Genomic DNA, 144179 nt, shown 5'->3' with positions numbered 1-144179 from the left:
AGATTAAATAGACATCACAGAGAAATCCAACTCCATTTCTCAAACTGTTAACTTACACAGATAAGACAGGGACAGGAATAATGACAGGGAATCACAAGAAGAAGAGATGAGAGAAGAAACCACAAATAAAGAAAGGGAAAATGTGTTCCATAATTTCCATACCACTCCTCTCATACAGTGTGTGTAAATCACATGTTTCACACACATTTAAAGCGGACACTTTATAAACACACATCTCTCCTCTTGTCATTGAATAACTTCGCCACAAATCCATCTGCCATTTCCTTCCTCTTAGTCCAGGGTTAGTCTTTCCAAGTCCAGCCCCGGAGTTTTCAACCAAATACAAAAACCCATATTGAATGCAGATCATGTTTTTGGAGTGTAGGACAATTCCAGGTGTCGGCCAAAGGGGAATGGGCCGATGAGGGATGGAGGAGGGGTAAGAGGGGATGGGCCGATGAGTGATGGAGGAGGGGTAAGAGGGGATGGGCCGATGAGGGATGGAGGAGGGGTAAGGGGGGATGGGGGGGTGTCCTGAAAAAATTCTAATTAAATCTTAAATAAATCAAACCAGCACACCACCTAGCAAATCACTCAGAGTAACAGAGATGTTCACAGGCAATATTGTATACTGGGTCTCAGTGTTGAGTCTATGAACATCGTTTCAAAATGGTTTACAAAGACATTCAATATCAATTTATATGGTAAATCTATATTGTCAAAATAAACCTTTTATTATTGATATTTTAATGCTTATCTATTTCAAACACTTCTAAAACATGTGACCGAAACGAAAAAAAAAAGTTTTCACCATAATGTTGTTGATGGTTATCTGCCAGGAGCGTGGAGGCACCAGTATGTTGCCTGCTGAGGCATCAAACCACGGGAGATGAGGCTGTTGTCCATGACAGAGGGACAAAGTACAACAAATGAGCCGCTATTCTGGACTACCTTAACAGACAGAGATCGATTGAGGTGAGGAGATAAATAGAGCTGGTTTATAAATACACAGAGGCCTACCATGAAATGGTATAGTGACATGTAAATACGCAGAGGTCATCATACATCACACTGTTGGCACACAGAGGCACATTCAGTGGAAACTCAAACACAACTGTGCATGTGTCAGTCTAAAGTCTGTGTACAAAAGGCATAATTCAAGTACATAGTTCCATAGTCTTATTAAAACATTGTCTCTCAGTAGCAGACACTACGCCCATCCTTATCATTCAGAACATTCTGAGGAAAACCACAGAGCAGGCCCAGGCTTCCAGCTCAGTAAATAACAGTTAGGCCAATGGAAGGGAATTATGGACGAAGGGACGACAGAGGCAGGTAAGTAACAGTCACTTAGGCCAATGTAAAGGAATTAGGGGTGAGGAGAAGACACGGGATCACTAATGGGGATGAATGGTAGACATCAGCCAGAGAGAGGGAGAGAGAGGGAGAGAGGGGGGGAGAGAGAGAGGGAGAGAGGGCTGGATCTGCCAGTAAACTGCAGAAGAAGTGGGTCGGGGTGGAACTGCCAGTAAATACCACAGAAGAAATAATGCAACAGGAAATGCTTCCTTGGATTATGTCCCTGTTAGATAATGTTACATTTTGTCTATCTTTCATATAATACTGTAGATCTGCTTGTTTTCTCATAAATGCAGTGTGGGCGGGCATGCGTTGTGTGTCTGTCTCTCTGTGTGTGTGTGTGTGTGTGTGTGTGTGTGTGTGTGTGTGTGTGTGTGTGTGTGTGTGTGTGTGTGTGTGTGTGTGTGTGTGTGTGTGTGTGTGTGTGTGTGTGTGTGTGTGTGTGTGTGTGTGTGTGTGTGTGTAAATCCCCTAAAGTCCCCTCAAGGATAGTAAAACAAAGAAAATTCTCCCTCGTGGGGACCTTTCCCACATCCAAAGCTTAGGGGTTAGGTTTAGGGTTCAAATTCATTTTAGGGTTAGAATTATAGTTAGGGGTTAGGTTTAGAGGTTAAGGTAAGGGTAAGGGTTAGGCGTTATGGAAAATAGGATTTTGAATGGAAATCAATTTTAAGCCCCCACGAGGATAGAAAAACAAGTGTGTGTGAGCGCTTGTTTCTTTGTGTCTGTGTACACAGTAGCTTGCCTTGATTAAAACCGGGTGAGATTAGCATGTGCAAGGCGTAAGCACGGTTTCACAATTATGCCGTTTGAATGTCAGAGGAGCAGTGTACTGCTGACAATTACTATTGACATCTTGCTAATTGTAGCTGAATAATTAATATTTAGTGTTGTGGAGAGGAGAGGAGGGGCCAGGAAAGGTGAGGTGGCTACAGCAGCCCTGAACCCTGGTGCAACAGCAGTGACGCCAGTTGCTAATTGGAAATAGAATCATAATATTGTTTTATTGTATTATTTTACTGTTCCCCATCTCAGTTCAGGTCGTAGTTCATGGTTAAGGAGGTGAGACATTCTCTGAATTTAAATCAGGATACTGTTGCTGCTGAATACAGATGACCAACAAATACAGAATGTTTTCAAATGATTTAAATATTCCCGTGCTCTAAAGCGCTGGTAAACAAATTCAACAGTCACATTGTACTAAATTCCTTAGATGGAAACAGTGTGTGTACAGTATGTCAGCATGGATGTAGATATTGTGATTCATTTGGCTCCGTAAATTCTTTGTGAAGGACTTGTCTGCCCTCTGCAGGGTAAGAAGAGACACAGTCATCTCATTCACCAAACTCCTATGATGATGGGGCCACCAAACACCTCATATTTTACTACTTTATGAAATAGAAAATAATTAGTTATATTCTAATATCTAGATGTCATTGCATTACAAGTTTAGCTACACATTTAATTTAATTACAAACTGAACAGGGAGTTTCATCTTCCTAACAGATTGGAGTGGCTTGTGAGAGGAGTGACTGGAAAAACACACATCACTCTTTAGGTCTAATTTCTCCTATCTACAAGCTAATTCACACAACTGCAAATCAGATGTCATGTGATTTCCAATTAGGACATGACACTGCCATTCATTCAGTCAGATGTTGTGGAGGAGATGCATCTGTCTCAAGTCCAATCAAATCAAATTGTATTTGTCGAATGTGCCGAATACAACAAGTGTAGACCTTACCGTGAAATGCTTACAAGCCCTTAACCAACAATGCAGTTCTAGAAATAGACTTGAGAAAATATTTAATAAATAGACTAAAGTGGGGGAAAAAAGAATAATCTAAAAGTAACACAAGAAAATGACTACACAATAACGAGGCTATATACAGGTGGTACCGGTATCGAGTCAATGTGCGGGGTACAGGTTAGTCTAAAGACCGTTAGATGAGAAGCATGTGATGATGCTATCTGTTCTGATTAATAACGACGTCACCTGATTCAGCTGGACTAATGACGCTCTATTCATTCCTGCTGCTGCATTTTAACATGTGATTAAGAATGTTGAGCGTCCATCATAGAAATGCTGGTCTGTTAGAGAAATGATTGAAAGACTATTATAGTAGGATGGAGTTGTACTTCTTCACTGATCTAAGGTCAGATTTACATTTCTACCTCCTATAGTTATGGTTAAGATTGGGAGATGGTTAGCTGATCCTAAATCTGTGCATGAAGCCAGGGCAACGTCTACCAACAGTTTAATGTGGTGGTCTGTAGGAGAGGTAGCAGTGTAGCAACGTTTTTTCTATAATACAACAACGCCATCTAGTGACTGATCAACTGAACCGTGTCGTGATGTTCCGTTTCAGTCAACCTGTCCTTAAATAAACAGACTGTGTAGAGTAGACTACATTATGACCAGGGACTGGTAAACAATTAGAGGTGATACTGTTCTTTACCTTGATGTATTCAGGTGGGTTCTTGATGTCCTCCTCTCATTCACCTCTTGTACATCCTCAGTTCTTCATGTAGAGCCAAGCAATACAGCTCTGCTCTCTCTCTCTCTGAAAGTCCTGTTGTGAGATGGGTATGTTTGCACAGTGTTAGACTTTACAGCACAGAGGACAAAAATACAGCCAGGAACAGTGGTGGAAAAGTAACCCAATTGTCATACTTGAGTAAAAGTAAAGATGCACCATATGGCCAAAAGTATGTGGACAACTGCTCATCGAACGTCTCATTCCAATACCATGGGCATTACTATGGAGTTGGTCCCTCCTTTGATGCTATAACAGCCTCCATCCACTCTTTTGGGAAGGTTTTCCATTAGATGTTGGAACATTGCTGAAGGGGACTTCCTTCCATTCAGCCACAAGAACATTACTGTGGTCGGGCACTGATGTTGAGCGGTTAGGCCTGGCTTGCAGTTGGCATTCCAATTCATCCCAAAGGTGTTCAAAGGGACTGAAGTCAGGGCTCTGTGCAGGCCAGTCAAGTTCTTCCTCACCGATCTCGGCAAACCATTTTTGAATGCTTCTTGCTTTGTGCACGGGGGCTTTGTCATGCTGAAACAGGAAAGGTACTTCCCCAAACAGTTGTCACAAAGTTGGAAGCACAGAATCACCTAGAATATCATTGTATGCTGTAGCGTTAAGATTTCCCTTCATTGGAACTAAGGGGCCAAAAATCATCCTCAAATCATTATTCCTATTCCACCAAACTTTACAGTTGGCACTATGCATTGGTGCAGGTAGCGTATCCGCCAAACCCAGATTCGTGGGTCGGACTGGCAGATGGTAAACCGTGATTCATCACTCCAGAAAACGCATTTCCACTGCTCCAGTGTACAATAGCGGCAAGCTTTACGGCACTTTACACCGCAAGCTTTACACCAAACACCAAGTGTTTGAGGTGATGTGTTGATGGGGGTTTGTTTTCTCAGCCTCAACACTGGAGATGAATATGATATGGGCCTGGCTGGCAGGACCTCCGCACTACAAAATATATGAAAAGCATTAATGCCCTTAAATGAATTACCCGCCCAGCCTCCCAACTGTTACTGACCTGCAGCTTTCAGCAGACGTCCGGAGGCGTTTACATACAAAATGTATTTTGGCAGAAACGTGCTGCCGGGATCAGCTGGTGATTAAAGTTTGATTGGGAAATATGGTTCGGTTCTGATTGAAATAGACTCTCAATCCATTTGTTGCATTCTATTATTTGAGTGCTGGCTGATTTAGTACCTGAACAAAAACAGGCAGGCCTATGGACACCTCTCGGACCATCAGATTACACGACCGGGTTTACCGTTTTATAAGCTTTTTGGGCGAAACCTTTTTATCTGAAAAGTACAGACCATTAAACAGTTAATTCACTATTAGAATATGTATTATTATCATAATGATGCAATCTTAATTAATTCGTTAAGATATGTCCTTCACAGCAACAGGGGTCTTGTAAGTTCTCTCCTACGATGACAAGCTTGTGAAAAGTTAGGTGAGTACTGGTACAGTGTGGCATATCTATTTTATTTACTGGTCAATGGAGTCTGTAAAGTCCTTTTATTTGAAGCGCTAGATGAGGACTCAAGACAGTGAATTCATGCATTATGCACTGGCCATTAATTGCCTTGGAGATGAACTAGAGATGAAGACAAACAGCCATAAAAGCCTGAATGTTTCATGACTTCTAAGGTTTCCTGCCCTCCTCTCCTCCTCTTCTGTGTCCTCTCTTCCTACCTACTTCCCTATCCCCTCTCTCTTCTCTCAAACTGTCCTCTTCCTTAGTGTTGGCAGGCTTCTCTAGCCTCCAACCAACCTTTCTATCATATTGTCCATCTATGCTCTAGGATCCTTTCATCTCGTCTAGGTGTCCTCCCCTCTCCTCTCCATCTGTATGTCCATATCTATCCTCTCATCTCATCTATTGCCACAGGTCCTCTTTAAATACCTCCAATATAAGGAGGGTATTAGGTTTTTGAACAGGGCCCATGTATTTAAAGCCTCCATGAAGAGAACACCCAGTGAAATTTTCCAGGGAATAGATGTTGTTAGCTGAAGTGATATTTTGCATGGACATGAACAACAAAATTAGATTAGGAGTTTACTCAGCCATGCAAATGTTTACACAATTAAATGCAAATCAGGCACACATTTGAGCTGAAGGACATTGTCTGCCTAAAGTCATATTCAGCAAGTAGTATCCTTGGGGTAAAATGAGTGATATGGCCTGCATTTGACCAGCACTGCAAGACAAGCCCTGTCTTACAATTACCTCTGCTAACATTAGCTGTAACTATAGGCCTTCTCATGAGTCATTCCACATCCCTTTTGATTAGCTGAGGTGATTCGGTCAACTGTGAAACGCATATCTAGAAACAATTGTTATTTGATTGCGATTGAAAATCTTGAACACTTAATTATTATCGAAACAGAAATGTACAAATACAAAATATGCACTTGTTTTTGGCTGTTTTTCCCACCGTTTTTTTTTTGTAACAGTTTTGAGCCAAAATATTTTCTACAATGTAAAAAACCTCAGCGCACAATAAGTATTTCTAAAATGATTTGAAAGTTGAGTTTCTGAGGTTTCCAAAACAATATTGTGTGCAGTAATCAGGGCCAGTCCCAGTCACTGCCTGGTACAGCAACTGCTCGGCCTCCGACCGCAAGGCACTTCAGAGGGTAGTGCGTACGGCCCAGTACATCACTGGGGCAAAGCTGCCTGCCATCCAGGACCAGGCTGTGTCAGAGGAAGGCCCTAAAAATTGTCAAAGACCCCAGCCACCCCAGTCATAGACTGTTCTCTCTAATACCGCATGGCAAGCGGTACCGGAGTGCCAATTCTAGGACAAAATTGCTTCTCAACAGTTTTTACCCCCAAGCCATTAGACTCCTGAACAGGTAACCAAATGGTTACCTGGACAATTTGCATTGTGTCCCCCCCTACCCCTCTTGCACCCTTCTGCTACTCTCTGTTCATCATATATGCATAGTCACTTTAACGATACCTACATGTACATACTACCTCAATAAGCCTGACTAACCGGGGTCTGTATATAGCCTTGCTACTCCTAGTTTCAAATGTATTTTTACTGTTGTTTTATTTCTTTACTTACCTACACACACACACACACCTTTTTTCCGCACCATTGGTTAGAGCCTGTAAGTAAGCATTTCACTGTACAAGTAAACTTTGATTTGATTTGATCTTTTGGGGGCCCTAAGCGACATTTTGTCAGCAAACCATTGCCAGCGGTCATCAGCTAACCTTCAGCTCAGAAAGCTCTCGTCAGTTCGAACAACGTGACTCTAACCAGAGCATAACGGACCTGTTATTTTTATCCCCGATTCCTACCGCAAACTGAACATTTTCATCTGGATCTTCACAACTAGCTAACCGCAATCCCGGATGACTACTGCTGGCTAGCGTTTCCATCCCAGAGCAAGCACCAATTTAGCTTGAAGCGAGCCCGGCCAGGGCACCTGTGCTACCACCGAAGCATACTCCTGGGCTACAATATCGGCCTGCTAGCTACCTAGAGCTACTTGGAACCCTACTAATTCCACGACTGGTCTATCGATGTCACCGCACGAAGAGGCAAAAACAGACTTACCCCCATCGCGACGTTCACCCCCCCCCCCCCCCCCCAAGGCTAACTTTCTAGCCCCTACTATCTGCTCGCTTGCCTGCCCGGTCTGCTAACTGCTAGCCCTTGCTAACTGCTTGCTTGCTAACCCAGCCTGCTAACTGCTAGCTTGCTCTGGTCTACTAGCTGCTAGCTCATATGTTCACTTGGCTACGCATGCCTCTCTCTAATATCAATATGCCTTGTCCATTACTGTCCTGGTTAGTGATTACTGTCTTATTTCACTGTAGAGCCTCTAGCCCTGCTCAATATGCCTTCACCAACCATGTTGTTCCACCTCCTACATATGTGATGACATCACCTGGTTTAAACATCTCTAGAGACGATATCTCTCTCTTCATTACTCAATGCTTAGTTTTACCTACAATGTACTCACAACCTACCTTACCTTTGTCTGTACACTATGCCTTGAATCTATGCTATCGTGCCCAGAAACCTGCTCCTTTCACTCTCTGTTCTGAATGTGCTAGACGGCCAGTTCGTATAGTCTTTAGCCGTACACTTATCCTACTTCTCCTCTGTTCCTCTGGTGATGTGGAGGTTAATCCAGGTCCTGCAGTGACGAGCTCCACTCCCACCCCCCAGGTGCTCTCATTTGTTGACTTCTGTAAACGTAAAAGCCTTGGTTTCATGCATGTTAACATTAGAAGCCTACTCCCTAAGTTTGTTTTACTCACTGCTTTAGCACACTCTGCCAACCCAGATGTCTTAGCCGTGTCTGAATCCTGGCTTAGGAAAACCACCAAAACCCTGAAATCTCCATTGCATAAGTATAACGTTTTCCACCAAGATAGAACTGCCAAAGGGGGCGGTGTTGAAATCTACTGCAAAGATAGCCTGCAGTTCTGTATTACTTTCTAAGTCTGTACCCAAACAATTTGAGCTTCTACTTCTAAAAATTCACCTTTCCAGAAACAAGTCTCTCACTGTTGCCGCTTGATATAGACCTCCATCTGCCCCCAGCTGTGCCCTCGATACTATATGTGAACTGATTGCCCCCATCTATTCTCTGAGCTTGTGCTACATGGTGACCTAAACTGGGACATGCTTAACACCCCGGCCATCCTACAAACTAAGCTTGATGCCCTCAATCTCACACAAATTATCAATGAACCTACCAGGTACAACCCCAAATCAGTAAACACAGGCACCCTCCAAATACACCTCTGCTGTTTTCAATCAAGATCTCAGCGACCACTGCCTCATTGCCTGCATCCGTAATGCATCTGCAACCAAACGACCACCCCTCATCACTGTCAAACGCTCCCTGAAACACTTCTGCAAGCAGGCCTTTCTAATCGACCTGGCCGGGGTATCCTGGAATGACATTGACCTCATCCCGTCAGTAGATGATGCCTGGCTATTCTTTAAAAGTGCCGTCCTCACCATCTTAAATAAGCATGTCCCCCTCAAAAAAATTTGAACTAGGAATAGATATAGTCCTTGGTTCCCGCCAGACCTGTCTGCCCTTGACCAGCACAAAAACATCCTGTGGCGTTCTGCATTAGCATCGAATAGCCCCCGTGATATGCAACTTTTCAGGGAAGTTGGGAACAAATATACACAAGCAGTTAGAAAAGCTAAGGCAAGCTTTTTCAAAAAGAAATCTTGTAGTACTAACTCAAAAAAGTTCTGGGACACTGTAAAGTCCATGGAGAATAAGAGCACCACCTCCCAGCTGCCCACTGCTCTGAGGCTAGGAAACACTGTTGCAACTAATAAATCCACTATAATTGATCATTTCAGTAAGCATTTCTCTACGGCTGGCCATGCTTTCCACATGGCTACCCCGACCCCGGTCAACTGCCCTTCACCCTCCACAGCAACCCGCCAAAGCCCCCACCATTTCTCCTTTACCCAAATCCAGATAGCCGATGTTCTGAAAGAGCTGCAAAATCTGGACTCCTACAAATCAGCCGGGCTAGACAATATGGACCCTCTCTTTCTAAAATTATCTGCCGAAATTGTTGCAACCCCTATTACTAGCCTGTTCAAACTCTCTTTCGTATCATCTGAGATTCCCAAAGATTGGAATGCTGCCGCGGTCATCCCCCTCTTCAAAGGGGGTGACACTCTAGACCCAAACTGCTACAGACCTATATCTATCCTACCCTGTCTTTCTAAGGTCTTCGAAAGCCAAGTTAACAAACAGATTACTGACCAATTTGAATCCCACCATACCTTCTCCGCTATGCAATCTGGTTTCAGAGCTGGTCATGGGTGCACCTCAGCCACGCTCAAGGTTCTAAACGACATCATAACCGCCATCGATAAGAGACATTACTGCGCAGCCGTATTCATCGACCTGGACAAGGCTTCGACTCTGTCAATCACAACATTCTTATTGGCAGACTCGACATTACACTTCCGGCGCCGACAGAGATGGCCGCCTCACTTCGCGTTCCTAGGAAACTATGCAGTTTTTTGTTTTTTTACGTGTTATTTCTTACATTAGTACCCCAGGTCATCTTAGGTTTCATTACATACAGTCGAGAAGAACTACTGTATATAAGATCAGCGTCAACTCACCATCAGTACGACCAAGAATATGTTTTTCGCGACGCGGATCCTGTGTTCTGCCTTACTAACTGGACAACGGAATGGATCGCATGCAGCAACCCAAAAAAACGACTCAGAAAAAGAGGGAAACGAGGCGGTCTTCTGGTCAGACTACGGAGACGGGCACATCGTGCACCACTTCCTAGCATTCTTCTTGCCAATGTCCAGTCTCTTGACAACAAGGTTGATGAAATCCGAGCAAGGGTAGCATTCCAGAGGGACATCAGAGACTGTAACGTTCCGTGCTTCACGGAAACATGGCTCACTGGAGAGACGCTATCCGAAGCGGTGCAGCCAACGGGTTTCTCCACGCATCGCGCCGACAGAAACAAACACCTCTCTGGTAAGAAGAGGGGTGGGGGCGTATGCCTTATGGCTAACGAGGCATGGTGCGATGAAAGAAACATACAGGAACTCAAATCCTTCTGTTCACCTGATTTAGAATTCCTCACAATCAAATGTAGACCGCATTATCTACAAAGAGAATTCTCTTCGATTATAATCACAGCCGTATATATCCCCCCCAAGCAGACTCATCGATGGCTCTGAACGAACTTTATTTAACTCTTTGCAAACTGGAAACCATTTATCCGGAGGCTGCATTCATTGTTGCTGGGGATTTTAACAAGGCTAATCTGAAAACAAGACTCCCTAAATTTTATCAGCATATCGATTGCGCAACCAGGGGTGGAAAAACCTTGGATCACTGTTACTCTAACTTCCGTGACGCATATAAGGCCCTGCCCCGCCCCACTTTCGGAAAAGCTGACCACAACTCCATTTTGCTGATACCTGCCTACAGACAAAAACTAAAACAAGAAGCTCCCACGCTGAGGTCTGTCCAACGCTGGTCCGACCAAGCTGACTCCACACTCCAAGACTGCTTCCATCACGTGGACTGGGACATGTTTCGTATTGCGTCAGATAACAACATTGACGAATACGCTGATTCGGTGTGCGAGTTCATTAGAACGTGCGTTGAAAATGTCGTTCCCATAGCAACGATTAAAACATTCCCTAACCAGAAACCGTGGATTGATGGCAGCATTCGCGTGAAACTGAAAGCGCGAACCACTGCTTTTAATCAGGGCAAGGTGTCTGGTAACATGACCGAGTACAAACAGTGCAGCTATTCCCTCCGTAAGGCTATCAAACAAGCTAAGCATCAGTACAGAGACAAAGTAGAATCTCAATTCAACGGCTCAGACACAAGAGGCATGTGGCAGGGTCTACAGTCAATCACGGACTACAGGAAGAAATCCAGCCCAGTCACGGACCAGGATGTCTTGCTCCCAGGCAGACTAAATAACGTTTTTGCCCGCTTTGAGGACAATACAGTGCCACTGACACGGCCTGCAACGGAAACATGTGGTCTCTCCTTCACTGCAGCCGAGGTGAGTAAAACATTTAAACGTGTTAACCCTCGCAAGGCTGCAGGCCCAGACGGCATCCCAAGCCACGCCCTCAGAGCATGCGCAGACCAGCTGGCTGGTGTGTTTACGGACATATTCAATCAATCCCTATACCAGTCTGCTGTTCCCACATGCTTCAACAGGGCCACCATTGTTCCTGTTCCCAAGAAAGCTAAGGTAACTGAGCTAAACGACTACCGCCCCGTAGCACTCACTTCCGTCATCATGAAGTGCTTTGAGAGACTAGTCAAGGACCATATCACCTCCACCCTACCTGACAGCCTAGACCCACTCCAATTTGCTTACCGCCCAAATAGGTCCACAGACGATGCAATCTCAACCACACTGCACACTGCCCTAACCCATCTGGACAAGAGGAATACCTATGTGAGAATGCTGTTCATCGACTACAGCTCGGCATTCAACACCATAGTACCCTCCAAGCTCGTCATCAAGCTCGAGACCCTGGGTCTCGACCCCGCCCTGTGCAACTGGGTACTGGACTTCCTGACGGGCCGCCCCCAGGTGGTGAGGGTAGGTAACAACATCTCCTCCCCGCTGATCCTCAACACTGGGGCCCCACAAGGGTGCGTTCTGAGCCCTCTTCTGTACTCCCTGTTCACCCACAACTGCGTGGCCACGCACGCCTCCAACTCAATCATCAAGTTTGCGGATGACACAACAGTGGTAGGCTTGATTACCAACAACGACGAGACGGCCTACAGGGAGGAGGTGAGGGCCCTCAGAGTGTGGTGTCAGGAAAATAACCTCACACTCAACGTCAACAAAACTAAGGAGATGATTGTGGACTTCAGGAAACAGCAGAGGGAACACCCCCCTATCCACATCGATGGAACATTAGTGGAGAGAGTAGCAAGTTTTAAGTTCCTCGGCATACACATCACAGACAAACTGAATTGGTCCACTCACACAGACAGCATCGTGAAGAAGGCGCAGCAGCGCCTCTTCAACCTCAGGAGGCTGAAGAAATTCGTGTCACCAAAAGCACTCACAAACTTCTACAGATGCACAATCGAGAGCATCCTGGCGGGCTGTATCACCGCCTGGTACGGCAACTGCTCCGCCCTCAACCGTAAGGCTCTCCAGAGGGTAGTGAGGTCTGCACAACGCATCACCGGGGCAAACTACCTGCCCTCCAGGACACCTACACCACCCGAGCCACTGCCTGTTCACCCCGCTATCATCCAGAAGGCGAGGTCAGTACAGCTGCATCAAAGCTGGGACCGAGAGACTGAAAAACATCTTCTATCTCAAGGCCATCAGACTGTTAAACAGCCACCACTAACATTGAGTGGCTGCTGCCAACACACTGACACTGACTCAACTCCAGCAACTTTAATAATGGGAATAGATGGGAAATGATGTAAATATATCACTAGCCACTTTAAACAATGCAGCCTTATATAATGTTACTTACCCTACATTATTCATCTCATGTGCATACGTATATACTGTACTCTATATCATCGACTGCATCCTTATGTAATACATGTATCACTAGCCACTTTAACTATGCCACTTTGTTTACATACTCATCTCATATGTATATACTGTACTCGATACCATCTACTGTATCTTGCCTATGCAGCTCTGTACCATCACTCATTCATATATCCTTATGTACATATTCTTTATCCCCTTACACTGTGTATAAGACAGTAGTTTAGGAATTGTTAGTTAGATTACTTGTTGGTTATTACTGCATTGTCGGAACTAGAAGCACAAGCATTTCGCTACACTCGCATTAACATCTGCTAACCATGTGTATGTGACAAATAAAATTTGATTTGATTTGATTTGATTTGATTTGACAGCCTTGGTTTCTCAAATGATTGTCTCGCCTGGTTTACCAACTACTTCTTTGATAGAGTTCAGTGTGTCAAATCGGAGGGCCTGTTGTCTGGACCTCTGACAGTCTCTATGGGTGTGCCACAGGGTTCAATTCTCGGGCCGACTCTCTTTTCTGTATAGATCAATGATGTTGCTCTTGCTGCTGGTGATTCTCTGATCCACCTCTACGCAGACGACACCATTCTGTATACTTCTTGCCCCTCCTTGGACACTGTGTTAACTAACCTCCAGACGAGCTTCAATGCCGTACAACTCTCCTTCCGTGGCCTCCAACTGCTCTTAAACGCAAGTAAAACTAAATGCATGCTTTTCAATCGATCGCTGCCCGCACCTGCTCACCCATCCAGCATCACTACTCTGGACGGCTCTGACTTAGAATATGTGGACAACTGCAAATACCTGGGTGTCTGGTTAGACTGTAAAGTCTCCTTCCAGACTCACATTAAGCATCTCCAATCCAAAATTAAATCTAGAATTGGCTTCCTATATCGCAACAAAGCATCCTTCACTCATGCTGCCAAACATACCCTCGTAAAACATCCTACCGATCCTCGACTTTGGTGATGTCATCTATAAAATAGCCTCCAACACTCTACTCAACAAACCGGATGCAGTCTATCACGGTGCCATCCGTTTTGTCACCAAAGCCCCATACACTACCCACCATTGCGACCTGTACGCTCTCGTTGTTTGGCCCTCGCTTCATACTCGTCGCCAAACCCACTGGCTACAGGTTATCTACAAGTCTCTGCTAGGTGAAGCCCCACCTTATCTCAGCCCATTGGTCACCATGGCAGCACTCACTCGTAGCATGCGCTCCAGCAGGTATATCTCACTGGTCACCCCCAAAGCCAATTCCTCCTTTGGTCGTCTTTCCTTCCAGTTCTCTGCTGCCCATGACTGGAACAAATTGCAAAAATCTCTGAAGCTGGAGACTCACCTCCCTCACTAGCTTTAAGTACCAGCTGTCAGAGCAGTTTACAGATCACTGCACTTGTACATAGCCTATCTGTAAACAGCCCATCTACCTACCTCATCCCCATACTGGTATTTATTTATTTTGCTCCTTTGCACCCCAGTATCTCTACCTGCACATTCATCTTCTGCCGATCTACCATTCCAGTGTTTAATTGCTATATTGTAATTACTTCGCCACCATGGCCTATTTATTGCCTTAACTTACCTCATTTGCACTCACTGTATATAGACTTTTTGTTTTCTTTTGATCTACTGTATTATTGACTGTATGTTTTGTTTATTCCATGTGTAACTCTGTGTTGTTGTATGTGTCTAATTGCTACACTTTATCTTGGCCAGGTCGCAGTTGCAAATGAGAACTTGTTCTCAACTAGCCTACCTGGTTAAATAAAGGTGAAATAAAAAAAATAAAAAAATAGAAAATGTGGCTTAGTTGCTAGCGGCTTGATAGAGGATTTAAAAGCCTGTTTTATCATGGGCAGTGCCATTGGGGACTTTCACAATTTTGAATTAGTCAACTGGGTGGGACTTCCTATGGGTTAAGGAAGGCTCAAATAATTAAATCTGGGTCATCAGGAGGGATCAACCAATGAATTATGCTCGTGAGCAAACATTTAATAACTGCAGTTGACATTAAATCACCAACCTTGGCTTTATGCCTGTTCAGAAACACAATCCTGGTGGCAGTATGCCTCGTTTCAGTTTGTTTACCAATCATAGAAATAGTAGAAGAACATACATTTTTTTTAGATGGCCTCAATGACACTGTCTGTGCACTCACAGATGCCATAACGGGACATATACAAAGAAGAGTCCTTTATCATCCTCTATGCTAGCGACCCATATTGACTCGGGACGACATCATGTGATGCAATATTCATTTTCAATGGTGGGAAAGCGATGAGATGCTGAGTGGGCGGGGGGTGGGGCGTTGGGTAATGTGAGCAGGGTCAAGAGAGCATGAACAGGGCGGGGGGCGTTGGGTAATGTGAGCAGGGTCAAGAGAGCATGAACAGGGCGGGGGGCATTGGGTAATGTGAGCAGGGTCAAGAGAGCATGAACAGGGCGGTGGGGGCGTTGGGTAATGTGAGCAGGGTCAAGAGAGCATGAACAGGGCGGTGGGGGCGTTGGGTAATGTGAGCAGGGTCAAGAGAGCATGAACAGGGCGGTGGGGGCGTTGGGTAATGTGAGCAGGGTCGAGAGAGCATGAACAGGGCGGTGGGGGCGTTGGGTAATGTGAGCAGGGTCAAGAGAGCATGAACAGGGCGGTGGGGGCGTTGGGTAATGTGAGCAGGGTCAAGAGAGCATGAATAGAGGCGGTGGGGGCGTTGGGTAATGTGAGCAGGGTCAAGAGAGCATGAACAGGGCGGTGGGGGCGTTGGGTAATGTGAGCAGGGTCAAGAGAGCATGAACAGGGCGGTGGGGGCATTGGGTAATGTGAGCAGGGTCAAGAGAGCATGAATAGAGGCGGTGGGGGCGTTGGGTAATGTGAGCAGGGTCAAGAGAGCATGAACAGGGCAGGGGGGCGTTGGGTAATGTGAGCAGGGTCAAGAGAGCATGAACAGGGCGGTGGGGGCGTTGGGTAATGTGAGCAGGGTCAAGAGAGCATGAACAGGGCAGTGGGGGCGTTGGGTAATGTGAGCAGGGTCAAGAGAGCATGAACAGGGCGGGGGCGTTGGGTAATGTGAGCAGGGTCAAGAGAGCATGAACAGGGCGGTGGGGGCGTTGGGTAATGTGAGCAGGGTCAAGAGAGCATGAACAGGGCGGTGGGGGCGTTGGGTAATGTGAGCAGGGTCAAGAGAGCATGAAAAGGGCGGTGGGGGCGTTGGGTAATGTGAGCAGGGTCAAGAGAGCATGAACAGGGCGGGGAGGCGTTGGGTAATGTGAGCAGGGTCAAGAGAGCATGAACAGGGCGGTGGGGGCGTTGGGTAATGTGAGCAGGGTCAAGAGAGCATGAACAGGGCGGTGGGGGCGTTGGGTAATGTGAGCAGGGTCAAGAGAGCATGAACAGGGCGGTGGGGGCGTTGGGTAATGTGAGCAGGGTCAAGAGAGCATGAACAGGGCGGTGGGGGCGTTGGGTAATGTGAGCAGGGTCAAGAGAGCATGAACAGGGCAGGAGTGAAGTTGGGGAAAGCTGAACTTCATACAAATGCTCAGCAATATTGCGGAGCAATTCACCAATTGAAGCTCACCATAGCATCCAGACACTACTGGATTGGCTGGCACTACGTACAATGCTGTCGGCTTGCTAGCACCCACATCATGGGTGAAACTAGCAGGGCTAGGCAAAGTATCGCTGTGTAGTCAATCATGGCCGTAGGGCCGGCCTGGGCGATGATTATTTACGGTTAGACGGAGGGTCAGGACCGCTGTACACATTGACCCTGCTGTGGTCAATTGGTCAAATGAGAACATGTGGTTATATGGCCTTGGGTTCTCCAGAGCTACCTTAACTACAGCAGAGCAACCATACAGACGTCATGAAGCCAATCCGCTTACAAGTCAAGGTGCAGACACGAGCAATAAAATACATCAATAGAGATGAATTATTGATTTCATATTTATTCAGTTAAAGGGAGAATATAAGTTATATTTTGTATTCAGCAAACCACTGTGTTTGTTCAAGGGCAGACATGTCAAGTCTCTATCTGTGTCTCATTGTGGCCAAACCATTGAACAGCCAGCTGCCGATGACAGTATGTAGGACGATATCTGAGAACTCTAAATACAAAGACAATATTTTCTAAGTCTGTACTCTGACACAATCGTTCAATTGGTTTAGGCGCCAAACATTTGTTTGTTGCACCGCTAGGTTAATTTGTCTTACCATGCCTTTTGTTAATTTAAATGTTATCACTAACAAGTGCACATGTTTTGGGGTAATAAGATCGCGAGAGATCGTGTTTAGAACTTAGACCTACCTGCATTCTTTCTAGCTGAAGAGGTGACATTTTGGGAATTTATTTCTGTCTTGCTTGCAGGTAGGTGACTCAAACAGCTGGTAGCCTAGTGGTTAGAGCACTGAGCCAGTAACAGAAAGGTTGCTAAATCAAATCGCCGAGCTGACAGGGTACACATCTGTCATTCTGCCCATGAACAAGGCAGTTAACCCACTGTTCCTAGGCCGTCATTCTGCCCATGAACAAGGCAGTTAACCCACTGTTCCTAGGCCGTCATTCTGCCCATGAACAAGGCAGTTAACCCACTGTTCCTAGGCCGTCATTCTGCCCATGAACAAGGTAGTTAACCCACTGTTCCTAGGCCGTCATTCTGCCCATGAACAAGGCAATTAACCCACTGTTCCTAGGCCGTCATTCTGCCCATGAACAAGGCAGTTAACCCACTGTTCCTAGGCCGTCATTCTGCCCATGAACAAGGCAGTTAACCCACTGTTCCTAGGCCGTCATTCTGCCCATGAACAAGGCAGTTAACCCACTGTTCCTAGGCCGTCATTCTGCCCATGAACAAGGCAGTTAACCCACTGTTCCTAGGCCGTCATTCTGCCCATGAACAAGGCAGTTAACCCACTGTTCCTAGGCCGTCATTCTGCCCATGAACAAGGCAGTTAACCCACTGTTCCTAGGCCGTCATTCTGCCCATGAACAAGGCAGTTAACCCACTGTTCCTAAGCCGTCATTCTGCCCATGAACAAGGCAGTTAACCCACTGTTCCTAGGCCGTCATTCTGCCCCTGAACAGGCAGTTAACCCACTGTTCCTAGGCCGTCATTCTGCCCATGAACAGGCAGTTAACCCACTGTTCCTAGGCCGTCATTCTGCCCCTGAACAGGCAGTCAACCCACTGTTCCTAGGCCGTCATTGTAAATAAGAATTTGTTCTTAACTTACTTGCCTAGTTAAATAAAGGTAAAAATAAGGTATACTAATTTTAAAACAAAGCGGTATTCAGAAGCGCCAATTATCATGCTGTTTGGGTGATGCTAGGCCTTGTTGCTAACCCTAGGGGAGAGTGTATTGTGTTGCAGGCAGGTGGAAAGATAGGACTGTACCTGTGCAAAGCACATGCCCCTTTGCCCTTCCAGTCTCCAAAGTGTCCTTTTGGGTGACGGTATAATTAGTATACATTTTTTTAAATATTTTTTTTCCATTTTTGTTCGGAACTGACTGCCAGCATGTCATCATCACGTTTGCCACACCTACCCCGTTCGTTGGTTCCACCTGTTGATCTGCCTGGTAGCCTACAGAGCTCGTGTGCGCCCAGTTGCACCTGGTATCCAAACGAACATGGCTTGAGAGATGCGGTTACCGATCGAGTGTGTGTAGCTAGCTAGCTACCTAGTTTATTAAATATCAACAAAACTGCCACAGCAGCATTACACTTCATTAACACTTTATAACACTTGATTTAGCCTACACCATCATCAATATTCGGTCTGGTTGGCTGATACACAGCAGAGAGAGGCAGAAAGACATAGAGGTAGGCCTCAAACACAATCAGTAAAAGAAATGGAGCTATCTAACTATCAGATTTACATCAATTATCATCATCAATGATCAGCTGATAGCCCACCCTCTTTTCCTGATGTCAATCTTCTTTAGGTGTTACTCTTACTAGCTTGCTTACAATTTGTGATGATGAGTGAGCGTGTTGCAGAAATAAATAGGCATATGCAACAACAAAAAATGTATTATGTTATGAATTTCGAGATGTGATTTATGAAAGTATTTAATTTATATTTTGAGCACATGCCCCCTGAAAGGTGAAAGGTCATTGGGTCTTTGGTCACCTTCCTGACCAAGGCCCTTCTCCCCTGACAATTCCTTCAACCTCATGGCCTGGTTTTTGCTCTTACAGGCACTAACTGTGGGACCTTATATAGGCACGTGTGTGCCTTTCCAAATCATGTCCAATCAATTTAATTTAACTCAGGTGGACTCCAATTAAGTTGTAGAAACATCTCAAGGTTGATCAATGGAAACAGGATGCACCTGAGCTCAATTTCGAGTCTCATAGCAAAGGTTCTGAATACTTGTGTAAATAAGGTATTTCTGTTTTTATTTTTTTATACATTTGCAAAAATATTTAAAAAATATCTGTTTTTGTTTTGTCATTATGGGGTATTGTGTGTAAATTGATGAGGGAAAAAAAACAATTTAAACCATTTTAGAAGAAGGCTATAACGTAACAAAATGTGGAAAAAGACAAGGGGACTGAATAATTCCACTGTACGTTAGTCTGAGACTGATCATTGAAGTTGTTTGACGAGGGGCGTAATCAACGATTGGATTGTCTCTAGCCCAATTGTCTCTAGCCCGATTGATTCTGGCTCTAGCGCAACCCACTGAATTCTGAACGTCCCGAATGTGTTTGCATTCAGTGAAGGGTCGGGGAGGTACACAGATCCAGACTCACTGTGGAGAAGAAGCTGACATCTGTAGGTGTGGCGTAGAGTTTTGCCGGAGAAAGGAGTCTGGGTAGCCAGGCAATATTTTCCTAGCTTCATTGTAATAAAAGTCCTCATACTAGATATTGCAGCGTGACCATGCTATTTAAAAATGCACCAAATACAACAACCTTACAAGTGAAATGCTTACTTGCAAGCCCTTAACTAACAATGCAGTTTTAAGCAAAATACCTAATCAAATAAGAAATAAAAGTAACAAATAATTAAAGAGCAGCAGTAAAATAACAATAGCGAGGCTCTATACAGGGGGTACCGGTATAGAGTCAATTTGCGGGGGCACCGGTTTGTCGAGGTAATTCAGTAACTGGTTCCACAGCCTTTTTTTTCTTTACTCAACTCTTCAGTCAAATTGTCACCTGAACTTGACATGTTTAGTTTGCCCAAACTTAGCTCCAACATGAGAAAAACGTAGGCAAAAATTCTGTCAACTTAAAACCTGTTAAGCCTCGGGACAATACTGCCCCTTTGGATGAATTGCGTGCCCATAGTAAACTGAAAAGAAATCTGTCCAAAATTGCTAAAATATGCATATAATAATTATTATTGGATAGAAAACACTCTAAAGCTTCTAAAACCGTTTGAATTATGTCTGTAAGTATAGCAGAACTCACAGGGCAGGCAATCTCCCAAACTAGTTTTGGCATCCAGAAAGTTGGGGCAACTTTGACGTCATCGCCCACACCTTTCCCAACCAGCTATGGATTTGGAAACACTTTCTATGTCTTCCACGAGATGTCCTCTATCAGTAGAGTCTTTAATTGTGCAAATCCCGCGATCTTTGACACTTTGGCAGGCAAAAGAGTGGGTGTCGCGAGAAAATACATGCGCATTCGAGCGCGAATTGTACACAGTCATCCATCCGTTCCAGAAGGTCTGAGAAGAATTGCTTTTGTCCGGTTGAATCGCCAATTGTTTTGTACGTTTATAACATCCTAAAGCTTGATTCTGCACTTAGTTTGACCAGTTTAGTCAACATATAATATGTAATTTTGAAGTTTTGATGCGCAACTGTTCGGGACCAGAAGTCATTTTGGATGCATTTCAGCTGACACGGGTAGCATATGCTACTTTAACTACACACGAACTGAAACAAAACAATGTATTGGGTAAGTATGACTCCTTCCACTACATTCTGATCGAAGACCATCAAAGGTAAGGGAATATTTATGTTGTAATTTTGTATTTCTGTTGACTCCAACATAGCGGAGAAGTATTGCTTACGTCTGAGCGCCGCCTCAGATTATTGAATAGTGAACGAATTCTGTAACGTTAAAAAGAAATGTGACAAAGCGGTTGCATTAAGAAGCAGTGTATCTTTCTAACTATATGTAGAACATGTATATTTAGTCAAAGTTTATGATGTGTATTGCTGTTATCTGCCGTTATCTGGCGGAGCTATCTATAATTTCTCAGGACATTTTTGAGGATTTTCTGAACATGGCGTCAATGTAAACGGAGATTTATGGATATAAATTGCATATTATTGAAAAAAACATAAATGTACTGTGTAACCTGTCCTATTACTGTCATCTGATGAAGATTTTCATCAGTGGTGGTGCCCTTGGGGAACGTGTAGCGTGAACACGTTAAAATTATGTGTTTGCTCAATTTGCCTCATATGTTCATTCATGTTCATTCATTCATTCAGTCGTTTAGCTCAATTTACCTTAGCAACCTTAGCAACCTTAGTTACCAAGAAACCTAAGGTAACTGTGCTAAATGACTACCACCCGTAGCACTCACTTCCGTCATCATGAAGTGCTTTGAGAGACTAGTCAAGGACCATATCACCTCCACCCTACCTGACACCCTAGACCCACTCAAATTTGTTTACAGCCCAAATAGGTCCACAGACGATGCAATCGCAACCACACTGCACACTGCCCTAACCCATCTGGACAAGAGGAATACCTATGTGAGAATGCTGTTCATCGACTACAGCTCAGCATTTAACACCATAGTACCCTTCAAACTCGTCACCAAGCTCGAGACCCTGGATCTCGACCCCGCCCTGTGCAACTGGGTACTGGACTTCCTGACGGGCCGCCCCCAGGTGGTGAGGGTAGGTAACAACATCTCCACCCCGCTGATCCTCAACACTGGGGCCCCACAAGGGTGCGTTCTGAGCCCTCTCCTGTACTCCCTGTTCACCCATGACTGCGTGGCCATGCACGCCTCCAACTCAATCATCAAGTTTGCGGACGACACTACAGTGGTAGACTTGATTATTACCAACAACGACAAGACGGCCTACAGGGAGGAGGTGAGGGCCCTCGGAATGTGGTGTCAGGAAAATAACCTCACACTCAAAGTCAACAAAGCAAAGGAGATGATTGTGGACTTCAGGAAACAGCAGAGGGAGCACCCCCCTATCCACATCGACGGGACAGTAGTGGAGAGGGTAGTAAGTGTTAAGTTCCTTGGCATACACATCACGGACAAACTGAATTGGTCCACACAGACAGCGTTGTGAAGAAGGCGCAGCAGCGCCTCTTCAACCTCAGGATGCTGAAGAAATTCGGCTTGTCACCAAAAGCACTCACAAACTTCTACAGATGCACAATCGAGAGCATCCTGTCGGGCTGTATCACCGCCTGGTACGGCAACTGCTCCGCCCACAACTGTAAGGATCTCCAGAGGGTAGTGAGGTCTGCACAACGCATCACCGGGGGCAAACTACCTGCCCTCCAGGACACCTACACCACCCGATGTCACAAGAAGTCCATAAAGATCATCAAGGCCTGTTCACCCCGCTATCATCCAGAAGGCGAGGTTGGTACAGGTGCATCAAAGCAGGGACCGAGAGACTGAAAAACAGCTTCTATCTCAAGGCCATCAGACTGTTGAACAGCCACCACTAACATTGAGGGGCTGCTGCCAACACACTGACTCAACTCCAGCCACTTTAACGATGGAAATTGATGGAAATTGATGTAAAAATATATCACTAGCCACTTTAAACAATGCTACTTAATATAATGTTTACATACCCTACATTACTCATCTCATATGTATATGTATATACTGTACTCTATATCATCTACTGCATCTTTATGTAATACATGTATCACTAGCCACTTTAAACTATGCCACTTTGTTTACATACCCTACATTACTCATCTCATATGTATATACTGTACTCGATACGATCTACTGCATCTTGCCTATGCCGTTCTGTACCATCACTCATTCATATATCTTTATGTACATATTCTTTATCCCTTTACACTTGTGTGTTTAAGGTAGTAGTTTTGGAATTGTTAGTTAGATTACTCGTTGGTTATTACTGCATTGTCTGAACCCGCCATCACACAATTACCAGTTACCACAATTACCAGTCCAAACATTACATTACTCCAAACATTACTACATTACTCCAAACATTACATTACTCCAAACATTACTACATTACTCCAAACATTACATTACTCCAAACATTATTACATTACTCCAAACATTACATTACTCCAAACATTACTACTACATTACTCCAAACAAGCATTTCGCTACACTCGCATTAACATCTTACCTAAAAACTAGTTACACACACAATGCTTTTAACATACGTTTTAAATGTACATATTTGACACGCATTTACATACATGATCACATTGTGCATGTTCCTACATACAGTAATTAGTATTCAACATCTCTTCACCTGGGATTTTAACTCACATAATAAAATTAATATAGTAAAATATGTACATATGTACATTCCTGTATTATGTCCAGTCCCTGTGTTTTCAGAACCCTGCATGAACATGTAAGTATCCAGTGTACAATTAGGTTTCCTACCAAACATCTATACAAACTTCAAATAGACTCTGGAGTTCCACTGAACTTTTTTCCTAATTGTCCATTTTCTTCTGATCCAGCTAGATGCTCTTGTGGTCTCTTTCTGTTCCTGCACATTATCCTCCCCTGGCTAAAGATCACAACATCAGCTCCAGTGTGCAGTGCTGAGTGTGATGTGCTCTGGGCTGTGACAAAGATTGTATTTCTGCACCAAGGGGACCAAAGGGGTTGTATTTCTGTGTTGCACAATAGGATCAATACTAGTCATCTAACTTTTATCAACTTTGAATAGAGACTCTCCACAAAGACTGTTTATTTTTGTCCAGGGGTTTCATCAGGGTCCATGAACCTGGATTTTAATTCCCAGATTAATATTGAATTAAAGGTTGGATAAAAATATATGAATATGGGACATTTAGAGAATCTAGATAATCAGATATATAGAGTTGTTAAAGCTGGCTAATTCATTGATGCTGCTTTGTGACATACCCCTTATACTGTTCAGAGACTGTGTGTACACAACACGCACTCCTGCACTCAATGAGGAAGTGGGCATTTCCTGGTAGTGTTTACATGACTCCAGCTAGATGTTGCCCTTAGGAACTGATGTAGGATCTTGGTCAGCTTACACTCTTTGAATTGTAACCTTTGAGGAAAGGGGAAAATACAATCACTGACCTAAGATCAGTGTTAGGTGCTAGTTTATCCAACTGTGTTTACATGGTGCTGTAGGGCTGCTGTCAAACACACAGAGCATATTTGGCGATGTTAACAAAAATGTATGTGAACAGTCAGGTTTGAAACCATGTTGTATATTTGCCATATGACTGTGTTAGCATGCTAGCTAAAGTCTGGGCATTTGCTAATGCAAGTCTGCTGGACTCAAACAAGGGTGATCATTATGCGAGCTTGGCTCACCCAATCCAGTTTCCTTTTTCTCCTAATGCATTGATATGGGACAGCTCTATGTTTTTATTTTGCCCCCGCCCAATGCATTGCTTTAGACAGAAACCTAAATCTGCTCTTCTGCAATGAGAACATTGCCCCCAGACATTGGCAATGATGAATAAAAGTAATTCCCCAGCAAAGGCTGCTCCAGAACGAACAGCCACTTGAGGAGCAAAATAAATCAAAGTTCTGGGGAGTCACACGGCGATAAAGCTTGAAGTTGTGTATTACTTTTGTCTGATGCCTCATGACTGTTTTTGACTGAATCCTTTGCGGGCCACCAGGAGAGAAATTAATAAGCTATGTCGAGCATGGGGCTACTGCGAGGAGGAATGGCTGCTGTGATAGACTGGAATGGTTCCTCTTTCCCTGGTTAAGGATTCACAAACTGTTACTGTGTAACCACACTGCCTGTTCTGTGGTGCAGAAGGAAATATTCAGCTCTCTAAAAAGCATTTGGTGTGGTGTATGTTCCATTTCTCACACAATTGATGATATCGAGTCAGCATCAGGATGTTGTTTAACCCAAATTCTGGAACACTGCTCGTGGCAGCCATTTTTTATTTGTCCTCTAATCATTTGTCTCACTCGCACTCTTTCTGTCTTTCTCCGTCTATTTCTTTCTATTTCTCTCTATCTGTCATTGTCTCTATTGCTTACTCTCTCTGTCTTTCTCTCTCTTTCTCTTCTCCTCACTATCTCTCTTGTTTCTCTACCCTCACTGACTCACACTCTTCCCCTCTCTCTCTAGAAGGCTTTATTTATTCATATGCAGTGCTCCCTGCTCCTCTCTCCTGGCTACCTGCCACATGACTATGGTTTGACACTGTTAGAGCTGAAACCCATTACCCCGTGTCAGGGCCGGCCCTAGACATTAGCAACCCCGACCACAAGAAATACATCATTTTTTAGGAACTAAGTCTGGGTCTCAACTTACTGTTGTGCATCAGCAGTTTTTCTCTTGTTATGTCAGTCACTGACTGTCACTCAATTATCCCTTGACAGCTATTTATTTTGGTATTGGTAAGTTAGTCTACCCAGCTGTCTAAACTTGTAGTAATCATGGTCAAATAACCGACCGGGCACGCAGGGCATGTGCCCTGGTGCCCTGACCTCCAGGGGGCCCCCATTGATTTTGTTAGTCACTCTCACTCAGATATCATATTAACATGGCATAAGTCTTGGAAAAATTTATAGAATTGCAAGAAATCAGCTTTCAAACTGCCAAATATTCTCTCCACCCCATTGAAACATTTGTAGATTGCAGCAAACCTTCTTTTAACTTGCTTTTAATGCATAAGCATGGTAGCAATTGAAAGGGAACCGTTTGGAGATTATGGGAATATTATTAGACCAGTTAAGGACACAACAGTTCACCTGACACAAGACTGACTCCAAACAGTACACTGTTGAGTACATTGTACATTTACTGTACACATTTGCCACATTTGTATGATAACGAAATGTGAAATGTGAAAATACTCTGGATACGTTCAGTATAATGATAAGAATATTCTTTAAACTCTGGGGTAGGGACAAGGGTTTGAGTAAGAGGAAACTGGTGTCTCCAAGTATCCACACACCTCTCCAAAGTGTTGACAGTTCTTAAGTAATTCCCTCATGCACTTCTATAACTCAAAGAAGTCTTCAACTATAAGGTGCTTTTCTGAGCTCTCCAGGCTGTGCCGTTGAGGAACTAGAGCAAGCGCACTTAGTTGTTTTGTTTGGAACACAGCACTGCATCCCCGCCATCACACAATTACTGTTGTTTACGCAATCCATAAACATCCATTATAAATCACAATCTGGGTCAGGTGGTCATTTGAAAGGTTGTTCTATTGCCAACATGACTAGCTAAGTTATAAAAAACAATCTTACAATTTTAGGCTTTCACAAGGCAATTTAAAGAAACAGATCATAATGTTGGAGCGTATAGAAAAGAGTTATGCATGCCACATTTGTCTGTTTTCTTAACACTAGACAAATAGAGGCTCATTCTGTTCCAAACAACCCAGGGTATGACGCTATGTCATCTTGTAACCGTACATCAAACATAGCGATAATAAACGTTGACACCGTACATGACATTAGTTTTATGTTGACGAAATGTGAAGTGAACACTTGGCTTGTTTGTATGACATCAAAGCGGTATTTATAGTTGAAGTCGTAAGTTTACATACACTAACGTTGGAGTCAATAAAACTTGTTTTTCAACCACTCAACAAATGTATTTTTAACAAACTATAGTTTTGGTTATGTCAGTTATGACATCTACTTTGTGCATGACACAAGTAATTTTTCCAACAATTGTTTACAGACAGATTATTTCACTTATCATTCACTGTATCACAATTCAAGTGGGTCAGACGTTTACATGCACTAAGTTGACTGTGCCTTTAAACAGCTTGGAAAATTCCAGACAATTATGTCATGGCTTTAGAGGCTTCTGATAGGCTAATTGATATCATTTGAGTCAATTGGAGGTGTACCTGTGGATGTATTTCAAGGCTCAGTGCCTCTTTGCTTGACATAATGGGAAAATCAAAAGAAATCAGCCAAGACCTCAGAAGAAAATTGTAGACCTCCACAAGTTTGGTTCATCTTTGGGAGCAGTTTCCACGTGCCTGAAGGTACCACGCTCATCTGTACAAACAATAGTACGCAAGTATAAACACCATGTGACCACACAGCCATCATACCGCTCAGGAAGGAGATGCGTTCTGTCTCCTAGAGATGAGCGTACTTTGGTGCGAAAGTGCAAATCAATCCCAGAACAACAGCAAAGGACCATGTGAAGATGTTGGAGGAAACAGGTACAAAAGTATCTATATCCACAGTAAAATGAGTCCTATATCGACATAACCCGAAAGGTCGCTCAGCAAGGAAGAAGCCACTACTCCAAAACCGCCATGAAAAAAACAGACTACGGTTTGCATCTGTGAGCTGCTCTGACAGCTGGTGCTTAAAACTTGTGAGGGAGGTAAGAGTCTCCAGCTTCAGAGATTTTTGCAATTCGTTCCAGTCATTGGCAGAAGATAACTGGAAGGAGAGGCGGCCAAAGGAAGAATTGGCTTTGGGGGTGACCAGTGGGAAACGATTTTCATTGGTGGAAGGAGAGGAGGACCAAAGTGCAGCATGGTACGTATCCATAATACTTTTAATCCAGAATGAATACACGAACAAAAACAACAAAACGATAAACGAACAGTTCTGACAGGTGCAACAAACACTAACCAGAAAATAATCACCCACAACTCAAAATGGGAAAACAGGCTACAGAAGTATGGCTCTCAATCAGAGACAACGATAGACAACTGCCTCTGATTGAGAACCATACCAGGCCAAACACATAGAAAAAGAAAACCTAGACCTACAACATAGAATACCCACCCACATCACACCCTGACCAAACTAAAAATAGAAACATACAAAGCAATGTACGGTCAGGCCGTGACAGTACTCCCCCCAAAGGTGCGGACTCCGGCCACTAAACCTAAACCCATAGGGGAGGGTCTGGGTGGGCATCTGTCCGCGGTGACGGCTCTGGCGCGGGACGTGGACCCCACTCCACCATAGTCTTGGCCCACTTAAGTGGCGCCTTTGGCGCGGCGACCCTTGCAGCCGACCTCAGACTGGGGACCCTTACAGCGGGCCCCGAATAGACGGGAGACTCCGGCAGCGCCGGACAGGCAGGAGACTCCGGCAGCACCGGAGTGAAGGGCGACTCCGGCAGCTCCTGACAGACGGGCGGCTCTGGCAGCTCCTGACAGACGGGCGGCTCTGGCAGCTCCTGACAGACGGGCGGTTCTGGCAGCTCCTGACAGATGGGAGAACCTGGAGGGAGGAGACGGAGAGACAGCCTGGTCCTCGGAGGAGGCACAGGATAGACCGGGCCGTGGAGGTGCACTGGAGGTCTCTAACTAAGGGCCTGCACAACCCGTCCTGGCTGGATGGTGATTTTACCCCGGCACGTGCGGGGCGCAGACACAGGGACGCACTGGGCTGTGCGGACACACGGGAGACACAGTGCGCAGAGCCGACGCAGGATATCCTGGCCCGAGGAGACGCACTGGCTGTCTGGGGAGCAGGGCTGGCACCATCCACCCTGGCTGGATCCTTACCCTAGCCCGGCAGATGCGGGGAGCTGGGATGTAGTGCACCGGGCTAAAAACGCGCACTGGGGACACTGTGCGCTCCACCGCATAACACGGTGCCTGACCAGTACGACGCCCACCACGGTAAGCACGGGGAGTTGGCTCAGGTCTCCAACCTGACTCTGCCACACTCCCCGTGTGCCCTCCCCCAAAAAATGTTTGGTGCTGCCTTTCGGGCTTCCTTGCCAGCCGTGTTCCCTCGTATCGCCGGTTCCCTTTTCCTGCTGCCTCCACTCTCCTGGCTGCCTCCACCTGTTCCCATGGGAGGTGATCCCTTCCAGCCAGGATCTCCTCCCATGTGTAGGATCCCTTGCCGTCTAGAATGTCCTCCCAAGTCCAGGAGTCCAGAACCCTCTGCTCCGGGTTACCATGCTGCCTGGTCCTTTTTTGGTGGGTGATTCTGTAGCGATTGTCGTCGGGAGAAGGAGAGGAGGACAAAATTGCAGCGTGGTACGTATCCATAATATTTTTAATCAAGAATGAATACACGAACAAAAACAACAAAATGATAAACGAACAGTTCTGACAGGTGCAACAAACATTAACCAGAAAATAATCACGCACAACTCAAAATGAGAAAACAGGCTACCTAAGTATGGCTCTCAATCAGAGACAACGATAGACAGCTGCCTCTGATTGAGAACCATACCAGGCCAAACACATAGAAAAAGAAAACCTAGACCTACAACATAGAATACCCACCCACATCACACCCTGACGAAACTAAAAATAGAACATACAAAGCAATCTACGGTCAGGGCGTGACACAGTGAGAAATACCTGCTGGAGCGTGTGCTATGGGTGGGTGTTGCTATGGTGACCAGTGAGCTGAGATAAGGCGTGGCTTTACCTAGCAGAGACTTGTAGATGACCTGGAGCCAGTGGTTTTGGCAACGAGTATGAAGCGAGGGCCAGCCAATGAGAGCATACAGGTCGCAGTGGTATGTAGTATATGGGGCTTTGATGACAGAACGGATGGCACTGTGATAGACTGCATCCAATTTGTTGAGTAGAGTGTTGGAGGCTATTTTGTAGATGACATCGCCGAAGTCGATGATCGGTAGGATGGTCAGTTTTACGAGGGTATGTTTGGCAGCATGAGTGAAGGATGCTTTGTTGCAAAATAGGAAGCCGATTCTAGATTTAATTTTGGATTGGAGATGTTTAATGTGAGTCTGGAAGGAGAGTTTACAGTCTAACCAGACACCTAGGCATTTGTAGTTGTCCACATATTCTAGGTCGGAACCGTCCAGAGTAGTGATGCTGGATGGGCGAGCAGGTGCGGGCAGCGAAAGGTTGAAGAAATGGGTCTTCCAAATGGACAATGACCCCAAGCATACTTCGAAAGTTGTGGCAAAATGGCTTGCGGACAACAAAGTCAAGGTATTGCAGTGGCCATCACAAAGCCCTGACACAAAGCCCTCAATCCTATCGAGAAAATGTGGGCAGAACTGAAAAGGTATGTACGTGCAAGGAGGCCTACAAACCTGACTCAGTTACACCAGCTCTGTCAGGAGGAATGGCCAAAATTCACACAACTTATTGTGGGAAGCTTGTGAAAGGCTACATGAAACATTTGACCCAAGATAAACAATTTAAAGACAACGCTACCAAATACTAATTGAGTGTATGTAAACTTCTGACCTACTGGGAATGTGATGAAAGAAATAAAAGCTGAAATAAATCATTCTCTCTACTATTATTCTGACATTTCACACTCTTAAAATAAAGTGGTGATCCTAACTGACCCAAGACAGGGAATTTTTACTAGGATTAAATGTCAGAAATTGTGAAAAACTGAGTTTAAATGCATTTGGCTAAGGTGTCTGTAAACTTCTGACTTCAACTGTACGTTAATCGTCAATGTCTCATATTTCAAAATAGATTGAGTCCTCTTAATTTACAGCATTTCTCTCACTCAGACAATTACCGGGAGGGATGTTGGCATCTTCTTGTCGCAAATGTGTGCATGTTCAGAACAACTGTCAGTCAAAACCCTGACTTAATTTATAGCCTGTTACTGTGCAGCCAATGCATTCCATTTTAGGCACTTATCAGTGCCCAAATCTGCCATTTTCAACCTGTCTATTGGTGTGAGTGCTTAGGACCCCCAAAATGCTAGGGCCTGTCCTGTCCCCTGCTTCAGAACTGAGGTATCAGGGATGGAATGGTGCATACCCCATTCCTCTCTACCTTGGTTGAAGAGCCTGGAACAGGATATAATAAAAGTAAAGGGGACATTCTCCTCGTCTGTGTGATTGGAGGTCAATGTTGGGATTCTGCCCAATCATCTTTTGGCCTATAGGGTTGATAGGATATCATACACGGTTCATTGTGCCTTCCAAACACACACACACACACACACACACACACACACACACACACACACACACACACACACACACACACACACACACACACACACAAAGACAGACAGACAGACAGACAGACAGACAGACAGACAGACAGACAGACAGACAGACAGACAGACAGACAGACAGACAGACAGAGACACACACACTCACACACACACACACACACACACACAGACAGACAGACAGACAGACAGACAGACAGACAGGCAGGCAGACAGGCAGACAGACAGACAGACAGACAGACAGACAGACAGACAGACAGACAGACAGACAGACAGAGACACACACACTCACACACACACACACAAACACACACACACACACACAGACAGACAGACAGACACACACACCTCCAAACCCTCTCAAAGGTTCTATGCAGTGCACCTTTCTCAAACACCTCAGGTACTGAGGAAAACAGGTGTGCCATTATACAGTTGAGTCTCTGAGTGACTTCAGATTATTCTGAGAAATGTATCATGTGCCATATGTTTACTGCTCTGGGCAAGTGTTCTGCACACTTCAGTTGTTTATGAAAGGCATCCAAAAGAATATATGATAGTTCTGATAAATGTGTTGCGTAGAGGTGACACCATCTTTCTGATGCAATGGAACAACAGTGGACTTAAGAAACTGCCTGACATTGTTGATAAAAGACACAAATCAAACAATTACCTGAATGAAGTCTGTTGGGAGGACACATAGTTTGAGAAAGACGATGTCTTAAGTATTGCCAAATAATGAGTAAACACTCCCAACTGATACAAGGTCAAATATGTCTGTGAGGACTGTGGCTCATACACAAAATACTATTGGTTTATAATGGCTTCAAGGGCTGGAAAAGACAGGCTGAACCTTGATGTGTAAACTACAGGGGGATTCATTGACATACAGTAGATAGAGGCTTTTTTAGCTGATTTGTTTTATTGTATGAACACCTCAGAGGCAAAAGGCATAGTTAAAACCTCTGTCAAAGAAGCAAGCCACATAACCCTATCCCCTCCTCTCTTCTCCAGACCATTTCCGGAGACCTTCTCCCTTACCTCACCTCGCTCATCAACTCATCCCTGACCGCTGGCTACGTCCCTTCCGTCTTCAAGAGAGCGAGAGTTGCACCCCTTCTGAAAAAACCTACACTCGATCCCTCCGATGTCAACAACTACAGACCAGTATCCCTTCTTTCTTTTCTCTCCAAAACTCTTGAACGTGCCGTCCTTGGCCAGCTCTCCCGCTATCTCTCTCAGAATGACCTTCTTGATCCAAATCAGTCAGGTTTCAAGGCTAGTCATTCAACTGAGACTGCTCTTCTCTGTATCACGGAGGCGCTCCGCACTGCTAAAGCTAACTCTCTCTCCTCTGCTCTCATCCTTCTAGACCTATCGGCTGCCTTCGACACTGTGAACCATCAGATCCTCCTCTCCACCCTCTCCGAGTTGGGCATCTCCGGTGCGGCCCACGCTTGGATTGCGTCCTACCTGACAGGTCGCTCCTACCAGGTGGCGTGGCGAGAATCTGTCTCCTCGCCACGCGCTCTCACCACTGGTGTCCCCCAGGGCTCTGTTCTAGGCCCTCTCCTATTCTCGCTATACACCAAGTCACTTGGCTCTGTCATAACCTCACATGGTCTCTCCTATCATTGCTATGCAGACGACACACAATTAATCTTCTCCTTTCCCCCTTCTGATGACCAGGTGGCGAATCGCATCTCTGCATGTCTGGCAGACATATCAGTGTGGATGACGGATCACCACCTCAAGCTGAACCTCGGCAAGACGGAGCTGCTCTTCCTCCCGGGGAAGGACTGCCCGTTCCATGATCTCGCCATCACGGTTGACAACTCCATTGTTTCCTCCTCCCAGAGCGCTAAGAACCTTGGCGTGATCCTGGACAACACCCTGTCGTTCTCAACTAACATCAAGGCGGTGGCCCGTTCCTGTAGGTTCATGCTCTACAACATCCGCAGAGTACGCCCCTGCCTCACACAGGAAGCGGCGCAGGTCCTAATCCAGGCACTTGTCATCTCCCGTCTGGATTACTGCAACTCGCTGTTGGCTGGGCTCCCTGCCTGTGCCATTAAACCCCTACAACTCATCCAGAACGCCGCAGCCCGTCTGGTGTTCAACCTTCCCAAGTTCTCTCATGTCACCCCGCTCCTCCGCTCTCTCCACTGGCTTCCAGTTGAAGCTCGCATCCGCTACAAGACCATGGTGCTTGCCTACGGAGCTGTGAGGGGAACGGCACCGCAGTACCTCCAGGCTCTGATCAGGCCCTACACCCAAACAAGGGCACTGCGTTCATCCACCTCTGGCCTGCTCGCCTCCCTACCACTGAGGAAGTACAGTTCCCGCTCAGCCCAGTCAAAACTGTTCGCTGCTCTGGCCCCCCAATGGTGGAACAAACTCCCTCACGACGCCAGGACAGCGGAGTCAATCACCACCTTCCGGAGACACCTGAAACCCCACCTCTTCAAGGAATACCTAGGATAGGATAAAGCAATCCTTCTCACCCCCCCCTTAAATGATTTAGATGCACTATTGTAAAGTGGCTGTTCCACTGATGTCAGAAGGTGAATTCACCAATTTGTAAGTCGCTCTGGATAAGAGCGTCTGCTAAATGACTTAAATGTAAATGTATAAGCACCCTGACTTTAAAGGCTTGATGGCAAAACATACAAGTACAGATTTTCTAGAATAGATGAAGTGTGAAATGGGGTTTTAAAATTTAAACAGGCTACGGAAAATGACCATTGCTGTGGGATTCACACTGGTTGTTTTTTTATTAGACAAACACTGGCATGTATGACATTTAGAAGTGATCACAAACCACACACACACACACACCACTTTACTGCTGGGTTTGTCTGGTGACATATACAGTGGGGAGAACAAGTATTTGATACACTGCCGGGTTTGCAGGTTTTCCTACTTACAAAGCATTTAGAGGTCTGTCATTTTTATCATGGGTACACTTCAACTGTGAGAGACGGAATCTTAAACAAAAATCCAGAAAAACACATTGTATGATTTTTAAGTAATTAATTTGCATAACTAATAAATACAAAAATAACAAACAGAACGAGAAACCAATTACAATTACTGGTTTATAAAAATAATTTATTATCTTCAGTACCATTCATTCTTTACAAATCATAATTTACATACATACACAAATAATAATATTTTTAATTAAACTAATTAAATTAAACTAAACATAAACATAAACCCCAAACAAAACCTCAGGGGAGCATCTTCCCTCCCCGTCACCCTACAAAACACCTTTCCCTATCTTCCCGTCCCTAATCTATCCTCTTACAAATCTAAATGACACCCAGCCCTAAACCCCCCTTCCACCTCTCCCGAGCAGCATGCTGCCCCCACTTCCTCTCCTCCCTCTTCATCCTCCCCCTCAAATCTCCTTCCACTCTCCTCACTATCCCTTCCACCCCCCAATCTCTCCCTGTCTTCACCATGTTCTGCCTGGCTTCCCACAGCCCCCGTTTAAAGAGACTCATGAGAAGCCAGAGCAGAAACCTGTCTCTATCCGTCCCTCTCACTCTCCCTACACCCCTCTCTAACCTGGCCCACGTCAATACAAAATCCCCCTTTACCAAACCTAACAACACCCGTGCCCTAGCCCATACTACTCCGGCAAAGGCACAGTCCCAAAAGACATGACGCACAGTCTCCTCCCTGCCACAAGAGGATCTTGGACAGGTGGGGGATTGCACTAAACTAAACCGGTACAAGATGGAACGTACCGGCAAACACTTATGAAGGCTCAACCAATTCAGGTCCTTGAGCCTGTTGTCCAGACCCCGCACCTGCACTCCCTCCCAGACCGCTTCCGAGATGCCTACTACAGGCGCCCGACTCTCTGCCTTTCTGACCTCCTCGTACAGGTGCCTATGATCTAAACCTACTCGGGCAACTTCAACCTCAGGGTGCGCACGCAGCCACTTGGCCGCATGACCAAAGTGCCACGGCAGCTGTTCCGCCCGAGGACCCGTGTTAGACCACACCATTATGCTTCTCGCCTGATACGAGAAAAACACCCGCAGGAAGTAACCGGACGGGTGTATCACTGGCTGAGCAAGCTCCATTAACAAGAAAGAAACAAAAATTGTGTCCAGCTTGAGGGGGAAATGTGGTACCCCCCTACCTCCCTCCCCGATGGGACAGATCATACGTGCCCTGGCGACCCACTCATACCTGCCACTCCACATAAACTGAAACACAAGCTTCACTAGAGGCCTTCTCAGACAAACCGGCAATGGGTAGATGTATGCCAAATACAAAAGCGACGGCAACACATCCACCTTTAGGACCAGGACTTTGCCCATAAAAGACAAATACCTAGCTTTCCACATTGCTAGCTTCCTCTGTACCACTGCAATACGCATGTTCCAGTTTAGCGTCGCAGAGCCGGAGGTCTCAAAATGGACCCAGAGAATCCTCAGGGCCCCCTCACAGAGAGATAACCCCCCAGGCACATCCGTTCTACCGCGCCATCTTCCGAAAAACTTGACGGAAGACTTTGCATGGTTCAGAACTGCTCCCGACGCTCGAGTGAAATCCCCAAAGATGGCAAGGGACCTTGTCAGGCACGAGTCCTTGCACAACAACAAGGAAGTGTCGTCGGCGTACTGCGTCATCTTAACACGCAGTCCACCACTTCCAGGGATCAGCAGACCTTCCACCCCTGTGTCTGCCCTAATGGCAGCCCCCAGAGGCTCCATGTACAGAACGAAGAGGAGAGCCGAGAGTGGGCACCCCTGCCTGACCCCAGACGAGAGGTCAAAAACGTCACCCAAGTGACTATTTACACTAACTCGGCACCCCGCTCCGACATATAATGTACGACTCCATCCTATAAACTTCTCCCCAAATCCTAATCTACCTAACACTCTGAATAAAAAGGATCTATTCACGCGATCAAAGGCTTTCGCCTGATCTAGCGCTGCTACCATAAAAGGCAGTCCTCTATCTTCAACCCAAGCAATGGAGTCCCTGATTAACTGTAGGTTCCATCTAATAGAGCGGCCCTCTACCCCGCACGTCTGATCCTCATGAACGACGTAGGGAAGGGCTGTGCGCAACCGGTCTGCTAAAACCTTTGCAAGTAGCTTGTAATCTACACACAGCATGGTCAACGGCCGCCAGTTGCCAAGGTCAGTTACTTCCCCCTTCTTATATAAAAGTGACAGCACACCAACAGCCATTGATCCCCCGGGACCCCGTCTCAAGGATGGCCTTCAAGACTTCGAGGACCACTGGTCCAAGTATACCCCAAAACTTGAGATAAAACTCAGCCGGCAGCCCATCCATCCCAGGCACCTTCCCTTTTCCCATCCTCCTAAGAGCGCTCTCAACCTCTTCTAGTGAAATCTGGGCCTCCATCACTTCTCTAATGTCTTCCGGCAACCGCCTGGACAAGTGTTCTAAAAACACATTTCCCTGCTCTACATCTATTTCCCTTTCCTTAAATAAACCTTGGAAATGATCAGTTGTCACCCTGACCATATCCTCTGGTTCTCTAACTATACTACCATTTTCTTCCCTAACACCATGCATTACCTTCCTACTCTGTCTTGCCCTAACCAACCTAAAGAACATAGCAGAACAAGTCTCATTATGTTCTAGAAAGCCGCTATGCGCACGCTCCAGGAAAGCTCGAGCCTTCCGCTCCTGCAACCCCCTGAGCTGCGCCTTTAGGGTTGAGGATCTCTCCGAGGTTGCCTGCCTCGTATTCGAGTTCAATTAACCTTTGGATACGATCCACCTCCCTCCTCTCCTCCCTTTTTTTCCTCTTGCAATACCCTATTATAAAAGCCCTAATCCTCACCTTAACTAATTCCCACAACTCTAACACCCCCTCGCACATGGACCGGAGACCCTCAAGCCTCCTAAAGAAAACATAAAACCCGTCAACAAAAGCCTGCTCCTACAGCACATCCTGATCTAGCTTCCAGTACCCCTTACCAAAGAGGCAGACCGACGACCCCACCTGCAGGAGCACCCCGTCGTGATCTGAAAAGAAAACAGGCAACAGCCGCCCAGACAACTTTCCCAAAGACCTAGGTACAAAAATATAATCGAGCCTCCGCTCAACCCCCCTGGAGTTACGCCATGTAGGACCGTCCATTTTCGGAGTAGTGTGCATACCACCATCTACCAGACCATGGCAAGCCATTAGCCTAGCAATGGCGCCTGCACTGTTATCCCCCCCTCTTCCTAAATCTGTATTAAAATCCCCCCTATCACTAATTTCCTATTTGTAACACACAGGGGCGTCAGACAGTCCACCATCTCCTTCCTGTCTACCACCACCTGTGGCCCATACACCACCACTAATCTAAATTTACAATCCCTTATCGTGACATCCACCCCTATAACCCTCCCCTGCATTACAACAAAGGAATCTTCCACTTTTACCTCCCTGTGCCCACACAAAATCCCTACCCCAGATGAGTGCACCCCCCCTACACCCCAAACCGACTCTCCCTTGTCCCACTCCCTCTTAAATCTACTAACATCCCCTCCATCCCTCAGGTGAACCTCCTGTAAAAAAACAAAAATCAAACCCCACACCCTCCAAATAACTAAAAACCACCCTCCTCTTAACAATATCTCTTAAACCCCTTACATTTAAACTAACAAAAGTAAAATTAGACTCCATGAAAAAAATAAAATAAAACATGTAATATACTCAAATACTAAACCCAGACAGAAAAAAAACAAAAACAGGAGACTCACCCGATGCTCCCCTGCTCCATATCTACCGGTGAGAACACCATCTGTAATCCCGACATCCCCCCCTCTTCCTCCATCACACCATCCCAGGATGCAGGAATAGTGTTTGGCTTCGGGGTGCCCTGCACCCTGGGTCTACCCCCACAATCCTCCCCCTCCCCAGTGTTGCAGCTGGTTTGGAAGAAAATTGGGGAGGCTGAGTCCCCAAACAAAAAACTCCCCACCTCCTCCTGTACCCAGTCCTGAGTCTTGTTAGGTGTGTCCCCACCCAAATGAAGTTGAGAGTCTTGGGAAACCAGCAGCAACCCAGAGGTTTCTCCCACCCCCATCACTCTCTTGGCCATCCCCTCCCCCTCACTGTCGGCTAATCGCACCCTCCTCTTCATTCTCTTCTTTGGTGATGGCGGCAGTGGAGAGATACCACCCCCTCCCCCGCCAGCTCCTCCACCATACCCCTCATCTCTTCCACCATGTCACTTTCCCCCCAGTCCACTTGCTCTTCCACCGTCTTCTTCTCTACCATTCCTCCCTCACTTTCTTCTCTCTCATTCTCCTCCACTCGGTTGCCTTCTTCCACCGCTTTTCCTGGTTCTCCTACTCCCGTGCCTTCCGTTTCCTTCTCTCTTCCATCCACCGCTTCTTGCTCCTCTTCCTTCCTTGTGGCCTTCCCCTCTGGACTTGTAGTCTTGTCATGAGGCATGTTTCCTTCCCCTCCTCTTCTTCCCCCATCCCCCGCTCCTGCTCCCCCCAGCCGCAGACGCATATGACCTCTGACGGGCCGGGCACCCCCGCCACAGGTGTGCTGACGAGCCACACCCATGGCATGTCTTAGGCTTGTCACAATCCCTCGCCTCGTGATCCTCAGATCCACAAAATCTGCATTTTCTCATGCTGCACGAGGCGAAAATGTGTCCATAGGCCATACAGCGCCTGCAAAATGGGGGCTGACGTGCATAAAACAAAGTCCCCCTGTCAGCCCCAAGGGAGAACATAGCAGGAGGATGAAGGTATCCACCATGTCCCTTTGCGTCCTCCCTGAGGAGGGCCTGGAAACCTCTCCTCCCATTCCAAAACCCAAGGGAGTCTTTGAGGTGCCTAGCTGAGGAAACGTTATCCATGTATCTCCCCAGAAAAGCCCTCACCTCTTCATCCTTAACATAAGGGTTGTACATGTTAACAGTTACAACCCTAAAGTTATTCTTCGCCAGACTTGATATTTTGTAGTGGCACATCGGCCTCTCACCTCCCACTGCTCTTGCCCTTTTAAGGATATCATCATGTTTTTCTTCCGTATATAGCGCGACGTCGTATGCTCCCTCCAATGAGTTGCCTTGGAAACAAAACACGTCCTTCACCGTCAGCTTTAGAATCCCCATCAATATAATTCTTCCAAAAGATTCTCGTCCTAACGGCTCCAACTCCTTTTCCTTCCAAGCAAAACGAATCGTGTTAGCCAGCCCAATCCCAGGGATCGACCGTGATGATGTATTTAGCACCATCTCCGCAAGGAGAATGGCGCTCGTTCTTTTCTCTTCCAATACAAGAAAAACGAAAATCCAAAAGTGACCGCAACTGACTGGTGCACACTACACAGAGACAGGAACAATCACCCACGAAATACAAGGCGAAAACCAGGCTACCTAAATACGGTTCCCAACGAGAATCACCTGACTCTGATTGAGAACCGCCTCAGGCAGCCAACCTATTAACACACACACACCCCTAATCAACTACAATCCCAAACACTACAAACCCCAATACGAAAAAACAATACATAATAACCCCATGTCACACCCTGGTCTGACTAACTAATAAAACTAAAACACAAAATACTAAGACCAAGGCGTGACAGTAGCACTTACCGGGAGCACTTATAATTTATAACCACTTCATATCTTAGTAGTTCTGTACATGATAGGCCTACAGCGGTTTTGTAGACGGGAGACGTTTGTGTCCATCATACCAATACCGTATAGTGGTTTCACAACTAGAAATACAGAGAATTCAACTTCTTCAGGGATGTCATTTCTTATTCTTCTCTCTCTCTGTCTCAGTTTTGGCCTTGCTTTACACCTAACACCTTACCTAGTCATGCCAAATACAATGAAATGCAGAGCCTCTGGAAGCATATGATACTTGGTGTTGGTGCACCTCCGGCTAAACAGTCCAAACAGTTTCCAGCAAATGGAAAAGGTGACTTATCCTCAGAGGAATCTCATACAGCAAACTGGAATCTATTCAGACTAGACTTCCTCCTCTGTCATTTCCTCATTCCCTTACTGTCTGAGATGTCCCTGATTTTAAAGTCAAAATGTGTCTGAGGTCAATGTTTTAACATACCAGTAACATCCCTACAAATCATTCTCATAAATGTTCAGCACTTGTTTCATACTCCAAGAGAGGGTTTGTTATACAGTTAGAAATGATGTCAACCTCTGACAACATTGAGGAAACTCCAGGTTTTATTTTGCCTGTCATTAAATGGCCAGGGAAAACCCATGATTCAGAACGATGCTGTATGAACTGCAGTAGGAGAGAGAGACGCAGACAGGGGACAGTAAATGGGGTCACAGGAAGATCCACAAGCCCTAATTTCCCATCAACCGTGCTGCTGTGCTGGCTTAGAGGCCATTGTTGGGGGTGGGGTTGAAGGGTGTGGTTTGTTGTCAGCCACACACACACACACACACACACACACACACACACACACACACACACACACACACACACACACACACACACACACACACACACACATAGCCTTACTGGAACACAAATAACCCCTACTGTATGTCTCTGTAGAGAGAAACCAAGTGTCTCTAAATATCTGGTGAGTAGGGGCTAAATGTGTGTTGAGCATTTAAGAGTTTATTATGAAAGCAAACCACAGCCAACTAAAGGGGTATGACAGGACTATAATCAATATAGAGCAATACAATCTAAATGATCTAACTATTTCCCTCATACACTTTCCACTAAACTGTAAACTGTCAATAATTGCCAATGTGACATACACAACTGTTGAAAGTACCATACTGTTGCTTATCACTGTCTTCAGTCTTATTTGCATTGCATTGTGGCTATTGCCCATTTGTCAAGTCAAGGCTGGGCAACCCTGGATGTGAAGGATTATGTTTTAAAATAAAATAAAACAAATGTGAGTCCACACTATGTCAGTATTGAAAAAGCAGTGATAATCTTATTCTTAATTAAATTAATAACCAGTTGAGTTTAGCCACCAACTAAAACACGAAGGTATTCAGAGGAGCAGGACTATTTTATTAAACATTTAATTTACACCTAATGAGTAAATGTAACCCATTCATTATTGGAAATGAAGGATAAATAAATGTTAACAACTATGTTATTACATGGAGAACAGTCATTACAGTGAGTGTCAGGGTCATCGTGTCGTTTTAACATTTAATGTGAACAATTGCAGTAAAATGGAAGAGGACAATATGTTTACTACAATGTGCAATGACAGTTCTCTAATCAAATGTACTACATCGCATAAATCACAATAACACATGTGCTAGGTGAAATTGATTATAAAACCAATTAGTTCTGCAAATGATCGTCTCAATTCAACTGGACAGACAGGAAAGGAAAGCAAATTGGACTCATCATTTGGTGTCCCTCAACAGTAGACGTCTATTCATCAGCCATTTGGTTCATGGAGATTGGGCTACCTCTACAGCGCAGGGGACTGGAGCGCATTTCGCACATGATTACGTTCATACGTTGACTAATTTCAGTCATCCACTCCGCACTGAATAAACAGCACCGCCCCAATCTCCCCTTGGTTGTTTGTTTTAAGTGAAGAGCGATCCATCGCAGAGCGCCGGGCTCGATTGACACTGTCTGATGATCTGCTACTGCGGCTGGCTCAGAATAACAAGGCTGCTCGCTAATACCCGTCTATCAGGGTTTTCACCAAAACACCGAGCGAATAGGATCCAAAAAAGCCAACAAGGCAAGCAAGAACGCCGCGCCGCCGAAGTCCGCACCACAGAATGGCTTCGGGAGACCTTTACGAGGTACTGTGAAACCATGTCTAAACGACATACTCTGTAGTATTGACGAATACTGGAATTAGGAAGTAAGGGGAGGTCCTCGTTTATGGTGAAAAAACGAAGTCCTAAACCCTTTAACAGGCGTAACTAACGAACCCTCTCGAGAAGATGTGGCTCGTCTTTTTTTCGATGTGCCTCGGCGACTTTTGTATGGGGTGAATTGTATAGAGTTGTGAGTGTTCGAGTTCGCGGTAAGATCATAAAATATAAACTCCCTATCGGTCGCGCTAGTTGAAAGTCATGATAAAGTGACAAGAGCACTAAACGTACACGGCGAATTGCTCCAGACTGGTGATGGTTAGGAAGGTGCGCAATGCCAGAGGATAGGCAATGTATTATTAGCCTAGCAAACATTTAGTGGAGGTGACAACAATGTAGTGGAGAAGCTTCGATGGAGTTATTGTGTTTTAACTAGATGATGCATGTGTCGTGCCAGAATGTGCGCCTCAACAATTCCGGGGCGAAAAGTTTGCGAAATGTTGGGTGATGGATGGATGGAATAGCCTAGAAGGTCTAGATGATTACGCGCACATCCCACTGGCCACATACGTCAGTTCAACGTCTAGTTTTGTTTCAGGCCTAGATTTGGTTGAGTTTTCAACTAACGTGAATTCAACGTAAAATCAATGACATTGTGCATTTTTTTTGTTGGATTTAGGTTAAAAGTTGGGCGAAAAAAAGATGCTCTTATGTTGATTACTTTTTGCAAATCCAGTTTTCCACGTTGATTCCAACGTCATCACATTGCTTTTTATGTGGAAATATCGTTGATTCAACCAGTTTTGGCCCAATGGGGGGGCATGACGTATGGTGATAGATTGACCAAGATGCTGGCAGCAATAAATAGTCTTCCATGCTTGTATTGTGCTTATTGTAGGCCTATTGTTGACAATGTAGCTGACTCCAACTTTTCTTTATTGGAGGAGTGATGTCATGCGACCATGTTTTACTTTCTTTTCACGGTGGCCTATACCAGTTGCACTACAAGGTCATAAACTAGTTGGATTGCCTGGTCATCAACAGATAGGTAAATAAGTTGCTTTGTACTTGACCTATTGTGTGGCATGACACCATCAACTGTTGACCAGGTTGACATTAGTGCTTGCTCTCAGCTGTGAGCTATTTCCTGCGGTTTGTTGCCATAACTAAAATGTGTGCTTTCCTCTGATTTATTGGCTAGGAATTCTCTGTTACATTGTTTCACTATTGCTTTGAGAAATGGTCAGTTCAATGTCTTCTGAAATGATCCCCGTCTGACTGTTTTTCTTAGGCTCTAGTGATTGATTATAATTCTTATTCATTACATTTGAGTCATTTAGCAGACGCTCTTATCCAGAGGGACTTACAGGAGTGAGTGAATACATTTTCATACTGACCCCCCTTGGGAATTGAACCCACAACCCTGGTGTAGCAACCACCATGCTCTACCAGTTGAGCCATTAGTAATAACAAGTCATTTTCAGTCATTAGGAATAACATTGTCATAAGGCCTACATTTCCTGTGTTTGCTGACATAGTTGGAAAATGTGCATATCCACTTTCCACCAAATACTCCTCTTCAGGCGTTTGAATCCATATTCATTTTAATCGTTGCACCGTAAACAGTTGACCTTAAAAAAAAACAATGCAGTAATGAGAAATGCACTTATATGATGGGAGGTCTGTTGCTCTATATAACCTAACAAGCCCTGGTCACATTTCATATGGCATATTAATTGGCTACAACGTAAATAAAACGGTGGCGAATCACTTACTGAAATTGACAGTTAGCACATGTTCCTTCTGGAAGTGTCTTTTTTGCACATAGATCTGTGTTTTCCAGTAAGCGAGGTGAACTGGTTCAATCACATGTGGTAATACAAGTATGAGAGGAAGACTTCACTATCAATAGTGTCCCTCTGTATGACTCATGAATTGGATTCAGGAAATGTAGGCCTGTAAGTGTGTTACACGTGAAGGTGTGTTTAGGCTACCTAACAAACTGTAGCACTATGATACACTTAGTTTAGAAGCATTAAGAAGCGATGATGTGCTGAAGAGGAATTTGAACTGGAGTTTTTACTTTCCAATTAGGAACTGCAACATCGAGGCCTATACACCCAGTTAAATGCCATGTAAGTTGAATCAAAATGATCTGAATCGAATTTGAAACATTGGAGAGCTCAGAGTTATTGATATTTCAAGATCATGTCTCAACTTAATGTCACAAAGTTTTGAGTGGAATATCTTTGAAATATAATAGGCCTATGATTGTACAATTATGCTACTTTCTTATGCACCATCAATCAAACATTAGTCTCTCAGTTTCTCTCTGCTTCTCTTTCTGCTTCTCTCTGTCCACCCCCCCCCCCCCCACACACACACACACACACACACTCTCTCACTCGCTCTCACACACGAACACTCATTTTATGTTCTCCCTCTCCTTATCTCATATTGATTGAGATGGTCTGGTCTATTCAAGTGGCCACCTACACTAGATGCTTCAATGTCTCAGAACACCTGCAGTTCTGCTAAATCCTCTGTTGTGTGACTGAGCAGCAGTAATCCTATGGATTAGCAATAGATAGGCTATATTTAGGAGTTTGTGTTATGTTATCAAGAAATGCATGATATGATGTAGGAAAATATGAATATTCTGTTATAGAAATAAATCACATTTGTACGCCTCCAGAAAATGTCATGAAAGTGGTCATGGAGTGAGCTAAATTAGAACCTTTTGATTAGTCAACAAGTGATATAAATATTGTTCAACATGATGAGCTGTCAAGATGCAGCTGAAATAATCATCAGTTCATTATTTTCTTAATTCAAAATTCATAAAGTAATCAAGTTGTTAACCATCGACATGCATCCTTTATCAGCACAACACACGACCACAAGTTCTCGCTCAAAACAAAAGTAGTTCCAACTGGCCATTGGGAGCGGTGGAGAGAGACTGGAGGAAACGGGTTGACCTCGCAGGGGGAAACGCGGGCCACGAGGGCAATAAACTATGCATTGCATGGGCGATACACAGCACTTAATGGGTCGCCAAATACACTGAAGCTGTCTCGGAGACAGTATACTCACAATGTGTTCTTTGAGTCTTCAAGCCCATTGCGTAATTTGAGATTTGGCTTCTTTAATAAATTCGGTGTTCACCAACAAACATAAATGTCAATTTAATTGTAGAAGGACTAAATGAACCGCTATGACACCCGATAAACTGCAGTACTCAGCCCTGGAAGACCTCTGTGTGTTCCTGCTATACCCAGGCTCTGGGCACTGTGAACAGGATGCTCAGATAGGCATCTCCCCCTCCACTGATTCCCTGCCAGCTCATAGTCATGTATTGTGTGTGTTGTTGTTCCCCTCTCCAACCCACTCCCCCTGTCTGTTTTACTAACCTGAGGAAGGTGAGTGTTTTCTCTCTCTGAAGTCTGCTTTGATCTGGTTAGTGTGACAGTGCGCGGGGCTGTAAGCATCATAATCGTCTCTTCATGACACCCCTGCTGCTCGTCCATCTTAGGTTGTTAAGTCATACTAATGTGCACAGCACCTCGGGTGGCAGGAGCATTCGTCACCGCTGGAGCTCAACAGCTCCACATTCACACCTAAAGCCTTTAACATTAAACATTCTCCTGATAGCCTAGTTGGAATGCAGAGGGAATAGAGGAGGTGTGTGTGTATTTCTTTTTTTGTTTCTCGTGTTTATGTCCACTTGTGTCACGATCGTTTAGAGATCGATTGGACCAAGGTGCAGTGTGGTAGGCGTACATTTTACTTTCATTTAAAATGACACCGAAAAAACAACAAAATACAAAAACAAACGTAACGATACATGCAGTGCAGAAAGCAACTACACACAAGCAAGATCCCACAACTAAAGGTGGAAAAAAGGCTGCCTAAGTATGATCTCCAATCAGAGACGATAGGCAGCTGCCTCTGATTGGGAACCATCCCCGGCCAACAAAGAAATAGAAAAACTAGAATGCCCACCTAGATCACACCCCGACCTAACCAAATAGAGAAATAAAAAGGCTCTCTACGGTCAGGGTGTGACAACTTGTCTGCAAATGTGCACGTAATCAGTGTTTCTTGGCTTGTGACTCCTATTGAATAGTTGGTGAACAGGCATACAGAAATAATCAATTTGGAAGTAAGAACCCAGCAGGGTGACATGTCAGGTCCGGCCACTAACAATGGCCCTTATGTCAGAGTGAGAAAGAGGATGTTACGGTCTCATCACACCAGCCCAACTGTGTGTGTGTGTGTGTGCACTACTGAGATTGAACGTCTGCCCCCTGCTGATTGTCCCCCTTGGGGGTGGTCATTGTCAGAAGGAGCAGACTGGCCAGGGCCACCATGGCGCTGAAAGAAGCAGCTGGCTCCAGGGAATGAGGTGATCTCCTCTCTCTGGTAATGAGCAAGCTTGGCACAGACCACCATTCAGGCTCAATATGATACACTGTGTGCAGTGCATTTGGAAAGTATTCAGACCCTTTCACTATTTCCACATTTTGGTACGTTACAGCCTAATTCTAAAATGTATTAAATAAATACAAATCCTCATCAATCGACACACAATTTCCCAGAATGACAAAGCGAAAACAGGTTTAGACATTTTTGCAAATGTGTATATATATATAAAAAAACTACCTTATTTACATAAGTTTTCTTTTTTAAAATTTCATCTTTATTTAACCAGGTAGGCTAGTTGAGAACAAGTTCTCATTTACAACTGCGACCTGGCCAAGATAAAGCAAACAGTGAGAACAGAAATGGAGTAAACAATAAACAAGCCAATAACACAACAAATCAATGACACAGTAGAAAAAAGAAAGTCTATATACAGTGTGTGCAAAAGGAATGAGGTAGGCAATAAATAGGCAATAGGAGCGATTTTTGCAATTCGTTCCAGTCACTGGCAGCAGAGAACTGGAAGGAAAGGCAGCCAAATGAGGTGTTGGCTTTGGGGATGATCCGTGAGATATACCTGAAGGAATGTGTGCTACGGGTGGGTGTTGTTATCGTGTCCAGTGAACTGAGATAAGGCGGAGCTTTACCTAGCATAGACTTATAGATGACTTGGAGCCAGTGGGTCTGGTGACGAATATGTAGCGAGGGCCAACCGACTAGAGCATACAGGTCGCAGTGGTGGGTGGTATAAGGTGATTTGGTAAGAAAACGGATGGCACTGTGATAGACTGCATCCAGTTTGCTGAGTAGAGTGTTGGAAGCTTTTTTGTAGATGACATCGCTGAAGTCGAGGATCGGTAGGATAATCAGTTTTACTAGGGTAAGTTTGGCGGCGTGAGTGAAGGAGGCTTTGTTGCGAAATAGAAAGCCGATTCTAGATGTAATTTTTGATCGGAGATGTTTAATATGAGTCTGGAAAGAGAGTTTACAGTCTAGCCAGACTCCTAGGTATTTATAGTTGTCCACATATTCTAGGTCGGAACCGTCCAGGGTGGTGATGCTGGTCGGGCGGGCGGGTGCGGGCAGCGAACAGTTGAAAAGCATGCATTTGGTTTTACTTGTATTTAAGAGCAGTTGGAGGCCACGGAAGGAGTGTTGTATGGCATTGAAGCTCGTTTGGAGGTTAGTTAGCCCAGTGTCCAAGGAAGGGCCAGAAGTATATAGAATGGTGTCGTCTGCGTAAGGGTGGATCAGGGAATCGCCCTCAGTAAGAGTGACATCATTGATATACACAGAGAAAAGAGTCGGCCTGAGAATTGAACCCTGTGGTACCCCATAGACTGCCAGAGGTCTGGACAACATGCCCTCCGATTTGACACACTGAACTCTGCAAAGTAGTTGGTGATCCAGGCGGGGCAGTCATTAGAAAAACCAAGGCTATTGAGTCTGCCGATAAGAATATGGTGATTGACAGAAGACTGCTGCACAGTACTGTCTTTTATCGATGGCGGTTATGATATTGTTTAGTACCTTGAGCGTGGCTGAGGTGCACCTGCGACCGGCTCGGAAGCCAGATTGCACAGCGGAGAAGGTACGGTGGGATTCGAAATGGTCAGTGATCTGTTTATTAATTTGGCTTTCGAAGACTTTAGATAGGCAGGGCAGAATGGATATAGGTCTGTAACAGTTTGGGTCTAGGGTGTCACCCCCTTTGAAGAGGGGGATGACCGCGGCAGCTTTCCAATCTTTAGGGATCACGGACGATACGAAAGAGAGGTTGGACAGGATGGTCATAAGGGTTGCAACAATGGCGGCGGATAGTTTCAGAAAGAGAGGGTCCAGATTGTCTAGCCCAGCTGATTTGTACGGGTCCAGGTTTTGCAGCTCTTTCAGAACATCTGTTGTCTGGGTTTGGGTAAAGGAGAAGCTGGGGAGGCTTGGGCGAGTAGCTGGCCGGGGTTGGAGTGGCCAGGAGGAAGGCATGGCCAGCCATTGAGAAATGCTTATTGAAAATTTTGATTATCATGGATTTATCAGAGGTGACCGTGTTACCTAGCCTCAGTGCAGTTGGCAGCTGGGAGGAGGTGCTCTTGTTCTCCATGGACTTTACAGCGTCCCAAAACCTTTTGGAGTTAGAGCTACAGGATGCGAATTCCTTCTTGAAAAAGCTAGCCTTTGCTTTCCTGACTGACTGCGTGTATTGGTTCCTGACATCCCTGAACAGTTGCATATCGTGGGGACTATTCGGTGCTATTGCAGTCCGCCACAGGATGTTTTTGTGCTGGTCAAGGGCAGTCAGGTCTGGAGTGAACCAATGGCTATATCTGTTCTTAGCAGGCTGCAGCATGGGGTGCGGGTACAGCGGAGGTAAGCCCAGGCACTGAGTGATGATAAGAGAGGTTGTATCTCTGGATAAGCTGGTTATAATGGGTGAGGTCACCGCATGTGTGGGAGGTGGGACAAAGGAGCTATCAGAGATATAATGAGTGGAACTAGGGGCTCCGCAGTAAACTAAAACAATGATAACTAACCTAAACAACAGTATATAAGGCATATTAACATATATGAGAGAGACATACAGCGAGGCATAAAGTAATCACAGGTGATGATTTGGAGAGCTAACTAAGACCACAATGGGTGAGACAATCCTCTAAAAACAACAAAAGTTAAAATGGCGATGACTGGGCAGAGGGTCGGTTAACTACACACAGGGCCTGAGTTCGAGGCTGGGGCCGACAGATAAAAATGCTTGTTTATTTATTTGTAAAAAAAACCCACAAAAAACAGAATGGAGTACCGTGATTAATGGACAGTCCAGCTGGCATCAGCTATGTTGCCACGGGATCATAGGGTCCAGGGGGCAGCAATAGAAGGAACAGGGGAGCTGCGGAGTAGTCGCTATCACGCGGGTGACACAGCGTTTAAAGCGTCTGCTCCGACTGAGGCCGATTGAAGGCACAGCGGATGGAGTATTCATCGGCAGACCTGTTGTGGTGGTGCGGCGGGCCGCCGTGTCGACTAAGTAGGCCGGGAGGTGGGCCTCGGGGATAGCGTCGATACTGGGTAACTCGGTGGGTGCTAGCTAGCTGTGAAGATCAGGAGAGCGGTCCAGGGATTACGGCAGGAATCCGGCGTTGTGGTTGAGAGATAGTCCGTTACTGGTAGGCTGGCGAGTATTATCCAAGCTGAAAAAAAGGGCTGGTACCTGTGCAGAAGGTAAAGGCCGCTAGCAGTGGCTAAATAGGTTGTAGCTAATTAGCTGGTTAGCTTCTGATGGCTAGGTGGTTCTTGCTATAAGGTTTAAATATGAAAAATAATAGCGGTTCCGTATCACATTGGGTGAGGCAGGTTACCAGAAGGTATTATTGAACTAAAATGAGGAAGAGTTTGAAAATAAAATTGAAATATATACAAAAAAAGACGAAACAATACACGAGAGGACGAACAAAACACGTCTGCACTGCTACGCCATCTTGGAGAATGAGTATGGAAGAAGTTTGGAACCACCAAGACTATTTCTAGAGCTGGCCGCCTGGACAAACTGAGCAATCGGGGGAGAAGGGCCTTGGTCAAGGAGGTGACCAAGAACACGATGGCCACTCTGACAAAGCTCAAAACTTCTGGAAGGTTCTCCCATCTGTGCAGCACTCCACCAATTAGGCCTTTATGGTACATTGGCCAGGCAGAAGACGCTCCTCAATAACACAAAACAGTCCACTTGGAGTTTGCCAAATGGCACCTAAATGACTCTCAGACCATGAGAAACAAGATTCTCTGGTCTGATGAAACCAAGATTGAATTCTTTGGCCTGAATGCCAAGTGTCACATCTGGAGGAAACCAGGCACAGCTCATCACCTGGCCAATACCATCCCTACGGTGAAGCATGGTGATGGCAGCATCATGCTGTGGGGATGTTTTTCAGCGGCAGGGACTGGGAGACTAGTCAGGACCGAGGGAAAGATCCTTGATGAAAACCTGCTCCAGAGCACTTAGGACCTCCGACTGGGGGCGAAGGTTCACCTTCCAACAGGACAAAGACCCAAAGCACACAGCCAAGACAATGTAGGAGTGGTTTCGGGACAAGTCTGTGAATGTCCTTGAGTGTCCCAGCCAGCGCCCGGACTTGAACCTGATTGAATGTCTCTGGAGAGACCTGAAAATAGCTCTGCAGAGCTTGAAATTATCTGCAGAGAAGAATGGGAGAAACTCCCCAAATACAGGTGTGCCAAGGTTGTAGCATCATACCCAAGAATCAAGGCTGTAATCGCTGCCATAGGTGCTTCAAAAAAGTACAGAGTAAAGAGTCTGAATGCTTATGTAAATGTCATATTTCAGTTTTTTTATTGTAAATTTGCCAACATTTCAGAAAAACTGTTTTTGCTTTGTCATTATGGGGTATGGTGTGTAGATGGGGGGTTAATCCATTTTTAAATGCTGTAATGTAACAAGTTGTGGATAAAGTGGGGTCTGAATACTTTCTGAATGCAGTGTAACTGTTATACACAGGCCAGCATAGTATCAATGTGGAGTGGCTCTGTATTTCTGTACTTGTTTCTCATCCCATCGCTGTCTGGTAATGGGCAGATGGCCATTTGGGCTCAGTGTCTTCCTATGTGTTAATGGGCTTGCTGGGAGGCAGACGACCATTCCGGCTTTCTGTGTGTGTGTTACACAGAGGTGTATGTCGTGTGGAGCTCTGCGCTGCTCGCTCTCTCCTGTGTGGGTGTGTTACACAGAGGTGTATGTCGTGTGGAGCTCTGCGCTGCTCGCGCTCTCCTGTGTGGGTGTGTTACACAGAGGTGTATGTCGTGTGGAGCTCTGCGCTGCTCGCTCTCTCCTGTGTGGGTGTGTTACACAGAGGTGTATGTCGTGTGGAGCTCTGCGCTGCTCGCGCTCTCCTGTGTGGGTGTGTTACACAGAGGTGTATGTCGTGTGGAGCTCTGTGCTGCTCGCTCTCTCCTGTGTGGGTGTGTTACACAGAGGTGTATGTCGTGTGGAGCTCTGTGCTGCTCGCTCTCTCCTGTGTAGGTGCAAATCACTACTTTTTGTTACTCCTTTTTTTAAGGCATTTCATTAAACTCTCCTCTGTACACCTACACTGCCCCTCCCACCTTCGATGTCATGTGGGTGGGAGGATGTTTTCTAAAGGAAAGGAGAAAAGCATTTAAACTGGAGGCAGGCAGCTACATAACTAGTGGGGAGGGTAAAGTATAGTAGCCAGACTGATGTCTGCATGCTCCTTAGTGTGGGAGTCTGCTTGTCTTCCCACAGCATGTCATCCGCAGCATTGTGTATGAGACAACGAAACACCAAGGAAATGCTGGGGCTAAATGTCAGGGCACTTCCATCTGGAACAAGGTTGGTACAACTGCTGAAGAAAAACAACTCTTGGCAAGATGTGAGGTTGTGTGATGAATGGAGGACTGGATCAAGAAATGGATTGCAGTATAAAACAGACTCTGTTCTCTATAAAACCGCCCCCTTTCCAATACTAATTTGGTTTCTATCTTTGTTGTACTGTCAGAGAACAACCTAGGTCAACAGTTCAAGTTAGTAGTTGACAATCAGTGTACTGTTTATTAATTTGCACACTAAGAGCCCATCACAGATTATTGAAAGAGGACATCATAGATATCGAGTTGTCTAATAACACACTTGAATTCTACAGTGTGTGGCTTCCTAAATGTAAAAATAAAGATTGCTTTTCTGCAGCATGTAATGATGGTTATTGGAATAAAGCATGAATTGCTACAGAGAACCTCCAGTGAGGTCTGCTGCTAGTTTCTCCAGTGCCATTGTCAACTGCCTCTATGAGAACAGGAGATCTAGGGGAAGGTCCCTCCTGAGATGATGTGGTGGAGGGCGTGAGAGAGCTGCTGCCAACCAATTAGGCTTGTTTCTGTCTGCTTGGTCTCTGGGGGTGGACATGCAACAGGAGAACACCTGTACCACACGCACATCTATACACATGAACATACTCCAAAAACAGAATGTTATACAGAATAATATCGACCACTGAAAGGGTCATAACCCATGATCCAGAGAACATAACCTTTATTATGCATCCGGGTGTCTGTGTGTAGAATGGAGAAAGCTCCCCCTTGACTATTTGTATTCTGTGGTCATTCATAATGGCTCTGTCAAATGTCATGCTCAATGTGTGTGTGTGTGTGTGTGTGTGTGTGTGTGTGTGTGTGTGTGTGAGACCATGAATATCCACAGTCATGTTTAAGGGTTCTCCATGATAACAGCTTACATGTCAGCCTATGGGTTCTTATCTCCTTCCCACAGTGGGTCCTACTGTATCTGCCACCAGCAGCACGTTACAAATGTACTCTTAGGAATCAACTATCCCTGGAAGCTGAGAGACATACACTACATGACCAAAAGTATGTGGACACCTCCTTGTGGACACCTCCTTGACATCTCATTCCAGAATCATGGGCATTAACATGGAGTTGGTCCCTCCTTTGCTTCTATATCAGCCTCCACTCTTCTGGGACGGTTTTCCACTAGATGTTGGAACATTGCTGCAGGGATTTGCTTCCATTCAGCCATGAGCATTAGTGAGGCCGGGTACAGATGTTGGGCGATTAGGCCTGGCTTACAGTCAGCGTTACAATTCATCCCAAAGGTGTTCAATGGGGTTGAGGCCAGGGCTCTGTGCAGGCCAGTCAAGTTCTTCCACACTGATCTCGAGAAATAATTTCTGTATGGACCTCGCTATGTACACGTGGGCATTGTCATGCTGAAACAGGAAAGGGCCTTCCCCAAACTGTTGCCACAAAGTTGGAGGCAAAATTGTCTAGAATTTCATTGTATGCTGTAGCGTTAAGATTTCCCTTCACTGGAACTAAGGGGCCTAGCCCAAACCATGAAAATCAGCCCTAGTCCATTATTCCACCTCCACCAAACTTTATAGTTGGCATTATGCATTGGGGCAGGTAGCATTCTCCTGGCATCAGCCAAACCCAGATTCGTCCATCAGACTGCCAGATGGTGAAGTGTGATTTATCACTCCAGAGAACGTGTTTCCACTGCCCCAGAGACCAATAGCGGCAATCTTTACACTACTCCAGCCGACACTTGGCATTGTGCATAGTGATCTTATGCTTGTGTGCGGCTGCTCGGCCATGGAAACCCATTTCATGAAGCTCCCGACGCACAGTTATTGTGCTGACATTGGTTCCAGAGGCCGATTGGAACTCTAGTGAGTGTTGCAACTGAGGACAGACAATTTTTGTGAGCTGTGCGCTCCTGCACTCGCCAGTCCTGCTCTGTGAGCTTGTGTTGCCCACCACTTCACGGCTGAGCCGTTGTTGCTCTTAAACATTTTCCCTTCACAATATCAGCACTTACAGTTGTCCGGGGCAGCTCTAGCAGGGCAGAAATCTGACAAACTGACTTGTTGGGAAAGGTGCCATCCTATGACGGTGCCACATTGAAAGTCACTGAGCTCTTCAGCAAGGCCATTCTTCTGCCAATGTTTGTCTATGCAGATTGCATGGTTGTGTGCTAGATTTTATACACCTGTCAACAACAGGTGTGACTGAAATAGCCAAATCCACTCATTTGAAGAGGTGTCCGCACACATTTGCAGAAGTCTAAGAACTTCATGAAGTTCTACTCGATTTTTGAATGGATATGGGATATGCTGCCCTGACGTTCCCAGCTCTCTGGAGTTGGTACTATTGGCCGGCTTGAGTAGTGTTAATATAGAGTTTAGGAAGAAGTGCTTTGTGCTTCTGTCTGTAGCTTATACTGTAAGTGTCTATATGGCAGAACCAAATTATTTGGTCAGCTTTGAAACAGATTCCTCCACTTCAGAGATCCTTCAGTTTAGTCAGGGGTGTGTGTCTGTCAGTCTGTATTTATGTGTGTACTATTCCACTGACATCTACTCTTTATCAGTACATTTGTGTTCCTCTGCCAGTCCTTCTGTGTTGGAGCCAGGATGGAATTGCTTCTATTGTTGTTCTTTCTGTTTGTGTATGTGTGTGTGTTGTTCTTATTGAGTCTGTCTGTGTCAGTCTACACTTTAAGGTTTGGGATTTGTATTATTTGTGTATTCCAGATATAGTCGCTGAACATTGAATGCTTCCTCATTGGTAATGGACTTGTTCAGTGCTGCCAAACATTGTCTCCATCATTACCAGCTCTCCTGAGTCTAATTATTGTGCATTTGACAATATGTCAAAAACACCCTGCCTGTCTGTTACACAATGGACAAACGAGACTGTAGTGGAGGCACTATAATCACCAATTTCATTTCATGTTTCTAAAACAATGAAATCTCTCAAGTGAATGAGAAAGTGCCCATTGCTTTCACACAGCAGTTTTAAGTCACGCTTCTCACTTGTTTGTAGGCACGACATGGCTTTCACCTCTATGTGATTATTAAAGAGTTTGACAACCCTGTTTGTAAGCTTTCAAATGATATCAAACCCAGCGGTTTATCTTTTTTTCAGTGATGAAACATGGATGTCTCATGGTAGGGTGGGTATGCAAAAGGGGTGAACTTTGAGCACATTTATCTCCTGAATGTTTTGGAAATTATGTCAAGCAAGTCATTTTCTGACCACTTCTACCATGGGCAAACATGCATGGAATGTTTCATGCAAATCAAAAGTGGGGCAGTCAGAAAGTGATTGAATTCATATAGAACTACCCTCATGCCAAAATACTCAGTCTGTCAGCTCCACATTTTACATGATTGAAGTTCGAAAACTTGGGAAATGTACCACTCTGACTTGCTGATCAATCCTCTCTCATCATCCACAGAACAGATATCTGGTTCATCTGTAATGGTGTGATCACAGTGCTGCTCCCATTGTTCCTCTCCTACATCTCCCATAACCGCTCTCTCTAACGCATGATGTGAGCTTGCCTATCAGCACAGCAATTCCAGAACAGAATCACTGATAGACTGGTTATGCTAACATTAAAGAGGAGAGATTCAAAGTGGAGCTCTAACCTGGTCAGACTTTATTTACATCCCTATTACACATACTTACTAGGTAATGTCATAGTGACAGGTGGTATTTTTTAATCTGATTTGAAATCATTACAAATGGGGTTGTGTGCAAATTTATGAATGAATCGCCAAGAAACTGATAGGTATTTGTTAGGTAAGGATAAAGTCATTGAATTGTGATCATGTCATTTGAAATTGTGACTCTCTTTCTTGATTTTCTCCCTCTAGGTGGAGCGGATCATGGACAAGCGGCGCAACAAGAAGGGCAAGTGGGAGTACCTGATCCGGTGGAAGGGTTACGGCAGCAAGGAGGACACCTGGGAGCCCGAGCACCACCTGCTGCACTGTGAGGAGTTCATCCACGGCCTGCATCTGCACACCCAACACAAACAACCCAAACCCCCCAAGCTGCCCACCGGGACGGCAGGGGGACCGTGGAGGCCAGGAGGACCCCCAGGGGGGGTTGGACCACACCTCCTATCCGCCCGTCCTCCCGCCCCAGACACCCCGAGAGCACGAGCAGAGGCACGTAAGAAGAAAAGGACTGGTGTTAGTCCAGGGGCCGGGGTTAATCCTGGGGCAGGAGTAAGGGAGGGCGTGGGTTTGGGGGTTGGTACTGGAGCTTCTCAGAAGCAGAAGAAGGTGAGTGGAGGAGGAGGAGGGGGGAAGCATGTCTCTCCACACAGGATGACCAAAGCTATGCCGTACAAGGCTCCTCCGGGGGGACTGCAGTTTGTGCCCCCGGTAAGGGCCCCTCATAACGGACTACAGAACGGAGAGATGGACCATGTCCTGTACAGGGCAGCAGCCGGGACACACAGACTGACCCATGTCACGGAGAGGGTGATGGGGGGCGTGGAGACCCCCGGGACACCACTGGTCAATGAACTAGGTAAGTGACGCACTCTGGATGGTGTATATATACCTTTATTATAGATAGTTGGACCGTGAGTTTGTCCTGGCCAAGTGACCTGGCTAGAAAACATTCAGTCCCCTAGCTGTTGATTGAATGAACATGTGCAGTAAACTGTAGGATTTCTAGTAGGATTGATAGACGGAACATTTACATCACAGCTTGAGGTGATGCTGGTTTGTTCAGTCAGCTTGCTATCTTGCCAATATGCCAGCCAACGTTAGCTTACATAGTATCCCAGTGGAAATGACATTGTTATATTGTTGTTGTCATTTTCGTTTTCACTCAATTCCAATTCAATGTAGTTTTGTTCTCTATTGAATTACAGTGATTCCAGCGGGATGGGAATATTAATTTGAAATGGAAACGCGTTGTATCCTGGACATTTAGCTACATGCCATAGTGGATTTGGTAAACCAGGTTGTATCTCTGCATTGTACCAGATGTAGATGAGACAGCCAGAGGATGCCTCCGTAACCTATAGTTGAATGCATGCTCTGAGGTCCTTATGGTTCAGCATTGTACTACTGAGAGTGGTGATAAGGACAGTGAATTTCACTCCCGGGTCACAGTCCAAGACTAGTCTCATTGAGTTAATGATTATATTTATAAAGTCCTTTCCACCTCTGCCAGGGTCAAATCACATTTACATTTAAGTCATTTAGCAGACGCAATGTATGGGGGCTGTTTGTCATCACATTGATAGTTAGATTCTTCTACATTTGTCTCGATAGACTGGGTGTTTGTCAGTGGTAGTATTTTGCACTCTTATTATGATTTTGTTTTAATCCAAATCTCATACCCAAGCAAATCAGTGCCATGTGGCACATTTAACACATTGCAGCATACTGATGATATACTGAAGGCAGTTAATGGCCACATTACCACAATGTGTGACACTTTACAACTTGAAACACAGTACTATTGTACACCTCATATTTATGTTAGGTGTGAATCATGTTCTGTAAAGCATTTTATTGTTGCTGTTAGTTCTATATTATCACTCAGGATAAGCTGGAGCCCTCGGCCACGGTAGAGATGTGAAGATGTTGAATAATGTTCGCTTATCTGACTAGAACAAGACATGGAAAGTCACTGCATTTATTTGCGCCAAACTACGAAGAAAAGTCAAAAGCAGGCATGCTTGTATTACCCTTGTAAAAAGCATAAACAATCTGTGCTTTTCCACAGACAATTGTTTTCCTATCCAGAATCAGTAGACCCCAGCTGAAAGACACATCAATGGGCTCATAACTAGCTACAGTGTCTTGCGAAAGTATTCGGCCTCCTTGAACTTTGCGACCTTTTGCCACATTTCAGGCTTCAAACATAAAGATATAAAACTGTATTTTTTTGTGAAGAATCAACAACAAGTGGGACACAATCATGAAGTGGAACGACATTTATTAGATATTTCAAATTTTTTTAGCAAATCAAAAACTGAAAATTTGGGCGTGCAAAATTATTCAGCCCCCTTAAGTTAATACTTTGTAGCGCCACCTTTTGCTGCGATTACAGCTGTAAGTCGCTTGGGGTATGTCTCTATCAGTTTTGCACATCGAGAGACTGAAATCTTTTCCCATTCCTTCTTGCAAAACAGCTCGAGCTCAGTGAGGTTGGATGAAGTGCATTTGTGAACAGCAGTTTTCAGTTCTTTCCACAGATTCTCGATTGGATTCAGGTCTGGACTTTGACTTGGCCATTCTAACACCTGGATATGTTTATTTTTGAACCATTCCATTGTAGATTTTGCTTTATGTTTTGGATCATTGTCTTGTTGGAAGACATCTCCGTCCCAGTCTCAGGTCTTTTGCAGACTCCATCAGGTTTTCTTCCAGAATGGTCCTGTATTTGGCTCCATCCATCTGCAGTTCATCCAGAGTGATCATGGGCCTCTTGACTGCATCTCTGATCAGTCTTCTCCTTGTATGAGCTGAAAGTTTAGAGGGACGGCCAGGTCTTGGTAGATTTGCAGTGGTCTGATACTCCTTCCATTTGAATATTATCGCTTGCACAGTTCTCCTTGGGATGTTTAAAGCTTGGGAAATCTTTGTGTATCCAAATCCGGCTTTAAACTTCTTCACAACAGATTCTCGGGCCTGCCTGGTGTGTTTCTTGTTCTTCATGATGCTTTCTGCGCTTTTAACGGACCTCTGAGACTATCACAGTGCAGGTGCATTTATACGGAGACTTGATTACACACAGGTGGATTGTATTTATCATCATTAGTAATTTAGGTCAACATTGGATCATTCAGAGATCCTCACTGAACTTCTGGAGAGAGTTTGCTGCACTGAAAGTAAAGGGGCTGAATAATTTTGCACGCCCAATTTTTCAGTTTTTGATTTGTTAAAGTTTGAAATATCCAATAAATGTCTTTCCACTTCATGATTGTGTCCCACTTGTTGTTGTTGATTCTTCACAAAAAAATACAGTTTTATATCTTTATGTTTGAAGCCTGAAATGTGGCAAAAGGTCGCAAAGTTCAAGGGGGCCGAATACTTTCGCAAGGCACTGTACCTTTGCTTTGCAGCTGAAAGGCACAGCAATGGGCTTATAAATGTGACCCGTTTCAGGAAGCTAGGCTTATGTCGTACGTCACTACTTCACAGGAGAGGCATTTGAACGTAATCGTTTTATTTTTATAAAAATATGTTTTTGGGCAGAAATATGTGAACGTTCATCTGTCTTAATAACAAGCTTGTATGCCATGTGTAAATAGAAATATAATTGTTAAATTACGAGCCTAGTTGGTTTAGCCACAGAAAAAGACAAGAACCTTCCTGCTAGCCATGATTGGCTGAGATAATTGTTGGGCTGGACTTGCCGAGAGATGAGTTTGGATTGGTCTGCCTTGTAGCATGCTTCTGTCAATAACAGAAGCCTTCCTACCGCATTTAAAAAAAAAGATTTAACGTCAGCCATGGAGAACTGCAAAAGTGTTGCTACTGCTCGAAACAACATTGCTTCCCTGAATTTAGCAGGTGCTATTGACAAAGTGGGAAAAGTTGTGGACTACTTTCTGTACACGGTCAGTGTGAACTGAAGTGACTTGACACAACACAGGCCAAACAAGTTGTACAAGCAAACTGTCCCATTTACACCTTCTGTATCCTGTTCATGTGACAAACAAACTTTGATTTTGTTTGGTATAGTATGTGTTTACCAGAGACAGTAATGTGAACAACAACGTTACCTGCACCAAAGGCCGATTAGTATATAGGCAAAAGACTACATAGTGTATTGCTACCTGAAGTTTTTCCTTATTGTAAGCTACTACATTCACCACTTTTAGTCTTGAAATCTTTGGTTATTTACTACAATACCTTACTCACTCTGTTTAGCACATGGCCTTGCATGTGAATCCCTAAAGAGATGGGTGGGGCTAAAGCTTAAGAGGGTGTGAACGATGATGAAGATGTGTAGACAAAGAAGAGCTCTGCAGTAGGTGTAACAACTTTCAAGGGCCATTTCCTCAAAAGTGGGGCTACAAGTTTATCAACCTACAAAGCAGAATAACTTTTCCATTGTTCCTCATCTGCAGTGTATGACATACCATTTTGTATCTCTGAATCACTACTTTTGTCCAACGTGTGACGACCCTCCCACTCTGTCTGCCGTATTCTGTCTTTGTTCTTGTTTCCTTGTTAGGATGCCGGTGGGCGGAGTTGGGGAGGGTCGTCAGCTACATGGGAAACACCTGGGCCAGGTGTGTCCCAGGATAAATAGACCTCTTCCACATTCATGGAGGAGACTCTCTCCATGCAGACACCTTTGTAGATTGTGGTTCTTGGTGGCCTTTTGTTTGCATTGGCACCTTTCAACACCCTGCATTATCACATTCATTAAAACACTCACTTACACTACATTTACATTTAAGTCATTTAGCAGACGCTCTTATCCAGAGCGACTTACAAATTGGTGAATTCACCTTCTGACATCCAGTGGAACAGCCACTTTACAATAGTGCATCTAAATCATTTAAGGGGGGGGGGTGAGAAGGATTACTTATCCTATCCTAGGTATTCCTTGGGTATTCCACTACTGATTACACACACCATTGTATATTTTCCTTAGTTGCTTTGGTTAATAAATATATATTTTGTTACTCCTTATCTCCACGTTGTCTCCCTTTGTTACGGGCTTTGAGCCGGTTCGTGACAAGTGGGGCTCGTCCGGGATCTTTGAACTATTGGTTTGGGAGACAGTGGAGGTACGTGTTTGGTTTGCATATTGTGTTTGAGTTTGATAGGCCCAGTATTGGTTGCTTTTGTTGTTTGGTTTGTGTGCTGCGTTGGTGAGAGATAATGGTTAGTTTCCAGGCCCTGCCTAGCCTGAACTCTTGTTCTGCTTTCTGTTGGGAAGTCAGTCTGAGGAGGTGAGTAAATCGGCTGTGTACCTCGGTAGGAGATTTGTGTAGCGTAGTGGAACTTGCTACCTGGAGCTATAGCCTTTTACCCCTGATAGGCTTAGCGACGTGTTTCATTTTTGGACATGTTTGGCATAGTTAAATGTTTGTTATTTTTGTGTGGTGTCTGTGGACTGAGCAGTTGTCTCGGGGGCACATCCGTGGCTTGGTGGAATTTGCCAGCATGCTGGGGAGTTTTTCCTTGCCAGCGGGCTACAGTGCGTAAATTCCCACCGCAAATCTGCACGAAGACTAGGGTTGAGTTATTGTAGGTTTGGGGAAGCTCCATATCTCATCTCTCTTCTGTGGTGCTCAGGGTGATTGTCATTTCTCTGGTTGTGGTCTGATGTGCTCAGCAGAGGGGTTGAGCAAGATTATTTACTTTACTTATGACTATGGTGTCTCATGTACACAAGTTCATTCGCTTTCCATCAGAGGACCTGTTAGAATTATGTACTAAAGAACAGCTGTTGCAGATGGCTGAACACTACAAGGTTAAATGATTGAAATTAGTGAAATTCTTAATCGTTGGAAGTGACTATGAATCGTTGGAAGTGACTATGAATCGTTGGAAGTGACTATGAATCGTTGGAAGTGACTATGAATCGTTGGAAGTGACTATGAATCGTTGGAAGTGACTATGAATCGTTGGAAGTGACTATGAATCGTTGGAAGTGACTATGAATCGTTGGAAGTGACTATGAATCGTTGGGAGTTGTAAAAATTAAGGACCCTGATGTTCTTTTCGTTGGAGTTTGTAGCTGTTGTGGTCTTTTGTGCCATGTTACTGAATGTTTACGTGACTGACCATTGGTTGGGGTTGTCATCTATCTTTCCTGTCTGTTCCCTCCTGGTCTTGTTTTCTTTCCTCTTAAATATTGCTTCCTATGCGCAAAGGTTGCTGAGGTCTGGGGAGGAGGTTGGTTGGTTGGTGCAGGTGGAGGTGTGAACACATAACCCCTCATCAATTTGGGACGCAGAGGCTGTGTCAGTTTGGGACGCAGAGGCTGTGTCAGTTTGGGACGCAGAGGCTGTGTCAGTTTGGGACGCAGAGGCTGTGTCAGTTTGGGACGCAGAGGCTGTGTCAGTTTGGGACGCAGAGGCTGTGTCAGTTTGGGACGCAGAGGCTGTGTCAGTTTGGGACTGCAGAGGCTGTGTCAGTTTGGGACTGCAGAGGCTGTGTCAGTTTGGGACTGCAGAGGCTGTGTCAGTTTGGGACTGCGGAGGCTGTGTCAGTTTGGGACTGCGGAGGCTGTGTCAGTTTGGGACTGCGGAGGCTGTGTCAGTTTGGGACTGCGGAGGCTGTGTCAGTTTGGGACTGCGGAGGCTGTGTCAGTTTGGGACTGCGGAGGCTGTGTCAGTTTGGGACTGCGGAGGCTGTGTCAGTTTGGGACTGCGGAGGCTGTGTCAGTTTGGGACTGCGGAGGCTGTGTCAGTTTGGGACTGCGGAGGCTGTGTCAGTTTGGGACTGCGGAGGCTGTGTCAGTTTGGGACTGCGGAGGCTGTGTCAGTTTGGGACTGCGGAGGCTGTGTCAGTTTGGGACTGCGGAGGCTGTGTCAGTTTGGGACTGCGGAGGCTGTGTCAGTTTGGGACTGCGGAGGCTGTGTCAGTTTGGGACTGCGGAGGCTGTGTCAGTTTGGGACTGCGGAGGCTGTGTCAGTTTGGGACTGCGGAGGCTGTGTCAGTTTGGGACTGCAGAGGCTAGTATGTTCCGGGGTCCTTGTTTTATGGGGGGGAATGTGACGACCCTCCCACTCTGTCTGCCGTATTCTGTCTTTGTTCTTGTTTCCTTATTAGGATGCCGGTGGGCGGAGTTGGGGAGGGTCGTCAGCTACATGGGAAACACCTGGGCCAGGTGTGTCCCAGGATAAATAGACCTCTTCCACATTCATGGAGGAGACTCTCTCCATGCAGACACCTTTGTAGATTGTGTTGTGGTTCTTGGTGGCCTTTTGTTTGTTTGCATTGGCACCTTTCAACACCCTGCATTATCACATTCATTAAAACACTCACTTACACTACTGATTACACACACCATTGTATATTTTCCTTAGTTGCTTTGGTTAATAAATATATATTTTGTTACTCCTTATCTCCACGTTGTCTCCCTTTGTTACGGGCTTTGAGCCGGTTCGTGACAAACGTAAAAAAAAAAAACCTAATTTTGCAACATAAGACCGAATCGAGGTGGTCAGTCACAAATTAGCTACAGTCCCTTATGCTTTGCATTATCGTCTCTACCTCTGTCTATCATGAAAGCAGGACAGGGTTGAGGTTTTTATGTCATCCATCTATATACATCCACTATACGGATTCATTAGTGTCACTTTGCCTTCATAGAAACATTTGCCTCAATATGGTCCCATCGCAACAAATGTAATAGTTTATTGGTTGGGTGATAACATTGACCTACGATGTCTAATGTCACGAGATGACAGAGGAGAAATGTCTGTCACACTTACAGCTAGCCTTGGATGCTAACATCTGGCTGGGGTCTGGGGACTCTTGACCGGCCCACTTACCCCTGAGGGATCAAACCAAAGTTTGGACATGGTTTTCCAGCATTTACGATCTAGCTCTTTTTCCCATGGTCAAATCAGGTCATAGAATACTTGTGCTGAAACATTTTTTGTGATAAAATATATTTGTAGAAATAGAATAAATGATCATTGTAGTTGGTAATGTCTCAATGGGTCAAGCTAAGTTTTCCTTGGTCAGTAACTGAGTGTTGGTCCCTGTTTGGTCTTCTGTGCTCAGCAGTGCTCAGTAACTGTTCTATGTTGACCTGTAAACAAAATGAATCACTTTGTTTCTCTCTGGGGATCCTAGTCTTGCATTTGAATGTTGTCACAGCCATAGTTTACCCCAGACTGGGGAATTGGTGTGAATCCATTCTCTGTGCTCATTTGCAGTCATGCCTCTTTCATTGTCTTAGAAACGAATCGAATCAAGATGGGGTCTGATTCAATAGTTATGATACGTTGACAGGAGCAGCATGCAAAATGAGGATGATGTTTCCTGATGATAAAAATGGATATAGCCTTCTCACTCTTCCAAGGGAGTATTTTAAGAAAGTGTGAATAGACAACTATTGACATGCAAACAGAGCAATGTAGTTGACCAAGTTTTTTTTTCTTCTTCGATATCAGTAATGCACATCCCATCTCTACAGAAGTTAAAATATGATTTACATGTCTATTGTGTCACTAGCTGAGCTGGCACTTGCAATACTACTGTGGGCACAAAAAATGTATCTGAAGTCTTCCAGTGAAGAGGCTCAAGAACACCCCTTGAGATGCACCAGGTCCTTTTCCAGGAAAGTCTCTCTAAAGTAGGGTACACTGCTCTGACTCCTGATGGGCGAGGATCCATCACGCACTCTGCCCATCACGCACTCTGCCCATCACGCACTCTGCCCATCACGCACTCTGCCCATCACGCACTCTGCCCATCACGCACTTTGCTCCATCACGCACTTTGCTCCATATGTTCCAACAGGCTCCACACTCTCCAACGGTGAGGTGAATCTGCACAGCTCTGTGAAGAGGAAGCTTGGAGAGGACAAAGGCTACGTGTTCCACAAGCGGCTGAGGTACAACGTGCGGCAGAACGAGACCAACTGTCGATTCCGTGACATTGTCGTCAGGAAGGAGGAGGGCTTCACGCATGTGCTGCTCTCCAGTCAGACGTCTGACAACAACGCACTAACACCAGAGGTAGGGGATACTTTACACACACACTCATGAATGCACGCACACACATAACAACAATGCAATGACACCATAGGTAAAAGCTTTGAAATAGAAATTGGACTCAAGCTGTGCATTACCTTTTTGAATAATTCAGTACCTAGTGTTTTTTTCCCATGTATGTACTGGAGCACTACATAATGTATATGTCACTGTGCATTGCCTCACATTTTAAATGAGTAACAATGTGACTCCACTGAATTACGGCCCATCGCAGACTATTGTTTGATGTGATTTCTATGGATATCTGAATAGGAAGATTATGACAGAGAAATTAATACCTCTCTGATAGTGTTACATTTTGATGCCAAAAACCTTTTATTGTCTTGACATAACTCAGCATAGAAGCGTTTTTTCCTATTTTTCTTACGCACTGAAAATGGGAATGGATTGTCTTTGTGTAAAATATGCCTATTGTCAAAGTATGCCTTCACAGTGGTTCTCAGCAGTACTTTCTTCACTTCAAACAACTGTACTGAGCGATTTGCAAGCCTGTCCATTACGTCGCATTAGCGACGGTGAAATGTTTTTGGGAGTCTCGATACGGGAGAAAACCCACTGCCTCTCAAATGACACTGGTGCCCAGTTATCAGCGGGTCCTTAACTGATCATTACCACTGCTGAAAAGCTGGTATTAATTGGCCAATTAGTTCCTCTACTGCTCTGACTGTCCACGGTACTGGAGGCTTTGTCCTGGCTAACTCACAACATGGCTGTAACAACTAGGGCCAATGTTTGTTCAATTTACATTTTCACACCCTCAAAAGAGCTTATCTCATTGGCGACTGTTACTGTAGAAAAATGCCATGAGCTACCGGAGCAGCTCTCGTGATATGCAACATTCCCTTGCACAAAATCCTTCTGCTTAAGTGTGGAATAAGTCTTACTCATCCACTCTCAAGTGCTGTATTTCCATACTGCTCTTCAATGATATATTCCATAGATTTCCGAGCTGAGTGGTCCCACTTTAGAAAATCTTCTCTTGGGAGATGTGTATCTGTCTACAGTGCCTTGCGAAAGTATTTGGCCCCCTTGAACTTTGCGACCTTTTGCCACATTTCAGGCTTCAAACATAAAGATATAAAACTGTATTTTTTTGTGAAGAATCAACAACAAGTGGGACACAATCATGAAGTGGAACGACATTTATTGGATATTTCAAACTTTTTTAACAAATCAAAAACTGAAAAATTGGGCGTGCAAAATTATTCAGCCCCTTTACTTTCAGTGCAGCAAACTCTCTCCAGAAGTTCAGTGAGGATCTCTGAATGATCCAATGTTGACCTAAATGACTAATGATGATAAATACAATCCACCTGTGTGTAATCAAGTCTCCGTATAAATGCACCTGCACTGTGATAGTCTCAGAGGTCCGTTAAAAGCGCAGAGAGCATCATGAAGAACAAGGAACACACCAGGCAGGTCCGAGATACTGTTGTGAAGAAGTTTAAAGCCGGATTTGGATACAAAAAGATTTCCCAAGCTTTAAACATCCCAAGGAGCACTGTGCAAGTGATAATATTGAAATGGAAGGAGTATCAGACCACTGCAAATCTACCAAGACCTGGCCGTCCCTCTAAACTTTCAGCTCATACAAGGAGAAGGCTGATCAGAGATGCAGCCAAGAGGCCCATGATCACTCTGGATGAACTGCAGAGATCAACAGCTGAGGTGGGAGACTCTGTTCATAGGACAACAATCAGTCATATATTGCACAAATCTGGCCTTTATGGAAGAGTGGCAAGAAGAAAGCCGTTTCTTAAAGATATCCATAAAAAGTGTTGTTTAAAGTTTGCCACAAGCCACCTGGGAGACACACCAAACATGTGGAAGAAGGTGCTCTGGTCAGATGAAACCAAAATTGAACTTTTTGGCAACAATGCAAAACGTTATGTTTGGAGTAAAAGCAACACAGCTCATCACCCTGAACACACCATACCCACTGTCAAACATGGTGGTGGCAGCATCATGGTTTGGGCCTGCTTTTCTTCAGCAGGGACAGGGAAGATGGTTAAAATTAATGGGAAGATGGATGGAGCCAAATACAGGACCATTCTGGAAGAAAACCTGATGGAGTCTGCAAAAGACCTGAGACTGGGACGGAGATTTGTCTTCCAACAAGACAATGATCCAAAACATAAAGCAAAATCTACAATGGAATGGTTAAAAAATAAACATATCCAGGTGTTAGAATGGCCAAGTCAAAGTCCAGACCTGAATCCAATCGAGAATTTGTGGAAAGAACTGAAAACTGCTGTTCACAAATGCTCTCCATCCAACCTCACTGAGCTTGAGTTGTTTTGCAAGGAGGAATGGGAAAAACTTTCAGTCTCTCGATGTGCAAAACTGATAGAGACATACCCCAAGCGACTTACAGCTGTAATCGCAGCAAAAGGTGGCGCTACAAAGTATTAACTTAAGGGGGCTGAATAATTTTGCACGCCCAATTTTTCAGTTTTTGATTTGTTAAAAAAGTTTGAAATATCCAATAAATGTCGTTCCACTTCATGATTGTGTCCCACTTGTTGTTGATTCTTCACAAAAAATACAGTTTTATATCGTTATGTTTGAAGCCTGAAATGTGGCAAAAGGTCGCGAAGTTCAAGGGGGCCGAATACTTTCGCAAGGCACTGTATGTGTGTGTTTGACTGACAGCTGATTGCTTATTTCCCCAGGCATCAAGCTATTAATGGGGCGGCAGGTAGCCTAGTGGTTGGAGCGTTGAACTAGTAACCGATAGGTTGCAAGATCAAATCCCTGAGCTGACAAGGTACAAAATCTGTCGTTCTGTTCCTAGGCCGTCATTGAAAATAAGAATTGGTTCTTAACTGACTTGCCTAGTTAAATAAAATAAGATAATAAGCAGTTTTATGAGTCTATGACACTTCCCTGTGCATCCCAGAAGGCCATAACATAATGTTTGTATAAATCAAATCAAATGTTATTGGTCACATGCAGATGTTATTGTGAGCAGATGTTACTTAGCGACAGCGTCTTCTCCATGTTAATGTGCTCGCTCCCTCAATCCCTCTTTTCACCTTTGGACACTTTCTTTCCTTTTACCAAGCCTGTAGATGACCATTCCTCTGTATATGGAAATGCATATTTAACTGGCTCTGGTGTGTGCTTGAATCTTATACAAGGTCATATGCAACCCAGTATTTTTCATGGAACATTTGCCCTCTGCCGTATGTTCCTCCAGTTGTGCCAGATAAATTAGGGATCATTGGGGGTGAAAACCTTCGGTCTGGGGAATCACTCATGCTTTGTCTTTGTTTTCTTCATATTATGTGTATTTCTGATTAGCTACCCAGGAAAGGGCAAATAATAGCCCATATTAATATATTTAGTCTGGGAAATAAGGTTTATGAAATCAATAAGTTGCTAAAATCAGTTAACATTCAAACAGTTCCTTCAGAAAGTAAACACACCCCTTGATATTTTCCAAATTTTGTTGTTACAGCCTGAATTTAAAATGGATTATATTGAGATTTTTTTTGGTCACTGGCCTACACACAATACCCCATAATGTCAATTTGGAATTATGTTGAATAAGTCTGGCTGCACATCTGATTTGGCAAACTTACTGTAAATTGAGAAATTATGAAAACAAAAATAAGAATATATTGTATTATGAAACCAAGATAAATGACAAAGTATGATGGATACAAGTTTTGAATACTTTAAATGAAATTATGGGCAGAAAGACTAATTAAACTCAATCTTTCATTGAATCAAATGCCTCGTTTGTCACAAAACCTTTTAATGTTGCCAATTACTTTAAGGTAGAGTGGCCAGACGGAAGCCACTACTCAGTAAAAGGCACGACAGCCTGCTTGGAGTTTGCCAAGAGGCACCAAAATGACTCTGACCATGAGAAACAAAATTGATTTGACCAAGATTTAACTCTTTAAATCAACACATTGGTAGGAAACCTGGCACCATCCCTACGGTGAAGCATGAGTGGCAGCATCATGCTGTGGGGATGTTTTTCCGTGGCAGGGACTGGGAGACTAGTCAGGATCGAGGGAAAGATGAACGGAGCAAAGACCAGAGAGATCCTTGATGGAAACCTGCTCCAGAGCACTTAGGACCTCAGACTCGGGCAAAGGTTCACCTTCCAACAGGACAACGATCCTGAGAACACAGCCAAGACAACATATTTTTTATTTATTTATTTATTTATTTTTTCACCTTTATTTAACCATGTAGGTTAGTTGAGAACAAGTTCTCATTTGCAACTGCGACCTGGCCAAGATAAAGCATAGCAGTGTGAACAGACAACAGAGTTACACATGGAGTAAACAATTAAGAGGTCAATAACACAGTAGGGAAAAAGGGGAGTCTATATACATTGTGTGCAAAAGGCATGAGGAGGTAGGCGAATAATTACAATTTTGCAGATTAACACTGGGGTGATAAATGATCAGATGGTCATGTACAGGTAGAGATATTGGTGTGCAAAAGAGCAAAAAATAAATAAATAAAAACAGTATGGGGATGAGGTAGGTGAAAATGGGTGGGCTATTTACCAATAGACTATGTACAGCTGCAACGATCGGTTAGCTGCTCAGATAGCAGATGTTTGAAGTTGGTGAGGGAGATAAAAGTCTCCAACTTCAGGGATTTTTGCAATTCGTTCCAGTCACAGGCAGCAGAGTATTGGAACGAAAGGCGGCCAAATGAGGTGTTGGCTTTAGGGATGATCAGTGAGATACACCTGCTGGAGCGCGTGCTACGGATGGGTGTTGCCATCGTGACCAGTGAACTGAGATAAGGCGGAGCTTTACCTAGCATGGACTTGTAGATGACCTGGAGCCAGTGGGTCTGGCGGTGAATATGTTGCGAGGGCCAGCCGACTAGAGCATACAAGTCGCAGTGGTGGGTGGTATAAGGTGCTTTAGTGACAAAACGGATGGCACTGCGATAAACTGCATCCAGTTTGCTGAGTAGAGTGTTGGAGGCAATTTTGTAGATGACATCGCCGAAGTCGAGGATCGGTAGGATAGTCAGTTTTACTAGGGTAAGTTTGGCGGCGTGAGTGAAGGAGGCTTTGTTGCGGAATAGAAAGCCGACTCTTGATTTGATTTTCGATTGGAGATGTTTGATATGAGTCTGGAAGGAGAGTTTACAGTCTAGCCAGACACCTAGGTACTTATAGATGTCCACATATTCAAGGTCGGAACCATCCAGGGTGGTGATGCTAGTCGGGCATGCGGGTGCAGGCAGCGATCGGTTTAAAAGCATGCATTTGGTTTTACTAGCGTTTAAGAGCAGTTGGAGGCCACGGAAGGAGTGTTGTATGGCATTGAAGCTCAATTGGAGGTTAGATAGCACAGTGTCCAAGGGCGGGCCGGAAGTATATAGAATGGTGTCGTCTGCGTAGAGGTGGATCAGGGAATCGCCCGCAGCAAGAGCAACATCATTGATATATACAGAGAAAAGAGTCGGTCCGAGAATTGAACCCTGTGGCACCCCCATAGAGACTGCCAGAGGACCGGACAGCATGCCCTCCGATTTGACACACTGAACTCTGTCTGCAAAGTAATTGGTGAACCAGGCAAGGCAGTCATCCAAAAAACCGAGGCTACTGAGTCTGCCGATTAAGAATATGGTGATTGACAGAGTCGAAAGCCTTGGCAAGGTCGATGAAGACTGCTGCACAGTACTGTCTTTTATCGATGGCGGTTATGATATCGTTTAGTACCTTGAGTGTGGCTGAGGTGCACCCGTGACCGGCTCGGAAACCAGATTGCACAGCGGAGAAGGTACGGTGGGATTCGAGATGGTCAGTGACCGGTTTGTTGACTTGGTTTTCGAAGACCTTAGATAGGCAGGGCAGGATGGATATAGGTCTGTAACAGTTTGGGTCCAGTGTGTCTCCCCTTTGAAGAGGGGGATGACTGCGGCAGCTTTCCGATCCTTGGGCATCTCAGACGATATGAAAGAGAGGTTGAACAGGCTGGTAATAGGGGTTGCGACAATGGCGGCGGATATTTTCAGAAATAGAGGGTCCAGATTGTCAAGCCCAGCTGATTTGTACGGGTCCAGGTTTTGCAGCTCTTTCAGAACATCTGCTATCTGGATTTGGGTAAAGGAGAACCTGGAGAGGCTTGGGCGAGGAGCTGCGGGGGGGGGGCTGTTGGCCGAGGTTGGAGTAGCCTGGCGGAAGGCATGGCCAGCCGTTGAGAAATGCTTGTTGAAGTTTTCGATAATCATGGATTTATCGGTGGTGACCGTGTTACCTAGCCTCATTGCAGTTGGGCAGCTGGTAGGAGGTGCTCTTGTTCTCCATGGACTTCACAGTGTCCCATAACTTTTTGGAGTTGGAGCTACAGGATGCAAACTTCTGCCTGAAGAAGCTGGCCTTAGCTTTCCTGACTGACTGCGTGTATTGGTTCCTGACTTCCCTGAACAGTTGCATATCGCGGGGACTATTCGATGCTATTGCAGTCCGCCACAGGATGTTTTTGTGCTGGTCGAGGGCAGTCAGGTCTGGAGTGAACCAAGGGCGGTATCTGTTCTTAGTTCTGCATTTTTTGAATGGAGCATGCTTATCTAAAATAGTGAGGAAGTTACTTTTAAAGAATGACCAGGCATCCTAAACTGACGGGATGAGGTCAATGTCCTTCCAGGATACCCGGGCCAGGTCGATTAGATTAGGAGTTGCTTTGGGGAAAGTCTCTGAATGTCCTTGAGTGGCCCAGCCAAAGCCCAGGCTTGAACCCGATCGAACATCTCTGGAGAGACCTGAAAATAGCTGTGCAGCGATGCTATGCATCCTACATGAGAGAGCTTGAAAGGAGCTGCAGACTAGAATGGGAGAAACTCCCCAAATATACACTACCATTCAAAGTTTGGGGTCACTTATAAATGTCTTTATTTTTGAAAGAGTAGCACATTTTTTTGTCCATTGAAATAACATTAAATTGATCAGAAATAGAGTGTATATTCTGGTTAGAGACAGTTTGCGCTGTTTTGTGAAGGGAGTAGTACACCGTGTTGTACGGTATCTTCGGTTTCTTGGCAATTTCTCACATGGAATAGCCTTAATTTCTTAGAACGAGAATAGACTGATGAGTTTCAGAAGAACGTTATTTGTTTCTAGCCATTTTGAGCCTGTAATCAAACCCACAAATGCTGATGTGCCAGATACTTAACTAGTCTAAAGAAGGCCAGTTTTTTTGCTTCTTTAAAATCAGGACAACAGTTTTCAGCTGTGCTAACATAATTGCAAAAATGTTTTCCAATGATCAATTAGCCTTTTAAAATTATAAACGTGGGTTAGCTAACACAACATGCCACTGGAACACAGGAGTGATGGTTGCTGATAATGGGCCTATGTATATATTACATCAAAAATCAGCCGTTTCCATCTACAATAGTAATTTACAACATTAACAATGTCTACAGTGTATTTCTTATCAATTTGATATTTAAATGGTCAAAAAATTTGATTTTCTATAATAAACAAGGACATTTCTAAGTGACCCCAAACTTTGAAACAGTAGTGTAGGTATGCCAAGGTTGTAGTGTCATACCAAAGAAGACTCAAGGCTGTATAAACACTGCCAAAGGAGCTTCAACAATGTACTGAGTAAAGGGTCTGAATATTTATGTAAATGTGATATTTCAGTTTATTTGTAATTAATTTGTAAAAATGTCTAAAAACCTTATTTAAAAAAAATCATTATGGGGTATTGTGTTTAGATTGATTAGGAACAGAAAAAGTGTCTTTTAGAATAAGGCTGTAACGTAACAAAATGTGTAAAGACGAGGGGTCTGAATGTGCATTATGTCATGCATGTATTGATGACAGCTGCTCTACGACAATCAGTCATTCTGTATTGCCTTTATTTGAGTCTCGGTCTATGCAGTATTTATGTGGAACCCCCACTGGGTGAGACCATTATTCCATGAACCCGAGGTCGTCTGGAGCCTCCATAACCCTGCCATCACCCCACTCGCTGACCTTAACCCATGTAGTCTGATTACTAGGGCAGGGACAATACCGGGGTATCAATATTTTTCCCATGGCAAAAATTAAAGCACGAAGCAAACCTGCTGTATGTTAAATAGTGTGCTTTAGTTTGGAAAATAAATACATGTGGCTCTGGATGACAACACAATAATGTTTGTTTCCAATATTAGGACTGTTTTCCTAAAGAAGTTAAGTCCCCTTCGTGTTTTGTTTCCTTGCCACAACACTAACAAGTATTGCGATACTTGTATAGTCCAATCCTACTGATTACCCCCTGACCCAAATAGTCTCCCTAGTCTCCCAGTCAACTCAATTCAACATCTCCTACACACTGCATAATCCCTCCTGAACTTCAGCCGGATGTGGTGTGTGTGTGTGTGTGTGTGTGCATGCCTGCTCATGTGTTTGTGTCAATGTCAGATTAATTTATCCGGCTCAATTAAACCTGGGACAGACAGACAGGGCAGGAGAGTGATACTGACACAACTGGAAGGGGGTGGGTCTGGCATGGTAGGCTGTCTGTAGCGGTGGTGAAGACACTGCAGCCAAACAGTGTCAGTCAGAAGACAGCCCTGTACACAGGCCCTGCCTGGGAGCCATTTCCAGGAAGCAGCAGGGGGCATCCACAACAAATTGGACTAGAACCATGTTACATGTCAGCTCCCTGAGAAGGAAAACTACACCACATCAGGGACAGACAGCCAAAAGCTGTGTGTGTGATGTAGAATGAATAGTGTAAAGGTGAACCATGCATATATATATATATATATATAGTAAAAGCAAAATGCGTGTGTGTTAATTTGTCAGCGTGTGCTTGTGCGCCCTTTGCGTGTGGTTGTGCATGTATGTGGGTGTGCATGTGTGTTCGCACTGGGCTTGTCTTTGTGTTCGGGCCACACGCACTGTGTGTGTCTTTGCACTCTGTGTGTGTGTGTGTGTGCGTGCTGCCCTAGACTTGGCTTCTGGGTCGTGTGTCTTTCCTCTCCATGCAGCATCTATGTGGATTGAGGTCAGCGGGCTAAGCACCCCTCCACAGAGAGCTATCCACCAGGGGACACGCCGTTAGCACGCTAAAGGCAGGTAACCCTCCTGCTAGTACAACTTAACTCCCTCAGAGGGATATCGGAGTTATGAAAGAAATAATACTGGAAATGGGAACTCACTATAGCTGCTACAAAGGAAACCCCTTTGACATCTAAGGAAGCAGTGTTTTTCATGATTTCTGTTTGTGACAACTCCCTTTCAGCCCTTCCTCAAGTCTTCATACAAGCTAACCACTTCTTTGGTATTTGAATTGGTATTGTATTAGGATCCCCATTCGCTGTTGCGAAAGCAGCAGGGGTACAAACAAAACGCGTCATAATAAAGGCATTAATAGACAGAACAGCTCAAGGACAGAACTACATACATTTAAAACATCACACACAGCCTACATATCAGTACATACACACACAATATCTAGGTCAAATAGGTGAGAGGCGTTGTGCCGGGAAATGTTGCTTTATCTGTTTTTTTTAAACCGGGTTTGCTGTTCACTTGAGCAATCTGAGATGGGAGTTCCATGCAATCATGATTCTATTTAATACTGTATGTTTTCTTGCATTTGTTCTGGATTTGGGGACTGTGAAAAGACCCCGAGTGGCATGTCTGGTGGGGTAAGTGTGTGTCAGAGCAGTGTGTAGGTTGACTATGCAAACAATTAGGAATATTTAAATTGTGTTTCTTATAAAAAGAATTGTTGCAGTCAGTCTCTCCTCTACTTTTAGCCAAGAGAGACTGGCAGGCATAGTATTGATATTAGCCCTCTGATTACAGTCAATAACAAGATGTGCCGCTCTGTTCTGGCAGCTGCAGTTTTTCTAGGTCATTCTTTGCAGCACCTGACCATATGGTTGAGCAATAATGAAGATAAGATAAAACTAGAGCCGGCAGGGCGAGCTTTGTGGAGTGGGGTGTCAAAAAAAAGCAGAGCATTGCATTATCACTGACAGGCCTCTCCCCATCTTTACAACCATTGAACCAAAATGTTTTGACCATGACAGTGTACAATCCAAGGTAAAAACCAAGTAATTTAGTCTTGCTCAACAGCCCCGTTTATTCTTTATCAGATTCAGCTGAGGTCTAGAACTTAGGGAATGATTTGTACCAAATACAATGCTCTTAGTTTTAGAGATGTTCAGGAATAGTTTATTACTGGCCACCCATTCGAAAACTGACTGCAACTCTTTATTTAGGGTTACAGTGATTTGCGTATAGGGTTGAATCATCAGGATTCACAAAGTATTCAGACCGCTTGACTTTCCCCCCGTCAATCTACACACAATAACCCATAATGACAAAGCAAAAACTGTTTTTTTAGACATTTCTGCAAAATGTATAAATAAATTGAAATATGACCTTTACATAAGTATTCAGACCCTTTACTCAGTACTTTGTTGAAGCACCTTTGGCAGCGATTACTTTTTGGGTATGACACTACAAGATTGGCACACCTGTATTTGGGGAGTTTCTCACATTGTTCTCTGCAGATCCTCTCTAGCTCTGGCAGGTTAAATGCCTTGCTGCACAGCTATTTTCCGGTCTCTCCAGAGATGTTCGATCGGGTTCAAGTCCGGACTCTAGCTGGGCCACTCACGGACATTTGGAGACTTGTCCAGAAGCCACTCATGCATGGTCATGGCTGTGTGCTTTGGGTCATTGTCCTGTTGGAAGGTGAACCTTCGCCCCAGTCTGAGGTCCTGAGCGCACTGGAGCAGGTTTTCATCAAGGATCTCTCTGTTCAGCTTTCCCTCGATCCTGACTGGTCTCCCAGTCCATCCCCACAGCATGATGCTGCCACCACACTTCACCTTAAAGCTGGTGCCAGGTTTTCTCCAGAAATTACCCTTGGCATTCAGGCCAAAGAGTTCACTCTTGGGTTTCATCAGACCAGAGAATCTTGTTTCTCATGGTCTGAGAATCCTTTAAGTGCCTTTTTAGCAAACTCCAAGCGAGCTGTCATGTGCCTTTTACTGAGGTGTGGCTTTCGTCTGGCCACTCTCCATAAAGGCATGGTTGGTGGAGTGCTGCAGAGATGGTTGTCTTTCTGGAAGGTTCTCCAGTCTCCACAGAGGAACTCTGGAGCTCTGTCAGTGACCATCGGGTTCTTGGTCACCTCCCTGACCAAGGCCCTTCTCCCCCGATTGCTCAGTTGGGCCAGGCAGCCAGCTCTAGGAAGAGTCTTGGTGGTTCCAAACTTCTTCCAGTTAAGAATGATGTAAGCCACTGTGTTCTTAGGGACCTTCAATGCTGCAGACATTCGGTACCCTTTCCCAGACCTGTGCTTCGACACAATCCTGTCTCGGAGCTCTACCGACAATTCCTTCGACCTCATGGCTTGGTTTTTGCTCTGACATGCTCTGTCAACTGTGGGATCTTATATAGACAAGTGTGTGCCTTTCCAAATCATGTCCAATCAATTGAATTTACCCCAGTTGGACTCCAAGTTGTAGAAACATCTCAATGTTGATGAATGGAAACAGGATGCATCTGAGCTAAATTTCGAGTCTCATAGCAAAGGTTCTGAATACTTATGTAAATAAGGTATTTTTTTTTATTTTGTTGCAGAAAAAATATGAAACCTGTCTTTGTCATTATGGAGTTTTCTGTGTAGAATATTGTATCAATTTTAGAATAAGGCTGTGACTTAACAAAATGTGGAAATAGTGAAGGGGTCTGAATACTTTCCGAAGGCACTGTATAGGAGGAGGTTTGATTGCTGCTGCTATGTCAAATTAGGATTCTTCCTTCTCTGTCATTAAGGGGAATATTTATGCTGGGATCTAGGAGCCATGTGCACTGATGGCTCTGTCTGTAGCCTCAGTTTCATTGAGCAGGTGTGAAGAACAAAAATATAACGCACGGTGTAAAGTGTTGGTGCCATGTTTCATGATCTGATTAAAAGATCCCTGATATGTTCCATACGCACAAAATGCTTATTTCTCTCAAATGTTGTGCACACATTTGTTTACATTCCTGTTAGTGAGTATTTCTCCTTTGCCAAGATAATCAATCCACTTGATAGGTGTTGCATATCAAGAATCTGGTTAAATGGAATAAGGTGCAGCTTGTGCTGGGGACAATAAAAGGCCACTCTAAAATGTGCAGTTTTGTCACACATGCCACAGATGTCATGTTTTGAGGGAGCGTGCAATTGGCATGCTGACTGCAGGAATGTCCACCAAAGCTGTTGCCAGAGAATGTAATGTTCAATTATGTACCATAAGCCACCTCCAACATAATTTTAGATAAACCGGCCTCACAACTGCAGGCCACGGCGTCTTGTGGGCGAGTAGTTTGCTGATGTGACATTGTGAACAGAGTGTTTAATTGTGACGGTGGGGTTATGGTATAAGCAGGCATAAGCTACGGCCAAACAAACACCATTGCATTTTATCAATGGCAATTTGAATGCACTGAGTTAGCGTGGCAAGAACCTGAGGCCCATTTGTCATGCCAGTCATCCGCCACCATCACCTCATGTTTCAGCATGATTATGCAAAGCCCCATGTCGCAAAGATCTGTACACAATTCCTGGGAGGCTCTGGATTGATGTGTTCGACAGCATGTTCCAGTTCCCGCAACTTCGCACAGCAATTGAAGAGGAGTGGGACAACTTTCCACAAGCCACAATCAGCCTGATCAACTCTGTAACATGATGCAAATGCTGGTCACACCAGATACTGACTGGTTTTCTGATCAATGCCCCTACTTTTCTTATAACCTCTCTTGGGTAGGGGGCAGTATTTTCACCTCCGGATGAAAAGCGTGCCCAAAGGAAACTGCCTCTTACTCAGGCCCAGAAGCTAGGATATGCATATAATTGGTAGATTTGGATAGAAAACACTCTAAAGTTTCCAAAACTGTTAAAAATGTGAATAAGGTGCCCAGAGTAAGCTGCCTGCTACTCTGTCCCAGATGCTAATATATGCATATTATTAGTAGTATTTGATAGAAAATACTCTGAAGTTTCTAAAACTGTTTGAATGATGTCTGTGAGTATAACATAACTCATATGGCAGGTGAAAACCAGGGGAAAATACAGGTTTGTCCAGGTTTGTAGTTCATCTCTTTGACATTCCAATATAGAGTGTAAATGGGGTCATATTGCACTTCCCAAGGCTTCCACTAGATGTCAACAGTCTTTAGAACATTGTTTCAGGCTTCTACTGTGAAGTGGGGGCGAATGAGAGCTGATTGAGCCAGATATCTTTTGATGTAAATATGCACTTTAACGAACAAAACATGCATGTATTGTGTAACATGAAGTCCTATGAGTGTCATCTGATGAAGATCATCAAAGGTTAGTGATTTAATTGTATCTCTTTGCTTTTTGGGACTCCTCTCTTTGGCTGGAAAAATGGCTGCATTTTTCTGTGAGTTGGTGGTGACCGAACATAATCATTAGTGGTGCTTTCGTTCTAAAGCATTTTTGAAATCAGACACTGGCGGGATTAAAGAGAATTGTATCTTTTTAAAATGGTGTAAAATACTTGTATGCTTGAGGAATATGAGATTTTTGTTTTGTTTTGGCGCCCTGCAATTTCATTGGCTGTTGGCGAGGTGGGACGCTACCGTCTCACATCCTAGAGAGGTTTTAAGCCGATGTATAACACTTGTATATTTTATGAATGCTTATTATTTGTATTCCTGTATTTTGAATTTGACGCTCTGCAATTTTACCGGATGTTGGCCAGGTGGGAGCGTCCCACATACCCTAGAGAGGTTTTAAAGTGTCTGTGACCAACCGATGCATAACTGTATTCCCAGTCATGTGAAATCCATAGATTAGGGCCTAATGAATTTATTTCAATTGACTGATTTTCCATATATGAACTGTTACTCAGTAAAATCTTTGAAATTGTTGCATGTTGCGTTTTTATTTTTGTTCATTAAATATTGATCTGATTGCTCAGTTAGATACAGTTAAGTTGGAAGTTGACAAACACCTTTGCCAAATACATTTCAACTCAGTATTTCACAATTCCTCACATTTAATCCTAGTAAACATTCCCTGTCTTAGGTCAGTTAGGATCACCACTTTATTTTAAGAATGTGAAATGTCAGAATAATAAGAGAGAATGATTGATTTATTTCAGCTTTTATTTCTTTTATCAAATTCCCAGTGGGTCAGAAGTTTACATAAACAAATAGTATTTGGTAGCATTGCCTTAAACAATTTAAACTTGGTCAAATGTTTCGGGTAGCCTTCCACAAGCTTCCCACAATAAGTTGGGTGAATTTTGGCCTATTCCTCCTGACAGAGCTTGTGTAGCTGAATTAGGTTTGTCGGCCTCCTTGCTCGTACACGCTTTTTCAGTTTTGCCCACAAATATTCTATATGATTGCGGTCAGGGCTTTGTCATACCTTGACCATTTTGCCACAACTTTGGAAGTATGCTTGGGGTCATTGTCCATTTGGAAGACCCATTTGCAATCAAGCTTTAACTTCCTGACTGATGTCTTGAGATGTTGCTTCAATATATCCACAAAAACAATTCTTCCTCATGATGCCATCTATTTTGTGAAGTGCACCAGTCCCACTTGCTGCAAAGCACCCCAACAACACGATATTGCCACCCCTGTGCTTCACGGTTGCGATGGTGTTCTTCGACTTGCAAGCATTCCCCTTTTCACTCCAAACATAATGATGGTCATTATGGCCCAACAATTCTATTTTTGTTTCATCAGTCCAGAGGACATTTCTCCAAAAAGTACGATCTTTGTCCCCATGTGCAGTTGCAAACCGTGGTCTGGCTTTTTTATGGCAGTTTTGGAGCAGTGGCTTCTTCCTTGCTGAGCAGCCTTTCAAGTTATGTCGATATAGGACTCGTTTTACTGTGGGTATAGATACTTTTGTACCGGTTTCCTCCAGCATCTTCACACGGTCCTTTGCTGTTGTTCTGGGATTGATTTGCACATTTCACACCAAAGTACGTTCATCTCTAGGAGACAGAACGTGTCTCCTTCCTGATCGGTATGACGGCTGCGTAGTCCCATGGTGTTTATACTTGCATACTATTGGTTGTACAGATGGATGTGGTACCTTCAGGCATTTGGAAATTGCTCCCAAGGAGGAACCAGACTTGTGGACGTCTACAAAAAACAATTCTGAGGTCTTTGCTGACTACTTTTGATTTTCCCATGATGTCAAGCAAAGAGGCACTGAGTTTGAAGGTAGGCCTTGAAATACATCCTCAGGTACACCTCCAATTGACTAGAATTATGTCAATTAGCCTATCAGAAGCTTCTAAAGCCATTACATCATTTTCTGGAATTTTCCAAGCTGAATGTAAACTTCTGGCCCACTGGAATTGTGATTCGTTGAAATAATCTGTCTTTAAACAACCGTTGTAAAAATGACTTGTGTCATGCACAAAGTAGATGTCCTAACCAACTTGCCAAAACTGTAGTTTGTTGACGAGTGGTTGAAAAACAAATTTTAATGGCTCAAAGTATGTAAACTTCCGACATCAACTGTATAACCTGTTTTACCTGTCTCTAGCTTTTGATAAAGGTATCCCACAGCTACGCTTGCATTGCCTGTAGTGTGTACACTCTTATCTTGTCTGTAGATCATGGGGGTAATGTACAGCAGGGCTCTGATCTGATAGTTCAATCTTCCCTCTCTCTTCCTCCCCCCTCCCTCTATCTATATATCTATCTATCTCTCTCCTCTCTCTCTCTCTCCCCACCCTAACTCCGTTTCTCACTTTCTCTATTCCCTCTCTCTCTGTGTAGATAATGAAGGAGGTGTGTCGGGCTCTGGGGAACGCAGCAGCTGATGACAGTAAGCTGTTGCTGCTCAGTGCTGTGGGGAGTATCTTCTGCAGTGGCCTGGACCCGTCTTACCTGATAGGACGCCTCTCCACAGACCGACGGAAAGAGAGCAGCCGCATTGCTGACGCTGTACGGTAAGAGAGGAACATAAGCTATAGCCACACACACACACGGAAGTAACACACGATTGCAATTATCCACCTAAAGAAGGCTACAGCAGGAACAGAGAACACAGCACACATGCACACTTACCTAGACATCTCTTACCGTTAGTGCATTTACTTGACGTCTTACCAAGGTCAATTATCTTAGCGCACTGGAAGATAATTTTGCTTATTTTAACCTAAAAAAGGCTTGATACAAGTGGGTAAGATAAGTGGGTAATCTTATTTAAAGATATTTGATCTTAATGAGATGTCTTACCAAGACCAATTATTTTTCATACTTTAACTTCTTCGGGGTAGGGGGCAGTATTTTCACGTCCGGATGAAAAGCTTGCTCAGGGTAAACTGCCTGCTACTCAGGCCCAGATGCTAGGATATGCATATTGTTAGTAGATTTGGATAGAAAAAATCCAACCAGGAAGTGGGAAATCTGAGGTTTGTATGTTTTCAAGTCTTAGCCTATCCAATATACAGTGTCTGTGGGGTCATATTGAACTTACTACGGCTTCCACTAGATGTCAACAGTCTTTAGAACCTTATTTCAGGCTTCTACTGTGAAGTGGGAGAGAATGAGAGCTTATTGAGTCATGGGTCTGCCAGAAGGCCATTGGCTCAGTCAGGCGTGCGGCCGTGAGAGTTAGCTCCATTTCCTTTAATTTCTAAAGACAAAGGAATTCTCTGGTTGAAACATTATTGAAGATTTATGATAAAAACATCCTAAAGATTGATTATATACATCGTTTGACATGTTTCTACGAACTGTAATATAACCTTTTTGACTTTGTCTGGACCTAGTGCCTGCGCATTTGGATTACTGTACTAAATGCGCGAACAAAAAGGAGGTATTTGGACATATGATGGACTTTATCAAACAAAACAAACATTTATTGTGGAACTGGGATTCCTGGGGGTGCATTCCGCTGAAGATCATCAAAGGTAAGTGAATATTTATAATGCTATTTTTGACTTTTGTTGACTCCATAACATGGCGGGTATCTGTATTGTTTGTTTTGGTCTCTGAGCGCTGTACTCAGATTATTCCATGGTGTGTTTTTTCCCGTAAAGCTTTTTTGAAATCTGACACAGCGGTTTCATTAAGGAGAAGTATATATTTAATTCCATGCATAACAGTTGTATTTTCATCAACATTTATGATGAGTATTTCTGTAAATTGACGTGGCTCTCTGCACTTTCACCTCGATGTTTTGGAGGCAAAACATAACACGCCAATGTAAAATGAGATTTTTGGATATAAATATGAACTTTATCGAACAAAGCATACATGTATTGTGTAACATGAAATCCTATGAGTGCCATCTGATGAAGATCATTAAATGTTAGTGATACATTTTATCTCTTTCTGCTTTTTGTGTCTCTCTTTGGTTGGAAAAATGGCTGTGTTTTATTGTGACTAGGTACTGACCTAACATAATCAAATGGTATGCTTTTGTCGTAAAGCCTTTTTGAAATCGTACACTGTGGTGGGATTAACAACAAGTTTATCTTTAAAATGGTGTATAACACATGTATGTTTGAGGAATTTTAATTGAGATTCCTGTTATTTGAATTTGGCGCCCTGCACTTTCACTGGATGTTGGTCAGGTGGGATGTTAGCGTCCCATGTACCCTTGTGAGGTTAAACTAAGTCTGCTTGCCCTGATTCGCCTAAAGCAGGATAAGCACGATTAAGCACAAAGACACAGTCATATTGTACTGTATAGTTTATAATCACTGTTTTGTGTCTCCTCTCCCAGAGACTTTGTGCTGGCGTTTATCCACTTTAAGAAGCCCATCGTGGTGGCCATCAACGGGCCTGCCCTGGGCCTGGGGGCCGCTATCCTGCCTCTATGTGACGTGGTGTGGGCCAGCGAACGGGCCTGGTTCCAAACGCCCTGTGCCGCCCTCCGCCTCACCCCCTCTGGCTGCTCCTCCTACACCTTCCCCCAGATCCTGGGAGTGGCTCTGGTGAGTCTGGTTGCCTGGTCACCTCTGCAGATTTTTCTTCAAACCCTGCAGTAAAACACAATTCAACTAACTATTCAAGGTTTTACATCTATATTACCTTGTTGTACATTTAAAAAAATTATCTCCCTGTCCCCGCCTCTCACCCTGACAGACCAATGAGATGCTGTTCTGCGGGAGGAAGCTCACGGCACAGGAAGCCTGCAGCCGGGGCCTGGTGTCACAGGTATTCTGGCCAACCACGTTCAACCAGGAAGTGATGCTGCGCGTGAAGGAGATGTCCACCTGCAGTGCTATGGTAGGCCTTTCTGACATAGAGATAGTCATGTTGAGCTGAAATGCTATATCCCAGGCCATGAGCTAGGAGCCTGCCAGGAGCATTGGTCTATAAATTGAATATAACTCTTAGATAATATTATCTAACCACAAACAGAAACCACAAATAAGTGAAAAGGGAAATATATATATATATATATATTTGTGCATGGGTTCTGTAACTAATACAGTACAATGCTGCCAGATCAAATGTGTAGAAATGAAGGGCCTCAATCTATGAAGCAGGCTGCCTCTTACTCTCTGTTTGACACTGTGTGTGGAAGGTTCTGGAAGAGTCTAAATGCCTGGTGCGGAGCATCCTGAAGTCGGTTCTGGAGGAGGTGAATGAGAAAGAGTGTCAGATGCTCAAACAGCTGTGGTGCTCCACCAAGGGACTGGAGGCGCTCTTCAGCTACCTGCAGAACAAGGTGTATGATAACTGACCTCTCACCTCCACACAGCTGCAGAAATATCTATGGGCCACGAGATCTGGTCTTGATGTTACCTACTGAGCAACATCCCTGAAGATATAGGGCTTTGATCTTCAATTACCAACAGTCTTCTTTAACAACCAGCAGAGAGTAGTTTGCCAGTCTCCGAGGCCTTAGCTCCGCACGTCAACATCTGGGCCTGCAGAGCACCACCATCAATGTTTGTTTTACTTTGGTCATCCCTCAACTTCCCTGCCTGTAAGAGGGGATCCGCAAAGCATCAACTTCTGGAGAGGATTCATTCTGCGTTCATAATGGCCTACTGGGAGTCCAGTGATCGTGAACAAGGCTCTTCAGGAAACGGATACACAGCAGCAGAATGTTGTGGGAGTGCGTGGAGGCAAAAGAGCTCATCTGATGGCTGTCATTGTTTAATTATTTATTTGAAAATGTATTTAGGTTTGATCCTAAATACAAAAAAAGCATACCATGTGTATATATTTTCTATTAGTCTGCTGCTGTTTTTTTTGTATATTGCTTTAGTCTTTCTGTTTTGAGAGGACGTGTCCTCCTGGGCTATGAGGTGTAGTGAAAATCAATGCTATGCTTGAGGTCAGAGTGAAACATAGATTTTCTCACCTTACAATGCAGTAACCCTGGCCAAAGAAGTAAATAATAATTGAAGTGAAACCTGTCAATTGAATTAGATGTGGTGTAATAGGAGGGCCACAGGGGAAGATTTTAGAGGTAGGTCATGCCCAATGATACACACCCATAATTGGGAAGTCAATGTGAATGGGCAGTGTTGACAGTGAACTCTTTCTGGATTTATATAGACGATTTTGCGATGCTCTTTTGGAAGTGTTTATTCAATTGCTTGTATTTGGTTTGTCAGTAAGGGTGTGTTTGACCTCTGATTGAATGTGAATATATAGAAGGGCCCTCTTTGACCACGACCAGCACTCCCATAGAGAACCAGAGCTGTCTGATTGCATCTTTTCATTAGAATGTGGAGACTGTCGATAGATCAAAAGGAGACCTCTCCCTGGGAAAGAGAGGAAAGAGAGAATGAGGGTGAGACATGTGTCATCGTTATTATATCAGCAGCAACAAGTGCAGCGTCATCATTATCATCAAGGTACATAATGACATGTATTACAGTGCAAAGGTGTAGCGGGAGGGGTTTGCTTATCTACTCTTCTGTGTTGACTAACCTTGCCTGAGACCTGAAGACTTCTTTTGGCTCCCAGAGCTAATGCCCGGCCTTTAGCTCAGTGGGCTACTGCAGTCTTGAATCGTGAAGACGACCAGGGTTTGATACCCCGTTGATTATATAGGCATGTATATTACATTGTGAAGAGTGTAGCTATGATATTTGGACAGATAATTATTTTGATATTACCTTGCAATCGGTTATTAGTGAGACATTGTGTATTTTTGTAACCACAAAGATGTTTTGTCCCAAATTAATCACTGCACTTTTCGTCTGTTGGCTGTCTGTGTTGTGAAGATGCAGTAGTAGTGCAGCTGAAGCAGATAATACCTGCATGTGATGATGGCTTCAGGAAATGGGAAATGTATATCTACATATATTGTATGTATGGATATCTATTTTTGGTTTACCCAATAATGAAATGTAGTTTTGTGGAAATTGTTTTGTATCATTCAGGAAGTGGTGGGTTTTTGCAGTTGTATACATATATGAACCATGTAGGTGTTATATGGTGTAACTATATGCATGTACAATATTGTAGATATGTGTGTTGCCTGTCAAAATATGTTACATTTCAGGGTATGTTTTGTATTGCCATAGTAAGCAATGTTAGAAATCTTGCACAATTATTATTTGTATTTATTTAAAGTTAATGCTCAAGTTCCCCTTGGGGCTACAGTGCCATAATGTTTCCCTTTCCCCAGAGGCATCTCTTTCGCTCTTATCTTCTGTTCCAGATATTCTCAGTAAATTGCTTTTTTCCCTAGATCTGCCCTGTGTGATAGTGGTGACACAACAAACACACACCAAAAACATGGTTACATGTAGCATAATTATTTTAAAGGCTGTTGATAACCACTTTATGCCAAACTTTGAAACATTTAAAGTAATATTGCTATTAACAGCTCAGACAAATCAAAGCTCTATCAATTTCTAATCAACCATTCCCAATTATATTTGAATAACACTTTCCCTGAATTTCCCTAATTGATGTATTATTTGCGTGTTGATCAGTATATTGCTAAAGTATAGTGTAAGATTAAATGTATATTAATATATTCAAGATTTGAGTTTTGCCTGTACCTCTCCCCAACCTGGTCTCAAGAGTATTTTGTCTTATTATGTATGTAAACCCATACACTCCATTTAGTATGCTATGTTACTTCTGTATGGTATGTATTCATTTGTGGATGTCCATCAACCGTTCGTATGATATGTTACGAATTTGCAAAATGTACAATATATTGCGATTTGCTAAACGTATATGTTCTGAATTCTAGCTAGGTGGTTAACATTAGCTAGCTGGCTAACATTAGCTGAGGTTAGGGGTTAGTATTAAAGTTTTGGAAGGGTTAGCTAACATGCCAAGTAGTTGCAAACTAGCTAAAAAGTAGCGGAAAAGTTACTAATTAGCTAAAATGCTAAACTTGGTCGTGATGAGATTTGAACTCACAACCTTTAGGTTGCTGGACGTTCATGTTATACACCAACCCATCCACCCCACACAAATTCATTTTTGCCTTAAGTAAACATCTGTCTTATCTAACAATACCAAACGTAACATATCATACAAATTTGTTTCTCAGTTTACATTTACTTTGTTACATATAGTCTGAGACCAGGCTGCTCTCCCAGGACCCAAATAGAGTAACATTGTGTTTGAATGAATCATTTGAAGTAAAACCGTTATAATTCATTTGTTGAGGACTTATCCTTGAAAATGATGACCGGCCCTGTAAGCCATGTGTTTAGGTTTAGTTTGTAAACTCCTATCATCACCATATGATGTTTCTATGCATCTTCCAAGCATTTACAAACCTATTACATGTTGAGTTTCTACTCCTTTCTCTCGTCTAAAATCACACCTCGGGGTGCCTTAGAAGTTGTATCTTTTGTCTGTAGGATGCTGTATCCATACGTTGTGAGAGTTTGGGGATCGAGCTGCTTTGAATAAACTATGACATTCATTTAAACATGGTGTTTTTGTTGTGTGTTTTAAAAACTTTTGTTCCTACTTAGTCATCACTCCTACAAACTGTATTTTTGTTCGCTGCATTTGTATAGTATCAATGTCCTTGTTTGGATAAAAGCACACATCATTTGGATCAGATAAATACAAACTAAAAGAGCATGCATCTGTCCTTGGGCTCCTCTCCATTGAAACACACCACATAAAATAAACATGAATGGGTTGCTCCTCTATGGCACTCTCACTATAACCCTCTTCAGCATTCTTTTCACCGTCACTCTGCTTTCCAGAAATGACTGGAGGCCTAATGCTAAACTGCTGTGAGTCATCCAGACAGGAAAAGGAGGGGGGATGCTTGCTCTAAATAAAATATTACAATGTTCCACACAATTACCTAGTGGAATGCATTCAGGATTTAGGCAATACCAACCATGGCTGTGTCTCTGTGTTTCATTCTGCATAACTAAGATGATGATCACTTAACATTTACAAAGTGCATGTTATTCCTAGTCCTAACTGCTGTATAGATGGTCATTGTATTATGTTTCTCTGGAAGATCCACTGACCTTATGGATGTCCAGATGCTTCCCCTCTGTGTTCTGACACACACACACACACACACACTGGGTGGGAGCCAGACTATTCGTTTGACTGAAGTGCCAGACCAATAACAATCGACCACAGCTGAGAATAGGCCTCAGGTGAGTCAAAACGGCCTGCTTTGAAAAAGGCCTTATTTACTGTGATAACAAATACAGTGGATTGTTCAGGATGAATGGAAGCTGGATATGAACAATCATCCGATGAGGACTTGAGTGAATCAATCAATCGATCAAATGTATTTATAAAGCCATTTTTACATCAGCTGATTGCACAAAGTGCTGTACAGAAATCCAGCCTGAAACCCCAAACAGCAAGCAATGCAGGTGTAGAAGCACGGTGGCTAGGAAAATCTCCCTAGAAAGGCCAGAACCTAGGAAGAATCCTAGAGAGGAACCAGGCTCTGAGGGGTGGCCAGTCCTCTTCTGGCTGTGCCGGGTGGAGATTTTAACAGAACATGGCCAAGATGTTCAAATGTTCATAGATGACCAGCAGGGTCAAATAATAATCACAGTGGTTGTTGAGGGTGCAACAGGTCAGCACCTCAGTAAATTTCAGTTGGATTTCATAGCCGATCATTCAGAGTTAGAGACAGCAGGTGCGGTAGAGAGAGAGTCCAAAACAGAAGGTCTGGGACAAGGTAGCACGTCCAGTGAACAGGTCAATGTTCCATAGCTGCAAGCAGAACAGTTGAAACGGAGCAGCAGCATGACCTGATGGACTGGGGACAGCAAGGAGTCATCAGGCCAGGTAGTTCTGAGGCATGGTACTAAGACTCAGGTCCTCCGAGAGAAGAGAGAGAATTAGAGGGAGCATACTTAAATTCACATAGGACACTGCATAAGACAGGAGAAATACTCCAGATATAACAGACTGACCCTAGCCCCCCGACACAAACTATTGCAGGATAAATACTGGAAGCTGAGACTGGAGGAGTCGGAAGGCACTGTGACCGTGTCTGACGATACCTCCGGACAGGGCCAAACAGGCAGGATATAACCCCACCAACTTTTCCAAAGCACAGCCCCCACACCACTATGGGATATCTTCAACCACCAACCTACTACCCTGAGACAAGGCCAAGTACAGCCCACAAAAATCTCCACCACGGCACGAACCCGAGGGGGCGCCAACCCGGACAGGAAGATCACGTCAGTGACTTAAGCCACTCAAGTGACGCACCCCTCCTAGGGATGGCATGGAAGAGCACCAGTAAGCCAGTGACTCAGCCTCCGTAATAGGGTTAGATGCAGAGAATCCCAGTGGAGAGAGGGGAACTGGCCAGGCAGAGACAGCAAGGGTGGTTTGTCGCTCCAGTGCCTTTCCATTCACCTTCACACCCCTGGGCCAGACTACACTCAATCATAGGACCTACTGAAGAGATGAGCCTTCAATAAAGACTTAAAATTCGAGACCGAGTCTGCGTCTCTCACATGGATACAGACCATTCCATAAAAATGGAGCTCAATAGGAGAAAGCCCTGCTTCCAGCTGCTTGCTTAGAAATTATAGGGACAGTAAGGAGGAATGGGTCTTGTGACCGTAGAGTACGTGTAGGTATGTACGGCAGGACCAAATTGGAAAGATATGTAGGAACAAGACCATGTAATGCTTTGTAGGTTAGCAGTAAAACCTTGAAATCAGCCCTAGCCTTAACAGACTAAGGCTGTGAATATGGCACTGACACATTTGTAAATGAATGAAATGTTCTGTGAGCTTGGAGCTTTCACATATAAGTAAAGAATCTGCTGACTACCCATATGAAAACAACAAGGCAATTCTGTGTTTTGATACACTTTATTCAATAGAAATCCAGTGTTCAATCATCATTGCCATTCCCCAGTCAGAAACGCAGACAATTTAAAGCAATTATTTTGTTAAGTACTTTAAATATGCAATCAACCATGATTGCAGGGGGTTGGGTAGCAGTCCTCGAAACAGACCCCCCCATATGAGCTCTGATCCCTGAGTAGCGAAATGATCATCAACCACTGTCTATGACAATCCACCCAACACTATTCAACACACATACTGAAACCGACATTATGAGAGACCTCTTGTGGCCAGATGTCCAGGCAGTAGGGTAGGCTTCTCATGGTAGGCCCCAGTAAGTCCTAAGTCCTCCAATACCCAGTTCCTGTGGCCCTTCCTAGAGCATCGGCTCAGTCTACTGCCATTCAGAAGTCTTCCTTAGGGCCGTCTTTCAGCCTCTGTCTCATCTCTTTAGCATGTTGTTTGCTTTTCTCCCTCTTTGCAATTCGCTGTTGGTCAGAAAGAGAAACACACACACATTGTTGAAAATACCGAAGTGCTCCCATCAATGAAATATGACAATAGTAGTCATCTGGTGAGGCATCCCTTGTGAATTAAAACCAAATTGCTGGTAGTCCTCACCTCGTCCTTCAAACAAGCTCTCATGGCACGGTCCATATCATTGCAATGGCCAAAGAATTTCTTGACATTGTGCTGAGGATGAGACATTACAACATGTTTTTGACGGGTAAGAGTGTAGCTTCACATTAGTTTAGAACATCTACAGTGTAGAGCAATACAGTAGATCTTTCAGGTGGAGGTCTATGTGGGACATGTTCTTAGACGCTGTTGAGTCGTTCCAACTCAAAAAGCACAAAAAATAGGATTTTTACACCCACCATCTTAGATTGTTCTGAAATTGTTTCTGTAGTTAAACATATTATATTAACACTCCTGAAACATTACTTTGTTGAAATAAAATTTGATCGCTGAGAAATTAAGGTAATTGATTTATAGGATTCATATAATCTTTAATAAATATATACTGAACAAAAATATAAACGCAAGGTGTAAAGTGGTGGTCCCATGTTTCATGAGGTGAAATAAAAGATCACTGAAATATCCATATGCATAAAAAGCGTATTTTTGAACAAATTTGTTTACATCCCTGTTAGTGAGAATTTCTCCTTAGGCATGATAATCCATCCACCTGACAGGTGTTGCATATCAAGAAGCTGATTAAACAGTATGATCATTACACAGTTGTACCTTGTGCTGGGGACAATAAAAGACCACTAAAATGTGAAGTTTTGTCACACAACACAATGCCACAGATGTCAAGTTTTGAAGCTATGTGCAATTGGCATGCAGGTTGCAGGAATGTCCACCAAAGATGTTGCCAGAGAATTCAATCTTCATTTCTCTACCATAAGCTGCCTCCAATGTCATTTCAGAGAATTTGGTAGTATGTCAAACCAGCCTCACAAACGCAGACCACGTGTAACCACACCATCCCAGGCTTCTTCGCCAGCGGCATCGTCTGAAACCAGCCATCCAGCTGATGAAACAGGAGTATTTCTGTCTGTAATAAAAATTAATTCTGATTGGCTGGGCCTGGCTCCCCAGTGGGTGTGGCAACCATGGCTGTGCCCCTGCCAAGTCATGTGAAATACATAGATCAGGGCCCAATTAATTTATTTCAATTGAATGATTTCCTTATATGAACTGTAACTGTAAAATCGTTGAAATTGTTGCGTTTTTATATTTTTTTTCAGTATAATACCTAACTTCTGATTTGGACCATAATTCTTCCTAGCATGAGAAATCCAACAAAATTATCAAAAGCCACCCAGACCTCCACACCAATCCCACCCCAACAACTAGGATACAGTACTCTATGGGGCAGGTAGCCTAGAGGTTAGAGCGTTGGACGAGTAACCGAAAGGTTGCAAGATTGAATCCCTGAGCTGACAAGGTAAAAATATGTCGTTCTGCCCCTGAACAAGGCAGTTAACCCACTGTTCCTAGACAGTCATTCAAAATAACAAGTTGTTCTTAACTGACTTGCCTAGTTAAATAAAGGTCAAATAAAAATAAAATGTCTGACAAGTAGTATGGAGCTGCTGCTTGGGAGTATTGCTTCTTCATCCTTTGTAATGTATTCCCTGTGATGTTATTTACCATAAATTAGTGTGAAAGTACCAGGTTTTGGCTACTAGATGCCGCTGTTTCTGCTACTGCCACCACAACCTTTTATCCATTTTGCTGGTCTCTTGTGTTTATTGTGTCTCTTGTGTTTATTCAATATCACAACGTTTTCTTTGCAACTTTGGGTAGAAAACCAATATCTTTTGCTCATGATGGAAATAAAGTGTATGGTCATCCTCACAATTAAAGCCAGTCCTCCATGAAAGCAATTCCGTTTGTCCTTCTCTTAGGCTTAATTTGTGTCCAAGAATTGGCACCTCTGTGTGTGTGATTTATTCCCTTCAAAAAAGGTCTGGGCTAGTTAGGCCATTCCTGGCGAACAAGCAAACCATTAGGCTATAGCAGTTCTAACTGTTTCAATGGTAAGAGTCCCAAACACACACTGTATAGTGTTTTTGCATTGGCAATGGTATTGGGTTGGGTTTAATGGTACATGTCACTAATCACACTACATACAGAGATATTTTCTAATAATTTTATTGAAAAACATGGAATACCGTGCAATGGTTTATAATTGTATTATTTTATGAGGGTTGTCATAACATTTTAGTTACTAGCCCAAGTTTTGGACTTGTAGGAAAAGTGTTCATATGGTAATTGCGACATACGGATAGCCCTCTCAGAAAGCTGCCATTTGTTGGACTATTCATGGAGAGTCTCCTGACCCCTCCTGTCTTAGCCTCCAGTATTTATGCTGCAGTAGTTTATGTGTCGGGGGGCGAGTGTCAGTCTGTTATATCTGGAGTACTTCTCCTGTCTTATCCGGTATCCTGTATGAATTTAAGTATGCTCTCTCTAATTCTCTCTTTCTTTCTCTCTCTCGGAAGACCAGAGCCCTAGGGCCATGCCTCAGGACGACCTGGCATGATGACTCCTTGCTGTCCCCAGTCCACCTGGCCGTGCTGCTGCTCCAGTTTCAACTGTTCTGCCTGCGGCTATGGAACCCTGACCTGTTCACTGGACGTGCTACCTGTCCCAGACCTGCTGTTTTCAAATCTCTAGAGACAGCAGGAGCGGTAGAGATACTCTTAATGATCGGCTATGAAAAGCCAACTGACATTTACTCCTGAGGTGCTGACTTGCTGCACCCTCGACAATTACTGTGATTACTATTATTTGACCATGCTGGTCATCTATGAACATTTGAAAATCTTGGCCATGTTCTGTTATAATCTCCACCCGGCCCAGCCAGAAGAGGACTGGCCAACCCTCATAGCCTGGTTCCTCTCTAGGTTTTGGCCTTTCTAGGGAGTTTACCACCGTGAAGCCACCGTGCTTCTACACCTGCGTTGCTTGCTGTTTGGGGTTTTAGGCTGGGTTTCTGTACAGCACTTTGAGATATCAGCTGATGTAAGAAGAGCTATATAAATACATTTGACTTGAGTTGGGTTGAAGCAATAGGTTGTTAAAAGAACAACAAACTGAATTGCTTTCATGAAGGACTGGCTTGACCACACTATTTATTTTCAACATGAGCAAAAGTTATTGGTTTTCAACCCTAAGTTTCAAAGAAAAAGTTGTGATCAATTTTTATATTTCACCTTTACAGTGCCTTGCGAAAGTATTCGGCCCGCTTGAACTTTGCAACCTTTTGCCACATTTCAGGCTTCAAACATAAAGATATAAAACTATTTTTTTGTGAAGAATCAACAACAAGTGGGACACAATCATGAAGTGGAACGACATTTATTGGATATTTCAAACTTTTTTAACAAATCAAAAACTGAAAAATTGGGCGTGCAAAATTATTCAGCCCCTTTACTTTCAGTGCAGCAAACTCTCTCCAGAAGTTCAGTGAGGATCTCTGAATTATCCAATGTTGACCTAAATGACTAATGATGATAAATACAATCCACCTGTGTGTAATCAAGTCTCCGTATAAATGCACCTGCACTGTGATAGTCTCAGAGGTTCGTTAAAAGCGCAGAGAGCATCATGAAGAACAAGGAACACACCAGGCAGGTCCGAGATACTGTTGTGAAGAAGTTTAAAGCCGGATTTGGATACAAAACGATTTCCTAAGCTTTAAACATCCCAAGGAGCACTGTGCAAGCGATAATATTGAAATGGAAGGAGTATCAGACCACTGCAAATCTACCAAGACCTGGCTGTCCCTCTAAACTTTCAGCTCATACAAGGAGAAGATTGATCAGAGATGCAGCCAAGAGGCCCATGATCACTCTGGATGAACTGCAGAGATCTACAGCTGAGGTGGGAGACTCTGTCCATAGGACAACAATCAGTCGTATATTGCACAAATCTGGCCTTTATGGAAGAGTGGCAAGAAGAAAGCCATTTCTTAAAGATACACCAAACATGTGGAAGAAGGTGCTCTGGTCAGATGAAACCAAAATGTAACTTTTTAGCAACAATGCAAAACGTTATGTTTGGCGTAAAAGCAACACAGCTCATCACCCTGAACAAACCATACCCACTGTCAAACATGGTGGTGGCAGCATCATGGTTTGGGCCTGCTTTTCTTCAGCAGGGACAGGGAAGATGGTTAAAATTGATGGGAAGATGGATGGAGCCAAATACAGGACCATTCTGGAAGAGAACCTAATGGAGTCTGCAAAAGACCTGAGACTGGGATGGAGATTTGTCTTCCAACAAGACAATGATCCAAAACATAAAGCAAAATCTACAATGGAATGGTTCAAAAATAAACATATCCAGGTGTTAGAATGGCCAAGTCAAAGTCCAGACCTGAATCCAATCGAGAATCTGTGGAAAGAACTGAAAACTGCTTTTCACAAATGCTCTCCATCCAACCTCACTGAGCTCGAGCTGTTTTGCAAGGAGGAATGGGAAAAAATTTCAGTCTCTCAATGTGCAAAACTGATAGATACATACCCCAAGCGACTTACAGCTGTAATCGCAGCAAAAGGTGGCGCTACAAAGTATTAACTTAAGGGGGCTGAATAATTTTGCACGCCAAATTTTTCAGTTTTTGATTTGTTAAAAAAGTTTGAAATATCCAAAAAATGTCGTTCCACTTCATGATTGTGTCCCACTTGTTGTTGATTCTTCACAAAAAAATACAGTTTTATATCTTTATGTTTGAAGCCTGAAATGTGGCAAAAGGTCGCAAAGTTCAAGGGGGCCGAATACTTTCGCAAGGCACTGTATTTAACCAGGTAGGCCAGTTGAGAATAAGTTCTCATTTACAACTGCGACCTGGCCAAGATAAAGCAAAGCAGTGCGACAAAAACAACACAGAGTTACACATGGGATAAACAAACGTTAATAACTTAAAGGTCCCAATGCAGTCATTTTTTTTTACATCAATATCAAATAACTTCTGGGTACCAATTAAGCAACTTACTGTGTTTGTTTTCCATTAAAATTGTCAAATGAAACAAAAATAGCTTCTTAGCAAAAAGCAACTTCTCAAGCAAGAATTTAGCTAGGACTGCCTGGAAGTGGTCTAAGTGGGGAGGGGGACACTTAGACCCCCCCGCCACACACACACCTGAAAACTTGCTGTTACTGGCAGAGAGTTTTGGAACTTTTTTTTAAAACTCCATACCGCCAAAACAAGCTGAAATATTACACTAAAAGGGCATGATGATCATTATTTTCATTTCCTTATCATCATTATTTAATTGGAAATATAAATAAAACACAGGATAATCACGTATTTGACTGCACTGGGCCTTTGATAAGAACCACAAGAGACCAGCAAAATGGATAAGTGTGTGGTGGCAGTAGCAGGAACCATGACATCTAGTGGGGGAAACCTGGTACTTTCACACTAATTTATGGTAAATAATTATTCAATTGATAACTTCTCTAAACGGGGAAAAACCACCACCTGATTTCCAGAGAATACAATACAAAGGGTGAAGAAGCAATAGTCCAAGCCACAGCTCCATACTACTTCTGAGACACAGAAAACTGATACTGTATACTGGTTGTTGGGGTGGGATTGGCCTGGGGTGTGGCTTTTGACCCTTTTCTTGGATTCCTTATGCCTTATGCAATGGTAGAAAGACGTTTGATTCAAATCGGATGTTGGGTACTATATTTGTTGAATATTATGTCAATCTTATACATTTAAAGGGCCAATTCAGGACCAATCAATGAGCTTAGTTTCTCAGAAATCAAAATAAATTTCAACAAAATAATGTTTCAGGAATGCTAATCTTATCTGGTTAGAAACGATTTCTGAACAATCTGAGATGGTGGGTGTAAAGGCTTGCTGAAATGACTTGTAATGACCCAGTCTATGGTTCTCAGGCAAGTATACAATATCTTACCTCCGTGTGGCACTGCTTCAGCAGGTTTATCAGTATGTTGCACTCATCCGTGTGCAGGTGAGGCGACAGATCAGAGTGCATTCTGAGTTAAGGGCTTACCACTCCAACAATACTGGAAGACAAACAATACCAACCATGTTTGTGACTACAATGTATGCTGAAAATTACTATTTGACTATTTGGGTTTCTGCAATGTGTGTCTACTCTAAAGGATACTCCATCCACCCAGTCCCTCTCCATCCTGCAAACTCATGGGGATGATCCGTTTTCTGTTTACACTTACCTGCAATGAAAGAGAAAGCAGGTGTAAACCACAGGTGGGCAGGTTAAAACTAATACAAGTCTAGGTAAAGACATGGATAGCATTGCCTGTGTGGGTTAATGAAGGACAGAGTACCAGACACAATGAGGAGTGGCAATTGTCATACAAGCCCATCCTTTCATCCTGATTAATCTCAAAGCTGTGATTGCCGAAAAGTGATTTCAGCCTCTACTGTAACAAGTAGGCTAGCAGTTGGCAGCGTTGTTATAAACAGTCATAAAGTTGTGGTTGTATGGAGATGGACTTTGTTACATATTCAGAGACCGGTTGAAATAGACTCAATGTGTATGCAGCAAAGGGGCCACGATGTGAAATTAAATGACGCTAGTTAGTTACAGACTGTTCTAGCTACAGTGCAACTCAAACTGGTAGCTAGTACGGTAGCTACCAAAATAAACTGGAATTACCTTAAAAGCTGTGAATCGAATAAGGTAGCTAGTCGAATAAAGATATTACCAGTTCAGTTTGGATATCATTGAGATATCTATCTTCCAGGAATAGAATATATCGTAGATAGCAAGTTGACCAAATGTAGCTAGCTGCCAATGCCTAGTAGCGAGAAATACCACTTAAGGGCAAATGCAACGTTCTTTCAACCCCTTGTTTTAACTCCTATTACTGCCAGGTTACTGTCGATGTATTTACATCTAACTAGCTACTGTACAAAGCTTGAAAATGTGTTTAACAATTCTGACATAGCATTAAATTGTAAACCTAGTAATGTATTTGATAAAAGGAGGACATGCTGGTAACATGCTAGCTAGCTACACGTCTCTCACTCTTTCGTAACAGCAAAGACAGTAAACTCTGTGGAAAATTATAACCTGATTGACATTACAGTAGCAAATCAACACCTGCTACCGTTGGATGGTGGACCAATCACATTAATTGTTGATCACATGTGGGCGGGCACTCCATCAACGGGCACACAACAAATATCTCCAGTCATTGCACGACTGGAACATAAAACACATTTTATTACATATTTATGTACGATTATAGTATGTATGCATTATAGATATATCATCAAATGTAATTAATCCTAAACACTGTGCATCTATGCCTCTCCAGCAGACGGCGCCATCGCATGTGGCAGTGGAAAGAAGAATACATTTTTACGAAACAAAATCCCAGATCTCAGTTTTCTATTTATTTTGTTTTTACACATTTGTAGTATAATTTAGCACAATATTAAACCCCATTTAACCTCTAAACATCTCTAAAGCATGTGAATATGTGGTAAACGTTATTTGCGGGGGAAATGACGAAACAGGAAGTGCGACCCACCAAATAATTCCGATTGGTTGACTCTCGTTCGGCGGTTTGTTTTGTATTTGCGTGTCTGCTGTTAGCTCACTATCTAATGCGTTTTAAGAGTTTACTTGGTTAAAAAAAAAAAACATTTTAAGCATGGATGACTCTACAAAGCGTATATTACAACGTCTGATACGACGAATCCCGAATCAAATGCTCCAGACAATGCTTGGCAAGTGGGCTCATCTATCAAATGAAGACCTGCATTCGTTGGACTTCACACAACCAAAATGGGTGTTGACGGAACATCTACTGGCTCTCTGTGAGGTAGATGTAGCTGCTTGATTATATAGTTAATGTTACCTATCTAAGTAGCTTTCTTGTGATGGATGTGATTTCTCTTTAGCTAACTTGTTCACTTAATATAGTGTGACAGTTTAACTTTAGTCCGTTCCCTCGCCCCTACCCGGGCTCGAACCAGGGACCCTCTGCACACAGACAACTGACACGCAGGAAGCATCGCTCCACAAAAGCCAACAACGACTTCAGGTCTCAGAGCGAGTGACGTCACCAAATGAAACGCTATTTGCGCTCACCACCGCTAACTAGCTCGCCATTTCACATCGGTTACACTAGCTCACCTTAGCAGTTCATCGTGGGCTAAGTGTAATCAACATTTTTTGTTATACTTTCAACCTTTCTGATACACTCTACTTGTATCTTTCCCAGGAGAAGGGCTTGACAGTGAAACACATCACAGAACTCGAAATGATCTGTAAGTGTTACTGACAGTGTGAATTAACTAATTCCCCCCTCAGTAGCTAATGGTCTACTTAGTTGTCAGTAATAGATAATACATTTCGCCAATGCTTTCCAGATATCATTGAGAATCCAAACCAGGGAATGTGGCATGGCTTCCAGCTCCTTGATGCAGAGGGTAAATGAAAGTCTCTAATACCTTGCTCAACATTTAGTATCTGGTGCTTTCACTGACACTCAAAGTTCCTTTTGAAAGTGGACCTTAATCAATATTAGAGTTCCAAGGTATTAAAGGTATCCTAATCAGCATTACTGTTAATTTCAAGTATATTTTTCTTCCCAGAGGATGCACCATCCATTGAACTGACACAGTTCAAGGAACAGTTCAAGGCCAACCTCACAGAGCTCATCAGCCATGTATGTATGATTTCCAGCTTTTATATGCTTGGTAGAAAAGACAACTTACATTCATTAAAATGGACATTGGCTTGTAATGTCCCTCAATTGCTGTGTTTGCGTGTGCCATCTCTGTCAATGCCTGTGTTTGTCTTTCCTTCCAAGGTGTCTATTAAAATAAAGAAACACACAGATGAGGCCATTTGGATACGTGTTGCCTGGGGGGACAACTTCACAAAGCCTAACCACCTTAAACCAACATATGTTGTCCACCATCTTCAGACCCCTTATGTCTTTGTGACCGGCTTAACTTCAAAGCATAAGCCTCTTTTAAACCAGGCAAGGATGCTTTCTAAATTGTCCTGGGGGGATTCATAATGTCATATTGCAGTGCTTTGAATTCAGTTTCTATGGTCTCTATCGCCTGTTTAACAGACTGGGTTCTGTCATACAGGCCTTGGTTCTGGCCACCAGATATGGCTCTATGAAGGACGCTCACCTCAGTGGACGGAACCTCATCGCCATCAGAGACCTACTGATGAGGCAGTACCAACAGGTAGGCCTTGGCCCTGTCCCCTACGGGCCATATAAAAGCCTTTGTCATGACCATCCCACTGCTTACTGATAACAAGGAAAGCCTATAGAACCAACTATAGAGATTCTGTGTTCTGTACCTTTTCCTTCATTCATAGGTGTTCCCCACCAAACATCCAAAACCTCTTCAGGGAAAGAATCCTGTCCCTAGAAGTATGTTTTGTTGTCTGCTTATAAAATACAATTGTAATGTATACATGAACATAATCATGGTGACAACCACAACTAATTAGATATCAATAAAATATTGACTTAGTTTATGTTTCACTGACATTCTATTTTCTAATTTTAGACCCCAATATAGAGAACGAACAGGCTGAGAATACAGAGAACCGTCTTCAGATGGCCTGTGAGGCCTTCGGCGATGGGACACTACCTCAACTGCAAAAAGCTGTCTACAAGGTGCAAGAAGTTGAACTATGGGTTGTTTACAAAAAGCTTTCTCCTCGTGTGCCTGCTATGCTGTGTGTGACTATGTATTCTGCTCTCTTCTCAGCTGGAGACCAAGTTCCGAGATAACTCTAACAAAACGTTGACAGGCAGAGAAGAGCACTTCAGAGGAGTGGTGGAGTTTGCCAGCACCAACCTCCTAGAGTCACTCAGGCACTGTGTGTCCTCAGGTACAGTATCTATATGTCTGGGGCTGGGCTTTGTTTAATATCCCCTTTAATCTCTGTCAATGGTAAGAGCCACATCTTCTAGTTTTTTAAATATCTATTTAACTTGGCAAGTCAGTTAAGAACAATCTTTTATTTACAATGACGGCCTACCCCAGCCAAAAACCCTTACAACTCTGGGCCAATTGTGCGCCGCCCTATGGGACTCCCAATCATGGACGGTTGTGATACAGCCTGGAATCGAACCACGCCTCCACACTGAGATGCAGTGCCTGCAGCGCCACTCGCCGTGCCCCATTAGAGCTGCAGAGACAACAAATTATGAACAATAGCTCTCTCTCTGCACTTTGTTCCATACAGGTTTAGAAGTCACGTCTTCCAGGTGATGCTCAGCATTATAACGTTTTATTTGATGTGGTTATAGTTAGTTAACTGCTCATATATGGCTCCACTTCTTTATTCAATTCTGTCCATGGCCACAAGGGGGCAGAGGAACAATGACAGACTTTTACTGTGTCCATCTCATTCTCCAGACAGATGTGCTGAGTGATGCTTTTCAGAGGGTCTGCTAATAAATGAGTGGATTCGATTAGACTGAACTGGGGTTGCTGGCTAAAACCGGTGGTCGGAGTACCCTGCTCAAATTGAACAGTAATATGCTCAACCTGGTCATATTGTCAACATGGCAGCATGATGGATCATTCAGAACATAACGTATTTTCCATAAAATGTATGTTCAAACTAGCTTTCTTTTGGACAGTAGATAGTGATATATCAATAGCAAACAGTTGTGCAGGTGAACATGAAATCTTAACTCATTACTCCATGTGTTATATCACTTTTGTTTCGTGCGAGGCACCCAGCTCATGCCAGGGAAGACTCACAGATTTAAAAAACGAATGCAATCACTTTTAACCATGTGCCAAATCGGCCTACCCTGTGAACAGGGTGGATAAAAATGAATCCCCTCCGTAATTGCTTGTGTTTTACAGGTATGGCGTCAACCCCAGTCACCCCTCTTCTTTCATCCATCACACAGAAAGGGAGAAACTATTTTGTTATCACAGACAAAGGAGTTTAAATCAAATGTAACTATAAGAACTACCAGAACAAGTCGTGTATATTTTGTATTGAATGTGTTAACATTTTATGGGGTTTAACATACATCTTTTAGAACACCTTTGTTTACCCATTCACTCTGTCCTTCACCCAGGTGTTAATAAGAATCATCTTGTATTGTTTCTCAATTAATATACTACAATCTGTACTCGTAATAAATGTTATTGTATGGATTTTTTACTTTGTGTTACTTGAGAAGTGTACAGCAAAAGGTCATGGTTTGCTTGTTTTACATTTTTGCACATGTAATATGTCATAGACTTTAGCTACAATATTGTCACTTGCCAGCCCTCTGATGTTGCCAGGACGCTTGTGTGGGAGTGGCTGTCTGTTGCTAAGAAAGGTCTCCCGGAAGTGGCCGCGTCCTCGTATTTTCCTGACCATATTTTCCTGGCTTGTTTGCAGCAGCGCGTCTGCTGCTTGATGAGCAGTTGGTTTGCGGACTTGTCAACAGAAACATGGCTGCCTCTGCGTCCGGGAAAGCATACCGAAACGATAACGCTTCCACGGGCAGTCAAAAATGCACCGAAGAGCCCCCTGCACCGACGCGGGAGATTATCAAACCGTCTATCATGGAGCTCACCAAAGAAGTTCGGACCAATATCCTATGCACTGTAGAAGGATGTGGCAAGATTCTACCGAACACGCCAGCCCTGAACATGCATCTCGTGAAGTCCCACAGAGTAAAGGTAGCTAGCTTGTTAGCCTATTTGCAAGTTAACCAAAGGGGCTACTGACATATTCTAACACGTTGTCTTTCTATTTTTCAGTTAATGATCCTTGTATCACTAATTAGGTGCTAGGTAGTTAGAGGCATGCTTATTGGGAAAACGGCAAGTCATTGTGCACTCTCTGAGGCCAGTTCTTTGAAGTTGGCTAGCAGCAACTATTGCTGATAACGTTACTTTCTTACTATTGTGTTACATTGCTTTAAGCAGTGTTTCAATCATCCTAGGTTAGGATCATGGCTGCATGATACTGATTATCCGCGCTAATGTTAACCTGCTGTCTTGTACTGCCTTTACATGTCAGCCATACAAATATATTACCTGTTAAAATCCACACGTTTAGATGCGCACAATAATACGAATATTATGGATATTCATATTAATATAATAGTAAGTTTAAAACGTTTTACATGTTTTGCAAGAACAACGATTTCACTAATAATCCTTTTTTTATGGACACATCTGATGGGACTTTTGATAAATGCAGAAAATCGCCAACGAAAATAAACGTTCTACCACATTGACCATGTTATATTTGAGAAGACGATCTGATTCTGCGTTAGGACATATAATGTGTGTAAGTGAAAAGATGCATACTTTCAGTTTTCCGAACTCACGCAGGGAGGCTTGCGCTACGGGTGCTGGCACATGCGCAGATCAAATAAACCGCTGGAACGACGATTCAACTGTTTACATGCCATAATTCGAAGGTTGCTCCGAAAGCCAGGTGTTTTAATCGGTTTATGTTTACTTCGATTATGACCTTACGCCGATTAAGATAAGCAGAGTAAGGTGTTTACATGAATAATGCCAAACTCAGTTTAATATCGAATTATTTGTGTGCATGTAAACATGCATGTCTCCATACCCACATAGCCTAACTCATATTATTGAGTCATTTGGTTCTCAAGAAGTTTCTGGAAATTCAAGAAATTAAAATAACCCTCGGTGAATGAATGTTTAAATGGCTGAAGAAGATGGGCTTAACCTGAGATGTGCAATGAAATCAGTCTGGTCATACAACCAACTGTCACACTGTCTTTAGGCTAAATATGAATACTAGTTATAGTAAGGGAAAGTCTTGGAGACAATGGTCCTCCTCTTTAACTGAAATGTATGCAATGTCCTGGCCTAGTCTTGCTGCCCCGTGGGAGTCCTAGTGATTCCAGTTTCCCCCAAATGAATGCTGGGATCTCGCAATCTTTTGGCTTTTTACAGACTGAGCTCGTTGAAAAAAGAATAGGTGAATGTTTGAATTAGGTCAGAAAAGCACTTCATGCTCCTCATTCCCCCACATAAATGCTAACTGTTCTCAATATTGAACTAATTCAACTGGGTCTAATGCAGGAGAATGAGAGATGGAGGAGGAAATGCATGGTGCAGCAGTTCATGAAGGAAACTGTCAATCTGAACAAAATGGTGTCAATTGAGCATAGTCGTAGATGTCTATGACTGTGAAAGGGCTGACGGAGGCAACGCTACCCTTGCTTTCGAGAACCCAGGGCATTATTCCTTATCACACAGGTTCTCCGCTATAGGCACCGTTTACAGCTGGGACCATGTAACTACAATCCCAACGCTGTTTTAACGTTTAGAAACGCTAATTATCGCTTGCGATACGGTCTTCGAAACATATGGAACTTATCTTTCATTTTAAGGTGAAATAATCTTTCAATAAAATATATTTACTGTAGCAGGTTTGCACAGATCCATACGGCTGTGTGCGTCCAGCCACACACAACACATCCTCGCCAGTTACGCTTACACGCAGGTGTTCGAGCAGGATAGATGGCTAGTTAGCACAGGTGGTCGCCTCTGTCTTCCGTATAAAACCGCTGTAACATGGAGCTATGGCCGTGTGGGAACACTTAACTATTTAAAGGTGTGTAGTAATTTAACCTTTCATTTAAAAAAAAACTATATATATATATATATATCTCAATCAATAAATCACTGATATTAAAGATGTGTTACATATTACGTTTCCAAAATCGTATCGCAAGCAATGCGTGTTAACATTCAGAATTAGTGTCGGGGCTCATAACAGAACTCCCCCGGCCAGAAGATCCCTTCATACATAGACACTAAAGGTAGTTAATGGGTAACGCTACTCAACCAGAGTCATCAGGCCAGGAAAGCACAGGCTGCTTACTGTTCCTCCGCTGTTACGTACTGGCCAGGCTTGTTCTGTTTTATTAATTGATGGAGAAAGAGGTGTGATTTGGGTTAACACACGGTTGTCGCTGGATACTCACTGTGCCTTAGCTCGACTGAACTGCCATATCACATTTGACAATCAATTTAGTTTCACACACTTTTGAACATTACAACAGGTATGCCCGACTAGCATCACCACCCTGGATGGTTCCGACCTAGAATAGGTGGACATCTGTAGGTACCTAGGTGTCTGGCTAGACTGATATCAAACATCTCCAATCTAAAATCAAATCTAGATTTGGCTTTCTATTCCGCAACAAAGCCTCCTTCACTCACGCCGCCAAACTTACCCTATTAAAACTGACTATCCTACCAATCCTCGACTTTGGCAATGTCATCTACAAAATAGCTTCCAATACTCTATTCAGCAAACTGGATGCAGTTTATCACAGTGCCATCCGTTTTGTTAGTAAAGCACCTTATACCACCCACCACTGCGACCTGTATACTCTAGTCGGCTGGTCGTCGCTACATATTTGTCGCCAGACCCACTGGCTCCAGGTCATCTACAAGTCCATGCTAGGTAAAGCTCCACCTTATCTCAGTTCACTGGTCACAATGGCAACACCCACCCGTAGCACGCGCTCCAGAAGGTGTATCTCACTGATCATCCCTAAAGCCAACACCTCATTTGGCCGCCTTTCCTTCCAGTTCTCTGCTGCCTGTGACTGGAAAGAATTGCAAAAATCGCTGAAGTTGGAGACTTGTCTCCCTCACCAACTTTAAACATCTGCTATCTGAGCAGCTAACCGATCGCTGCAGCTGTACATAGTCCATCGGTAAATAGCCCACCCATTTTACCTACCTCATCCCCATACTGTTTTTATTTATTTACTTTTCTGCTCTTTTGCAAACCAGTATCTCTACCAGCAGCCTACTGACAGATTTTCAGATTGTATTTCCTAGCTGCGATGCTGCTCAGCAGACCCTACCCAGGCTGTCTTGTAGCAGACCGAAACAAAGCTATCTCTGCCCTGCCTGCCTGTATCAAAGTCTGGCAATGCACTGTGCCTGGATAATTTTTAGCACTATGCAGGATGTTTATGTATATTAGCCTAACTTCCATCAAAACGTCTCTTTTACTAGTACTGTACAAATGTTGGACTCCCGAGTGGCGTAACGGTCGAAGACACTGCATCTCAGTGCTAGAGGCATCACTGCAGTCCCTGGTTCGAACCCAGGCTGCATCACATCCGGCTGTGATGGCCCAGTTGGCCCAGCGTCGTCCGGGTTTGGCCGGGGTAGGCCGTCATTGTCAATAAGAATTTGTTCTTAGTTGACTTGCCAAGTTAAATGAAGGTTAAATAAAAACCAATGACACAGTAAATGTAGCCTGCTAGGTGACCTTGGCCAGTGAAATAGTGCAATGCTAATAAGGATGGTTAGGATGTACACACGGGTCAATGCTGAGGTCTATCTGTGGCCTGTGAGTGTGTGCTGTACTCTTACATACGCATCATGCTGCTATTCATTGAGTTAATGTAATGTGCTGCTGACAGCTGCTTCGGCACGGCTATCTGGAGACTGCCAGGAGTGTAGAGTGATGTAGCACACTGGAAAGCACAAACTCAACGTGCTGTTAAACTAATAACTTTCATCTGAACCTCCTTTAAAGTCATAGATGTGGACCCTCCATCTGGACCACCTTCATCTGTGTATTTGACATTCATATGGTTTTCTACAAAGGATAATTGGCGTGTCCATCCACTGGATGTTTTCATTGTAATGGTACTCCAAGTGTAAAATCATCACTAACTACGGTATAACTAACTCATTTAGCTCAGCGGTCTTGAGAGTTGTGCTGATGGCCTACCTTTCTACATGTTGTTGGTTAGCCTACATTATTTCAGTGCTGATAGATGACACTAAATCTTAAGCCTATAATACCACAATCTATACCACAATTCTCACCCCCCCCCCCCCCCTTAAATGATTTAGATGCACTATTGTAAAGTGGCTGTTCCACTGGATGTCAGAAGGTGAATTCACCAATTTGTAAGTCGCTCTGGATAAGAGCGTCTGCTAAATGACTTAAATGTAATGATGTAATGATCTAATAATTCATCCTCTCTCTCCATAGGACGGCCTTGTCAACCCCACCATCAGGAAGGACATGAAGGGCTCCCAGAAGCTCTACTGTTGTCCCATAGAGGGCTGTCCACGAGGCCCCAACAGACCCTTCTCCCAGTTTTCCCTGGTTAAACAGGTACCACGTCCCTACAGTCAGTCTAAGATCTGTATAATGCCAGAGATTGCCTGGCTGAAACCACCTGAGTCAGACTCATGCGGATTGTCTAATGAATGGAATGACTGAGACAGACATTTCCTCCTGGTTTTTCCCCTAATCACTTTCCACACCTGCTTTGGATCTCCCCTGAGATGCTGATGGTGGATGGGAATTGTAAATGATTGGAAAGTGTGTCTAATAATTTCGTCTCAATAGAGAGTCTTTTGAAGTATAACTAGGAAATTGGAATTAGTGAACAAGAAGGGAATAATACATTATTTTATTGTTTTTTTCCAGTTCGTGTAACGAAGTTTACATACACTTAGGTTGGAGTCATTAAAACTCGTTTTTCAACCACTCCGCAAATTTCTTGCTAACAAACTATAGTTTTGACAAGTCAGTTATGACATCTACCTTCTGCATGACACAAGTCATTTTTCCAACAATTGTTTAAAGACAGATTATTTCACTTATAATTTACTGTATCACAATTCCAATCGGTCAGAAGTTTACATACACTAAGTTGACTGTGCCTTTAAACAGCTTGGAAAATTCCAGAAAATTATGGCTTTAGAAGTTTCTTATTTAGCTAATTGACATCATTTGAGTCAATTGGAGGTGCACCTATGGATGTATTTTTAAGGCCTACCTTAAAACTCAGTGCCTCTTTGCTAGACATCATGTGAAAATCAAAATAAATCGGTCAAGACCCCAGAAAAAAACATTGTACACCTCCACAGCTCTGGTTCATCCTTGGGAGCAATTTCCAAACGCCTGAAGGTACCATGTTCATCTGTACAAACAATAGTACGTGAGTATAAACACCATGGGGCTACGCAGCCGTCATACTGCTCAGGATGGAGACACATTCTGTCTCCTAGAGATGAATGTACTTTGGTGCGAAAAGTGCAAATCAATCCCAGAACAACAGCAAAGGACCTTGTGAAGATGCTGGAGGAAACCGGTACAAAAGTATCTATATCCTATATCGACATAATCTGAAAGGCCGCTCGGCAAGGAAGAAGCCACTGCTCCAAAACCGCCATACAAAAGCCAGACTACGGTTTGCATCTGCACATGGGGACAAAGATCGTACTTTTTGGAGAAATGTCCTCTGGTCTGATGACACAAAAATAGAACTGTTTGGCCGTAATGACCATCGTTATGTTTGGAGGAAAAAGGGGGAGGCTTGCAAGCCGAAGAACACCATCCCAACCGGTAAGCATGGGGGTGGCAGCATCATGTTGTGGGGGTGCTTTGCTGCAGTCAGGGACTGGTGCACTTCACAAAATAGATGGCATCTTGGGGTAGACATTTTTTGTGGGTATATTGAAGCAACATCTCAAGACGTCAATCAGGAAGTTAAAGCTTGGTCGCAAATGAGTCTTCCAAATGGACAATGACTCCAAACATACTTCCAAAGTTGTGGCAAAATGGCTTAAGGACAACAAAGTCAAGGTATTGAAGTGGCCATCACAAAGCCCTGACCTTAATCCCATAGACAATTTGTGGGCAGAACTGAAAAAGCGTGTGCAAGCAAGGAGGCCTACAAACCTGTTACACCAGCTCTGTCAGGAGGAATGGGCCAAAATTCACCCAACTTGTTGTGGAAAGCTTGTGGAAGGCTACCTGAAATGTTTGACCCAAGTTAAACAATTTTAAGGCAATGCTACCAAATACTAATTGAGTGTATGTAAACTTCTGACACACTGGGAATGTGATGAAAGAAATAAAAGCTGAAATAAATCTTTCTCTCTACTATCATTCTGACATTTCACATTCTTAAAATAAAGTGGTGATCCTAACTGACCTAAAACAGGGAATTTTTACTAGGATTAAATGTCAGGAATTGGGAAACTGAGTTTAAATGTATTTGGCTAAGGTGTATGTAAACTTCTGACTTAACTATATATTCTGCTCTATCCAGCACTTTATGAAGATGCATGCAGAGAAGAAGCACAAGTGTTCCAAGTGCAACAATGGCTACAGCACAGAGTGGGACCTGAGGCGCCACATAGAGGATTGTGGGAGGACCTACCGCTGCACGTGTGGCTGCCCCTACGCCAGCAGAGCAGCGCTACTGTCACATATCTACAGGACCGGCCACGAGGTCCCCACAGAACACAGGTAGAGGGTACAAAACATTATAAACACCTGCTCTTTCCATGATATAGCTTTTACCTGGTCAGTCTATGATCCCTTATTGATGTCACTTGTGAAATCCACTTCAATCAATGTAGATGAAGGCGCGGAGACAGGTTAATTACATATTTTTAAGCCTTGAGACAATTGAGACGTATGTGTGCCATTCAGAGGGCGGGGGGGTTATACAAATCAATATTACTAAGGTTTTGTTCACTCGTGTATACTGGACATCATCCTGGAGGGCAGTGTTTCCATTAGCCGGTTATTGACAGGTTTTTGGACGATTTTTAAAAATTAACAAAAGGCATAAAATATAAGCATTGCCGGAGACATTGTCCAGCAAAAAACATCCTCCATAAATCACATTAGCTACGCGTGGAGGTTGGTTCACGACGTCTTTCAATGATCTCTCTACTTTGCCTGTTTAACTGCCTGCCTGTCTTGTCTTGAGCTCATGCTCTCACGAGCAAATTAGCATTGTATCAACTGGAACAGGCCCACAAAATGTTCACATGCCAGTCTGTGACACACAGCTGCATGCACGTGACTCAGGGGAGAATGATGATTTGATGCTACATGAATCTCCCTAAAATAGAATTTACAGTAATATCCACCCAGGAGGAATATAGGCTATTAAATAATTGTGCTTCCCTACTCTAATCTACTGCCTGTTTGTGTAGTTAACTCAAAAATGCTTGTCTAGCTACTGAACCAAGGTTGGAGGTACAGACAAGTGGACAAATAGACACTGAAACAAAGGATTTTGACAAGCCAGATGGACAGATTGAGACATGCATTGTGCAAGGAGCCAATGTTCACTTGGTAGGCTATCCTTCCTCCTTGCATATTGCAGTCACTTCCATGTGGTGTCATTGAATCGACAGTGGATGCTCCTAAAAGCATTAGTCTACACATGACATTCAAATGGGTTTCTATTAAAAAAATACTTTTATTTGGTTGGACATGCTGTTGGAGGGTTTTAAAGGTGGTGTGGACACATGGTGGCAGAGAGGCTCAACGTCTTCAAGTGTCATGCAGTTTATCCAGTAAACCATGTAATTATTCAATAACAGTTCATGTTGGGACAAACGCCTGCATGCACAACGTGGCTTGAGAACAGCCCTTGAATTTGACTGCACAACGATGCTGCCACTGCACCTTGCTTTTATTAGTGTTTGTCAAAGCTTTAGAACTACCTACTGCTGTTTTGTCTGCTTGACGTATTCTCCTCCGCCCGGTGTTTGCAGGTATCCACCAGTGAAAAAGCGGAAGATGGAGAGACAGATAAGTGGAGAGGAAAAAGTCAAGCCCAGTGAATTCATGTGTCAGATCCTAAAAACGGACAGAGAACTTTCAGAGGACTCCCTCCCTTCAGACAGGCTCTGCCACAACAACCCCCCTAAACACCTCCAGAAACTCCTCCTACCCAAGCCCAAAGTGGCTCTGGTGAATTTCCCTGTGATGCAGTTGGCCCATCTCCCTGTCCTCCTCCCCTCCACAGAGAGTGGGGTTCTGAGGTCTGTGGTGCTGGCTGTGGACAGCCAGGGCTCCTTCAGCACCCTCCACCTCATGCCCCAGTCCATGGGGGCCATGGTGCCTCACCTGGACCCTAAGACCCTGTGCTTCAGGGGCAGCATGCCTGCCTCCCGCTCCAGTCTGGGGCCTGTCAGCATGGGGGTGCAGGTACGTCTGGAGTCATTGGGCTCTGGCGATGACCTAGGAGGGACCAGGGGGAGCAATACCTCCACCAACATCCAGACAGACATCTCATACTTGTCCAGGATGCCTGTGGGGATGGAGATGTGCCCCGTTGATGAGTCGTCAGTCTCATCGTGTTCTCAGACAGATATTAGTGTGAGTGCTCATGTCCTGCTGCCGGTCAGTGTAGAGACTCAGACGTTCCCCTCGAAGGCCAAAGCCACCACCACCATCGGGGCGCAGACAGATACCCACACCCTCAACCAGCTGCCCTGCCCCTATTCCTCCCCATCCCAGTCCCCCTACATTACCAAGCAGACCCAGACCAGACTCGCACTGGCTGGGTCAGAAGAAAGGGCTCAGATGGACCAGGCCATCATGTGCTCAGACCTCTTCGACAGTTACTCCCTCAGTGTCTCAACACAGACAGCACTGACAGACGGAAGCTTCAGAACCCACGGTGTAGATGACCCCCTTTCCGTTGTCGGTAACAGTCTCTATGACGAAGACAAATCAGCAGGAGGCATGTGTTTTGGCGTGCAGACAGACGATCTCCAGTCGGGCAGCGTGGCGGACAACCAAACCCAGACCACCTTGGCTCTGTTCAACGACTTGGAGAATATCTTGTCAGGTCACTCTCTGTCCGGTCACCAGACACAGATGGATTCTTCAACAGGCTGTGGGTCAGGTCTGGGCTCTGTTCAGGAACAGCACACGGGCATCGACTTTGACTTTGAGGAATTCCTGAATGCGGCCCACATCCAGACCCAGACGGAGGAGAGCGAGCTGAGCGGGCTGGGGGCCGACACACCCCTGGAGGTCCTGGATATCCAAACCCAGACAGACTTCCTCCTCCTGGAGGGCCTGGGAAACAGTGAGGGGCCGGGCCGGAGCCAGGCCAGTGACCTGGAACTGGAGATGTTTGACACCCAGACCCAGACGGACCTCAACTTCCTGCTGAAAGCCGAAGGCCACATGCCACTGGGCAACATTCTGCGACAATCCAGCTTCTCCATGAGCACAGAGTCCTCTGACACTGAGACACAGACCGACCTCCGCCGACCGCTGACTCCAACACCAAACTCCACCCTTCCCTCCGTGTCCCAGGGTGACCAGGCCAGGCTCTTGAGCAGCACGGAGACTCAGACGGTGACCGACGCATCTTCTGAGGGCCTCGGAAACCTCTTCCTGACCAGCAACGAGACCCAGACAGTCATGGACGACTTCCTGTCAGCTGACATGGCCTGGAACATGGAGTCCCACTTCAGCTCGGTGGAAACGCAGACGTGTGAGGAGTTGTTTGCTCTATCAGCACTCTGAGAAGCCCAACAGCTGACCCCCCCCCCCACACACACACACACACAGGGCTACCACCTCAGCCCACACAATGTTTCTGGTTTCCGTCAAGGAGGTCCTGGGCTCCAACTCATCATCCTCTACAGTCTATGTCCCTCTACTACTGGAGGTTTAGGTGTAGAAGTGAGCCGCCTTATGAAGTCTTAGGACATTCTACAGGGGGGTAGCATGTCTAGGATAACATGTCCAGACATCTCCCTCATGCTTGCTCTAAAGCACTTTATTATCAGTTCATGGATTTGATTTCCCATCCTTGTTTACATCTTTATTTGCACGTCTTACTACTTAAATATATTTTGTCTGAAAAGCCAGTTTAGTCCGTTTTCAAAGTTTGAACACTGTTTGCTGTAAGAGAGTATGTAATGCCTGTTGAGCCTTTCCTTAATCATACTGCTGTTGAATGACTTCCGGCAGTTTTGATGTGGCACAATCGTAATAGTGAAATTCTAAAATAGTTGCCGCACTCCCATTGTTGACATGTGATTGTGAAGTACAGTCTTGTAGAATTGCCCCATTGTTACAGAGCCACCCACCTATAAGCTGGGTCACTGCGTTAAGACTAGCCTGTCATCATCTTTGACTTATTCATTAGCTGGCTGTAAGTATATAGCAGCCAGTGTGCTGAAGTGATACAACACTGTAGAGAAACACTATGAGGATCTAGCTACTCACTAGTCACTGTGATTACATTGTGATTGTGTATGTCCACCACCACCATATACAGTGCCTTAAAGTATTCACACCCCTTGATTTTTTTCCACATGTTGTTGTGACAAAGTGGGATTAAGTGGAACACAAAATGGAAAATAAACAAATATGTCTTCATTAAATACGTATTCAACCCCCTGAGTAAATGCATGTTAGAATCACCTTTCAATTACAACTGTGAGTCTTTCTGGGTAAGTCTTTAAGAGCTTTCCACACCTGGATTGTGCAGCATTTGCCCATTTATTTTCAGAATTATTCAAACTCTGATGAATTGGTTGTTGATCATTGCTAGACAACCTTTTTTGGGTCTTGCCAAAGATTTTCAAGTAGATTTAAGTCAAAACTGTAACTTGGACATTCGGGAACATTCACTGTCTTCTTGGTAAGCAACTCCAGTGTAGATTTGGCCTTGTGTTGTAGATTATTGTCCTGATGAAAAGTGAATTGATCTCCCAATGTCTGGTGGAAAGCAGACTGGACCAGATTTTCCTCTAGGATTTTGCCTGTGCTTAGCTCCATTATGTTTATTTTTTATCCTGAAAAACTCCCCAGTCCTTAATGATTACAAGCATACCCATAACATGATGCAGCCACCACAATGCTTGAAAATATGAGTGGCACCCCAAACAGAATACATTGTATTCGGGGCAAAAGGTGTATTGCTTTGCCACATTTTTTGTATTGTGGAGTAAATACAATTGATCCATCCTCCATTTTCTCCTATCACAGTCATTAAACTATTAACTGGTTTAAAAGTCACCATCGACCTCATGGTCAATGGTGTGCGGTTTCCTTCCTCTCCTGCAACTGAGTTAGGAATATACCATCCAAAGTGTTAATTAATAACCTCACCCCATGCGCAAAGGGAAATTCAATGTCTGATTTCTTGATTTTTATCCGTCTACCAATAGGTGCCCTTCTTTGCGAGGCATTGGAAAACCTCCCTGGTTTCTGTGGTTGAATCTGTTTGAAATTCACTGCTTGGCTGAGGGACCTTTCCGATAATTGTGTGTGTGAAGGGTACAGAGATTAGATTTTTTTTTATTATTACTATGTTAAACGCTTATTGTACACAGTTTGAGTCCATGCAACTTGTTATGCACATTTTTACTCCTGAATTTATTTAGGCTTACCATAACAAAGGTGTTGAATACTTACTGACACCAGACATTTCATCTTTTCATTTAGTTTGTACAATTTCCTAAAACATAATTCCACTTTGACATTATGGGGTATTGTGATAGGGCCAGTGACAAAACAAATCTTAATTTAATCAAGTTTAAATTCAGGCTGTAACACAATTGTTGGTGTGGAAAAGGCAATGGGTGTGAATACTTTTGAAGGTACTGTATAACAACCCCACTAAACGTTACTGAACATAAACTGATGAAATATTACAATTTCTATCAACATTTTCTTGAACTACACTCTAAAGTCTATCGTATTAGTCAAAGCTAGCTGTTGGTATCATTACAATATTTTACCTCATTTGCACATGCATCCCATTCAAATTTCAAGAAACAAGACATTTGTTGAGACAGTTTTATTGAATGTGAACTTCACAAAAGAGCTCCAAGTTTAGAGTATTTCTCCATGTTGGATTTTGATCTGTTGGTGCCTTAAGACAAGTATTTTTCATGGTGCATTTTATGTGTCCGTTGTTCAGTGATGCTCTAAGCAGCTTTATGAGGTAGGAAGAAGTTCTGGATCAAAATGTATTTAACATTTACATTATATTTATTTGTGGAGAGTGTATTGGAAAAATACTTCAAATATTTGAGTGTCTTTTAATTTGCATGTTGAATATGTTTGAATGCCTTCTGAGTGTATTTGGAAAAACCTGTTTTGTGTTACACATCCAGGTTATAAGAATGCAATGCAGTATTTGTTTCCAAGGCAGCATTCGCCCTACAGTGGTACACTATCAATATGTGAAGAAGTGTACCCAGAAACGGCAGAATGTAGCCTACATGACACTGTGCCCATACTACACAACATGGCTTAGTTTTTGCACTGCATCTTAAAGTAATCGAAACAGGACTGTTTCATTCCAGTTTATAACAGACTTTCATACTCAACCACATTTCATAACAATGTATTGTGCTGTACTGAAAACACTACTTCTGTTTAATTTATCGTTCTTGAACTTATAATAGCGCTTAGGGGAGAAACTGCCTTGCTTAAAGAACATGTACATTAGACTACATGGTAGGGTTGAACTCAATTCTATTTGTATCCCAGGCAATTGAGAAAGTAAAGTAAACCAAATACCAATTCTGAATTTTCCTCATTTTGAAGAGAACTGGAATTTCTATGTACTTCCTTAATTAAATGAAATTGATCCTGACCGTGCTACATGGGGATGTCAACTTCAGCGCTTTGGTTTTTCTCAGTAGGGAGTGCATGCAGTCTTTGGTGCCAATATAATTGATTTCAGTTGCATTTCTGTTTGCAGCCTTCTCTGTTGTATTTCAGTTGCCTGAATGTGTAGAGGGTCAATAAAGGTTGCCTCTCGTTATTTGTGTTGTTGGTGCTATTCAGCAGACGCTCATAATAAACTCTTCATAAAGGGTTGATTGTTTGAGTTGATGTAGTAGCTGGTTGTTTGTACTAGCTTAGTTCCAGTACACTTCAAATCAAAGGACAGTAATGCAGTGCTGTATAAAGCCAAGTCAAATATTTTGTTACTGGTTAAAGCACACACTACTTTTGACTTACAACACCATACTCAATATTGTACACACTCAATGTGCTCTTTTTCAGTAAATGTCCGTCACAGTTTTCACCTGGGTTGTGTGGCAGTACAAGTTAGTTTGCTATGTACATGTATTATGCTCAGTCTGTTTGAATACAATATTGTAATTGTGTAAGTCATTTGGAATATGATACTAATCCCTCCACCCACACACCTATGCTGTCACAGCCCCTCAGAATCAGTGTGGTTCACTTCTAGCATGTAATTCAATAGGCTACCAATGACATCTTCACATGGGTTGGAACACTACAATCACTAACTGCTCATTCCATTAGAGTGCACGAGCATGCTTTGGCAATGGCTCATATCATGTTTTGTCTTGATGAGTTCTGACATAAGAATATCTGCAGTTTAACATTCAGGAATCCAAGAAACTGACCCAGACCTCAGCATTGTAGATTAGGTAGCATAGTTTCTGAGTAACTAAACGCTCAAGTGTGAGCACCACAATAAAAGCACATGCAAAATGTAGGACTGAAATCACACATGCATACGTACATCACTCCATTTAAAATTATTCACTCATGTCCAGGTGCGTGGAGGGTTCATAATTAAGGAAGGCTGAGGTGGTATAGCCTATAAATCACATAGAACTAACAAATCTGTAAACTCATATGTTAATTCCATGTAGTTTAATACGACCAAGTTGAATTAGTCACAGCTTTTTTTTAATACGGTCATCAGTGTCATACAAAAAATAGGAAGAAATTTCACAAAGTTTCTTTTTAATCACAAACCCACAGAGGCTGAGCTTTTGGGTTGGGAGAGAGTATGGAGTGCGAAGTAACAGTCTCTGTTCAGAGTAGTCTCTGTGCAGAGGCTGGGATGGGCACCCTGGTTCCAAACAGAATGGGCAGCTGGGGCTCTGCACGCTTTAGGATCTTGGTCTTCAGTCCAAAGTAGAGTCTATGAGCACTGCTGGTCCGGGGATCCTGTCTGAGGTGTCTGTCCAGGGGGTAGGTGGTGCGGGGTAGAGGATCTGACAGTGTGCTGAGGGGCATGTCACATCTCTTGGGGACAGGGATGCTGAATGCAGACAACAGGTGGCGGCTCTGCTGGCTCTCCACACCTCCTCCGCTCTCCCAGGCAGGCGTGACACCGTCTGACCCAGCCTCTGCGGTCTCCCCATCTGAGGCGCTGCGTCCCGGTCCAGCATCCCCCCTCCGGAGGTGGCTGGTGACCTTAGGGTGTCTGGGCTGGGAGGCCTTCACGGGCGGTAGGACGGCGAAGCTGTTGATGATCAGCGTCATGGGACACTCTGAGGCTGAGTGGTGGTGACCATGCGAGGGGGCCGAGCCCAGCAGTGAGTCACTGATCTCACACACCTCAGCCTTGTCCTCCATCATCTTGTCTCGGAGTGTCAGTTGCTGTGTGGCTTTCTGAAGATCCCTGAAGGACTCTGGTGGGGACTCCTCTGAAGAGATGCTAGATGTGTGACTGTAGGGTCTGTTCAGGAAGTCTCCCAGGGTTGTGGGGGAGGTTTTCGCCCATGGGTCCAGGGTGGAGTCCCAGAAGGACTCAGGGGAGTGGGTTAAACTGGATTCAGAGTCAGGGGGGTCCGAGAGCTTCACGAGGTCCACACACAGGTGGCAGTGGTGGTCTGTGTCTCCAGTCTTGACCCTCTTTCCTCTCCTCTGGGTCTGTACCAGGCAGCCAAGTGGAGTAGTTCTACCCCAGCCCCGGATCTGTCTCAACAACGAACACAACAGCAATAAGGGAAACGTAATTACATTTTAATCAGTGTTTCGCAATTTAGAGAAAATTAGGTTTCACCTTTTAAGATGATTTCTGAGATTGAATGTAGTTATAAACAGTGAATAAACATACTAACACATTCACTTTGTCTTAACTCGCATGAAATTGAAGTGTGCATCTGGTGCCTACGCAATAACGTGACACTGGCACATCATTCACAATCTCGCCAAAAATAAAAGAGTAACCGCAGTGTATTACTCACAGCTTCCTCCCATCCGGAGAGACAGAGAAGCTCAAATGGCTCCTGCTCTTTGGATGAGGTATCATCGCTGATATCCAAAAGGGCATCGACATGGCCCCTGTTGGGTAGTTGGCAGCTCTGGTCCCATCCTGTGTACTCGACTGCCACACTTCTGTCTTCAGCCACTTCTACAGGCACCTGATCCCATTCCTTGAATTTGTCCATTCTAAGATGAGCCTTTCAGGGTGAAATCTGTTGAGAGTGAAAAAACATCCCTAATTCGGCACTCATCTTGTAGGCTCGTTGGTAAGAGTGGATATATATGTACACAAACAGCAAGAAACCTATAATGAATTGTAAGCGTTGCAAAACTATTTGTAAGATAGTGTAACCTTTGACGTCAACTTTATGACGTGTTAACTCAGCGTTAACAAACTTATTAACCCTGTTTACAAAACCTGTCCATTAAATGGATTCATAAACATTATCGCTAGCTAGCAAGAGAACCCCACATTTCTCCCTATCTACTAACGTTAATGTTAGGTAAACACTGGCAACTTAAGTAGGAAGCTTGTTCTAACGTTAGCTGAAGCCAGAAGAAAGGCTGTTGAAGAGACAACTTACCATTAAAGTGGGTCGAGTTCGACATTTTCCTCAGCAATACCATACAAGCATTTGCTCCCTGGGGGTTTGACATTCAACTTAATAGGCAGTAACATAGAATAGTCATCAAATATTTATTACAGTTTGGCAGGTATCAGGAGACGACCCCAAACAAAGTGAAAGATGTGCTTGGCCGTCGAAGTGTTTGGAGCGGAGATAGAACGTCGTTGCCATGACAACTCCGCTACAACAGGGCGCTCAGAAGTGACGTAGGGGAAACGAAGAGAAAATTAGGAGGGGGCGTGAGAAAACAAATTGCAGTTGACAGGTTGTTGCTAATCTCCATGTTATCTAAGAAAATGTAACAATTTCTAGACCTGGATTTGCTGCTTGTCACTATTCGTGATTTACAGCATGGTGTCCACTATGTTGCTGACTATTTCATTCAATATCTATAATTAAGATTAACCCTAACATTTCTGTAATCTATAGTAAAATGTTGTATACAATATAATCTAAAATAGCCCATTATAACAGTATTATAATATGCATAATATAACGTAAGGCTATAAATAGAGGGCATGGGCCTATGTTAATTTGATTCCGATGTAAATTATTTACAGGTATCTAGAATATACTCTCAAAGCTAGAGTCCTTGTCGAAACAATAACAAAGTGGCCACACAACTCTGTTTCGGTATAAAAAAAAAACTGAGAAAGGAAGTTGTGTGTTTTATCTCATGGCCGAAATTAGATTGCCTAGCTGCCCATCCACATCGCTTCGGGCAAACGCAACGCCCACTAACGTTTCTTCTCCGGGAAGCATTAGATATAGCAGCGGAATTAAATTCAGGATGAATCGTCAGGCAAGAAATGAGACGTGCTATTCGGCACGTCGCGGTCCAGCCAGGCACAAACCTTATGACTGTAATGTCATGCCTCTCACTGGGTCCCCCTAGCTCTGTGCAGTTTTATGTGCACCTTGGCTGTTTTGTGTGCTGTATTGTTGGCTCTACCTTCTTGACATTTGTGCTGTTGACTGCCAAATAATGTTTGTACCATGTTTGGTGCTGCTACTATGTTATGTTGCTACCATGTTGTGCTGCTACCATGGTGTGTTGTCATGTGTTTCTGCCTTGCTATGTTGTTGTCTTATATTGTATTTATTTTATTTTATTAATCCCGGGCCCCGTCCCCGCAGGAGGCCCTTTGGTATAGGCAGTCATTGTAAATAAGAATTTGCTCTTAACTGACTTGCCTAGTTAAATAAAGGGTAAATAAATAAAAAGCTCAGCCACACACACCTTGACTGGGGCATGCTGCTGGAAACGTGCACAAATATAAGAGAATCCCCAATTTCATATTCTTTCATAATGAACGAATTTGTATGCCTGTGAATGAAATCTAAAATTACGTTAGGTAGGCATGTTTGGTATTTGTGGTGCATTGTTCGAGCTGCACTTGCAGAAGCTTGGCTTATTGGTTCAGAAATGCGCAGTGTCATAGTCTGACGTGGTACTACGGCGCCTATCAGTGTGTTTATCTCTGACACCTGACGGCATGTTCCTTTCTCGCTTCCCCTGATCACAACCACTGCGACTGCAGACCAGCGACTCTCCCGCTTTATGCAAACCGAGGCTGTGCGCTCTGTCGTGATCATGCTACCTCCCAAGAACTGCCTCCCGAGGAACTACAGCTGCATAGCTGGGTTGTTCGGGAGCTTGACAGCAGACCCGAGATTAGAAGACGAAGAGGGGATGGAGCTGAACGGAGCAAGCGAGCCCATCGAGATGCACCATGTGGTGGATGAGAGACCAAGAGGACGGGAATCCTTCCTCAAACCCCCGCAGAGTCCGAACCTGCGCCGCAGGTGCAAGTCTCTGCCGACCCCCATAGAGAGAGCGAAGCTTGAGATCTCCCGCAGCCGGAGTCCCTGCAGCCAGAAAAAGGTCCGTTTCGCCGACTCTCTGGGTCTGGAGCTCACCTCTGTGAAGCACTTTAATGACACAGACATGCCCGATGTGCCGGAGCGCATAATGGCGAGATTCGACAGGGGTCCCCTCCATCTGAACCCATTTGACAAGTTCCCCAGGGCACCGACCACCCAGTCAAGTTTTATGGAGCTGCAATTCAAGAACCCCGGGACCCTACCAGGCTTTACTGAGAAAGTGAAAGAAGTGAAAGTGTTGTTGGAGTGTGCTGAAGCCGACGAGTTCAGTCTGTCGGGCGTCGTGCGGGTTTTGAACATGGCGTTCGAGAAAAGTGTCTATTTGAGGTTCTCAATCAACAACTGGATAACCATCATGGACAGTCTGGCATCATATGTCCCCGAATCAAGCGACGGTGTGACAGACCAATTCTCCTTTAAAATAATCACACCAACGACGTTTCTGGAGAGCGGAGGCACATTCCAGTTTGCCATTAGATACTGCGTTGGTGGAGATGAGTATTGGGACAATAATAACGGGTTCAACTACAAAGTGCGACGCCACAGGTTTAAGATTTCCCCACCCCGTGAGTGGGAAGATGGCTGGATTCACTTCATCTAACCTGCATGCGCCCTTGGCGTTCTCACCGGTGCACTGTGTGTGTAAAGCACGCAATCTCTCCACGGGCACCGCTTAACCATAATGAAGAATAGGGCTACCATAGGCTATAGCCTCTACACATTGTGTTAATAATCCAACCGCCGTGTCCAGCTGTACACTCAGTTATTTTTTACATTGTTTGGATTATGATTTTTTCACCACCGTCACATTGGTTTTGTTTCATGTCATTATGTTTGACAGATTTGACAGGATTGAAAGACAAGCCCTTCATTAGGTGTCCGCCGTGGGAGGTAAATCAGCTGTATGATAATTAGCCTTGGTGTTGGGGACTGTAGTCTTGTGCCCTTTGGTGTGGCCCGACTATACTCTTATGTAATGCAGGGACATGTGCCATTGAAAACGTGCCAGGAATAGACCCCATTTAAGCGTCACTGTCCCTATCTAAAACGCAGCGATGCTCGCTTCAATCCCCACTATTTCATTAAACATCTTGTGCGATGTCTTAACTGTCAACGACTGCTTATACAAAACTGAGGAAAATGGTTATGAAAAACACTAAGACAGCTTCTCGCCTTCTCTCTATTTATTTCCGATAGCATGGGACTGTGCTCACGTGCATCCCCCTGTGTACCTGTCATGCCGGATTTCCGATTTTCTCATCTGAAAACTCCAGCGGATGGAGCAGGCCGAAGCTCAGTCACAACAATATTCGCACTGGATCAACAAAGGAAATATCAAATTGTCATTTGTTTGACCAATTCCTCATCTTTTCATCTTATTGGATATGCCTTATAATACCCCTTATAACTAAAGGGGAACGCTGCTGTGCTTTTATCTTGATCAATATTGGGTGTATTCAGTTTTATAACTATTTGAACATTAATATTTCAATGTTGGGGTAATGATTAAACCCTCTCTATAGCACTGCTCAACGAGATGTTAGAAAAAGGAAATCATCCCACGAGCTTTGTTCGCAGGTTATAAATGCACCAGAATTTTTTTCTCCAGAGGATGATAACCAATAGCAGGAGAGTAGACTGTGGGTCAGAGTGGAGCCCTACAGTCTAGCAGTAGGTTAGCCTATTAGGATGCTCTGGTATAACCCCCAAACATGTTACATAATAATATGTGGATATTTACCACTCTAAAATGCCAAATAATGCATATGCTATATGCATTATTTTAAACTAGAGGACATGTATATTTGACAAAAAAAACTGTTGTACAGATTGTTTTGTACAGGATCTTATGCTAGATTTTTCTCTGCAGTGCAGTCTGCATGTATCTGACAGGTGATATTTTACAACATTCCTGTTGTGACACTCTTGATCTCAACCAGTCACAGTAATTCACCAGGTGTCTTGTAAACAATAGTTGAGGATAGCTCAAACCCTAAGGTCCACTGCAGAGTCAGTCACCACTGCCTCACCCATACAGTATCTCTACCTTCTTCAAGGTTGAGCTTTAATGATAAAATCCACACGCATATCACTCCATTTTATAACTGTTATTACACAATGATAAATTACAGAGACAGATACTGTTGGACTTTTGTTTCTATTCCTTGTTGGACCTGAAATGCAACCGTTGTTGTGGAAAATGATACATTTACCTCAGATCGTTTCTAGAGTGCGGACCTGACGATCTTCCAAAAATTCCAGGTTTCTCTCCTTTTATTCAGGTTGAACAAAACATTATTTTTTTATGAAGTACAGTATAACCAAAATAGTAAAACTCATGCCATTTTTAAAACACATCCAGTCCAGTAAAACAGTAGCATTTCATTGTCAGTATTTTGTAAATAACTTCCACTGTGCAATGTTGTATTTTACAGTAGAACTATGGTGATGACAGCATCTGAACTACTTTTACTGATTTCAAAGTCGTAATGCCAGACTTGGCTGATGATATAGAAAAGAGCCGTGTTTGGTAGGAGCACATATCGTACACAGTAGCATGCCGTGGTTCTGGGGCCTGGGCCTTCAGTGAAGTCCTACACAGTCCCACCCGAATTAATCCACCTCTTATTACCATCATTATGATGCCATGGCTCTAGACACTATACATTTAGACAGAAACGCAGTATAACCAGGCATTGCGTCACCTTGAAATTGACATTTTTATTCAGAGAATTGCAGGGGAAGAGTTCAACACCTTTTCATTGTGCAGCTTCGTTGCCATGCACGCTTGTTCGTTGAGCTGTAGATCCACTCGGGTGTCCCCAAAAGTTTTCAAAAGCACCATTGCTTGTAAGTGCCCAGCCGTACTTTGGTGTCTCGTTGCTGCCTTGGTTAGACAACTCAGGTTTGCAAAGCCAGTGTGGCTCCAAACACCAAATCGATCACTTGCAAATAATAGGCATTCCCAGCAGTACAGTTTGCAGTGCTTCTCGGAGCCTGTGAGTCATTGATAGCGCCCATAATTGAAAGTGGCGAACGAACCCCTTTCCCGCCTGTGACAGGCTTTGTAGCGTCGGCATCTACCTCTCCTGACAATGTCTAACTTTTCTTGAAAAGTTTGTCTTGAGAATGGCGTTATAATTATATCCTCAACCAAATCGATATCTTCTCCTTCCGCCATTGTGGGTTGAAAAAAACAGCTTAGTAGTACGCAAATTAATTTGTTGATCAATTTCAGTTTCCTAGTTCTGAGACCTGCCCATATAGGACCTGCCTCTCAATATTGGTAATCCAATCAAAAGACGTGCACGCACTACGCCTGCTAGCTGGCTCCTGTGTAACACTGGAGCCAGCCAGCAGGCGTACAATAGCCAACTCTAAAGCTGATTGGTTGACACTAAATTTTAATTTCCATTCACTTTAAGCTACAAGCGGCCGCACTGTTGATTCTGAAGGCCTGGGGGCAGATTTTAGACCCCTGGCAACACATGATGGCTGAATATGATTGGATAAAATATCTAACATAAAGACCAGCCCTCCAAATCTCAACCTGGGGCTGGAAGCAGTGCAACCAAGAGGAACGCTATGAAATTAAGAGTGTAACTCTTACTCTGGGGAATAATTTAATACATATTTGTGGGAAAATATATTTAAAAATATATATATATATATATATTCTGATGATGTTTAGGCCAGCAGAGAAGGCCTTGCTGGTACCGACGGCCCACCACTGATCATACAGTTGATGCTATTGCACTGGTGCTTAATGCTGAACTCATTTGTTGGCACATTGGCATCACATAATGCATGTGTCAAACTCATTCCACTGAGGGCCAAGTGTCGCCGGGTTTTCGCTCCACCCTTGTGCTTGATTGATGAATTAAGGTAAACAATTAGTAAGGAACTCCTCTCACCTGGTTGTCTTTGACACCCCTGACATGAGGTGAGGGAGCTCATTATGGATGGATGGCAAACTAAACTTAGGTTATGTAGCGCAACAGCCACATTACACAAACGGTTTGTCTACATGTGTACTGGATGTACAGCATGTTTAAATTAGAGTTTCTATTTATTTGGGTTGTTATAATTTGTGGGAGTTTTCTATGCCATGAATGCTTGGAATGTATCAATATTTTGTTTTGAATAGGACACCTCTGAGAGATCAGCAGCTTGGAGATGTATCTGTTTAGAAAATGGAATGCATCTCTGAGACTAACAGATGTAGTTATGTAATATAGTTATTTACTGTTGTCTGGCTGTGGTGGTCAGTAAGAAAAGCCTGTGTTTACATGAACCAGGACTTGGCAGGAGCTTGGTCAGATAATTCAACCCTTGACATTGAAAATGGAAAATAGACTACTCATGTGACCACTGAGCATGTCCAAATGACTCAAACAATTTAGAAGAGTTGTTTGGCTTATAGCAGAGCTGTTTGGTTTCCAGAGTCCAGCGGTTGGCTCTTTCTAATTTCTCCATGGGGAATCTGTAGAGCCTGGTTGGACCAAAATAAACTCAATCACGGTCTCACGTCCACCATGACATTAACCAACCTCCAGGGCATTGGTTGACAACTGGTTGGCCTCACTTTGTTCAGAAGCATGCTAGTCTGTGCAGTCAGTGAGTTCCACACACGGCAGCTGTATCTCCACAAAGACTACTGTGGTTAACAAGATATCACGCCTTGTCAGAGATTGTTTTATGTTCTTAAGTCTGATGAAATATAATGGTTATTTTTCCTCATGTACCTTTTGCTTATGATTTCTGTTAACTGTAAATATTCTCTCAATAAGTGAACATGTAGTACAGTATGATTTCAATTATGAATTGTTTCAATCAAAACATTTCACTTTGAATATGTCCTGGAGGTAAAGATGTTTTATAGGGGAAGGATGAAAGGCTTCCAGAAACAGACCGTATAGGGTTTGTCAACACAACATGAGCTATATGAATCACTCCAATATATTGGTATCACTCTGCGCCGGAGGTGAGGATTTACAGATTTACTCCCATGTACACCTGTGTCATGGCTGGGGTCCGCCCCTATATACAGACTCCACGGTGTCACGTATTCTCAACATCATTTTTGAAGCCCCTCTAGGACCGTAGAGGATTGGAGTGATCCATATTGCTCACATAACCGTGGTTACATACGTAACCTTTTATGTTTCACTATATTGGATCACTCCAATATATTGCTAGAGGGACCTGGCCAGCCAGCGGCAAAGTCCCAGTGCAGGACCAGGGACCTCAGTCCACCCTGATGGTTGATGTAAGCCACCAATGCGGTGTTGTCTGTTCTCACCAGGACATGTCTTCCTTTCAGATGTGGAAGGAAAGACCGCAGGGCCATGGAGTCGTAGTGTAAAGCTAACAAAACACAAGCATGACAAACCACGGGCAGAAGATACAGATCAACCGTGCGCAGCAAGTGGAGCACTCAAAAGGAGGGGCTGCTCCAGGCTGCAAAACAGCCAGTGAGTATACTTCCATGCAAGATATTACACTTACCAGTGACTTACCAAGCGAACTTCAGAAAGTTTGGACCTCAAACCATACAGACGTCCGCCGAGAAAATGAAAGAGAACTTGTCACAGCCATGGGGTCTATATATAGGGGCGGACCCCAGCCGTGACACAGGTGATCACAGGAGTAAATCTGTAAATCCTCACCTCGGATGTATCCATCCGCCGTGGAGTGATACCAATAAATTAGAGTGATCCAATATAGGGAAATATAATCACATTTTATGAGCACTCGCTGATGTTTATCTGTTTTTATGTGTCGCATATTGAATGTCTTTCCGCTATCATATTATGTCGTATAATAGCATTTCAAAAACAGGATTGCAAGCGGTGGATGGATACCCAACTCAGAACTAGAAAGTAATCTAAAAACAATCTGAACAAAATAGAATTTCAGGAAATTTCCTTTAAAACTGTGGTACGTCACTGAACCTTAAGCCAAAATTTGGGCGGGGTACCAGGAATGATAGGCTTATTGTATAAGGTGTAACTGAAGATGGTTCCATTGCCTTATGTTTAGAGTTCGTACTGAAATGAACACATAAGAGGTCTAAGCTGTGAAGGGATGTTATGGTAGGTTGATCAACATGTGATAATATGTCGAGCAGTCAAATCATACTGGATAGTATGTACTGGGACTAAGCTGAGGGTATCTTTAGGCTAAAGAGTTGCATTCATGCCACTAAAGACAACATACACTTTGGAGTATCTGAAACATCTGAAAGGAGTGACTAATGATTGTAATATTGAGCTACTCAAAGTGCATAGTGCACTTTGAGTAGAAAAGTAGGAAAGCTAGGAAAAGAGACATGGTTTGGTTTGGTATGCCTCTTCTGACTTTACATGTATTCCTGTGAATTGCTACTAACCAAGATGTTCTCCATCCCCAGTCATGTTTGATACACAGCTTTCTCGCTCACTGTGAAATGTTATACATCTGAAATAGGTTAAATCAAGTTTGTTTTACTCATATGTGGAGTGGAGGAAGTGAATTTCCCCTGGTTTGACCTATAAGGTTATCAGTATTCGTCTTTTGAACCTATGCAAACCTTAGTACTGCAATCCATCATCTGTCTGTGTTGTGTGTTGGTGTCTGACGTATTGTTTGGCGCTAATGTTTATCACTGTAGTCTGTCTGTTTGCATGCACGGCGGAAGGACCCCTGTTATTTTTATGGTGAGTTTGTAATCTAGCCTATATTTTATTAAAACAACGACAATAAAGGCCTTTGTGATGGGAAATTAAAATGTGTTTTAGTTTTGTCCATTTCCTTTATCACGCTACAGTCAGCAGCATGGTATATTTAAGCAATAAGGCATGAGGGGGTGTGGTATATGGCCAATATACCACGGATAAGGGCTGTTTTTATCCACGACACATCGTGGAGTGCCTGGACACAGCCCTTAGCCGTCATATATTGGCCATATACCACAAACCCCCAAGGTGCCTTATTGCTATTATAAACTGGTTACCAATGTAATTACATCAGTAAAAATAAATGTTTTGTCATACCCCTGGTATATGGTCTGATACACACCACGGCTGTCAGCCAATCAGCATTCAGTCCTCGAACCACCCAATTTATAATAACCTTTACCTTAACCTTTCATTACAATAGCTTTATTAACTCAATTAGAATCAATGTCACAGTATCCTCTGAGATGACACAGGTTTAATACAAATGTCTACAGATTAATTTCCCTGCAGGGTGTGATTTTGATTGTATTATGAGAGATCTAATTTTCTCCTCTGAATGCTCCACTGCTGTCTGTCTGCTCTGAGCTGACTGGCTCATTTATCAGACGACCGTCTAATCCACACAGGGTCCTAGTCCTGTAGGCCATAACATGTCCTGCTGCGCTGCGGACGCCAGCCACCCGGCCCCTCGCCGCAATCATGACGAGACACATGTCCTTGAATTGATCATCTTTGTCGGCACGCCCCTCAGTGTTGCATGGGTGGGGTTGGAGGGCAGGAGGGCAGGAGGGCAGGAGGACAGGAGGGCAGGAGGACAGGAGGACAGGAGGACAGGAGGACAGGAGGACAGGAGGACAGGAGGGCAGGAGGACAGGAGGGCAGGAGGACAGGAGGACAGGAGGACAGGAGGACAGGAGGACAGGAGGACAGGAGGACAGGAGGGCAGGAGGACAGGAGGGCAGGAGGACAGGAGGGCAGGAGGACAGGAGGACAGGCTGAGGGATATCCTGTGATCAGGAGGGTTGGCTTCAGGCACAATTTTGTCTCTGACATGTAGGCTGTATAACAGAGAACAGGTACTCTTGGTGTCCTTGACTTTTTCCATTCTGATGGATGGGCATATTCTTATAATGTCTTCATGGTATAGGGTATCTATTTCATATGCAAGGGCACCCAGTGTTCCAGTTACAGCCGTATGATATTATCATGACATTTCACTAGCTAGTCATTGATCTGTTTCAATAGATTGCATTTAGCTCTCCATTGACTATTTTCCTCTCAAAATATTGATTGCTCTGGAGCACACTTCTATAGGATGGAATCTTAATAGTGAAAGACTATAGGATAGAATCTTAATGGTGAAAGACTATAGGATAGAATCTTAATGGTGAAAGACTATAGGATAGAATCTTAATAGTGAAAGACTCTAGGACTGAGTCTGTATAGTGAAAGACTCTAGGACTGAGTCTGTATAGTGAAAGACTATAGGACTGAGTCTGTTTCTTTATAGTGAAAGACTCAACAGGACTGAATCTTTATAGTGAAAGACTCAATAGGACTGAATCTTTTTAGTGAAAGACTTTACAGGACTGAATATTTATAGTGAAAGACTCAATAGGACTGAATCTTTTTCGTGAAAGACTCAATAGGACTGAATCTTTTTCGTGAAAGACTCAATAGGACTGAGTCTGTATAGTGAAAGACTATAGGACTGAATCTTTATAGTGAAATACTTTATAGGACTGAATCTTTATAGTGAAAGACTCAATAGGACTGAATATTTATAGTGAAAGACTCAATAGGACTGAATCTTTTTAGTGAAAGACTTTATAGGACTGGATCTTTATAGTGAAATACTTTATAGGACTGAATATTAATAGTGAAATAATATGTCAAATCTTGACTACTTAATACAGTAGTAATTATGCCATGAAATCAGGCACCATATCCATCATTGATTCCCTTGACTCTGACCCAGTTAGATATGAATGAGGACATATTGAACTGAGTCCTCAGCCCCTGTTATTTTTGCTATTCACAAACCAATGATGAGTGCTGAGGGAGGATAAGAGAGAAGGGATGGAGAAGGGTGGTAGAAGGGGTATACCCTGAGGAAACAGTCAAGCTGTTTTGCTTCTTGCCAGATGACAACTCTGTGTGTTTGTGTGTGTGTGTGTGTGTTTATGCGCATGCGTGTGTGCGTGCAGTTGCCTCTCTCCTAAATGTGAAAGGGCAGTTAGAAAATCTTAGTTCTGATTCTAGATGTCATCCCAAGAGTCTGTGTGGAATGGGTGTAAAGGTCGTTTTGGGTACATAGTCCCTTTTTGAAATACCTTCTGGATATAAAAACACAACAACATTAGTTTAATTTATCACAGGTAACCTCCAGCTCACCCCTTTGAGTTGATGTGAATGAACTGAGTTTAGACCGTTGTTTTATAACAATCGTCCACCAAGTCAAACATTCATCACTAGTGAATATGATTGATAATGTTATTATACTCCAGCCTAGCCTGCTCTGACTCAGTGTGTATCAGTCAGCAGTGTCTGGCGGACCGCATCAGAACACAAGTAGTCAGACAACCTAGATTAAAGCGATGGTAGCAGACTACTGTATATTGCCACTTCTATTTGCCACATCTTTAATCTGTAGATTAAAGTCTGTAGAGTGTTTTTCCACAGACCTGCAGGGAAGCAAAAGTCATTCTGCTGCCAAAAAATGGTAAAGCTCCCTTTGCTGGTTCTAACAGCCAACCACACTTATAGGGAAGGACACAAAACATGTTATGAACTGACACAAAGTACTAATTATTGGCTGAAAGAAATTGATAATAGCAAGATTGTGGGAGCTGTACTGTTAGATTTCAGTGCAGCCTTTGATATTATTGACAATCATTTGTTATTGAAAAAAATATAGAATCTGCCGTATCATGGATAGACAGAGTTACCTTTAATGGAAGCTTCTCTGACATTAAATAGTGGTGTATTCCACAGTGGAGCTGGTTCAGAGTGGAGGACAGATTGAATGCATCAGTGCTGCTCTTTGTAACAAGTATTGATATGTTGAAAGTAATGAAATTGTCTGTTCAGCCAGTTAACACACAGCTCAAAACCCATATATGCCCCACAAGACAAGCAATCAGGTGTCTCTTCACAGTCCCCAAGTCCAGAACAGAGGCAGGGAGACACACAATACTCTATAGAGCAATGACTATATGAGTTACCTCAGGTAATCCAGGCAAGAAGTACAATCTATTAAAAAAAATACAATAAAACAACACGTCAAGGAACAACGAGGACTGTGAAGAGACATGGGCACACACACGCACACACACACACACACACACACAGCCTAAAAGTGCGTGTGTGTGTGTGTGTGTGTGTGTGCGACAACCTAAAAGTGTCGACATGGCAAAGCACTTGAATGTTTAAGATGAGTATTATTAATGTATTTATTATATCCTTCCTCTTCTTCTTAAAAACAAAGAGTTCTTAGTTTAAATGTGTGTTGCTGTTCTTGTCCATTAGTGTTCTGTATTTTGTCATGGTCTATGTCTTGTGTGGACCTCAGGAAGAATAGCTGCTGCTTCTTCGACATCTAATGGGGATCCGAATTGAAATCACAAAAAAATCACATTGAGTCAGCAGCAGGGAGCCTGCCGTCCAAAATCACCCATTGACTTTATGGGCACTATGTCATTACAGATTCAAGTTAATCTTTTGAACATCTTGGCAACAAGCCTTTTAGAGAGCTGATGTAGAACCAGAGCATGAAGTACAGTAAGGTGTCTTTCCACTATATGGATATGACAGAATGGGTTGATTCTAACCCTACCTCTAACCCTGGCAGTGTTACAGTCATAGTTCTATGCGGTTAATCACATCAGAAGGAGATGGGATCAATAATTTGTATTTTTTATTTAAACTTTATTTAACTTGACAAGTCAGTTAAGAACAAATTCTTATTTACAATGACGGTCTACTCTGGCCAAACCCTGACGACGCTGCGCCAATTGTGTGCCACACTATGGGACACACAATCACGGCCGGTTGTGATATAGCCTGGAATCGGTTGTGATACAGCCTGGAATCGGTTGTGATACAGCCTGGAATCCGTTGTGATACAGCCTGGAATCGGTTGTGATACAGCATGGAATCAGTTGTGATACAGCCTAGAATCGGTTGTGATACAGCCTGGAATTGGTTGTGATACAGTCTGGAATCGGTTGTGATACAGCCTGGAATCGGTTGTGATACAGCCTGGAATCGGTTGTGATGCAGCCTGGGGTCTGTAGTGATACAGCCTAGAATCGGTTGTGATACAGCCTGGAATCGGTTGTGATACAGCCTGGAATCGGTTGTGATACAGCCTAGAATCGGTTGTGATACAGCCTAGAATCGGTTGTGATACAGCCTGGAATCGGTTGTGATACAGCCTAGAATCGGTTGTGATAAAGCCTGGAATCGGTTGTGATACAGCCTGGAATCGGTTGTGATACAGCCTGGAATCGGGTTGTGATACAGCCTGGAATCGGTTGTGATACAGCCTGGAATCGGTTGTGATACAGCCTGGAATTGGTTGTGATACAGCCTAGAATGGGTTGTGATACAGCCTGGAATCGGTTGTGATACAGCCTGGAATCGGTTGTGATACAGCCTGGAATCGGTTGTGATACAGCCTGGAATCGGTTGTGATACAGCCTGGAATCGGTTGTGATACAGCCTGGAATCGGTTGTGATACAGCCTGGAATCGGTTGTGATACAGCCTGGAATCGGTTGTGATACAGCCTGGAATCGGTTGTGATACAGCCTGGAATCGGTTGTGATACAGCCTGGAATCGGTTGTGATGCAGCCTGGAATCGGTTGTGATGCAGCCTGGAATCGGTTGTGATACAGCCTGGAATCGGTTGTGATACAGCCTGGAATCGGTTGTGATACAGCCTGGAATCGGTTGTGATACAGCCTGGAATCGGTTGTGATACAGCCTGGAATCGGTTGTGATGCAGCCTGGGGTCTGTAGTGACACCTGTAGCAGACAGGCAGTGCCTTGGACCGTTGCACCACTCGGGAGCCCAAGGATTTAATTAAAACAATTGAACCATTGATTGACAATATTGGTTCAATCCAATACCTCAAAATGTCAACTTCTATCATTCTTAATTAAACATAACTAATTGAATGTGTGAATGTGCACTATTGGATTGTGTTGGTACATGTTTATACTGTACAGTGACTGTTGTTATTGAACCTTCAGGGTGTCCGTAGAACAAGGTTATCCTGAGTAATCCTACAGTATGACACATTATCTACGCCTGGCCTGTAACGTTACTCTATGTTAGTGTATCATGTATGTGTCACATTCGTGTCACGTTCCCTTGTGCTTCCCCCCCATGCTTAGTTAGGCTGTGCTTCTCCCTAGAGTGGTGAGTGACCAGTGCTGGCTCACAGTTAGATGGGAAGGGGAGTGTGGAGTGGTGCTTAGGCAGGGTCATGTTGATGGTCATGTCATGTTTATAGCTGCACAACAGGCCCAGCAGGTCACTTTGAATACCTTATTCTAGGTGTCTCCAATCCTGGTTCTGGTGTGTGACATGAATTTACGTGACATTTATTTGTCATACATTTTAAAAGGCTCTGGAAATGATATACAGTAGCTTCATTTATAAAACATTACACATCGCCCTAAACCAGGATAGAACGCTCTGTGTTTTTAATATGAGGAATGCTCAAATGTAGCACTATATCAGTCTGTGTGTATGTGCGTGTATGCGTGTGGGTGTATGGATGTGTGACACATATATGTGTGTATGGTTGTGTAACACGTGTGACTTGTGTGGATGACGCATGTGTGTGTGACTTGTGTGTGTGACCGACTGTGTGCTTGTGTGTGTACGTTCATGCTTGCATGCGTGTGCGCTCATTTATCAGTCTCTCATCATGGGGTGGTAATCAGCCATAAAGTCATGTGCTGTTTGACATAACCACTGTGTTAATGTGCCCATCTGATGATTGTGCCTCCCTGCACTAGGATGATATCACACCACCACAGCCTCAGTGCTATAATATATATAATAATAATATAATAATATATAATAATATATATATAATAATAATATATCCCATTTATTTAGATGCTAGACAGCTTGTTCATAATGTTTGGTATACTCAGTGTTTATCTTGAAAGATGGTTATGTGTCGTGTCTTTAATATCATTAACTGAAGACTGATAGTTTTTATCAAAGATTCTCTGTAATTGGTTATTACGTGATCAACTAATTAATCGCGTAACTAATTAACTAGGAAGTCGGGGCACCAAGGAAAAATATTCAGATTACAAAGTAATCATTTCCTTAAATAACTTTTCAGATATTTTATCTGATCAATTAGTCTTCGAATTATTGAATTATTTACTTTACCTCATGTTAGTCTCATTCCAAACGTCGTAAATTATTGGTTATCTGCACGAACCCAGTCTTCACTATGAGTCATACATACATCAATTGTCTTAAATCATTTATTTATTGCTAACTAAGTAATTCACAGAAATGCATAAACAAACAAACAAGGTAAATGTGGTTACATGAAATGATAGGAGAATGTACCCTAGTGGGCTAAACCGGCATGGCGGCTTGTTAGACAAAAGGGGAAGTGGGGGTCGACTAAGAAGTCACTACAGAGTTAATAATTATAACAATTGAAATGCTAATCCTTTACACATGAACGCTCACTCATTCGGGAACAATTGCAATCAATATATATATTTACGCTCAGTGGGTCGTCTTGATCGCTGGTGAAAAGTTTGTTTCTTTTGAAGAATTGTCTGCCTCTCTCCCTCTCTTGGTTGTGGTTAGAGGGTATTGTTCAGAGTGACATTCTTTATAGAATGGATGTTTTGGCGGTTGTCGTTCTTCGCGTTCAATGATACCGAATTCCTAGCTGCAGACTAGTAATTAATATCAAAGACTTGTTCTTATTCTGTCGGTATCAATAGTCTAAGAGTTTAACCACGTGGTATGGTTAAAATATTCAGCAATGGTCTTCAACCTTTGTCCTCCTAATGGAGAAAAACATGGTCTGCAACCTTTAGCCATCTCATAATTGAGGTAAGCTCGATCTCTTGATCGAAAACCCGAGTCTGGGTTTTATTCGGAAGAGCCGAAGAGGGCTGTCCCAGGATGTCTGACCCTGACTGGGCTCAGGGGCGGTCCTCTGATTTAGTTCAAATCCAATTCCCTTTTTGAGTTTTCCTTCATTAAACAGTCCAAAATCACATTGTAAAATTGTGTAAACAGTATCATACTCACTCATTCATCTTATACAACAATTAGATGTAAACCTCATATCTGAGGCTATTATATAAACAGTGTTATGGTAATGTGGCCACACCGTCTCCCATGAGCTTCCCCAAGTTGTGACAAACGGACCAGTTCCGAGCTGGATTCTTCACCGATCTTTTATACTTTCTCCGGAACATGAAATTTGTTCGTACCTCAAGTTCTGTGAGGTGGAAGGATTTCCTTTCTTCTCCATGAAAATCTACTCTTTCTATACTGTGTGTCCATGAGGAGATTCTTAGGAATTTACGACGTCTCTCTGACCACAGCAACCTAGTTGAAGGAGGAAAGGGGGAGGCAGGGAGAGGGGGATGGGCTTGCTATACCCAATGAGGCCAACGTCATGACATATGCAAATCTTAATCGCAGGCCTGTTCTGCTAAAACATGCAGAACACAGATGCATATACAGTTGAGTCTGAAATGATTGACACACTTGATAAAGATATTACAAAAAACTGTATACATTATTGAAATACTGAGTTGATGTCTGTTGTATGCAAAAATAATAATAATAATATGAAAAAAATATATTTATACTTATACAATTACTAATACAAATGTTTTTCTCAAAAAAGGTAGGGGTCAAAATTATTGACACCCCATACAATTAACCATTTCCTTGTGGATTTTGATGTGTGCTTGGGGTTGTTGTCTTGCTGGAAGATCCACTTGCGGCTAAGTTTAAGCGTCCTGGCAGTGGCAAACAGGTTTTTGGCTAAAATGTCCTGGTACTGGGTAAAGTTCATGATGCCATTGACCTTAACAAGGGCCCCAGGACCAGTTGAAGCAAAATAGCCCCATTTCATCAAAGGCATATTTTACAGTAGGTATTGGGTTATGTTCAGCTCATGCATTCTCATTTCAACACCAAACACACCACTGGTGTGCGTGGCCAAAGAGCTCTATTTTCATGTCATCCAACAAATGTAAACGCCTGGAGTTAGCTAATCGGCATTGACACTTGGATTGGATGCGGTTCTTCGGTCAGACTTGAAAATAGAGCTCTTTGGCCACGCACACCAGTGCTGGGAAATTGTATTAGTATAAAATAATATAATTCCCCCATTTATTCATACAATATAGCTCAATATTTATATTATGCATTTTATACAGTCATTCATGCTCATCTTTAACCAGGGTGTCAATACACTGTAATATCACTTGTTAATGAGTGTTGCAACCGAGGACAGACAATTTTTATGCACTACGCGCTTCAGCACTCGGCGGTCCCATTCTTTGAGCTTATGTGGCCTACCACTTGATGGCTGAACCGTTGTTGCTCTTAGATATTTCCGCTTCACAATAAAAGCCCTTACAGTTGACCAGGACAGCTCTAGAAGGGCAGAAACTTGTTGGAAAGGTGGCATCCTATGACGGTGCCACGTTGAAAATCACTGAGCTCTTCAGTAAGGCCAATCTACAGCCAATGCTTGTCTATGGAGATTGCATGACTGTGTGCACGATTTTATACACCTGTCAGCAAAGGGTGTGGCTGAAATAGCCGGATCCACTCATTTGAAGGGGTGTCCACATACATTTTTTATATATAGTGTATGTTGGCAGTCTGCTGTTCAAGACATTTGGCTTGTCACCTAAAATCCTCACAAACTTGCACAATTGAGAGAATCCTGTCGTGCTGTATCATGCCTGGTATGGAAACAGCCCATAACCGCAGGGCTCTCCAAAGAGTGGTGCGATCTGCACAATGCATCACCGGGGGCAAACTACCTGCCCTCCAGGACACCTGATGTCACAGGAAGGCCAAAAAGATTATCAAGGACAAAAACCACCCGAGCCACTGCCTGTTCACCCCGCTATCATCCAGAAGGCGCGGTCAGTACAGGTGCATCAAAGCTGGGACAGAGAGACTGAAAAACAGCTTCTATCTCAAGGCCATCAGGCTGTTAAATAGCCATCACAAGCACAGAGAGTGTCACGTGTGCTCCCTCTCCGGCCTCTAGGTCACCAGGCTGCTCATTATGGCGCACACTTGTCACCGTCATTACGCGCACCTGCACTCACCTGGACTCCAACACTTCCCTGATTATCTTCTCTATATATGTCCCTCCCTTTGGTTCCTTCCCCAGGCATTATTGTTTCTGTTTCTGTGTCATGTCTGTGTGCTGTTAGTGTTCCTTACTTTGTATTATGTTCCGTTGATTTTATTTAAACACTCACTCCCTTCTCTCAGCGCATATCGTTACAGACAGGCTGCTGCCTATATACCCAGACTTGAAATGATTAGCAACTTTAATAAATGGATCACTAGTCACTTTAATAATGTCACTTTAATAATGTTTACATATCTTGTATTACTCATCTCATATGTGTATACTGTAGTCTATACTATCTACTGTATCTACTACTGTAGATACAGTATCTACTACTATCTATCTATCTTACTCTGATATTGCTCATCCATAAATGTATATATTCTTAATTACATTCCTTTATTTAGATTTGTGTGTATTGGATATATGTTGTGAAATGGCTAGATATTACTTGTTAGGTATTGCTGCACTGTCGGAACTAGAAGTGCAAGCATTTCACTTCACCTGCAATATACCTCAGCTGTTCTCTTACCATTCCTTATGAGGCCCCCTCTCTGTCTCGAAATCTCGCCACACACACACACACACACACACACACACACACACACACACACACACACACACACACACACACACACACACACACACACACACACACACACACACACACACACAGATGGATATTAGCAGTGACGGCAGTCAAACTGAATCATTCTCACACCCTCTCTCCGTCTGGTCTCGTCATCCCTCCTTCTCTGCGTCGCGCCTCTCTCTTGGTAATTGTGATCAGTTGTGCTGCTGCTCAGCCTCTGACATAGCATTTAATTATTCTCCTTCCTTGGTAACTCTTTTAGAATACCCCGAAGTGTTTACAGTAAACCTCTGCCGACAGCAGTTTACCACCGTTATTCAAGGTGTAAGAGGTGACTAACTCTCCTGAGGTTCATTGCTGCCGGATGTGAACAAGCTGTTTATTTATGAATGTCAGCTAAACAATACGTAGAATGGTGTTGAAAGTAACTGAATATTCATAGAATTCTACTGGAAAGGCAAGTGGCAAGTGTATCACGAGGAGTGAGTCAGAGCTGTACTATGTGTGCATAGTCACATCACCCCCACCTACATGTACAAATGACCTCAACTTACCTGTACCCCTGCACACTGACTCAGTACTGGTGGCCCCTGTATAAAGCCTCGTTATTGTTGTTCTTATTGTGTTACTCTTTATTCTTACTTTTTATTTGAGTGTACTTGGTAAATATTTTCTTAACTCTTCTTGAACTGCACTGTTGGTTAAGGGCTTGTAAATAAGCATTTCACGGTAAAGTCTACACTTGTATTCGGCGCATGTGACAAATAAAGTTTGATTTGATTTATGTGGGGAGTGGGAGTGTCTGTGTGGCGCTCCATTATTGTCCCAAACACTTCCACACACACACACACACACACACACACACACACACACACACACACACACACACACACACACACACACACACACACACACACACACACACACACACACACACACACACACACACACACACACACACACACACACACACACACACACACACACACACACACATATTCAGTGAGGAGGGGAGAACACATGCCTCCTGTTCTCATTGTATTCTAAGCCTTTAGTGGTTCCAGTCGTCCTCCCCTCATCAGGATTCAATTCCAGTACTCTGTTTATGGAAAAGCCCAGTTCTGAAGCCAGTGAAAACTCCCCTGTAATGAGAACAACAAGACATGAGGAAGCAGGCTTCTCACTGCATTCATCAAAGGTTTCTCAACTTGTGATCATTTAGATATTTTCAATCTGAAGTAATAGTGGCCCATGTGGGAATCAAACTCACAACTCTGGTGTTGTCAACACCACATTCAGAGGTAAAAAGGACAGGATGTCCATTAGAGTGAAATTCAGGGTCAGTGTTGTGAGATGGAAAGGATATGGTTTCATACCAGAGGAAGGGAAATGGTTTCATACCAGAGGAAGGGAAATGGTTTCATACCAGAGGAAGGGAAATGGTTTCATACCAGAGGAAGGGAAATGGTTTCATACCAGAGGAAGGGAAATGGTTTCATACCAAAGGAAGGGAAATGGTTTCATACCAGAGGAAGGGAAATGGTTTCATACCAGAGGAAGGGAAATGGTTTCATACCAGAGGAAGGGAAATGGTTTCATACCAGAGGAAGGGAAATGGTTTCATACCAGAGGAAGGGAAATGGTTTCATACCAAAGGAAGGGAAATGGTTTCATACCAGAGGAAGGGAAATGGTTTCATACCAGAGGAAATGCCTTGTGTGATTTGTGTGTGTCAGTAATAATCTCTCATTCAAGGAATAACAACGAGACACAATTCTACTAATATAATGCAAACACTTGCCAAGTCAAGACACGTAACAGGTCCAATCATATTAGGTCTGTGTATGGCTATGAATCATTCTGTCTTCTACTGGGGTCAAAGTTCGCTTGGCACTGTGTGTAGACTGTTGTCGTGGAGAACTAGATTAGAGCAGTAGACATTGTGGTACCATGACTTTACCACTACTTGGTATTCCTCCTGTCTCGACCAACACGCACGCACGTATGGACGCACACATGGAGGCAAACTAAAACACCCATAGACACACACACACACACACACACACGCACACGCACACGCACACAGCTCACTGCGACAGTCTGGAACCTGTTTAGCCTCCAGTAATTAAGCGTGTATTATGCTATCTTCACCTCTGACCCCAGCAGCCTGGCTGTAAACATTGCACCAGGATATATTGCGCTGACTATCTCCCCCTCACTCTCCCTCTCCCTCGTCAGTAAATAATGGCATAATGGAGTCATGACAGTCTAGAAGGGAGTGGTCAGCTATTTTCAGTCTGGACAGTAAGTTCTTTCCCCTGAGCATCTTATTACTTTTATTTTTTTTACTCTATCCTGCTTTTTTTTCTCTCTCTCTCTCTCTCTCTCTCTCTCTCTCTCTCTCTCTCTCTCTCCCTCTCTCCCCACCTCCCTCCCCCTCTCTCTCTCTCTCTATCTCCCTCTCTTGCTCTCTCTCTCTCTCTCTCTCTCTCTCTCTCTCTCTCTATCTCCCTCTCTCCCTACCTCCCTCTCCCCCTCTATTTCTCTCTCTCTCCCCCTCTCTCTCTTTCTCTCTCTCTCTCTCTCTCTCTACCTGCCCTTGACCTGTCGTTTGCCTGCCCCCTGTTTTGTAAATAAACAATGTCTGCATCTTGGTCTATCCTGAGTCCTGATAATGTCTATATACAGTGTTGTAACGATGTGCAAATAGTTGAAGTACTAAAGGGGAAATAAATAAACATTAATATGGGTTTTTATTTATAATGGTGTTTGTTCTTCACTGGTTGCCCTTTTCCTGTGGCAATAGTAAGGCTATGCTCACTGAGTCTGTACATAGTCAAAGCTTTCTTTAATTTTGGGTCAGTCACAGTGGTCATGTATTCTGCCACTGTGTACTCTCTGTTTAGGGCCAAATAGCATTCTAGTTTGCTCAGTGTTTTTAATGATTCTTTCCAATATGTCAAGTAATTATCTTTTTGTTTTCTCATGATTTGGTTGGGTCTAATCCTGTTGCTGTCCTGGGGCTCTGTGGGGTCTGTTTTTGTTTGTGAACAGAGCCCCAGGACCAGCTTGCTTAGGGGACTCTTCTCCAGGTTAATCTCTCTGTAGGTGATGGCTTATTGGAATGTTTGGGAATCGCTTCCTTTTAGGTGAATTTAACGTCTCTTTTCTGGATTTTGATCATTATTGGGAATTGGCCTAATTCTGCTCTGCATGCATTATTTGATGTTTTACGTTGTACATGGAGGATATCTTTGCAGAATTCTGCATGCTGTCTCAATTTGGTGTTTGTCCCATTTTGTGAATTATTGGTTGTTGAGTGGAACCCAGACCTCACAACCATTTGTTGTGGTAGCAGGCGGCAACAGTGAGAGACTTATTTCTGGAGGGATTAATTTTAAAAATTAGAAGTTCGAACTGTTTGGGTATGGACCTGGAAAGTATGACATTACTTTGCAGGCTATCTCTGCAGTAGACTGCAACTCCTCCCCCTTTGGCAGTTCTATCTTGACGGAAAATGTTATAGTTGGGCATGGAAATCTCAGAATTTGTGGTGGCCTTCCTAAACCAGGATTCAGACACATCAAGGACATCCGGGTTGGCAGAGTGTGCTAAAGCAGTGAGTAAAACAAACTTAGGGAGGAGGCTTCTGATGTTGACATGCATGAAACCAAGGCTTTTTCAATCACAGAAGTCAACAAATGAGGGTGCCTGGGGACATGCAGGGCCTGGGTTTACTTTCACATCACCCGCGGAACAGAGGAGGTTGTAGAATGAGGGTGTGGCTGAAGGCTATCAAAACTGGTCTCCTAGAGCGTTGGGGACAAAGAATAAAAAGAGCAGATTTCTGGGCGTGGTAGAATATATTCAGGGCATAATGCGCAGACAGGGGTATGGTGGGGTGCGGGTACAGCGGAGGTAAACCCAGGCACTGGGTGATGATAAGAGAGGTTGTATTTCTGGACATGCTGGTTGTAATGGGTGAGGTCACCGCATGTGTGGGAGGTGGGACAAAGGAGGTATCAGAGGTATGAAGAGTGGAACTAGGGGGTCCATTGTAAACTAAAACAATGATAACTGACCTGAACAACAGTATACAAGGCATATTGACATTTGAGAGAGACATACAGCGAGGCATAAAGTAATCACAGGTGTTGATTGGGAGAGCTAGCTAAAACAACAGGTGAGACAACAACAGCTAACACAACAACAGCAGGTAAAATGGCGATGACTAGGCAGAGAGGGTCGGATTAACTACACACAGAGCCTGAGTTCGCGGCTGGGGCCGACAGATAAAGAATAAATAAACAGAATGGAGTACCGTGATTAATGGACAGTCCAGTAGGCATCAGCTATGTAGCCAAGTGATCATAGTGTCCAGGGGGCAGCAGTAGATGGAACAGGGGAGCCCCACTACGCTAGCGACACGGCGTTTAAAGTTAGTAGCGTCTGCTCCGATGGAGGTCGGATGAAGGCACAGCGGATGGAGTATTCATCGGCAGACCAGACGTGGTGGTGCAGAGGGGCGCCGTGTCGACAGAGAGTCCAAGCCAGATGGCGATAGAGGTACTGTGGAATTTAGTTTGCTAGCCGGGAGATGTGCCTGGCTCACGGCTAACTGGTGCTAGCTTCGTAGCAGTGTCGTTAGCCACTATATCTAATCGTTAGCAGCGGTGATCGGGTGCCAAGGTCCAGAGTTTACAGCAAGGATCCGGTGGAGTTCTGGGCTCTAGCCGTGTATGAGTGGGGTTCAGGTGAACAGCTGAGTAGGCCGGGAGGTGGGCATCAGGGAATAGCTTCGGTACTCTGTGCCACGGTGAGTGAAATATTAGGGAAGATGCCAGGGCTGAGGATGATGTTAAAGAGTTTAAGTATAGCCAATTAGAATTTGTGGTCTGTGTATGATATAATTTCATGTAGGATACCATCAACACCACAGGCCTTTTTGGGTTGGAAGGTTTGTATTTTGTCCTGTAGTTCATTCAATGTCATTGGAGAATCCAGTGGGTTCTGGTAGTCTTTAATAGCTGATTCTAAGATTTGTAATTGATCATGTATATATATTTGCTCTTTGTTCTTTGTTATAGATCTCTCTCTCTCGCTCTCTCTTTGTCTTTCCATTTCTCTCTCTCTCTCTCTCTCTCTCTCTATCCCTCAGTGTTGGTAGAACTCACCAGTGCGGCTGTGTATCCAGACATCAGCAGATGTAAATGACTGGGCCTGGCACACTGCACTGGGGGAACAGTGCTGGAGTCACACTCATAAATAATGAATTGATCCAGACTATTCTCACATCCTCTTGGTGCTTCCAGACACATGCACGCCTGCACATACGCACGTAGTTGAGTACACTTGTACACGTACTGACCACTTCCGTATTGAGCGAGTCACTGGTACATCCTGCTTTAGTTTTTGATTGTAAGCAGGAATCACAGGAGGATATAATTATGGTCAGATTTTCCAAATGGAGGGCGGGGGAGAGCTTTGTGTGCGTCTCTGTGTGTGGAGTAAAGGTGGGCTAGGTTTTTTTTTCCACTGGTTGCACATGTGACGTCTTGGTAGAAATTAGGTAAAACTGATTTAAGTTTGCCTGCATTAAAGTCCCCGGCCACTAGGAGCGCCGCTTCTAGATGAGCTTCAAATGGCCACCCGGACTATTTACATTACCCCCTTTGATTTGATTGATTTCATTAGAAAGTGTACAACAACAACAGTTCATAATCATGTGTTTTGGTGTGCTTCTCTGACTCCTCATTTGCTGTGCTGTGATAAAATGTCACTAAGGTCAAGGCATAGGTGTGTGTTGGTGTGAAGGTGAGAGTGTGACCATGTTTGTCTGAGTGTGTGAGTATGACAGATCACACAGATAACCTTGCTCTCCCTCTCTGTGCTGATGTTGCAGACTAGGCATTGGGCTCTGGTGTGTTCCAGTTCTCTGCTTGCTGTGTTGGCGTTGCCTGCTGTTTTCTGCATACTGTAACAGAGCACATCATCTGGCCTGACGCTATACGTCTCCCGTGGTGTTTGTGTGTGTGTGTGTGTGTGTGTGCTTGTGAGTCTGAGACGTCTGCTTTAGTCTAGATCTTGTTGATGACATAATCTCCAGTGCACTCCCCCATCTGATGTCTGGGGCGTGAGGTGTGAGTGACTCAGCAAAACGTGACTGCTGTCACCAAGGACACTCATATCTTTATTCCCTCCTCCTCTTGATGCTCATGAAATTATTCATCATGCGCTGATCACTAACAATATGAGAAGAACATGGAAAGTACTTGGTGTGACTTAGCGTGGGAGCATGTGTGATGGTGCGCACGTGTGTGTGCACTTGTGTATGCATGCATTTCATTGTGTGTTTGTGTGTTTGCATGTGTTATTGGTATCACTCCTATGCTGGAAGGCAGTGATCTGTGAGAGCCATGTTGCCTTGAGGTCCAGAGCACTCAGAACAGTTCTCATGAAACAGTAATGAAACAGCTTCCAGCTCTCAGTCTCACGTCAGAGTTAGACGGTCATTCTTGTTTCACAAATCTAACATTTTGAAGTTATTCCAAACGTCAACTTTGCATTCAAACTTGCATTCAAACATTCAACTTTGCATTGAAACTTGCAACCTTTGGAACCAGAGGCAGATGCTAACTCCAATCCCCCATCCCCGTTTACAACGCCCTAGCAAACCCGAAACCTACTTGAAGGTAACAATGCTCACTGTTGCCTCTAGTGACCGGTTTCAACGGTTTCTCCCGACTTCCTCAGACATGGATGGTGAATACTGACTTGGCTGCAGATCAGATGGTTAACCTGATACCATCTGTTCAGGTAAAGGATGTAATCTATTAAAAGGGAAAGAGCGACTCATTGGTCTGAGACTCTCTGCTGCTTTAGGTGTGTGTGAGTACAAGTCTGTGTTAGTATGAAACGTATGTCATTATGAGTGTGTGTTACTGCACGTGTCACAGTATTCTCCAGGGTTAGCATGCTGATGTTGACTCTCTGCTGCCCTCTCCTGGTAAAATATGTTCATTCACAATCCACTCCGTTCACTAGGGTTCAATGTGAATGGTTAGTAGATGTTGTTTACCTGATTCAAAGAAAAACCAAAGATACAGTATAAGAGTGGCAAACAAGTTCAACTTCTTTCTTTTTAATGTGTGAAATGTCATTTGGATGTAGATCCTGTCCTTCTAAGGTTCCTGTGATGACCTCAGTGGAGGACAACTCATAATAACGGCTGTAATGGAGCAAATGGAATGACATCAAACATATAAAACCATGTGTTTGATGTATTTGATACCATTGAACATATTCTTCTCCAGCCATTACCACAAGCCCGTCCTCCCCAATTAAAGTGCCACCAACCTCCTGTGGATGACTCTTGAAGAATGTTAGCTTAAGAATGCTAGCCTATTAGGTCTCTATTTATGTAGTGTTGTGTCTCTCTTGTTGTAATGTGTGTTTTGTCCTATATTTACAGTTTTTAATTTGAAATTTTTTCAATCCCAGGCCCCCGTCCCTGCAGGAGGCCTTTTGCCTTTTGGTAGGCCGTCATTGTAAATAAGAATTTGTTCATAACTAACTTGCCTAGTTAAATAAAGGTTAAATAAAACTGAGTCTTTCTGGGTAAGTCTCTAAGAGCTTTGCAGACTTGGTTTCTACAATATTTGCACATTATTATTTCCATAATTCTTCAAGCTCATTGCTAGACAACCATTTTCAGGTCTTGACATAGATTTTCAAGTAGATTTAAGTCGAAATTGGAACTCAGAAACTCAGGAACATTCATTGTCGTCTTGGTAAGCAACTCCAGTGTCGATTTGGCCGTGTGTCTTGGGTTATTGTTCTGAATACATCTCCCAGTGGCTGGTGGAAAGCAGACTGAACCAGGTTTCCCTCTAGCTTTTAGCCTTTGCTTAGCGCCATTCCGTTTCATTTTCATCCTGAAAAACTTCCTAGTCCTTAACGATTACAAGATTACAGCCACCACGATGCTTGAAAATATGGAGAGTGGTACTCAGTAATGTGTTGTATTAGATTTGCCACAAGCATTACACAAAAAGCTTTGCCACATATTTGCAGTATTACTTTAGTGTCTTTTTGCAAACAGGATGCATGTTTTGGGATATTTTTCATTCTGTACAGGCTTCCTTCTTCTCACTCGTCAATTAAGTTAGTATTGTGGAGTAGCTGCAATGTTGTTGATCCACCCTTAGTTTTCTCCTGTCACAGACATTAAACATTAAACCATTAAACTGTTTCATGATGAAATCCCTCAGCGGTTCCCTTCCTCTCCGGCAACTTTAGGAGGAACGCCTGTATCTTTGTAGTGACTTTTTATTTTTTTACCCATCTACCAATAGGTTCCCTTCTTTGCGAGGCAATGGATAACCTCCCTGGTCTTTGTGGTTGAATCTGTGTTTGAAATTCACTGGTCGACTGAGGGACCTTACAGAGATGTGTGGGTTACAGAGATGAGGTAGTCATTCAAAAATCATGTTAAACACTATTATTGCACACAGTGTGAGTCCATGCAACTTATTATGTGACTTGTTAAGCACATTTTTACTCCCAAACTTATTTAGGCTTGCTTGCCATAACGAAGGGGTTGAATACTTCTTAACTCAAGACATTTCAGCTTAAAATGTTTAAATTAATTGTAAAAATTGCAAAATACACAATTCCACTTTGTCATTATGAGGTATTGTGTGCAGGCCAGGGACAAAAGAAAATCTACATTTTATCCATTTTAAATTCATAATGTAACACTACTTTCTGAAGGCACTGTATGTCACACCAGTGTGGCAATGTACCTTAGGTCTCAGATGCTTAAGCAGTCAGTGGATTGGAGAACATTATAGACAGAAATGTGTGCCTGAGGGAGGGAGAGAGGAGCAGGCGAGAGCCCTGGTCTCTTGGGCTCAGTCATCAGACACAGCATCACTGCCTCCAAATGTCTTCTCTGAACCCCCCCCTCTCTCTCTTCCTCTCTCTCCCTCTTACCCCCTCCTCTCTCCTCTCTATCCCCTCTCTCTCCCTGCCTACTGTGACTCCATTTGCTCTCTGTTTTCTTCATACTTAACAAGTCTTGTGGGGCAGGGCTGTGAACATCAACATAGAGATGGGTTTATGTCCCTGAACACA

General features: G+C 43.7%; 6 protein-coding genes across 12 annotated transcripts; 4 read left to right on the top strand and 2 right to left on the bottom strand.

The window, feature by feature from the left end:
• The first annotated feature begins 41471 nt into the window (after positions 1-41471).
• LOC135550050 (chromodomain Y-like protein 2) lies at positions 41472-86149 on the top strand. 4 transcript variants are annotated; one of them, XM_064980518.1, is made up of 8 exons: positions 55041-55224; positions 55450-56113; positions 64042-64259; positions 80053-80225; positions 82010-82220; positions 82372-82515; positions 82817-82873; positions 82994-86149. In XM_064980518.1, the coding sequence occupies exons 1-8, from the start codon at positions 55180-55182 to the stop codon at positions 83042-83044; spliced, it is 1563 nt and encodes a 520-aa protein (XP_064836590.1). In that variant the 5' UTR covers positions 55041-55179; the 3' UTR covers positions 83045-86149. The 4 variants fall into 4 exon arrangements, with proteins under 4 accessions (XP_064836582.1, XP_064836597.1, XP_064836590.1 ...); XM_064980510.1 differs by lacking the exon at positions 55041-55224 and adding an exon at positions 41472-41809 and having other exon boundaries at positions 82817-86149; XM_064980525.1 differs by lacking the exon at positions 55041-55224 and adding an exon at positions 41955-42036 and having other exon boundaries at positions 82817-86149.
• A 2373-nt stretch (positions 86150-88522) lies between these two features.
• Positions 88523-96076, bottom strand: LOC135550029 (COX assembly mitochondrial protein 2 homolog). Of its 4 annotated transcripts, none has more exons than XM_064980464.1 (5): positions 95693-96076; positions 95180-95246; positions 94964-95034; positions 89139-89210; positions 88523-89005 (listed from the first exon to the last, which is right to left on the bottom strand). In XM_064980464.1, the coding sequence occupies exons 2-5, from the start codon at positions 95214-95216 to the stop codon at positions 88922-88924; spliced, it is 264 nt and encodes an 87-aa protein (XP_064836536.1). In that variant the 5' UTR covers positions 95217-95246; positions 95693-96076; the 3' UTR covers positions 88523-88921. The 4 variants fall into 4 exon arrangements, with proteins under 4 accessions (XP_064836536.1, XP_064836544.1, XP_064836552.1 ...); XM_064980472.1 differs by having other exon boundaries at positions 95742-96076; XM_064980480.1 differs by lacking the exon at positions 95180-95246 and having other exon boundaries at positions 94964-95075.
• Positions 96077-96594: 518 nt separating this feature from the next.
• LOC135550020 (centromere protein N-like) lies at positions 96595-100197 on the top strand. The gene is made up of 10 exons (XM_064980451.1): positions 96595-96866; positions 97269-97314; positions 97417-97476; positions 97642-97715; positions 97860-98033; positions 98149-98250; positions 98387-98441; positions 98581-98690; positions 98785-98908; positions 99898-100197. The coding sequence occupies exons 1-10, from the start codon at positions 96696-96698 to the stop codon at positions 99984-99986; spliced, it is 1005 nt and encodes a 334-aa protein (XP_064836523.1). The 5' UTR covers positions 96595-96695; the 3' UTR covers positions 99987-100197.
• A 192-nt stretch (positions 100198-100389) lies between these two features.
• Positions 100390-113621, top strand: LOC135550005 (ATM interactor-like). The gene is made up of 4 exons (XM_064980430.1): positions 100390-100713; positions 105050-105175; positions 107124-107323; positions 108589-113621. Exons 1-4 carry the CDS (start codon positions 100483-100485, stop codon positions 110357-110359), a joined length of 2328 nt encoding a protein of 775 aa, XP_064836502.1. The 5' UTR covers positions 100390-100482; the 3' UTR covers positions 110360-113621.
• Positions 113622-113678: 57 nt separating this feature from the next.
• On the bottom strand, positions 113679-116614 carry si:ch73-103b9.2 (uncharacterized protein LOC100150067 homolog). The gene is made up of 3 exons (XM_064980441.1): positions 116419-116614; positions 115816-116046; positions 113679-115543 (listed from the first exon to the last, which is right to left on the bottom strand). Exons 2-3 carry the CDS (start codon positions 116017-116019, stop codon positions 114656-114658), a joined length of 1092 nt encoding a protein of 363 aa, XP_064836513.1. The 5' UTR covers positions 116020-116046; positions 116419-116614; the 3' UTR covers positions 113679-114655.
• A 1293-nt stretch (positions 116615-117907) lies between these two features.
• LOC135549996 (protein phosphatase 1 regulatory subunit 3E-like) lies at positions 117908-125113 on the top strand. Its single transcript, XM_064980419.1, has one exon. The coding sequence runs from the start codon at positions 118022-118024 to the stop codon at positions 118943-118945; it is 924 nt and encodes a 307-aa protein (XP_064836491.1). The 5' UTR covers positions 117908-118021; the 3' UTR covers positions 118946-125113.
• The last annotated feature ends 19066 nt before the right edge of the window (positions 125114-144179 follow it).

Source organism: Oncorhynchus masou, chromosome 1, assembly GCF_036934945.1.
Source record: "Oncorhynchus masou masou isolate Uvic2021 chromosome 1, UVic_Omas_1.1, whole genome shotgun sequence".
In the NCBI taxonomy this organism is placed as follows: Eukaryota; Metazoa; Chordata; class Actinopteri; order Salmoniformes; family Salmonidae; genus Oncorhynchus; species Oncorhynchus masou.
This window is presented reverse-complemented; position numbering and strand designations above follow the sequence as displayed.

Bases quoted from the DNA above. Each gene is read 5' to 3' on its own strand.
- LOC135550050 (XM_064980501.1), top strand. From the start codon at position 55,180: ATGCTAACATTAAAGAGGAGAGATTCAAAGTGGAGCTCTAACCTG. The intron at 64,260-80,052 runs GTAGGGGATACT...CTCTCTGTGTAG, and splicing joins ACAACGCACTAACACCAGAG to ATAATGAAGGAGGTGTGTCG. The intron at 80,226-82,009 runs GTAAGAGAGGAA...CTCCTCTCCCAG, and splicing joins CGCATTGCTGACGCTGTACG to AGACTTTGTGCTGGCGTTTA.
- LOC135550029 (XM_064980464.1), bottom strand. From the start codon at position 95,216: ATGAGTTTGCAGGATGGAGAGGGACTGGGTGGATGGA. The intron at 95,035-95,179 runs GTATCCTTTAGA...GAATGCACTCTG, and splicing joins AGAGGGACTGGGTGGATGGA to ATCTGTCGCCTCACCTGCAC. The intron at 89,211-94,963 runs GTAAGATATTGT...TCTCATCCTCAG, and splicing joins TGAAGCAGTGCCACACGGAG to CACAATGTCAAGAAATTCTT.
- LOC135550020 (XM_064980451.1), top strand. From the start codon at position 96,696: ATGGATGACTCTACAAAGCGTATATTACAACGTCTGATACGACGAATC. The intron at 98,034-98,148 runs GCAAGGATGCTT...TCTGTCATACAG, and splicing joins ATAAGCCTCTTTTAAACCAG to GCCTTGGTTCTGGCCACCAG. The intron at 98,691-98,784 runs GTGCAAGAAGTT...CTCTCTTCTCAG, and splicing joins TGCAAAAAGCTGTCTACAAG to CTGGAGACCAAGTTCCGAGA.
- LOC135550005 (XM_064980430.1), top strand. From the start codon at position 100,483: ATGGCTGCCTCTGCGTCCGGGAAAGCATACCGAAACGATAACGCTTCC. The intron at 100,714-105,049 runs GTAGCTAGCTTG...CTCTCTCCATAG, and splicing joins TGAAGTCCCACAGAGTAAAG to GACGGCCTTGTCAACCCCAC. The intron at 105,176-107,123 runs GTACCACGTCCC...TGCTCTATCCAG, and splicing joins AGTTTTCCCTGGTTAAACAG to CACTTTATGAAGATGCATGC.
- si:ch73-103b9.2 (XM_064980441.1), bottom strand. From the start codon at position 116,019: ATGGACAAATTCAAGGAATGGGATCAGGTGCCTGTAGAAGTGGCTGAA. The intron at 115,544-115,815 runs GTGAGTAATACA...TTGTTGAGACAG, and splicing joins TCTCCGGATGGGAGGAAGCT to ATCCGGGGCTGGGGTAGAAC.
- LOC135549996 (XM_064980419.1), top strand. From the start codon at position 118,022: ATGCAAACCGAGGCTGTGCGCTCTGTCGTGATCATGCTACCTCCCAAG.